Below are 133,284 nucleotides of genomic sequence, written 5' to 3' on the forward strand. Positions count from 1 at the left end.
TCCCAGTGGTCATGTATGACTGTGAGAGCTGGACTGTAGAAGGTAGAATGCCAAAGAATTGATGCTTTCAAACTGTGGTGCTGGAGAAGACTCCTGAAAGCCCCTTGGACAGCAAGGAGATCAAATCAGTCAATCGTAAGGGAAATCAACTCTGAATACTCATTGGAAGGACTGATGCAAAAGCTGAAGCTCCCGTCTTTTGGTCACCTGGTGTGAAGAACTAACTCATTGGTAAAGTCCCTGATGCTGGGAAAGATTGAGGGCAGAAGGAAAGAGGGCATCAGATGATAAGATGGCTGGATGGTATCACCAATGCAATGGACATGAACTTGGCAAACACTGGGAGATGGTGAGGGACAGGGAGTCCTGGTACGCTGCAGTCCATAGGGTTGCAAAGTGTCAGACACGACTGGGTGACTCAACAACAACAATGACAGTGAGATATAGAAATGTTACTCCTATACAGCTCCATCTCCTCTTCTGCATTTTTGTTATGTTGGCTCAGCAGCAAAACCTGCACTTCTTACAGCACTCTTAAACTTGAACATCTTCAGTCTCTATTCCAAATAATGTTAGTCTCTTCAGGAGAGCTATGCAGCTCTGTTCTTATGGCCTGACTCTCACCCTCTGCAGAATCTCTGTGCTACTGCTTCAGAGATGGAACAGGAACTTTTATTCTTGCAGTGCCACTCCCATACAAGCAAGACTCTAGGCTGGGGGGTGGGGGCAGGAGGGGATGGGTCATTGCTGGTCTTCTTGGTTGGTCCCTCCCAGTATGGAATCTCTGCCCTACAGGGAACCTGGTGTGAAGATTATTGAAGCCTAGTATTCTCAGCTTACTCTGCCTAAGACAGAGTTTCTGTGTTATGGATGTAAGCTGGGTAGAGGAAGGGAGTCTTGGATCTCTCTTGCCTGGAAAGAGCTTCTGCAATAAATCTGGGAAGGATAAAGAATGCTGGAGCCAACCCCTCATGGGGAGAAATCATTGTCTTGAACTGAAGTCTGGGAAAAGAGCAAGTCCTGTGTAATTAGCTATAACCACATGGAATAGAGTTTCTGTTGCACTGAGCTGGGCAAGGTGGGAGGTGGGGAATAGGTCATGGTTCAAGCGCCATAGACTCTAGCTCATCTTATCAAGATTTACTAGATTTTATTGAATAAATGTTTCCCCAGGGCCTTCCCTGGTGGTGCTGCAGATAGGAATCTGCCTGCCAATGCAGGGGACATGGGTTCGATCCCTGGTCCTGGTCTAAGAAGTTTCCACATGGCATAGAGCAATGAAGCCTGTGCACCACAACTATGGAGCCCCTACTCCAGAGCCCATGTACTGCAACTACTGAAGCCTGCATGCCACAACAAGATTAGCCACCGTAATGAGAAGCCCAAGCACCACAACAAAGAGTAGTCCCTGCTCGCTGTGACTAGAGAAAGCCCTGCCACACAATGAAGACACAGCCTAGCCAAAATAAATAAATAAGGTAAAAATAAATAATTTTTTAAAAAATGTTTCTTTATTTGCTGTAGGCTTTAGAGTAATGTCTAGATATATTAAATATTTTTTTTTTTACAAAAATTGCCAGTTATTGTTGTTTTGCTGATAGAGGCGATCCATGGAGCTTCTCATGCCACGATTCTAGAAGTGCTTTTTCAAATAACTTATTTTTAGAGTGAATGAACCTAGGACTGTTCTGAGCATGAAAATAACAATGAGTTCCCATTCTAGTTTTAACACTTTGAATGTATTATTTAACCTAAGTTTTTCCTCATTTATAGCATGGGCACCTTGTATACCTCTCAGATTTTGGTGAGGATTGAAAGACTATTGAAATAGTGTTATATAAACACCAAGCATAGACATTGACTCACAGTAATCACTTAAATGTCACTTCTCTCCCCTTCAAGTAAATGACTGTCTCAGGCTGGATAGCTATTTTGGGAACTATCACAGTGTCTCTGCTTAGTCACTCAGTCGAGTGCAACTCTTTGTGACCCCATGGAATGTAGCCCACCAGGCTCCTCTGTCCACGGGAATTCTCCAGGCAAGAATATTGGAGTGGACTGCTATGCCCTCCTCTAGGGGATCTTCCCAACTGAGGGATCAAACCCAGGTCTCCTGCATTGCAGGCAGATTCTTTACCATCTTAGCCACCAAGGAAGCCTTCACAGTGTCTAGAATATGGTCTCTGTGTTCATATATACTCTGCGTTCAAAGTAAGGGGCTAGGGCAGGCCTAGATGGCAGAAGACAGATGGCCAAGAGGGGGGCCACAGCTTAAGGCATTGTGTATATATCAAGAATTTTGGAAATATCCAATATCCTAAAGCTCTGTCATCATGCAAAACAAATTGAAAAGGTGATTAAAAAATTCAATTTTAGAAAATTTAGGATCACTGCAGTTGGTGACTGCCACCCTGAAATCAGAAGATGATTGCTTTTTGGTAGGAAAGCTATGACAAACCTAGACAGTGTGTTGAAAAGCAGAGACATTACTCTGCCGACAAAGGTCCATATAGTCAAGGCTATGGTCTTCCCAGTGGTCATGTACACTTATGAGAGCTGGACCGTAAAGAAGGCAGAGTGCCAAAGAGTTGATACCTTGAACTGTGGTGCTGGAAAAGACTCCTGAAAGCCCCTTGGATAGCAAGGAGATCAAACCAGTCAATCCTAAAGGAAATCAGTCCTGAGTATTCATTGGAAGGACTGATGCTGAAGCTGAAACCCCAGTATTTTGGCCATCTGATGTGAACAGCTGACTCATTGGTAAAGTCCCTGATGCTGGGAAAGACTGAGGGCAGAAGGAGAAGAGGGTGTCAGAGGATGAGATGGCTGGATGACATCACTGATGCAGTGGACATGAACTTGGGCAAACTCCGGGAGATTTTGAGGGACAGGGAGGCCTGGCATGCTGGAGTCCATGGGGTCAAAAAGAGTTGGAAATGACTGGGTGACTGAACAACAGCAACAAGTACCTCATATAAGTGGAATCATATAATATTTAACAATATTTGTAACCTTTGTATATTGTCACCCTGCTTATTTAACTTATATGCAGAGTACATCATGCAAAATGCTGGATGGATGAAGCATAAGCTGGAATCAAGATTGCCAGGAGAAATATCAATAACCTCAGATATGCAGATGACCCCACCCTTATGGCAGAAAGTGAAGAAGAACTAAAGACCCTCTTGATGAAAGTGAAAGAGGAGAGTGAAAAGATGGCTTAAAACTCAACAATCAGAAAACTAAGATCATGGCATCTGGTCCCATCAAATTAGTTCATTTCAGTTCAGTCACTCAGTCATGTCCAGCTCTTTGTGACCCCATGAATTGCAGCATGCCAGGCCTCCCTGTCCATCAGCAATTCCTGGAGTTTACCCAAACTCATGTCCATCGAGTCAGTGATGCCATCCAGCCATCTCATCCTCTGTCATCCACTTCTCCTCCTGCCCCCAATCCCTCCCAGCATCAGGGTCTTTTCCAGTGAGTCAACTCTTCACATGAGGTGGCCAAAGTATTGGAGTTTCAGCTTCAACATCAGTCCTTCCAATGAACACCCAGGGCTGATCTCTTTTAGGATGGACTGGTTGGATCTCCTTGCAGGCCAAGGGACTCTCAAGAGTCTTCTCCAACACCACAGTTCAAAAGCATCAATTCTGCAGCGCTCAGCTTTCTTCACAGTCCAACTCTCACATCCATATATGACCACTGGAAAAACCATAGCCTTGACTAGATGGACCTTTGTTGACAAAGTAATGTCTCTGCTTTTTAATACGCTATCTAGGTTGGTCATAATTTTCCTTCCAAGGAGTAAGTGTCTTTTAATTTCATGGCTGCAATCACCATCTGCAGTGATTCTGGAGCCCAAAAAATAAAGTCAGCCACTGTTTCCACTGTCTCCACTGCTTCCCTATCTATTTCCCATGAAGTGATGGGACCGGATGCCATGATCTTAGTTTTCTGAATGTTAAGCTTTAACCCGACCTTTCATTCTCCTCTTTCACTTTCATCAAGAGGCTCTTTAGTTCCTCTTCACTTTCTGCCATAAGGGTGGTGTCATCTGCATATCTGATGTTATTGATATTTCTCCCGGCAATCTTGATTCCAGCTTGTGCTTCCTCCAGTCCAGCATTTCTCATAATGTACTCTGCATATAAGTTAAATAAGCAGGGTAACAATATACAGCCTTGATTTACTCCTTTTCCTATTTGGAACCAGTCTGTTGTTCCATGTCCAGTTCTAACTGTTGCTTCCTGACCTGAATACAAGTTTCTCAAAAGGCAGGTCAGGTGGTCTGGTATTTCCATCTCTTTTAGAATTTTCCACAGTTTATTGTGATCCACACAGTCAAAGGCTTTGGCATAGTCGATAAAGCAGAGGTAGATGCTTTTCTGGAACTCTCTTGCTTTTTTGATGATCCAATGGATGTTGGCAATTTGATCTCTGAGTACACTTCTTAAATGAATGACCTTGTCTAATTGAAGTGTACCCCGCAGTGACCACTGTGATTCTAGGTGGTCTTAGTAAGATTCTGCCATTTTTGTAGGTAGTGATAGCTTCAGAAGGGAGTGCATTACTGAAACACAGTTTTAGCAGGTGTGCCAGAAGATGGTGTGCTTAATTCTTTGAAACTTGAGGATGCCATTTCTTCAGCTAAGTCTTAGGTCTCTCGGAGACAAATTAATACCTAAGAGGAATGTGCTACTGGGTTGGGGATTTTGTGGTGTTTTACAGCATACCTCTTTGTATAGACCTTCACCCGCCTGCTAATGCAGGAGACATAAGAGATGCAGGTTTGATCCCTGGGATGGGAAGATCCCCTGGAGGAGGGTATGGCAACTTACTACAGTATTCTTGCCTGGAGAATCCCATGGAGATGGGAGCCTGGCAGACTACAGTCCATGGGTCACAAAAGTTGGACACGACTGAAGCAACTGAGCATGCACACGCTTCTTGAGGTTGGCAGGTAAGGTTAGAGTTAGGTAGCAAGCACTCTTAAGGGCTTTTAAGTGCTTCACCTGTAGTCACCAATTTTGTGGCTATGGTTTCCAAGATTTGCATTAGCAATAGATCTATTATTTCTTTCACAAGATTTCTTTACAGTGGCAGACATCCTAATGTTTTTAAATAGTCCGACATGTGCCTACTTAGATTCTGATGTATCACTGGTCAAAGCAGTTAGAATTTCTTATCTTGTTTCCCCGAGTCCCCCTTTGGTTTATGCTGTGGACTTACCTTGAAGATTTGCAAAGCCCCTAACAGTGCCCATCTTGTTTTCTTAGATTGAAGGGTATCCATTATTTTCCCTTGTTGAAATAACCCTCCCTAGTTCAATGAGACTTACTGTTTCTGGCTGCCTGTGCACGGCTCATGAGACCTATCAAAACCTCCTGAAGTTGGCTTATGTGCTAGGGGAAGTTGGCAACAAACTCACATGCTGTGGCCCAGTAAGTCTCACCTAGAAAAGTCTGGAGTCTTTCACGCCCCAATCTTCCACTCAGAAGGATTAGGAGAAACAAACTCCAAAAGCTCAGAACACAAAATAAGCAGGGATAAACCTGAGAGAAGCTTACCTGAGATCCCAGAGAATGGCTGCTGCTGCTGCTGCTAAGTCGCTTCAGTCGTGCCTGACCCTGTGCAACCCCATAGACGGCAGCCCACCAGGCTCCCCTGTCCCTGGGATTCTGCAGGCAAGAGCCCTGGAGTGGGTTGCCATTTCCTTCTCCAATGCATGAAAGTGAAAAGTGAAAGTGAAGTTGCTCTGTCGTGTCTGACTCTTAGCGACCCCATGGACTGTGGCCTACCAGGCTCCTCCATCCATGGGATTTTCCAGGCAAGAGTACTGGAGTGGGGTGCCATTGCCTTCTCCGAATGGCTGAAGAAGCAGCAAACCAACAGGGTTCTGTGAGTATCTTCACCTGTGTTTTGGAGCAGTTCATGGAATCTCAGTAGCTCTCTTCAGGTCTCAACTCATTGCCAAAACTGTCAGTTGATGAAACAAAACAATTTGGTTACGAGTTTGATGTCCTTTATGTAGGGGAAAACAGTCCCTGCATGGTGAAGTGCAGTGCCTCACAAACAGTGAAGCGCTCTTCCTGAGGGATTTTGGGAAGAGCAAGTTTTATAGAGGTAAAAGAGGCAGTGCCAAAAGACGGCATGACTTGCTAGGAGGTCGGGGATTTCCTTCTAAGGCTAGTAAGCCCTGTTTTCTAAGGTAAATCTTAGTTAAAGCGGAGTTGGCGGATAGTTATCGGTGTGTAAGGATTCCTTGACAGGTGTTTCCTATAAGTGCCTGCTGATTTAGGTTTATATTTGTGATGTGGGCCTGGCCACTGGGGTCCTGATATATGACTCACCTTTATCAATAGGTACAGCAAGGAGTGTTTGCCATAGAGTAAATTCCACTTTGGCTGGTTAAGAGGTTATCAAGGCCTGAGTGATTGTCCATAGCAATCCTGATGGGTTTAGACTAGTTTGTCTTTCAAAGTTGAAATTGTATTACTTATGATTTATTAAGGTCTAAGGCAAGTTTTGGGCTGTGTTTGTCAGTGATATTACTCGTAAGAGGGAATTTCCACTTATAAAGTATGCATTTAACCAGAACTTCTGGAGGAGTTGTTTTTTAATGAGCTTGGGTGCACTGCATTTTGAAGGTTTCTGGGTACTATTTTTTTTCACATGATCCACAGGAAGGATGGTACCTTTAAATATGTAGAAGTGCCTCATAATTATCCTGAGTACACAGAATAAATCAGTGTGTGGCAGATCGGTGGAAGCCTATCCATGTAAAATGGAGTACCCTAGTTGGAAGTAGACTATGCTGGAAGTGTAAGTATCATTTATCACAAGGGAAGACCAGCTTGGTATCCTTCAAGGAAGATACTTTTTTTCTTTTCAGAGTGCATTTTTTATTTGTAGTTGTGGTAGAATATGCATAACAAAATTCACCATCTTAACAATTTTTAAGTGTATAGTGCAATTGTATTAAGTACGATAAGACATATCTTTTGAGTGGAATTAAATAGGTCAGCAAAGCAGGGTGTTTTCGAAAGAGGGTGAACTGACTGTCATGGTCAAGAGGCCTCAATATTATTGTCTACTACTGACTAGCAGGTCTTGCTGATGGTATTATAAAAACCTTAGCAGAAGTGTTCTGATACTGTAAGGTCAAGGTCCATTTTTATAAGGCTGAAGAGTGGGATTAATGATATGAGGGGAGCTTAAGTGCCAAAAGGGGCTTATCAGAGAGTCTTCCTTCCAAGATGTTTAAAGGAACTTATATTAAATTAGTGTCCCCAGGGTCTGGTGGAGGATATTAGATCTAGCAATCAGATAAATTCAGAGCAGCAGCTATGACTGGGAAAAACATATAGGAGAGTTTTGTTTTCCCTAAAGTGGCAGAAGAGGGCAATAGGGGTTTAAAACTAACTGGATGGTGATAGAGTATCTAACAGGAGATAACATATAATGGGATGAAATAAGAAAAGATTAAAAAAATTAAAAAGATGAAAATAATAGGATGAAGATAAGCTTTAAAGAAGGCTTCGTGCCGAAGAATTGATGCTTTTGAGTTGTGGTGCTGGAGAAGACTCTTGAGAGTCCCTTTGAGAGCGAGGAGATCAAACCAGTCAAACCTAAAGGAAATCAACCCTGAATACTCATTGGAAGGACTGATGCTGAAGCTGAAGCGCCAATACTCTGGCTACTTGATGTGAAGAGCTGACTCATGGGAAAAGACCCTGATGCTGGGAAAGATTGAGGGCAGGAGAAGGGAGTGACAGAGGATGAGATGGTCGGATGGCATCACCGACTCAATGGACATGAGTTTGAGCAGTTTGAGCAAACTCCAGGAGATGGTGGAGGATGGGGAAGCCTGGTGTGCTGCAGTCCATGGCATTGCAAAGAATTGGACATGACTTAGTGACTGAACAGCAATAGAAGAGAGATCACAAGAGTGTTCCGGAGGGTGTAAAAGTGTCATAATAGGTAATATCAGTAGAAGGGTAAAGGGACAGAAAGAGTGTTAAAAAAAGAGAAAATTAATCTCCATTCTGTCATCTTGGGTGGAACCTATCCAGTTCTGAAGACAGAAGCTTTTGTTGTCTCGGGCAGAAGCTGCCCACTTCCGCAGTTAGCAGCGTCTGGAGGATTCCTACGAATCCTCAGTCTAAGGTCTTCTGATGAAATGAATGTCCAGTAATGTGGGAGGAAATGATGTATATCTTTTAAGGTAAACATTTGATATACTTAAAAAAAAAAGTCTAAGTATCAGTATCTTGGAGTTTTACTGATATATCGGTTGTTAACAGTACCAACAAGATACTTTTCACTAAAACTCAATGAAGTTTTATCTCTGTTGTCTATTTCAGAAGACCAAACCTCCAGGTGGCAGATCTCACAGGGGATGTTTAGGTAAGTAGTTTGAAGATGTGCCTTATATCCATTATTCATAAAGTTGGAGATATTTCATAAGTCTCCTGGAGTACTCAGTCACATTAGCCTGTAAATAAAGTAGAATCTGGAATTGGAAGTGAAATTCCCAGATGCACGAGGCAGCTTTTTATTAACATACAAGGAAGAAAACTGTGGAACCTTGAGTGGCCTGAGTTTATCATCATAGGGCTAATGGCAGTACTTTAGGCCTGGGAAGTCCAAGGGTTTTTGAGAGCTTTAATAGCTAAAATTCTAGAATTCTCCTAACTTTCTTTATTTTTTGAGATTGAATATGGTATGTACAGAGGAATTTCTGAGTAAAATGTTAATACTTTAAAGGATTTAAAAATAACGATACCAGCAAAATGTGTGTCCCTGTTACTAGAGAGATACCTTGGGATTTCTAACATCAGGAGTTGGAAATCATTTCACTTGGCTCTCCAGCAGAGAGGCCTCAAACTACCCCAAGAATATACAATAACCAGAACCCAGTCATCGCCCACTTGGAAATGTTTAAGGGGACCTTGAAGTTTGGGTTCCTATTTCCTACATTTACAGACTTTGAGAATGTGTGAGATTGCAGGTAGGACATGCCCTGAAACCACCCTCAGCAATACTTCTTACCATTTCCCTGACTGTTAGTTCAATGTTGTGGTCAAACTAGCTCTGCTATTGAGTGTGCTACCATGAAGCAATTTTGCTAAAATCTGTTTTTATCAAGGTTATCTTCTTAGATAATGGCCAAGCATCTCAAGGTCTGTTAAATCATTGTTTATTTTATAGGGGTTCCTGGAGAAGTCAGGAAATCTTTGTTTCTATACCATGTAGACATCATGTAGTTAACCTAAAATCACCTGTTTACTATCAATATAAAATATTCTCTTAAATATTTTGTAGGTTAGTCTGAGCACAGACAATTAATTGAGCCATAAGAACTGATTTAATTTCTATGAGAAGTTTTCAATATTTCAAGGGGATATTTAAGTCTGTAATAGCATATCTTAGGTAGCAATTTTTTGGTTTTACTTTTTCTGTTGGAACCATTAACAAATACAAATGCATCACAGTTCTTTGAGTCTCTAGGAGGTCTGTCCAGGGCACATAGACAGTCTCCTAAAAGCCATAAGCAACCATAGCGGTTTTCCGTTTCAGGTGAAGGAAGGCGCGTGACTAGCTCTGAAATATTGCAATATTTCTTAGGTGACTAGCTGAAAGGTGGTGAGCGCTTTTCTTTCATGGAAGAGTGTATACAGCACTAGAGCAATTACATTTAGTGAAGACTTGAGAACCAAGTTACTGAAGTTTTCACATGTTTTGTTGTTGCTGTTACAGCTTGCAAAGAGGGTATGTCTTGGTTACTGAATCTAAAAAATAGACTTTTCACCAATCCTATGTAACTGAGTCAGTACCCCCAGTGCCTACCCACAAATATTTTGAACAAAAAAGAAAAACAATCCGTGAATCCAGAATCCTGCAAAAATACTTGGCAGAGTCAGTGCGTCAGTCTCTGTGCTTAAATGTATGTTTCTTTTAACTTGAAATGTATTCAGTCATTGAAAGACATAACTACCATGCTTTATTTATGCAAAATTAACATAGGAATAAAAACTCTTAATTTGTCAAGTTGATCATCACCATTATTTTTAGTTTGGACTTGATTAAGTGGTAGAAAAATTTATTCTTATATAGAATTGAGACTCAAATCTTCATATTCTCTAGTGGCCACTTCAGGACACCCAAAGATAGTTTAGGCATAGACGATGTCTTAGTAATTGTATGATTCTGAATTTGGAGCCTAGATTTGGGAAAGGCAAAATCAAGGCTAGTTGTCAGAGAAGACAAGGTGTAAGTCCTAAGTATCTAAAGACAAGAAATATTTATAATCAACACCATAAAACCACACTAGATTTTACCAAGGCTAAAGCTGTATTAGGGAAAAGATAGCAGCAGTACCTCCTATCAGCGAGGAGAGGATGTTTGCTCATTTCTGAGACTTAGAGGACATTCATGTTTTGTCTGTGTTCAGACAAGATTACACAGTGGCCTTGTTTTGGTCTCATTTTGTCACCACCCCAGAGGGGCCTTGTCGGATGTTGGCGCGTGAATTTCTTCATGCTCACGAGAGAACAGACTGAGCCGTGAATGCCAGGCCAGCTTCCATAGGCCAGGGGCTATTTTCCGCTTTCTCATCGGTGACAGACTCTGAGAGGACTGTCTTATCTATATTTTAAGTCTTGGCTGTCAAGCCTTACAAGGGGCCCCTTCCATGAAATTCAGCCAGTTGTAGCAGTTTTGAAATTAAGATTTTGAAACCCAGGAGTAAATATGGGTCAAATCTGTATCTCAAGAAGAAGCCTGCTGCTGCTGCTGCTAAGTCGCTTCAGTCGTGTCTGACTCTGTGTGACCCCATAGACGGCAGCCCACCAGGCTCCGCCGTCCCTGGGATTCTCCAGGCAAGAATACTGGAGTTGGTTGCCATTTCCTTCTCCAGTGCATGAAAGAGAAAAGTGAAAGTGAAGTCGCTCAGTTGTGTCCAACTCTTTGCGACCCCATGGACTGTGGCCTACCAGGCTCCTCCATCCATGGGATTTTCCAGGCAAGAGTACTGGAGTGGGGTGCCATTGCCTTCTCCGGAAGAAGCCTGCAGGATTTCGAAAAACCTTTCTGGGACCCTTTATCGCCAATCAAATTTGCAAGAAATAAATCAGCAGCTAAAGCATCACTTTGCATTGGGGATTTTGCCAAGTACCATGACCCCAAGCCACACACATTGTTTACCCCTGTCCAAATTTTCCCTTTTTGACTTTGTACTCTGGATACAAACTTCCACAGTCACACTTTAACCTAGTGGTAAGTGTTCATATCCCAGATCTGAAACTGTTGAGCTCAAGGAAAAGAATGGGTCTCATTCATTTTATTCAGGCCTTAGACAAAAGCCTGAAATTAAGCAGTTGCTCAGTATTGTTTAACTGACCATTAATGAAAAATATTTTAACATAAGACTCAAAGTAAAATGTAACTTGGAGAACTTCTCTAGGCACAGGAAGTATATTGAATAAAAGGTGACAAAGAGGAAGACTGAAGTCCTAAATTCTTCCCTGAGGGACATTTCACAAAGTGGACAAAATCTGATAAATACCTCATGAGTTGCTGCAAGTTCCTTTACCTGGGGTTTAATGGTTTTACTTAAAAACCTTTCACCAATACTATTTGCTTTCCAGTAAGTGGTCGTCATCTCCATCTTGCTGATCCTTGAAATAAACCTTCCCATGCAGTGCTTCTGGGAAAGTATATGAAGGACAGAGAACCACTTCCCATTAAATTAGCAATGATTTGTTTTTAACTTTAGGAACACTTAACATGAGATCTACCGTCTTAACAGATTTTTGCTGATGACATGATTGTCTGTGTAGAAAGTCCCAAAAAACTTACCCAAAAACTCCAAATAAAATGAAATACTTAGGCATAAACTTTAAAAAATGTACTGAATCTGTATACTAAAAAATTTTAAATGCTGATTAAATAAACAAAGAAGACCTAACTAAATGGAGAGATATGCTATACTAAATGTCCATTGACAGAGAAATGGATAAAGAAGATGCGGTATACATATATAATAGACTACTACTCAGCCATAAAAAAACAATGGATTAATGCCATTTGCAGCAACATGGATGGACCTAGAGATTATCACACAAGCCAGACAGAGAAAAACAAATATCATATGATATCACTCATATGTGGAATCTAATTTAAAAAAAAAGATACAAATGAACTTGTTTACAAAATACAAACAGACTTACAGATGTTGAGAACAAACTTATGGTTACCAAAACAGAACCCTGGCAGGGATGGATAAATCAGAATCTTGGGATGAACACATACACACTACTACACATAAGATAGATAACCAAGAAGGACATACTTGATAGCACAGGGAATACTATTCTTCAATATTCTGTGATAACCTGTGTGAGCAAAGAATATAAAAAGAAGGAATATATGTATAACTGAATCACTTTGCTGGACACCTGAAACTAATACAACATTGAAAATTAACTATCCGCCAAGAAAAATTTTTTAAAGATATTTTTGGAATCATCTGGAAATTTTGAATTTAGACTTTGTATTAGACATATCTATGTTATACTTTGGAGATATCATGACAATGTTGTTGTAGCATGTGGGTTCAGTTCAGTTCAGTCGCTCAGTCGCGCCCAACTCTTTGCGACCCCGTGAACCGCAGCACACCAGGCCTCCCTGTCCATCACCAACTCCCTGGGTACACCCAAACCCATGTCCATTGAGTCGGTGATGCCATCCAACCATCTCATCTTCTGTCGTCCCCTTCTCCTCCTGCCCTCAATCTTTCCCAGCATCAGGGTCTTCTCCAATGAGTCAGCTCTTCGCATCAGGTGGCCAAAGCACTGGAGCTTCAGCTTCAACGTCAGTCCTTTTTCAATCAACACCCAGGGCCGATTTCCCTTTGGATGGACTGGTTAGATCTCCTTGCGGTCCAAAGGACTCTCAAGAGTCTTCTCCAACACCATAAGTTCAAAAGCATCAATTCTTTGGCACTTAGCTTTCTTTATAGTCCAACTCTCACATCCATACATGACTATTGGAAAAACCATAGCCTCGACTAGATGGACCTTTGTTGACAAAGTGATGTCTCTGCTTTTTAATATGCTGTCTAGGTTGGTCATAACTTTCCTTCCAAGGAGTAAGTGTCTTTTAATTTCACGGCTGCAATCACCATCTGCAGTGATTTTGGAGCCCAGAAAAATAAAGTCAGCCAATGTTTCCCCATCTATTTGCCATGAAGTGATGGGACCAGATGCCATGATCTTAGTTTTCTGAATGTTGAGCTTTAAGCCAACTTTTTCACTCTCCTCTTTCACTTTTATTAAAAGGCTCTTTAGTTCTTAACTTTCTGCCATAAGGGTGTTGTCATCTGCATATCTGAGGTTATTGATATTTCTCCCGGCAGTCTTGATTCCAGCTTGTGGAGAATGTCCTTATTCTCAGATTTATGATGAAATATTTAAGAGTAAAATGTCACAATATCTACAATTTACTTTCAAATGGTTCAGCAGAGGAACACACAGATACAAAACAACTATGTCAAAATGCTAACAACTGAGGAATGTAGGTAAAGAATATATACATGTTCACTATAACACTCTTAACTTCATTGTAGGTTAAAAAAATTTGTGTTATTTGCCTGAGTATGGTAATAGTGTATTTTAATCTTAGCCTTCTGATATTATAGAAATATGTAATATAAAAAGTAAAAACCCCTTGTTAATCACACTCCATCCCTCCAAGTATAACTACACAAATATATTTATGGAATTTCTAACACTTTTATCTATATGAAAGTGAAGTCGCTCAGTCGTGTCCGACTCTTTGCGACCCCATGGACTGTAGCCTACCACGTTCCACTGTCCATGGGATTTTTCAGGCAAGAATACTGGAGTGGGTTGCCATTTCCTTCTCCAGGAGATCTTCCCGACCCAGGGACTGAACCCAGGTCTCCAACATTGTAGGCAGACACTTTACCGTCTGAGCCACCAGGGAAGTCCCTTTATCTATATATATACTATCATTTATTTTTCTAAAGTGGGATTAACACAGGACATCTTTCCTCGTCATTACAGAGTCACAGCCATCTTTTTTCTAAACTTTTTATTGGAGAATAGTTGACTTACAATATTGTGTTAGTTTCTGCTATGCAGCAAAGTGTATGTTATACATATATCCACTTTTTTAGATTCTTTGCCCATACAAGTCAGTGCAGAGTATTGAGTAGAGCTCCCTGTGCTATACAGTAGGTTGTCATTAGTTATCTATTTTATATATATAGCAGTGTGTAAATGTCAATTTTATATATAGTAGTGTGTATATGCCAATCCCAATCTCCCAATTTATCCCCTCCTTTCCTTGTAGTAACCAAAAATTGTTTTCTACATTCGTGACTCTACTTCTGGTTTGTAAATATTTGTACCTCGCCTTTTTTTTTAGATTCCACATAAAGAACAGACTTTTGTTCTAAGTGGGAGAAGGTGAGGGTGGGATGATTTGAGAGAATAGCATTGAAACATGTATATTACCATATGTAAAATAGATGACCAGTGCAAGTTCTATGCAGGAAGCAGGGCACTCAAAGCCGGTGCTCTGAGTCACAGCCATCTTTTTAACAACTACATAACTATTGCATTGTGTAGATGGACCATATTTATCTCACCAACCCTTTATTATATTACAAGATGTATCATGGCACACTGCTGTACTTGCTGGCTGCACAGAGTTGAAGGATATGCTAGTTTTTGGTTTCTCTGTAATTACCAACTTGCCTTCAACAAGCTATAAACTGATCACTCTTCCATCTGTGGTGTCAGAGAATGCCTGTATGCTCATACCTTCATTAGCATCAAATAATTTATCAATTACTGTTTAAAAAAATCAATGGCAGGCAGTTCATAAAAAAGGCAGTTCTATTAAATGCCTATTACTCAGTGAAAGAAAACAATCTGAAAAGGCTATACTGTATGATTCTGACATTCTGGAAAAGGCAAAACTATGGAGATCGTAAAAAGATCAGTGGTTTCCAGGGGTTAGGGAATAGGGAGGGATGGCAAGGCAGAGAACAGAAGATTCTAGGGCAGTGAAAATCCTATATATTATACTATAAAGGTAGATTCATGTCATTACACGTTTGTCAAAATCCACAGAATATCCAAGGTAAACTATGGACTTTAGGTGATTATGGATGTGTCCATGTAGGTTCATCAACTATAACAAATGTACCACTCTGGTGGGGGATGTTGTTAGTGAGGGAGGCTCATGCATGTGTGTGGGCTGGAGGTATGTGGAAAATCTTTGTACATTTTACTCAATTTTGCTGTGAACCTAAAATTGCTCTAAAAATAAAGTCTACTAAAAAAGGCAGCTCTTTGTTGGTTGAAACTACATAACCCTCGTTACTTTTTGAGAATCAGCATTCCCTTTTAATGTTCTTTGTTTAATTATAGGCTTTGAATTGGATATTGATCTCCTTTGCCCATTTTTCTAATGGAACTTTCTCTTTTACAGATTTGTTAGATTTCTTAATATATTAGTGATTTTAGCCCTTTATTTGGAGGAAAGAAGAATGGTGTGTTCAGGCCAACTGTCTCATGTGAACACTTAAGTAACCAAAGGTGCATTCCTACAGATGGTGGGCTCTGTACAGTGAACCACCCAAGAAACTAGCTCCTGTTTTGAATAAAGGGCAAGATGGAATAAGTCTTTTTTATTAATATCTTGCTTCAAAGCCACTTCAAGGCATTACTTACAGAGAACTTTTGTACCTGGAAGGAAACATATGTAGATAAGCATGGGAAATACAAAGTAGAAGACAGGTCATAAGGGATAACTGTCCTGTCTTATCAGTTACCCTGGTATATATTTGCAGAGACTGGTCTTTTATCCTTATATTAAGAAAATCCATCATACGGGTACTATAGACTAAATGTTTCAGGCTCCTCCAAAATTTGCATGTTGAAACACAATCTCCCAGTGTGACGGTATTAGGAGGTGGGACATTAAGTTATAAAGGTGAAGTCATGAGTGGGGTTAGTGCCCTTATTAAAGAGACTCCAGAGCTCCTTGTCCCTATCACAATGTGAGGTTACAGCTAAAAGACAGCCATCTGTGAACTAGGAGGTGTGCTCTCACCACACAGCAAACCTTCCAGTGCCTTGATCTGGGACTTCCAGACTGCCTAACTGTGAGAAATAAATTTGGTATTTATAAATCACGCAGTCTATGATACTTTGTTACAGCAGCCTGAATGGACTAAGACAATGGGACCAAACATTTTTTCTCAGTCATCTATATTGTGACTTTGCTTACTCATTTATTGCAAAAGTAGAATTGTCACATTTATCTTTCTTTTATAGCTCTGGGGTTTATATCATATTAAGAAAGGTCTTTCTTATTCTTAGGCTATAAATAAAAACTATTTTATAGTATCACCATGTAGTTCCTTAAAGGATTGCATTTCATATTACTGATTCACACAAAACGTTAAAACGGTACCATAAACAACATTTTGTCAACTAGAGATGATTTTGCCCCCACCTTGGAACATTTGACTGGTTCTGGAGACATATTTGGTCTACACACTGGGGGTATGCTACTGACATCTAGTGGATAGAGGCCAGGGACACAGCTAAATGCTCTGCAATAATGCACAGGACAGCTCCCTCCCACCTCCAACAAAGAATTATCCAGCCCAAAATGTCAATAGTGATGAGGCTAAGAAAACCTGTCATAAGCCACCTCTCCTCCCTGGTTGTTTGGATCCCCATTGTTTTGACCTTCTGTATACCATAGAACAGGCGTCCCTGGTGGCTCAGCAGTAAAGAATCGCCTGCAATGCAGGAGTTGCAGGAGATGCAGGTTCTAGCCCTGTGTTGGAAAGATCCCCTGGAGAAGGGAATGACAACCCACTCCAGTATTCTTGCCTGGAGAATCCCATGGACAGAGGAGCCTGGCGGGATACAGTCCATAGGGTCACAAAGAGTCCAACAAGACTGAAGTGACTTAGCACGCATGCAAACACATATCGTGTCATTACTGAACACTGAAAAGATTGAATGACATGAAAAGAAAGAAAAAGGGAGAAAATGGACTAAGAAATTTTGGTAAGTTGGAGAAAACCATCTTACCTCATTGAGGATTATAACCTTAATCTGTCCATCTGTGTAATTCAGCTCCAAAAGCATAAATTTAACAAACATCATATTATAAAGTACACCAGAAAATGAGTTAGAATATTGGAGAAAAAAAACTGGCAAACATTATAGGCATACTAAGAAGGGACAGAGGCACGAAGAGACTAATTATGTAAATGCCTTTATTTGAACTAATAATCGCTACCAGATTACATTAGAGTTAGAGTAACATTATGATCTTAAAAACTATAGCAAACAGCTTGACAAAGCAAGAGTACATTAGAGTACATTAAGTCCTACATATATGTTTATTTTTTAGTGACCACATCTCCTTATCTTAGGTGTAAAATTAGAAAATTTAATATACACTTAGCATACTTGGCCTACCATATCCTTCCTAAATTCTGAGCCCACTCTCTCCTCAAAAGTGTCATATTCAACAGCATTTTAAATCTAAAGAGAGAGTTTGATGGTACATGTTTTAAAACAAATAAGCATATATTGAACCAATGTTTCAGGACAAAATATGTCAAGTGTTTACAGCTTTAGTGTGGGAGGGAAGATGGAAATTCAAGGTACATTTCCCTCTATGTTTTTTACTTACTTGAAGACCCCTTAAAAAAGTAGCAAAATCAGCAGTCTTATTTAACGTAATCAAAATATTCTTAAATGTACAAAAAAGGATCATGTAGACAGAATACTGTAAAAAGATACTGATTTTAAGAATAAAAGAATATGAAAAGCTTCTATTACATTCTGCACAGCCAGTTACTTCTGTCAATTTTCAGTACTAGAAAGATAAGCAAAGGATACTCATATACAAATACCCTCTGACCACAGTTCTTGAATAAGAACTAGCATACTGGATGGAAAGCAAATTATTGCCTAATATCAATAATATTCATATTCAATCATCTAAGCAAGTCCCACGAGGTGGACATTCTAAGAGGAAAACAGATACATAGAAATACGTACAGCAATGGAAAATGTCAAGGGCAGCGATCTATGAGGAGCGAGTAAATGATTTGACTACGGGCACATTTCAGGTGGGCCTGACAAATCCACCTTGACTATGGGAAAGAGGAGTTGTTGCTACTAAAACTCTTTCACCTGAGGGCTCCCATGATGAGCTTAGTCTTGTGAAAACTAAAAAGTCCTTTCAATAACCAATAGTTTCTTAAGCCATGAGCACTTCGGCCAGAAATTGCTGTACTGCTAATCATGCACCTGGGAGCAAGGTTGTTTTTTATTCAAATTGGTTATTTTACACTCTCTTCATACCCCTGCCCATCAAGCATGCAAACACAGTCATGACCATCTTGGGCTTTACTTCCACAAGGTCTTCTGGGAGAGCGTACACCCTGGTTCCAAGTCTTCTAGCCATCGACACTGCGTACCTATTTTTTGGAGGAAACAAAAATTGAAGTGCAATTCTGGTCAGTCATGGGCACTGACATGAGGCATCTATTTCCTCTTATATACTCAACTGTCTAGGATGCAAAACTTCTACAGTGAGAGTTCAGATCAGAATGACTTTATTTTTCATTGTCTTCTCTTTTATTTTTTGAGGTCACTCATAAGTGATACCAGATTTTTAAGCTCTACTATTTGGGGCTGATGATATTTATTCACTCCTTTTCTACAATGTAAAATGAGAACAATTTAGGAGCACTGATATGAAAAAACACTTTTCTAGAATATGTGTGTGTGTGTGTATATACATATATGTATATATACCCAGATGTTGAAAATATGTATATATAATTACTCAGATATTGATATTCTCATTGAGCATGTAATAAGATAACAGTGGCTATCACGAGATCTTAGAGACACAGAATGGAAAACTGTGCCAGATGCAAAATACAATTTCATAGATGCAGTGAATACTTCGAAATATCCAAGGGAGGAGAGACAGTCTGTATGGTACATGCCAGTGTGGCTGAAGCAAGGAATGAAAAGGGTAGAAAAAGGAAAGGAGTTAAGAACTGACATGTCCAGCCGAGGAAATTTGCAGGAGCACCCCTCAATTAATACACAAGGCATTTCTAGGTGTTCTATAACAGGAATCTTTAAATATGATCAAGTTTCTGGAAAAAGAACTTTGAGGAGTTCTCTATAAATCTTTATCATATTATGCTGCAAATATTTTTTTCAAGGAGGGAAGAAATGATGTGATGCAGTATGTGATGCCAAAATGAAGTTTTACAGTAATGCTTCTTAGCTATCTTGTGAAGCCCTGTTGGGAGCTGATTTTCAGTGTATACTAGGAGAGCTTTCATGGGTTGCCCATGAAACCAGATCACAGTCTAGATCTTTGGAGAAGAAGGGAAGAGGCAGGTGGGAAGGACCTTCTGCATGTTGTCAAAATGCAGGGAACTTTCAAGGCACGGTTTCAGCTGAGAGTTTAGCATCCTGCCCACTTAAGGGACCAAGATAAACTCAGTGTATGTAGTAAGGTGGGCTATGCACAGTAAGTTTTAAAAACGTTTGAAAAGAGTGCAACAAAAGAAAACCCTATCAAAGGCATGGTTATCCTTAGCCCATTTTTCTTCTGTTCTAAGTTTGCAGCTAAGTTGCTTTAACACATACATTATTTCTATAACCTACAAACCAATGGCTGACTGAGCACCTACCTATTAGGTCAGGTGCAGCAATGTTAGGCTCTTAACGTATTTTACTCATTTCAAAATCTCCAAGGTAAGTATTATTGCTCCCATTTTATGGATGAGGAATCTGAGGCTAGAAGATGCTTCCCCCAGCTGACACCATTCTTGAGTGGCAGAACCTGAATGATAATGCAGATCTGCCTGCCTACAATGTCTATGCCCTTATGAGGATATTAGGCAGCATCCCTTACTTGGCATTATTGTGCTTGTCATCTTCTGTCAGAGTGCCACTCTTAACAAGGTCATAGTTTATACAGCCTGGCTGGATGGCGTCAATTAAATCCACAACTGCCAAACTAGAGCTGATCGTCTTATCCTAGAGTAAAAGGACAATACATTTGAGAATTTCCATGTGTACAAATTAATGCATGATCACTTATATAACGCTGTCAAAAACAAAGTCTAGTGAATTAGAAAAGAATCATGTCGTTAGCCCCACAATGATCTCACTCACAAAGAATCCAAAGGCTAGCTTTCCAAACTATAGATACTTTTTATAGCAAACATAACGTTTAATAGTCAAACATGGAATTCTTACCTTAAAACTCTGAATGGAGGTTGATTTTCCAGCTTCATTCAATGTTCTGTTCACCCAGCTTACAATGATGTCGTCATTAGCTTTCTGACCATCACCGAGATCTTCCAGGACATTGAGGGTATATCTAAATGAAGCAGCAGAAGAAATAGGTAACTAATGAGAAGCTACTGCATAGGATAGGGAACTCGACTCAATGCTCTGTGCTGAAAAAGACGGGATATATTTAAACATATAGCTGATTCACTTTGCTGTATAGCAGAAACTAACACAACATTGTAAAGCAACTAAACACCAATAGAAATTAATTTTAAAAAAGCAGCAGAACAGTTTCTGTCCTAGTTTATTAGAAAAAAAATACAATTATTAGAATGCTTTATCTTTCATTTCTTTTCCTTAGGTTTGAGAGATTAAAGGAAAGATTTCACGAGAAGACATTCACACTATATGAAAAAAAAAATTTCAGGCAGTAGTGGCTTGCCATTGAGCTGCCTTTTGCACTGCTGGTGGGAAGATTTTCAGCGCTCTACTGAGTAAGTCCACCAGTCTACTTACTGCAGGCTCACTGTGTACTAGGCCAACCCCTGGTAACGACTTAAAGTAAGCTGTGCTTTGGCTGGTACCCAGTTATAATGAATTGCTTTTTAGCATTACAGTTAAGAGATCTTCTTTCTCAAATGTATACATGTTCATAATTTTTGCTGTTTTTATTCACCAACTCTAAATGAGGCTCAGGTCTGTGTCAGGCAGATTATAAAAAAGGGAAATATTCACAATTCTGTTGCCTCACTATCGAGAAGGCATTTCCCATTGACCATCCAACATATACTCATTACTTAAACTCACTTCGGAGTCTAAACATAAAAATTTCAAAGGTGTAGTCATTGATACGTTTCCTTAGAAATAGTAAAGACTAGATCACAGACCTGTATGATAGTGAACTTGAGCAGTTAAAATTGTATACTATACCTTCTCATCAGCTGCCAGACCAAAGCTAAAGTCAGGGTTTGATTTCCATCATTCAGGTCTTGCCCTCCAATGCCAACCAGGGAGAATTTGGCAGGATGCTTCCCTAATTCAACAGCATAGTTGCAGTTTTCTAGCTGCAAACAAACAAAAGCAAATGATTAAAGATTTTCACTTGTTTAATCTTTATATGCAGGTGCGCACAAAGTAAGACACAGTTTCTGTCCTCAAGAAGCTCAGAGTCAAAGAGTTTCCCAAACAAAAGAAACAAATTGAGAATAAAAACAGTCCGTAACAAATATGTGCAGCAACTTAATTAGCTACCTTTTTCATGTTGGCTCCAAGTTTCGGGTATGGAGGTTTATTCACCTTACTCCAGTCAACAGGAACTTTAATTCGTTCATATAGCTGTAAGATTACCAGGGCATCTTGCAGGTCACTGATGATTTAAAAAGAGTTTGATCAGTGTTTTCAGAGAGCAGAGCCTGTTTCCTTAAAAACAAGGACACTACACTGTCAAAAGACTCATGTATTTTATTAATCTGTGCTAAAAATGGAGCTAACACCATCCAATTCACTTAAAAATAGTTATTGAGAGCTTATTGTTTGCAAAGAACTGTTCTAGAAGCTGGGCTCATAGGAGAAAAATTCCAGGCCTTTAGAGTCAGAGAAAGAAAGAGAATAAACAAGTATATGGATAAATGGGTTAGGGGAATGTATTTAATTGCTATGAAAAACAAAAAGAAAGAGGTTAGGAGTTAGGCAGTGGTAGGTGGTGGTTAGGATCTGAATCAGCGGCTTGAATATAGCAAGGGAATAAAGCATTTGATGTGGAAAAGAACATTCCAGGCTGAGAGAACAGTGAACACAAAGACCTCAAGGCATCATGGATGGTCTACTTAATGTGCTCTCTGGTCTCCGTTTCAAAATATAAAGTCTCTGTTCCCTAGGGTGTTAGAAAGATATTTATACATTTTTTCACTTAATGACCATGTAAAGAAATAATCTGGGCTTTTGTGTATTTGGGAAATGATAACGGAAGTCACCACATTTTCCAATAAAGTAATGGCTACAAACTAACATTTAGAAAAGGTTTAGAGCTATAATTATTTATGCAGCATCCATTCATGATGTTCAAAACTTTACAAGAGCATTGGAAGGCTTACGCATAGAGATGGTTTACATGGGGATTAACACCAAGAGAGTTCATCCAGTTACGAAAGGTTCTTTCTTCGCGAGTTTCTCCTATTAAAAATATTCACAGTGTTTATATAATCATTAAACACCTTGCATATGTGCATATAACATCAACCCACAATTAGATGATTATTTTTTTTTCAGATCTAAAGGTTTTCTCCAATATGAATCTCTAAGCAGTCTCTCTAAATACATACTCTCTTGTTTTTTAAATTGGATGACTTTCTTTTAAAAGTAAAAATATAACCTTATTATAACCAGCTAAGAGGTATATGAACTTTTTATACTCTCTTCCCTATCTCATCCTTCTCCAGTATCTCCCCAAATCCCCATACTTCTAAAGTAACTGATATTATTGGTTTAGTTTTTATTAGAAAAATTTACCATGGTCATACAAACCTCTATACTCACATTAATTTACATCTTCTCTCTACCCATTTAAAAATACTGATACTAAGTTACATATATGTACTTTTTTTTACGTGCCTATATTAGAGCAACAAATTATTTGAAACTTCAAAAGCATAAAATTTAAAGATTTTACAGTAATCCTAGTATATATGCAATGAGCTGCTAATTGAGAGTTTGAAGTATTAGTCGCTAAGTTGTGTCCAGCTCTTTGTGATCCCATGGACTGTAGCCTTCCAGAATCCTCTGTCCACGGATTTCTTAGGCAAGAACACTGGAGTGGGCAGCCATTCCCTTCTCCAGGGGATCTTCCCAACCCAGGGATTGATCCCAGGTCTCCTGCACTGCAGGCAGATTCTTTACCATCTGATTTCATAATAATGCTAGTGGATATGCAATGAGCTACTAATTACATTTGTTAATTTTTAAGTACTATACTTCATGCATATATAATCTGGCAAAGGTATACTCTGCCTTTCCCAAATTAAATGAATATTTACATGCATTATTATTATTTTTTGAGTAGGTTAAAGGTGAAAGGAAATGAGAGCAGTTTCAGTTAGTCTGACTATGCAAGAATGAATCAAATACTGCAGATTTACATAGGTCAAATTTTATGCACACGTGCATTTTTTTGGAGGGAGGTTTAAAAATAAGTGACCTAAATACAAAATATTAAAATAAAACATTGGTTTACTAAGTGGCCTTATACTAAGTGATCCTAGGCTAGCTTACTTTAAAAGTTCCCAGACTTCCTTGGTGGTACAGTGGATAAAAGTCCTCCTGCCAAAGCAGGGGACACAGGTTCGATCCCTGGTTCAGGAAGATCCCCTATGCCATGGGGCAACGAAGCCCAACTACTGAACCTACGCTCCTCAACAAGAGAAGCCACCCCAATGAGAAGGCTGAGCACCAAAACAAAGAGTAGCCCCCGGGTGCAGCAACTAGAGAAAGCCGACACGCAGCAACAAAGACCCAGAGCAGCCAAAAATAAGTAAATTAAAATAAAAGTTCCCTTGTATCATCCCTTTCTATCAGTTGCCACTTTTTACTCAGCCCTTGGGACTACTTATAGTAGACAGTTGCTAAAGGAAAGTAGATAAGGAAACTTATTAAATCAAGATTATGAAATCATCGTGGCCTATGTATTTCTACTGTGTAGCCCCAAATATAATTTAAGAAACCTGTATACTAAACCTGTATACTCTATTACCTTCTAATAGAGTCCAATCAATATCTTGGTTCTCTGGCTTAGTGAGTGCTGGGTATTTATTAAACAGGTTAGCCACAAAGGCTAAGTTCAGTTTGGGGTTCCCACTGACAACATCAGCTGGGGTAACAAACTTTCTGCAACCTAATTTGTCTGCTTGTTGAAGCATACTCTCAGCCCTCTTCAAATCATCTGTTTCCTGTTGAAGTAAAATAAGACTTTTTTTTAAAAAAGGCCATACTAAAAATATAGAAACTTTGCCCTACAATGATAAGCTGGGTATACAATTCTATTTTTTCTTAGCCAACACATGGTACTTATATTACTGTTTTGAATGCAAAAAAAAAAAAAAAAGTTGCCTGTGCTGGATATGCAGTACCTTGAAAATACCCTAGATGGCACCAGATCACGAATCTAAGGACAGGATACATTTCACTCAACTGAAATTACTTCTCTCATGCCAAAATTCATTAAGAAAAAAAGTGAAACTTGTTCAGATTTTAAATTTAGGCCCTAAAGAGGGTGTAAGGCTGAAAAAGATGAAGGAATTATGAAGAAATTTTTTACAATAATAATCAAGGATACCAGGCTCCAATAATTTTGAGGTTTAAATTACATATTTCAAATTATCATCTTTCTCTTAAACTATTTTTTGATTTTACTTTTCCATCCAGGAAGCAAAGTTGTCTATTTCTGTGTAAAATACTTACTTTCAGCTAATTCCTAGGACTCCTAACTTCTTCTCTGTTTTGTCCCCCCCACCCCCTCAACCCCAACTTCTTTCCTTTTGGAAAGATGCATGCTGATTTCTTGACTAACATACAGTTTGGTGAGGAGTATAAGTTACAGATCTGATAATTTCATACCAAATTAAAGATAGTTTCCCAAGTGCTCACCATCCCCACCTCCCAACAATAAAAGTAAAAAAAAACTGGAGCTGCAGGAGGAACAATTGCTTTTGGATTATTCGTTTCCAGTGATCTGCCCCCTCTAGACTTCTCTTGGCAGTTACTATAGATGTGGCCACCCCAGTATGCCCCAGGGTAAATGTATGTCTTCTGGAAAAGAGTGTCAGGTAAGAAGGGATTTTTATAATAAGGGGGAAATAAGAGATAAAGGAAATTTGAGGAATGTTACTTACAAACCAACACAGTTCAGATTCTATAATTTGAGTCTTAACTCTGTCTTTAATGGGTGATGCTATCTTTACTTTTTTCATCTCCAGTGAGGGGCCTCGATCATCTAGGTCTCCAGAAGAATGGGTATTTACTGTGTTACCCTTCACTGTTACCATTGCAGAGCAATCAGTAACCACCAGCAGATGAGCAGTTGACTGGGATTCAGCCTTTGGGATTCTCCATGAGCCTAGTGAGTTCATCTCATAGAGCCTATTCTATTTTCTGTTACTTTAATACTTCTGGTTCATGCTATTTACTATCTTTATTTTTAAATCTCATATTTTTTATCATCTCGGCATTCTTAAACAAAAAGCATTGATGATATTGGAGTAGAAGGAAACGTTGAAATAGCAACAATTTTAAAAAATTAAGATACAGAATAATGAAACAAAAGACAATCAAATAAATATATATATATATGCCAAAAAGAACTTCAGCCCATACCTCACATCATATTCAAAATTAACCTTCAATACACACACACATGTAAATGTATAAACCCAAAACTATAAATAAAAAACTAGATATAAAACCCCAACTATAAACCCTCTAAGAGGAGACATAAGAAATGTTTGTGACCTTGTGTTAGGCTAAAATTTCTTAGATACAACATCAAAAGCATGATTTGTCAAAGAAAAAAAATGACTAAATCTGACTTTGTTCAAATTAAACAATGCCTGTTCTTGGAAAACCACTGGGACTAAGTATCTGCAAATCACATATCCAATCAAGGACTTATATCCAAAATATATAAAACACTCAAAACTTGATAAGAAAACAAACAATGCAATTAAAATGGGTAAAGTGTTTAAACAAAGATGTATAGACAGCAAATAACTACATGAAAAGATGTTCAACATCATTAGCCATTAGGGAAATGCAAATTAAAATCACAATGAGACACCTCTACCACTGCCAAAATTCTTAATGTTTAAACTAACCACATTAAAGTGTCAGTGAGCATGTGGATGAACTGGAACTTTCATGTGCTACTGGTAGCAATGTGCAATGGTACAACCATTTTGGAAAACAACTTGGCGGCTGCTTAGAAAAGTTAAACGCACATATACCATTACCCAGCCATTCTACTCCTAGGTATTTACCAAAGATAAATGAATGCATAAACTCACACAAAGACTTGTATATGAATGTTCAGAGCAGCTGTATTTGTAATAGCCTCAAACTTGAAACAATCCAAATGTTCATTGGGGTGAATGGATAACAAATTATAGCATATCCATTCACTGAAATATTATTCAGCAATAAAAAGGAATGAATTTCTGATTTATGTAACAACACAGATGAATCTCAAAATAATAACGCTGAAAGAAGCTTGATTAAAAAAAGGGCACCTATTATATGATTCCATAAAATTCTCAAAAATTCAAACTACATTGAAAGAAAGCAAATCAGTGGTTGCCTGGGATGGTGGAGTATGGAGGCAGAGAGGAATCACAAAGGATCATGAGGAAACTGGATGTTATGATGGAGATACATATCCCTAAAGAAGGTATAAGACTGACAAAGATAAAGGACACTGAAAAACAAAGGAAAAGCATGATGAAAGGCTCAACAGTAAAATGAATGTGTGGACAGAGCAGTAGGAAATTGCCCTGGCTAGAAGAAATGGAGCAAGATGGTGTAGCAGGGCTTCACGTGCACAGCAGAACATTTCAGATTGAACTCTTAAGTCAACGGGGAATCCTTAAAGGATTCTGAGGAGGACAGAGACAGCGAAGGGAGTGCTTTAAGATCAACCAGGGAGAAGTGACTAGAGAAGAGCTGTATCATAATCAGAATCAGTACACTGGTGTTATCTACCCAGGCATAAGATCACCTGGCTAGCCATCCCAGATAGCTTCCTTCATGCACAGGAGGGCCCCTCATTTGTGCCAAGAGGGACCTGAACTGAAGAATTTCAGATTTAAAAACAGACAGAAATGTAAGTACTACAAGTCAGTGACAAATTCAGTTCTGATAAGGGCTGCATAAAATGTTTAGCAAGTGTAATCCACTCAATCCTGAAGTGGATATGAAATATGCTAGAAATGTGCATTTTTTAAAAATCAGTAGAATCCATTCCATATCTAATGAATACAAAGAACAACAGGATCCTAGAAAGTTGAGACTCAATAGTCTAGGCCAACTTGTTACTTCATGTATGAACAAAGGAACTCGTCCAAGGTCATTGAGCAAATAAGTGATGTAACAAGGGAACATGGTCTGTGACAGTAATTCACCAAATTGGATTTGAGAGATCAGGAGTTTGTAAACACATTCACATTACTCTCAACATAAGAATATGTTTTCATTAAATCTATCATTGTGATTATAATCCAAACACTCAGAAAAGGTTAGCCTCTAGTGCTTATTTCCCCACACTTACTCTGAATATTTTATGCCATCCATAAAAACCAACAACACCATAACTACAGAACTCACCAATAAACTATTAATATAAATCAAAGCTGGTCTTTCTGTCTATAAATTACATCTACAGTAATAAAATTTAAGATAATACTTAAAACTGCCAACATCACAACATGCAATTATAAGCATTCTTGTTATCTATAAGAAATTGACAATTTTGTAAGCTTGTAGAATTCACAAGAACATCTATACTTACATTGAAACCCGACATGTTAATATCTATCCGTGGTTCACCTTCCTTTTGTCCTTTTGGTGCGATTTGATTGAGAAGATGAAAATAGGCTTTGGAATCCTAAAAATGAATTGCAAATGTCAGTGAGATCACATTTACAAAGAATGAATGTATCCTATTGTCCCATGTGTGGAAGGATATTTGCATTGGATTTTGTAAGAATGTGACACAAATCTCTATCTTCTTATTTAACAGTTCCTTTTCCCAGAAAAGTCCACCTATCTGGCCTTATGTCTGCCTTGAATATGGATGAACTGGATTTTGTCATGACTTTACAATTTATTGAAATCATCAATATAATAATGCTAGAAAACATATAACTAGTTCTGTACCTTCACTGAGTTACTGAAGTCAATAAGCTTGACAGATAAAACAAGCACGAGAAACAAGTAGGATAGGAGAAATCCAGGAAGCATAGGGAAAGAGAAAATAAACAGGTTATATCATTACAAAGCATAATATGTATATACCATAACCTATGGAGAAGAGATTAGTTGTGTTAACAATGCATTAAATTATAAATTGAAATGACAAAAATTTTTAAATGATTTCTACTTGAGGTGGTGAAATAACAGTAAACCCTTAATCATCTGAATATATTTAACCAAATGAGCTTCTCTTTGTTTTAAGCCCTTGACCTCTTTCAACACTGGAACACTTTTACTTGGAATACCAATACCTAAAACAAAATGGTATTGCTCATATGGGATGTGGGCTGGGTGAATTCAGGCTGTGTGGATGCTACACAGAACAAAACCTGAAAACCACTATATTAGTGTAAACATTTAATGAGGGTCTCCAACACACATGTCAAGTACAATTCTGCCTCTCTGGAATACCAGAGGACAGGAACTGGAGTGAAGTTTCTTTATCATGTTGAGGCAGGACATACATGGGCCCCAGGCTGAAGTTTCTCCCTGTGGACAGAAACTCCATAATAGTAATAGCAGAAACTCCATAAAAGCTGGATGATGGAGCAGGCTGGGCCCTGTCCAGATAAGAGATAGAAGAGGTAGCATCACGGTGATTTTGGGTAGCCTCAGTCCACAGTGCCTTGAAGCAGGGCTTTGGTTCCCAGCCAGAAATTGAGGTGTTGCCCCCTTCCTTTTGACCTCCATTGAGCCTTCCTGTGCCTGTGTAGTCAGAAAGGTATCCTTGACTTCAAGAATGAGGAATATATGGTCTTTTATTTCTTATCTGGGCAAGGCCCAGCCTCCTCCATCATCCAGTTTTTATGGAGTTTCTTCTATTATAGAATTTCTGTCCACAGGGGAGAAACTCTTCAGTCTGGACCCATGTATCTCCTGTCTCAAGCTCATAGTAAGTGATGTCAACCTACCCATAGGCCTCTTCACTAGAATCCATCTTGGCTAAGAGATACACATGCACACATGGGAGGATCCTGAGATAAACCAAACACGGACTCAGAACCAGACAAAGCAAGATGACTGGCAAAGGGAAACCCAGAAGAAATGCTCCATGAAAGTGACTTCAACCACCACGAGGGTGCAACTGTCTCTCTGAGCCCACCCATGTGAGTCTATTCACATATACGTTTTCCTCCTAATAAACACTTGTTTTACTTGTCTCAGTCTCTATGTGGAAATTCATTTCTACACAGCTGATGGGCCAGGGCCTTGGTCCCACTGGTCCCTCGTGGTCTAGTGGCTAAGATTCAGTTCTCTCACGGCTGTAGCCTGACCTCAATCTCTGGCTGGGAACAGAATCCCTGCCTCAAGCTGCTATAGGCCGAGGCCACCTGAGATCAATGTTACATCTGAAGATCACCTTCCCAGCTTTGGTAGTTTTCTATTACTGGGCCTTGACAGTCCAAACAGATTATAAAGGAATGTTTCTCATGGTAACTCCTATGGATTGTGTACACCCTAATCCCCCAGGGAAGTTGCTGAATATGGAGATGGCCAGATGTAAGCTCTGACCTGCTAAGTACAGAGCTCTGGGAGAGGCCTAGAAAGCTGTATCTTCAATGAGCCAACTATGTACGTTTGATACACTTGTCAGAAATTATTCTAAGAATGGGGAGAATCAGGTGAGAGTGAAAGCCACTGCAGAGAAATTCATGGAACGCAAACCCAGATCTTACATTAGTGGCACAGAGGTTATCTCCTAAGGAGTAGGGCATTACAGTTGTGAAAGTGCTTTCACTTACAACTATCTACTAAGGGTGCAGAAATAATTTGTATGTGCCTTCTCCCTATGCACTTGAGAAAGACAGGTGAAGAGTAAACCCCAAAGAGTCTGTAACTTACTACCCCAAAAAGGGGCTTTAGGTGAAAATTTGAATGTGAACATAAATTGGAACTTCCTTTTCACATTACCCAGAAATCCTCTGCTTTTTAAAACTATTAAAAGCAGAATATTTTTTTAAAAAAATATCAAAGGAGAATTTTTTACAATATTCATTTAAAAATAAGATTCCCTTTCCAAAACAGCAGAATACACTTTTTTCTCAAGTGTACACGGAACACTCTCCAGGACAGATCACATCTTCAATCACAATCATCAGGAAATTTAAGAAAACTGAAATTGTATCAAGCATTTTCTCTGAACCACAATGCTATGAGACTAGATATGAATTACAGGAAAAAAAAAAAAAAACACAAACACATGGAAGCTAAACAACCTGCTTCTAAATAACCAACAGGTACTGAAGGCATCAAAAAGGAAATTAAAAATACCTAGAAATAAATGACAATGAAAACATGACAACCCAAAACCTATGGGACGCAGCAAAAGAGGGAAGTTTATAGCAATACGAGCCTACCTCAAGAAATGAGAAAAACATCATAAACAACCAGACTTTATGCCAAAGCAAATAGAAAAAGAAGAACAAAAAAAAAAAAACCCCTGAAGTTAGTAGAAGGACAGAAATCGTAAAGATATAAATGAAAAATACATGAAGGAAACAATAGCAAAGATCAATAAAACTAAAAGCTGGTTCTTTGAGAATATAAAATTGACAACCCACTAGCCAGACTCGTCAAGGAAAAAAGGGAGAAGACTCAAATCAATAAAACTAGAAACAAAAAAGAAGTTACTACAGAACGCAGAAATACAAAGGATCATAAAAGACTACTGTGAGCAACCATATGCCAATAAAATGAACAACCTGGAAATGGATAAGTTCTTAGAAAAGTACAACCTTCCAAAACTGAAACAGGAAGAATTAGAAATCACAAACGGACCAATCACAAGCACCAACATTGAAACTGTGATTTAAAAATCTTTCAGCAAACAAAGGCCCAGGGCCAGATGGCTTCACAGGTGAATTCTACCAAAAGTTTAAAGAAGAGCTAACACCTATCATGCTCAAATTCTTCCAGAAAATTGCAGAGGAAGGAGAACTCCCAAACTCATTCTATGAGGCCACCATCACCTTGAGAGCAAAACCAGACAAAGATACCACCAAAAAAGAAAATTACAGGCTAATATCATTGATGAATATAGATGCAAAAATCCTCAACAAAATTTTAGCAACCAGAATCCAACAGCACATTAATGGATCATACACCATAAGCAAGGGTGATTTATCCCAGGGATGCAAGGATTCTTCAACATATGCAAATCAATCAATGTGATTGACCATATCAATAAACTGAAAGATAAAAGTCATACGATCATATAAATAGATGCAGAGAAAGCTTTTGACAAAATATAATACCCATTCATGATAAAAACACTCCAAAAAGTAGGCACAGAAGGAACCTACCTCAACATAATAAAGGCCATATACGACAAACCCACAGCAAGCATTATTCTCAATAGCGAAAAACTGAAAGCATTTCTTCTAAGATTAGGAACAAGACAATGGTGCCCACTCTTGCCACTATTATTCAATCTAGATTTGGAAGTCCTAGCCATGGCAATCAGAGAAGAAAGAAAAAGAAACAAAAGGAATCCAGATTGGAAAACAAGAAGTAAAACTCTATTTGCAGATGACATGATAACATAGAAAACCATAAAGATTCCACCAGAAAATTACCAGAATTAATCAATGAATATGGTATAGTTGTAGGATATAAAATTAATACAGAGAAATCCCTTGCATTCCTATACACTAACAATGACAAATCAGAAAGGGATGTTAAGGAAACAATTCCATTCACCATTGCAACAAAAAGAATAAAATACCTAGGAATAAACCTACCTAAAGGGACAAAAGACCTGTATGCAGAAAACTGTGAGACACTGATGAAACAAATCAAATATGACACAAACAGATGGAGAAATATACCATGTTCTTGGATTGGGAGAAATATTGTGAAAATGACTATACTACTCAAAGCAATCTACAGATTCAATGTAATCCCTATCAAACTACCAATAATATTTTTCACAGAAATAGAACCAAAATAAGTTGCAACTTTTTTTTTTCAAAATAAGTTACAACTTTAATGGAAACACAAAAGACCCTGAAAAGCCAAAGCAATCTTGACAAAGAAAATCAGAGCTGCAGGAATCAACATTCCTGACTTCAGACTATACTACAGATCTACAGTCATCAAGACAGTATGGTACTGGCACAAAAACAGAAACATAGACCAATGGAACAAGATAGAAAGTCCAGAGATAAGCTTATACACACCTATGGGTACCTTATCTTTGACAAAAGAGGCAACAATATACAACGGAGAAAAGACAGCCTCTTCAATAGGTAGTGCTGGGGAAACAGGACAGCTACAAAAGAATGAAACTAGAACACTTCCTAACACCATACACAAAAATAAACTCAAAATGGATTAAAGACTTAAATATCAGGTCAGAAACTATAAAGCTTAGAAGAAAACATAGGCAGCATGCTCCTTGATATAAATCACAGCAAGATCCTCTGTGACCCACCTCCTAGAGTAATGAAAATAAAAACAAAAAAAAACCTAATAGACCTAATTAAACTTAAAAGCTTTTGCACAGCAAAGGAAACAATAAACACGATTAAAAGATAACCCTCAGAAAGGGAGAAAATAATTGCAAATGAAACAACTGACAAAGGATTAATCTCCAGAATATATAAGTAGCTCATATAGCTCAATATTAGGAAAACAAACAGCGCATTCAAAAAATGGGCAAAAGACCTAAACAGACATTTCTCCAAAGAAGACATACAGATGGCCAAGAAACACATGAAAAGATGCTCAACATCATTAATCCTTAGAGAAATTCAAATCAAAACTACAATGAGCTATCACCTCACACCATTCAGAATAGCCATCATCAAAAATTCTACAAACAATAAATGCTGGAAAGGATGTAAAGAAAAGCAAACCCTCCTATACTGTTGGTGGAATGTAAACTGATACAGCCATTATGGAGAACAGTATGGAGATTCCTTAAAAAACCAGGAATAAATACCATATGACCCAGCAACCTCACTACTGGGCATATACCCTGAAAAGGATCCATGTACCCCAATATTCACGTGTGCTTAGTCACTCAGTCGTGTCTGACTCTTGCGACTGCATAGACGGTATCCTGCCAGGCTCCTCTATCCATGGGATTCTCCAGACAAGAATACTGGAGTGGGTTGCCATTTCCTTCTCCAGGGGATCGTCCCAACCCAGTGACTGAACCTAGGTCTCCTGCATTGCAGTCAGACTCTACCGACTGAGCTACGAGGGAAGCCGAACATTCATAGCAGCAGTATTTACAACAGCCATGACATGGGAGCAACCTACATGTTCATCAACAGATGAATGGATAAAGAAGATGTGGTATATATACACCATGGAATATTACTCAGCCATAAAAAAGAACGAATTTGAGTCAGTTCTAGTGAGATGGATGAACCTAGAGCCTGTTAAAGAGAGTGAAGTCAGTCAGAAAGAGAGAAACAAATATAGTAGATTAATACATATATATGGAATCTAGAAAAATGACACTGATGAACCTATTTACAGGGAAGGAATGGAGACATAGATACAGAGAATGGACTTGTGGACACAGTGGGGGAGGGAAAGAGTGGGACGAATGGAGAGAGTAGCATCTATATATATATATATACACACACACACACACACACACACACACACACACACACACACACACACTATGGAGTGTAAGATGGATAGCTGGTGAGAAGTTGCAGTGTAGCACAGGGAGCCCAGTCTGGTGCTCTGTGATGATCTGGAGGGATGAGATGGGGAGAGGGGTAGGAGGCCAGAGAGGGAGGGGAATGTATGGCTGATTTGCGTTGTGGTATGGCAGAAACAAATATAACATTGTAACATTTTAAAAAATATATTTAAATTTAAAAAATAGGGGCAGGGTTGAGGTAAGAAATACAAACATACATAAGAGTATATAACTACCCCCAAGAACTGAATGCCTGAAGGAGGGAGCACATGACAGAAGAGGAGCCAAATAAGAAAGGGAATGGGGAATCCTGAGGCCCTTTCTCTCTAGGCCTTTACTAACACAGATCCACTGAGGCCTGGGAAAGGCAGTTAGGAACAGAAGTCATGACTGCCGATCTTTTCGTACAGCATGTTGAACAGTAGGCAGAATAGAAAATGTTAGCACTGTAATATTTAAACCCCTTTCCACAAAATGAAAGCTAGACTTAGTGCTGGTGCTCTTACTTGGCTCAGTCTCTCTACTGAAATCTACCATCAGGGCCTAGAGGCAACAAGGTTGGGTGATAAACTCATAGGATTTTCCCTCCTTTAAGCTGACCTGAAGTCTCCATGTTATTATGTCCCTGTCAAGTATTTAACTAAACGGTTAAGGCTGTATATTGTCACCCTGCTTATTTAACTTATATGCAGAGGACATCATGAGAAACGATGGGCTGGAGGAAGCACAAGCTGGAATCAAGATTGCTGGGAGAAATATCAATAACTTCAGATATGCAGATGATACCACCCTTATGGCAGAAAGCGAAAAACTAAAGATCCTCTTGATGAAAGTGAAAGAGGAGAGCGAAAAAGTTGGCTTAAAGCCCAACATTCAGAAAACTAAGATCATGGCATCTGGTTCCATCACTTCATGGGAAATAGATGGGGAAACAGTGGAAACAGTGGCTGACTTTATTTTTCTGGGCTCCAAAATCATGGCAGATGGTGATTGCAGCCATGAAATTAAAAGACGCTTACTCCTTGGAAAGAAAGTTATGACCAACCTAGACAGCATATTATAAAGCAGAGACATCGCTTTGTCAACAAAGGTCCGTCTAGTCAAGGCTATGGTTTTTCCAGTGGTCATGTATGGATGTGAGAGTTGGACTATAAAGAAAGCTGAGTGCAGAAGAATTGATGCTTTTAAACTGTGGTGTTGGAGAAGACTCTTGAGAGTCCCTTGACTGCAAGGAGATCCAACCAGTCCATCCTAAAGGAGATCAGTCCTGGGTGTTCATTGGAAGGACTGATGTTGAAGCTGAAACTCCAATACTTTGGCCACCTGATGCAAGGAGTTAACTCATTGGAAAAGACCCTGATGCTGGGAAAGATTGAGGGCAGGAAGAGAAGGGGACGACAGAGGATGAGATGGTTGGATGGCTTCACCGACTGAATGGACATGGGTTTGGGTGGATTCTGGGAGTTGGTGATGGACAGGGAGGCCTGGCGTGCTGCGGCTCATGGGGTCACAAGGAGTCGGACACAACTGAGCAGCTGAACTGAACTGAAGTATTTAACTAAACAGTTACCTTGATGTCAGCACTAAAATTGTTGATTTTCTGCCAGCCTGAGTTTTCCAAATGAAAATTTGCCCATCTAAGCAGAAGCTCTTCTGGAGATAATTTCATAAGCTCCTCCAAAGTCTCACCATCTCGAAGTAAAGCAGCCAAGGCTACAAAGGAAAAAAAGAAAAACCCAACCGATACATTATATGGTAACAGTCATTACATGTTTATTGAGTCTTTTGACACTCTGTTAAGTAAGTAACAGAGGTACAAAAAGTACTGTGACCTAGTTCCTGGTTTTCAGGTACTCACAGTCTAATAATAAAGATAAATGAAAGTATATAATGAGTTATAAGATGATACAGATAGAAACACTTAATTATAAGAATACACAGCATTACATATTTTAACATCTTGATTATTCATCACATTCCAAATACCAAGTAAGTTCTAGCTTTAAGTTGAACATTGTTACATTATGTCATATATTTACATAAACTATTCTTAAATAATATTAAAATCAGAGGCTTGGGGGAGTATGTTTAAAACTTTGGAGCCTTTTGATTTAAAGAGTATTCAAACCCTATGGTATTTATATTTAAGCATAACTAACTCTTGAAATGTTACACCTGGTTTTTTAAATTAATTTAATTGGAGGCTAATTACTTTACAATATTGTAGTGGCTTTTGCCATACCTGTTTTTAAAGAAAAAGAATTCAACTTTACATTGTCTATAGCACCTAATATGTAAAGGTTCCTCAACACTTTTTTGTTATTGAATTAAATGTGCAGAAGAAGCCAAGGGTTTTTGGTTAAATATCCCCAGAGATAAGAGGTAGAAGCTTGGGCATCTGCACAGAGAATTGTCTAAATTTAGGTACTGTTTTTATGGAGAAGTTGTATAGTCCTTATGCAATAATTCCCTCCCATAGGATAAAAGGAGATTTACACTGAACAAGAAGACTAAAACTGCCTGACTTCCAAAGAGGTCTAAGTAATATCTCTAATGGGCAAACTTCATCTTTCATAGACTCCACTTCACACCATGTCACTCTGGCACTGAGGGATTTAAGTAAAGGCAGAGGCAACATTGTCACTTGTACAGAAACCTCCTCATGCTCTCCATCTCCAAGTCAAAAGGCTGGAAAGGATTAAACAGCCTGACCTCCCTGCACCTGAGACCTTGTCAGAGATAAATCATTTGACTTATTACACGAGCCAATGTAGTTTAATTTTGTTGTCTTCCTTTCCTTGTTCAATGGACTTTAACTCTAACAAGATAAACACTGCTCTGAAGAGGCTAGCAACTAGAAAAATTTTATTTGTTTAAATACAGCCCACTTTGAGTGGACTGAAAATTTTAAGTATCATAAAGTCTTGGATAAATGTGCAGAATAGGACTGTTGACAGGTATTGTGAGACCCTGAAATACTGAGAACTCCCAATATATATTCTTCCCCCAAAGTAACTGAAGATTGATATGGTGATTTCCGGAAAAAAACGTGAATATTTGGAGTGATGCTTAATATTTTAAACTTCAAAAGGAGAGGACAGTGTAGCACTTCCTAGGACCTTAGGACAATTGTATCACATATGCTTATACATTCTACAAGTCTATGATGTGATATCAAACCCTATGCTATAAAAACGGTGCTTCTGCTAATTCAGGAAATATGAGACCATCAAGGGCAGGTTAGAATATTTTTGAAGAGTCTTAAATCTATAATAGAATAGAAAAGGTATTAAAATTAATAGGAGATGGTGTGCCTGAGGGTGGTAATGGGGTGGGGACTATGTGAGTAGAGCAGAAAAGAACTTTGCACAAATTCCTTAAACTCTCTGGGTTTTCGTGTCTTTATTGTGAAATGAATTCTAAAGAGCCAGACAAATGTTAATTACTACTAAAGAAGAAAGTTATAATTAGGCTGTTTTCCTGAATAACACTATAACATTACCTTCTGTTAATTCTAATTATCATCTAATCACCTCAATTAGGTGAAAGCGTGACAGTCTGCATGACTAGAAAAAAATAACCAATAAACAATTTTCAAGATCATGACTGTGTTTCATTACCTTCATTCCTGCTTAATTCAATGTCAGCAAACAAACCGATCTTAATGATCTGCCACAGCAGTCCCAAAACCAGGTGAGGCTTCCCAGCCCTCAAATCCTCTGCACCAATGTTCACAACATGACATCCAATGGCAGAAGCTGAATTCAGTGCCAAGTTCAAGTTTTCCTGCAAGACAGCCAATTTATAACACTTGCTTCTTGACCTTTCTGTTTTTTTACAGTCTTTTTCTCCCTTCACTGAAATAACACTCAGTAATGACATTATGTATTAAGTTTACCCATACATGATCCACAGAAAGTAATATCCAAGCTTTGGTGTTAAAAGCATAGCTAAAACAAATCTATCCTCATTTTTATAGTCTTTTCCAGATTTCCAAGGCAAGTTAACAGCATTTTTAGTTAGCCTCGATTGAAAGATACCGACCCTAAAGGAAAAGGCTGAGTTACTAGAGTAAGTATATCCATGTGGGTTATGTGTTGAATTTTTTAAAATGCCTAAATGAGAGGTCTACTGAATACACATGAGAGTTCTAGAAGTTCTGAATCTCCTCATCCCAAGAGATGGCCTTGCATGAGGAAATACTGCTATATAACGCCCTAATACGAGATGGAAAATAAAAGCCTTCTATTCTTCAAGCATGCTAATTAACTAAGAGCTTAAACATGCTTGCTTATTTCTGTATGTTTGAACGCAAAATGTAATGAAAAGAATATAGGGCTTTGCAGTTACACCTGGATTTGAACTTTAGTTCCAGCACTATTAACCTTGGTACAGCTCTGAAATCTTTCTGCATCTCAGCTTCTATGAAATCTGGAAAATAATCCTCAACTCAGAGCTGTTGTAAGAATTAAATGAGACAATGCAAAATGCAGAGCCTTCAGTCTGTAAAACAGGTCCTCAAATAATAGTTTCATGGAAGGAGAGGAGAAGAGTGCATACCTGAATGATGAATGGTGTGAGTTTCTTCTTGTTGATTGCTCTCTCATCAATTGTATCAGGAACTGAAAAGTTGATCATTTTACTGAAACAGAAATTTTAAAATAAGTTGACTTATTTTTTAAATAATCCATAAATATTCACAAATATTTTAAGGCTTATTATAATATCTATCTCATGTAATCTGAAAAAAAAGCAATGTATGACTTTAGTCAGGTTGATCAAAAAACCATACATATAAAAATGCAAATAAAGGAAAGACCAAAGTGCTTATAGTAGTTGAATATTTCTGAGTTGGGGATTGGGGCATATTTTCTTATTTAATGTTTTGTACTTCTCACATTCTTTTAGAAGAATGAATTACTTGGATATTAAAAACTTTGTTGAGTAAGTGTTAAAAACAGATAATATCCCACATTGGAACTGAATCTCTCTGTTAGATCATATAATGTATAATTAAAATGATTTCATCTACAAAGACTGAAAATTAGTTGAGCATGAGATTCTTTCATTCACCAAATATTTATTGAGTACCTAGATGATGCACCTGGAGAAGGCAATGGCACCCCACTCCAGTACTCTTGCCTGGAAAATCCCATGGATGGAGGAGCCTGGCGGGCTGCAGTCCATGGGGTCACTGAGTCGGACACGACTGAGTGACTCCACTTTCACTTTTCACTTTCATGCCCTGGAGAAGGAAATGGCAACCCACTCCAGTACTCTTGCCTGGAGAATCCCAGGGACAGGGGAGCCTGGTGGGCTGCCGTCTATGAGGTCGCACAGAGTCGGACACGACTGACGCGACTTAGCAGTAGCAGTAGCAGATGATGCACCAGGTACCATATTTGGTGCTGAAAATACAGTGATAATATCGATAGAAAGAAAAGTTGTATTAATTAGGGCAGGATCTGACTTAGAACAACCTCATTTGGTAAAATTTGGAGTTAGACTCTAACATTTTAGATGTTTATACTACTGTCCTAAAACAAGTTATTTTGCATAGAGAAAACCGTGCTTATTTCCATGCAAAATTTAAATATTAAACAAATAGTATCATATGAGTCTCTCTATTAAAATATATGGGAAATTATTTCTTTACAGCCTATAAGTGGCAAGTAAAAGGGTATCTCACATTTTTAGAAATCATCTTTTTAAATAACCAAAATGACCGTATTGGAAAAAAACAAATTTTATATATTGTACACTGTCATCAGAAATATACCCACTGTACTGTTCTAAGTGTTCCAATATGTACTTACTCAATGCTCACAACAAATTTCTGAGCAAGCACAATAATATGGGGATCATAATGGATGGATCCTGAAATGCAAAGCAGTCAAGTACCTTTTTTTTTTAATACTTCTTCCCTACTATGGAAAAGGTCAGTTTTCATTTCAATCCCAAAGAAAGGCAATGCCAAAGAATGCTCCAACTACCGCACAATTGCACTCATCTCACACACCAGTAAAGTAATGCTCAAAATTCTCCAAGCCAGGCTTCAGCAATACGTGAACCGTGAACTTCCAGATATTTGAGCTGGTTTTAGAAAAGGCAGAGGAACCAGAGATCAAATTGCCAACATCTGCTGGATCATCGAAAAAGCAAGAGAGTTCCAGAAGAACATCTATTTCTGCTTTATTGACTATGCCAAAGCCTTTGTGTGGATCACAATAAACTGTGGAAAATTCTGAAAGAGAAGGGAACCCCAGCCCACCTGATCTGCCTCTTGAGAAATCGGTATGCAGATCAGGGAGCAACAGTTAGAACCGGACATGGAACAACAGACTGGTTCCAAATAGGAAAAGGAGTATATCAAGGCTGTATATTGTCACCCTGCTTATTTAACTTATATGCAGAGTACATCATGAGAAACGCTGGGCTGGATGAAGCACATGCTGGAATCAAGATTACCGGGAGAAATATCAATAACCTCAGATATAAAGATGACACCACCCTTATGGCACAAAGTGAAGAAGAACTAAAGAGCCTCTTAATGAAAGTGAAAGAGGAGAGTGAAAAAGTTTGCTTAAACATTCAGAGAACTCATGCCGTCTGGTACCATCACTTCATGGCAAATAGATGGGGAAAGAGTGGAAACAGTGGCAGACTTTATATTTTTGGGCTCCAAAATCACTGCAGATTGTGACTTCAGCCAGGAAATTAAAAGATGCTTACTCCTTGGAAGAAAAGCTATGACCAACCTAGACAGCATATTAAAAAGCAGAGACATTACTTTGCCAACAAAGGTCCATCTAGTCAAGGCTTTGGTTTCTCCAGGAGTCATGTATGGATGTGAGAGTTGGACTATAACGAAAGCTGAGCGTGGAAGAATTGATGCTTTTGAACTGTGGTGTTGGGGAAGACTCTTGAGAGACCCTTGGACAGCAAGAAGATCCAACCAGTCCATCCTAAAGGAGATCAGCCCTGGGTGTTCATTGGAAGGAGTGATGTTGAAGCTGGAACTCCAGTACTTTGGCCACCTGATGCGAAGATCTGACTCATTTGAAAAGACCCTGATGCTGGGAAAGATTGAAGGTGGGAGGAGAAGGGGACGGCAGAGGATGAGATGGTTGGATGGTATCACCAACTCAATGGACATGAGTTTGGGGAAACTCCGGGAGTTGGTGATGGACAGGGAGGCCTGGCGTGCTGCCGTCCAAGGGGTCGCAAAGAGTCGGACACGACTGACATTGACTGACTGAATAAACTGAACTGAACTGATGTACCCATGGGTTAGTTAGACAAACAACATCAGAACATTGCAGTTTAAGGAAGAGAGCATTTTCTTGCAGGGCCATGCAAGGAGATGGGTGGCTTATGCCTTTAACAATCCTGAACTTTCCAAACACTTTCAAGAATGCCCACTTATACAAAACTTGAGGGAGGAATGTGATTAGCTCTGACAACCTTCTTGCTGTCAGATATTCTATTCTTGAAGAAAAGTCATAGTGAGGTAACTGTGTTCCTGTAAACCTCTAGCAAAACAAATATTAGTCTCAATGCTGAAAGGTAAGATTCCAAGCTTGACTTTCACACTCCAAGGTCCTGTTTAGGAGGAGGGGCTTCCTGGGCAAGCTGATTATCCTGCCTGAGAGCATTCATCCAGCACCCAGTCTTGGTCCTCCCACCAGTGGCCAGTCACAGCTGAAGATGCAGCTCTCAGTCTCTGGGCCCTCCTCTTACCAAGGTCCCCATACCCTGCCCAGCCACCTTAAAGGAGGGAGCCAGGTGCCCAGCCCACAGTTGCCCTCAGTCTTCTCAGTCTACCCTAACTTTGGGGGGGAAGCTGGGTCTTGTAGACTCTGACCCAATCAGATTATTGCAAGCGTTGAGTCATGGAGGTGGGGATGGCAGAGGTAGGTTGCCTAGTGCTCTGAACCCTGGGCCAGGCCAGTGAGTGTCTCTAGCAAGGTCTCTGGACCTCTGCAAGACTCGGCCTTTGGCCTGTCCCCAGGCTCCACCCCTTGCTACCCAGACCAAGGCCAGAGGACCTGGAGGGCCATGGACGAAGGCTGAAATATACCTTTTACTACACTCTGCTGAGAGGCTGACTATTGGTGGACCTGGTCTTCTAACCTCTATGGTCTTTAGCTAAGGACGGCAGCTCCATGCCCATCTTGCCCCTATTACAGTATCTTCCTTGGTGAGATTATACAAACTTTGACTGAAAGTGGGTAACTTAGACCATCATGGTCTATTTCCACTAGCCCAAGATAATCACATTCTACTCTGTTTCTATAACTCAGGTAAATTAACTAACAATATCATGTGATGATATAGTTTTTATCTTCCTCTAACTGAAATATTATACTTAAAAAGCATAATGTCCCCTCAGACATATATATTGCAAATGGGGGAACCATTTATTCATTCACTGCTGGAGCTATAGTTGAATTGTTATATTTTGAAAACAATTTTTATTGGAATGGAGTTGCTTTACCATCTTATATTAGTTTCCGTTGTACATCTAAGTCAATCTATTATAGGCATACATAGATCCCTTCATTTTTGGATTGTCTTCCCATTTAGGTCACCACAGAGCACTGAGTAGAGTTCCTTCCACTTTTTTCGTTTTTGAATTCAAATTAAGTTATTTGTATTAACTGGAGGATAATTACTGTACAATATTGTGATGCTTTTTGCCATATATCAACATTAATGAGCCATAGGTATACATGTGTCCCACACATCCTTAAGCCCCACTCACCTCCCTCCCCACCCTATTCCTATGGGTTGTTCCAGAGCACTGGTTTTGAATGCCCTGCTTTATGCATATATAAACCTGAATGATGATTTTTCTGAATGATGAAATATGCAATTTTCTCTATATCACATATGAGTTATGGGTGTAGTTTTTTCTACATTAAATTTGATATCTGTATTTATGTTTGGAAATCTAGCTGTATATTTTTGGTCATGATAGATGGACTATTGTATGTTTCACATCTGGATATCTCTGCACTCTTTTCCCTACATAAATATGGAATGCTGTATTCTTCACATAGGAAAATTTGAGCACATGTTTTCCTGAATAAAGTATGGAATATTTTGCAGTTTTCTAATGAAAATCTCACTTAAGATTTTCGGACATGAAGTATATAATTCTCCATAGTCCAAATATGAAACACCGAGGCAAATTTTCATTACTGAACTAGGAAATTTGTACATCTCATAAATGATCATCTAGGTAAAGATTTTCCTACATGAAAGTTGGTATATTTCATATTTCACATAAAGAAATATGGACACAGATCTCCTTGTTTGGGGATACTCTGTATTTCACATATGAAAACATGGGTGCTGATGTTTCTACACTAAATATGTAACTCTCTATATTTCCCATTTGAAAATCTAGACACAGGTTTTCCTGCATGAAACATGCAATATGCTATATGAAAATCTGGAAAAAGGTTTTCCTGCTTAAATACTGAATGTTTTATTTTACACTTATTAAAATCTGTGTGCACATTCTGCACATGACATATGGAATTCTCTTGTGTTTCTCTTTGGAAAATATAGACATTCAGTAACCTACATTAAATATTAAATTCTCCTTAGAACTCATATTAAAATATTGGCACAGGTGTTGTGGGCCTAGGTTTTCAACTGTGAAATTATATAATTCTGTATGATTCACGTGTGGAAATCTGAGTGCAGATTTTCCTAAATGAAGTATGAAATCATGTATATCTTACAGATGATAAGTTAAGTGTAGATTTTCTGCTATATTGCTATATGGGATTCTGCATATTTCATATAAGAAAACCTTAATTATGATTTTTTGACATAGAATATGTAATTCTAATTTCACATATAGATATCTGGGAACAGATTTTCCTACTTGAACTATGACATCTCTATATTTCACATATAGAAATCAGTGTACAGATATTCACGCATCACATATGAAATTTTCCACGTTTCATATGTGGGACTCTCAGGCCAGATATTTTAGAAAATATATGGAACTCTCTATATTTCCCAAGTAAAAACAAGATGAGGAAGTTTTGAGATGAAATATGGACGTTTGTTCATTTCTCATATGAAAACCAGGGTACAGATTTTCTTACATGACATATGAAACGTGTATATTTTAGATACGAAAATTTGAGTTCAAATTTTTTACATGAATTATGGAATTTTCTATGTTTCAAATATGGAAAACTTACCTTAGATATGCTTCTATGAAATATAGAATCCCTATATTTCCTATATGACATGTGGACCCTGATTTTGCTCCATAATATGTGCAATTCGCTACATGTCATATATGAATATCTTGGTTTAGATTCTCCCACATGAAATATGGAATTCTCTGTATGTCCCTTGCAAAACATGAGGGCAGGTTAACTTGACGAACAATGGAATTCTTTATATTTCACATTTGAAAATCTAGGTGCAGATTTTCTACATGAAATATGAAATTCTGTACATTTCTTGTATTAAAGTATTAGTGCAGATTTTCCCACTTCAAATATGGAATTCTCTATATTTCATATAGGAAAGCCTGAAAGATGACTTTCCTACAGGAAATATGTAACTTTCTATATTTCATACACGAAAATATGGGTACAGAATTTTCTCCAGGAAGTATGAAATCTGTATTTCATGTCTGAAAATCTAGCTGTATATGTTTGGTCATGATATATGAAATATTGCTTGCTTCACATATGGATATATGTGCACGTATTTTCCTGCATGCATAGGGAATTCTGTATTATTCACATAGGAAAATTTGAGTATCCATTTTCCTGCTGAATCATGGAATTCTACTTTCATAAATGAATTTCTCAATTAAATTTTCTGACAAGAGATGTACAATTCTCTATCATTCAAATATGAAATTCCAGTAGCAAATATTCATTCCAGAAATACGAAATGTGTACATTTCACAAATGAAAATCTAGATAGAGCTTGTCTTACATGAGGTGTGGTACTCTTTACATTCCATATAAAAGATCTGAGCACAGATTTCCTTGATTGAAATATAGACTAATCTATATTTCACATATGAAAATATTGGCGTTGTGTGTTCTACAATATATGTATTTCTCTACATTTCACAAATGAAATGTTCAATTCTTCGTATCGCATTTATAAATATTGGCTGCACATTTTCCTACATGGTATATGGAATTCTCTGTGTTTAGCATTTGAAAATATAGACTTTCATTTTCCTACACTAAATATTAAATTCCCTAAACTTCACATATTAAAATATTAGCATGGGTTTTGTAGGCATAGTTTCTCAAATGTGAATGTGGAATTTTGTGTTTTGCATGTGGACATCACATTAGAAGTTTTCCTAAATGAAATATGGACTTCTGTATATTTTACAGGTGATAATTGGAGGAAGGGTTTTTCTGCTATATTGATACATGGGATTCTGTATTTTTCATATATGAAAATCTTATGATTTTATTACATAAATATGTAACTGTCTATATTTCACATTATACAACACTGGGAAAAACTTTACCTACATGAAATATGAAATCTCTACTTTTCACATATATTAATCAGTGAACAGATTTTCACACATGACATAAGAAATTTTTCATCTTTCATATAAGGAAATCCCATCCCAGACATTCATACAAAAAAACCCTGAAGTCTATATTTCATATATGAAAATACAGTTGCCAATTTTCCCACATGAAATGTGGAGTTCTCTCTATAGAATCACATGTGAAACCTGGACACCCATTTACCACAAAATATGAAATCTTCTATATATCATATAGGAAAATCTCTGCTCAAATTTTCCTCTAGGCAGTACTTAACATTATGTATGTCACACATGAAAAACTGGGTGCTAATTTACCCATGTACAATCCGGAATTGTGTATATTCTGGATATCAAAATCTGTGCACCAATATTACTACCTAAACTATGGAATTCGGTATATTTCACATATGAAAATCAGGGTGAAATTTTACTCAGTTAAAAATGGAATTCTCTATATTTTACATATGAAAATGTCAGTGCTGAATTTACATCATGAAATATTGAACTTTTTGTATTTCACTTTAGGAAAATCTGGATGCTGAGTTTCTTACATGAAATATGGTATTTTCTATACCTCATATATGACAATCTGGGTGGTGACTTCCTTACATTAAATATGGAAATCTCTATATTTCACAGACGAAAATCATGGCGTTGGTTTTCTTAAGATATGGAGAACCTATATGGTATTGGAGTTCTCTCTGTTTCACAAATGAAAATATGTGCACCACTGCTTCTTCGCAAAATATGGAATTCTTTGTATTTCTTCTATCAAAATCTAGGCTTGAACACTCTTTCATGGAAGTTGGACTTCTGTATATTTCACATTTGAAGATCAGAATGGATTTTCCTATGAGAAATATGAAATCACTGCATTTCGTGTGAACCACTGGTTCTTCAGGTACTGACACATTTGTTCCCTGTTTGTGTCCCTGTGCCTTGCACATGCGTGTGTACAGGTGTGTGCTTGTGTCACCTGTGTTTGCGTGTATGTGCATGGGCCCAGCCCCCTGCTGACATGGGAGATGAAGGCGAAAGAACATGAGATGTCTAACAACGAGAAGAGGAGGCAGGAGACGTCTACAGTCTAGGGGAGACTGGTCCACGCATCTCTGCGGTGACCCTGTTCAGGACAAGAATGAGCAAAGGATGGCCAGTGACAACTCTGGGTAGTGAGTCCACAAATCTGCAATTACCTCAGGAGACAAAGACAGGCTCACAATTTCTGCTGTGCTGTTGTGTGTGTTTGTATCCGCAAGAGGGGTTGGAGGGTTTGCAGAGTCACCCAGTGTAAATCAAGTGGTGGGGGCTCTAAAATCATGACCTGTGGACCCCTCAGTCTGTGGGGGCATTGGCTCTGATTAAAACTCTTCAAGAAATGGGCATAGAAGGAACCTACCTCAACATAGTAAAGGCCACATATGATAAGCCCACAGCAAATATTATTCTCAATGGTGAAAAACTGAAAGCATTCCCCCTAAGATCAGGAACAAGACAAGGGTGTCCACTTTCACCACTATTATTCAGCATAGTTTTGGAAGTCCTAGCTACAACAATCAGAGATGAAAAAGAAATAAAAGGAATCCAGATCGGAAGAGAAGAAAGTATAACACTCACTGTTTGCAGATGACGTGATGCTGTACATAGAATACCATGATACTATCAGAAAATTACTAGAGCTAACCAGTGAATTTAGCAAAGTCGGAGGATACAAAATCAATACACAGAAATCATTTGCATTCCTACATACTAACAATGAAAAATCAGAAAGAGAAATTAAGGAATCAATTCCATTCACCACTGCAACAAAAAGAATAAAACATCTAGGAATAAACTTACCTAAGGAGACAAAAGAACTATATACAGAAAATTATAATTTGATGAAAGAAATCAAAGATGATATAAACAGATGGAGAGATAATCCAGGTTCCTGGGTAGAAAGAATCAATATTGTGAAAATGACTATACTACCAAATGCAATCTACAGATTCAATGTGATCCCTATCAAAGTACTAATGGCATTTTTCACAGAACTAGAAAAAAAAAAGCCACAGTTCGTACGGAAACACAAAAGACCCTGAATAGCCAAAGTCATCTTGAGAAAGAAGAATGGAGCGGGAGGAATCAACTTACCTGGTTCAAATTATACTACAAAGTCACAGTCATCAAGACAGTACACAAAAACAGAAATAAAGGCCAAGGGAACAAGATAGAAAGCCCAGAGAAAAACCCACACACATGTGGGCACCTTATCTTTGACTTAGGAGGCAAGAATATACAATGGGAACAAGACAGCAGTTTCAGTAAGTGGTGCTGGAAGAACTGGACAACTCAGTGCAAAGAATGAAATTAGAACACTTCCTAACACCATCAGTTCAGTTCAGTTCAGTCGCTCAGTTGTGTGCGACTCTTTGCGACCCCATGAACCGCAGCACGCCAGGCCTCCCTGTCCATCACTAACTCCCGGAGTCCACCCAAACCCACGTCCATTGAGTCGGTGATGCCATCCAACCATCTCATCCTCTGTCATCCCCTTCTCCTGACCTCAAACTTTCCCAGCATCAGGGTCTTTTCCAATGAGTCAGCTCTTCCCATCAGGTGGCCGAAGTATTGGAGTTTCAGCTTCAACATCAGTCCTTCTAATGAAAACCCCGGACTGATCTCCTTTAGGATGGACTGGTTGGATCTCCTTGCAAACCGAGGGACTCTCAAGAGTCTTCTCCAACACCACAGTTCAAAAGCATCAATTCTTCTGCGCTCAGCTTTCTTTATAGTCCAATTCTCACATCCATACATGACCACTGGAAAAACCATAGCCTTGACGAGACGGCCCTTTGTTGGCAAAGTAATGTCTCTGCTTTTTAACATGCTGTCTAGGTTGGTCATAACTTTCCTAACACCGCACACAAAGATAAACTGAAAATGGACTAAAGACCTAAATGTAAGACCAGAACCTATATAACTCTAGGAAGAAAACATAGGCAGAATACTGTATGACACAAATCATAGTAAAATCCTCTATGACAAACCTCCTAGAATAAAGGAAATAAAAACAAAAATAAATAACTAGGTGCTAATTTAATTTAAAAGTTTTTGCATAGCAAAGGAAACTATACACACAGTGAAAAGACCACCCTCAGAATGGGAGAAAATAATAGCAACTGAAACAACTGACAAACTATTAATTTCCAAAACATACACACAGCTCATACAAGTCAATACCAGAGAAACAAACAACCCAGTCAAAAAGTGGGCAAAAGTCCTAAACAGATATTTCTCCAAAGAAGACATAGAGATGGCTAAGAAACACATGAAGAGATGCTCTCCATCACTCATGATTAGAGTGTTAGTCGCTCAGTCGTGTCCAACTCTTTGCAAGCTCACGGACTGTAGCCCACCAGGCTCCTCTGTCCATGGAATTTTCCAGGCAAGCATACTGGAGTGGGTTGCCATTTCTTCCTCCAGGGGATCTTCCTGACCCAGGGATTGAACCTGGGGCTCCTGCACTGCAGGAAGACTCTCTACCATCTGAGGCACCAGAGAAGCTCATTATTAGAGAAATGCAAATCAAAACTACAACGTGATATCACCTCACACCAGACAGAATGGGCATCATCAAAAAGTCCACAAGCAACAAGTGCTAGAGATGGTGGGAATGTAAATTGATACAGTCACTATGGAAGACAGTGTGGAAATGCCTTAAAAAACTAGGAATAAAACCACCATGTGACCCAGCAATCCCACTATTAGGCATATGACCTTCCAAAAACCAAAGCTGAAAAAGACACACGTACCCCAGTGTTCACTCCAGCACTATTTACGGTAGCCAAGACATGGAAGCAAGCTAGATGTCCATCGACAGAGCAATGGATAAAGAAGCTGAGGTGCGTATATACAATGGAATGCTACTCAGCCATAGAAAAAAAGGAATGCATCTGGGTCAGTTCTAAGGAGGTGGATGAACCCAGAGCCTATTATACAGAGGGAAGTAAGTTAGAACGAGAAAAACAAATACCGTATATTAACGCATACATGTGGAATCTAGAAGGATGGTACTGATAAACCTGATCCCAGAGCAGCAATAGAGACGCAGACATAGAGAACAGACTTGTGCACAAGGGTAGGGGAGGAGAGGGAGTGGGTGAGATAAATGGAGAGAGTAGCATGGATGAATATACATTAACATATGTAAATAGATAGCCAATGGGAATTTGCTGTATGACTCAGGGAACACAAACGGGGGCTCTGTAATAACCTAGAGGGGTGGGAATGAGCGGGAAGTGGGAGGGATTCAAGAGGGAGGGGACATATGTACACCGAAAACTATGGTTAATTCAGGTTGAGGTGTGACAGAAATCAAACCAATACTGTAAATAATAATCAATCAATGAAAAATAAATATTTGTTAAAAGCTAGAAATAGGTTAATTTGGAAATTACCTAGAATGTCACAATTGAGAGGGAAAAAACCCCTTAATATGTGATCTATTGCCTTCCAGGTTCCGTTCTCTTCATTTTTAAAAAGTATGAGATAGGGGAGTTAATGTCTTCATGATACTGTATCTATTATTTGGACCAGGAACTGTTCTCTGTGATATGTGCATGCTGACCTGACATCCCATGGTCTTTCATGCACTTAGGAGACACTGTGTTCAATCCGTACACGGTAAAGTTTCCTGCGGATGGACATGTGGATCTGCCTTTTGATCCAGAGTACACTAGACACCGCAATGTGTTCCAGATTGGGGGTCAGATACAACACGTCTCTGTTCCTCTCCACCTGGCACCAATCTGACTCAGCTCTTGCCAGGGAGGTGACTTTGGGTAAATTCATTCACCCGTTAACCGCTACGTGTTTCTGCTTCCTCAGCTGCCGAAAGGGATGACAGCATTAAAAATGCTACCTCATAGTGTTGTGATGAGTACTCAAAGACTTCATTATACGTGCACACATGGAGAGCTAACCACGGTTCAGAAGGGTGAGCTTATCTTCCTGCCTCTCTTCACTTCCGTTTCTGCTTGTACTCACACCCCCGTCCCCGCCCCCACCCTTTTCCCCTCCCACCCCAACTCCGCTCTCTAGCACCCGTGTTCCATCCTCAGACTCTCCATCCAAAATCATGGCTGACGATCTCCTCATGATTTACCTCAGAAAATATCCATACCATTACCCTTGGATTAAAAATCATGAATATTAGCAGAAGAAATAAGAAACACACTAAAACTGGCAATGTGAAAACTAAACAAGAAATAAAGCATTAATGATGAAAGTTTGACTATTAACATTTTCATATCTTCATTAGATTGAGATTTTCAGAATTTGATACAGGGGAATTACACTTGATAAAAAGAAAGCCAAAATAAAAAAAAACCTATGTGAAGAAGTTTCTTGGCCTTTAAATGACCCTCTGTAAGGTTTTTAAAACTTTATATACTCTAGTTCTATAACTGGCCAGTGACCACTTACTTCCTGTCATTATACATATCATAGGAAGGGGTCATTAGACTTGTAACTGCATAGAGAATATGCACTAAATTTTTCCATACGAGCACATGATGAAGCCTCAGTGTTGTATTTAGGCTTCACAATGTCCCCACAGGAAGAGCCGAATACTCATTATGCTAAAAAAAAAAAAAAAATCCTTCCCCCATGCCTCATACAATCCATTCTTGAGGCCCTGAAGGGCTGAAGTGATGCTGCAAGGTCCATGCGGTGAGTCAAAGGTGGTCTTGACACTGTGTCCCTGGAGCACTATCCAGGGAAATGTGGAACAGCAATAATATTAACTACAGTAATGACAACAGCTAGAATTGACCGGGAACGTACCATATGGCACATACTGTTCTGACACTTTCCCCTGTCTTAACATGGTCAGTGTTCTACACTGCCCCATGAAGTAGTTAAATTTACCCAAGCTAGTGCTTCTATGTGGCTAATGGAAGAATGAGGCACAGAGACACTATGTTACTTGCTCAGAGTCGCCCAGCAGTCAGGGAACCACCGGTCTCGAGGCATTGTGGAAACCTCAGTGTGTTCTGTATTTATTCAGTCAAGGCTAAGATCCAACGGCTATGGCAAAATATGTAGAATAACAGCTACCACATAACACAAATTGATCTTACCTCATAGAAATGCACACGAAATAGAAATCGGATTTCTTCAGAAATCTTTCAGATAGAGGCTTGGCAAGACTGCATCAGGATGTTTTGTAGAAAGGATAGTCTGAGAGCCTCCTCAGAACAGCAGACAGCAGGTCAGTGAGTCTCCTAGACTGGAGGTCTTGGGTTTGTGCATCAGAGAAGGCAGCAAACCCCTGTCACCTACACATGCTCCCAGTGGAGACAGAGCCTGGCAGGAGGCAAAATAAGACCATTCCTCTGCTCTAGTAGTGCCTAGACAAGTTGTCCATGTCAATCAGAACTGAGGAATTCTAAAAAAAGAAAAATGGAGATTTCATGATCCGCACTCGGTGCATCTCACTTAGTGCAGCTACAATAGTGCCCTAGAATCTGTCCGTTTTCACTATGCTTGGAAAACTCTCAGGGACTTTAGTAAACCTCATTAGTAGCGAGACTGTCAGCAAAATAAGGGAAATAGCGATCAGAACACATATCAGAAAAAAAAAAAGTAGAGATGATCAACAAAACCCAAAGCTGGCTCTTTCAAAAGATCAATACAAATTCATAAACGTCTACTCATGTAGACCAAAAAAAGCAAGATATCTAAAGACAACACTTACGAATATCGGAAGTAAAATAGATTTCAGATCTCACAGAAATTAAAAGGATTCTGTGAATGATTATAATAACTACATCTGGCAATTTCGGTGAAAGGAACTAACTAACAAAGTTGAGCCAAAAAGAAATAGATAATCTATTTAAAAATCGAGCTTGTAGTTGAAAAATTTACAGAAATCTCCAGGCCCAGGTGGTATCCCTGGCACAACAGACAAAGGGAGGGAAAAAATGGGTAGGGACAGAGAAAAGGTGACTATATTCTAACACAACCAGTTACTCAAGGTAAAATGGGCCAAATCCAAGCAATGTGATGAAGCCATTGGTTTTATTTTCTCATTGTCCTCCAGCTTCTCCTTCCTGCCTCCCTCCTTTGCCCCAGTTGCTTCCTCCTTCTTAAGTCCTGCCCTGCATCAAGAGTAGCAGTGTTATGAGGCGCGATTCCCATATTGTAACTGATATCCGCTGGCTGACTGACATTCAGCTGGATGCTATCATCCCTGCAGCTGGTATACTCAAGCTTTCTGTCTCATCATGGACCAGAAGGTTTCACTCCTAATTTCAGGTATAGCTAGGAGAGAAGGTGCAGGGCACACGTTGGAGCCTTGAGTCCTTCATCTGTGAAATGCGGATGACCACAAATTGTGGGAGAAACAGAGATTTCGGCACCAGACCCTTTGCAATGAGTGCTAAACCCAATGAAACATGACAAACTCAGAGCATCACGGGACTCCTTGACATTCAGAAGCACCTCAAGTAGATTTCCCTGCCAGGACTGTTGCGTTTATTGCTCCTTCAGCCTGGAATGCTCTTCCCTTAGGTAAGCCCATGGCCTGCTCCCTCACTTCCTCCACATCTCTGCTTAATTGCCATCTTTCAGGGAGATTTTCCCTCATTATCTTGAATAAAATAATAACATCATACCCCACACACCCCCTTTCCCCTGATCTAGTATTATCTTTCTTCATAGTGCCTGCCACCCACCCTTGATTTACTTACTGACTACCAGGTCTCTGAAACGAGAGACTTGGTCCATTTTGTCCTGTTACAAACTCCTCGAATAGCGCTCTGGTATATGGCAGGTGCTCAGAAAACATTTGCTGAAGGACAGTCGGGAGCCAGGCCCTTTACACACATCGCTAACATGCACAGGTACCCTCCAAGACCGACACTGGCCCCACTGAATTAATTATCATACACGCTCAATGACACACAGTCAGCATGTCAGGTTCCAGGCTTCGGAATCATATCTGCCAGCTTCCAAATCCTCAGCTCCTGGACAGAGACCTCACAGCCAAGAACTCAAGAGGTTTTATTTCTAACACAACGACTCCAAACAGCTCAGGTAGATACCCAGACACACAAAAAAAAGGTCACTGAGTATCTGCACAGAGAGCTCACAACTCGAGCCTCAGACCCTCAAATACGACAGAGACCAAACACACTGCGACAAAGAGCCTCCAAACAGACCAAGGTCGTCAAGACAGAAACAAATGAGAATCGCACAGATACTTCACATCACGGAGACTGACTTCCGAACCACTCCGGACACTTACTAAGTTAATACAGAAACCGCTAAGCAGAAAGACATAACTTTGAGTAACTCAAGAACATCATACAACCTGCAGATAAAGTTCCCAGACAAATGGAAAACCTGCACCCTGTGCGCAGACCCCAAGCAGCTGAGAGTTTCCACCTTAAGACAAACCCCTCCTCAAAGCAGCTCAGAGACAGCACAACTTGGGACCCAGAATCAAAAGCTCAGAGATCTCACATTCTGGGGCGCAGACGCCTACACAGAGATCTCACACCCAGGGACTCAAGTGCCCCAAAGCTCCAAAAATGCACATCCCGGCACACAGGCACACACATCCTAGAGGCTTTGGACTATGGCTCTCAAAATCCACTCCGATCAAATACCCCATCACCCACAATCCTGGCCAATGGCTCAGAGAGATCAAGCGTACCCAAAACAGCATCTGTGATGTCACACGTAGCCATACACAACCCCAAGCTCCCTGACCCAGGTTACTCTCCAGGGAGAGACACGAAACAAGCCCTGAGACCTCTCCCTGGTCATGAATTGCATGCATCTGTGCGACTTACCGCGCGTTGCCATCTGATCCAGACTGAGGGAGAGCTCAGTAAGACTGAAACACGGTCGCCCTGCACAGCCACTGACTGTGCCGAACCTCGCCAGTAACCAAGGCAGCCATTCAACCCCTTCGGGAAAAGCGGTAAAACTCGGAGAAAACATGGCACACTCTGAAAAGCCGGGCAAACGAACGCAGGCGCACTGGTATACACACGCCTCGCGCCCAGAGGTCCAGCTCCGCGACCTCAGTGCCTGTCTAAGACAGGCAGCCAATGGGAACTGAGCAGGAGAAAAAGGAGGGCGGGAGTAGCCGGACTTCCGCGTATACTCGCGCTCCGGAAGAACTAATTCCGGCCATCTCCCGGTCGCCTTACCCCCAAAGCGGCAGCCAATCTCTCGCTCTGGAGCCATCCCCACCTTGGATGTGACCATGTCAAAACGAAGGGGTGGAGTTGGAAAAGAGACAAAGAAAGTTGCGGCTTAATATCAGTGTCCACTCAAATTCAAATGCGGCGGGAAGGCGGAGTGGAGCGAATGCGGTTGGACCCAGTGGCGCCATGAGTGCCTCCGCTGGGAACTGTGGTCGATGCCCGACGCGGTGTCAGGGGACCCTCTGTGTTGTCACACGCACTCTCCCAATGGTACCTTCCAGAGTGGGTGGTCCTACCGCTACCCCTCAGCGGTACATCCCAGGACAAAACTGTTTCATCTCGAGCGCCTCTTGGTGGTGAGATTGGGGAACAACAGACGTAGATTCCCCAACCTTCCCAGGATGATAATGCAAAGGGTGGAAAGACAAAGTCAGGAGGAAAACCCCACAGATTGCCACACTCTTGGACTCGGAAAAAAGTCTTCATAAACTGAAGATTACTCCTCTGTGGTGGCCACTATTGTAACAGGAAGCATTCAAAGAATTTTCTCTGTGCTGAGCATTGGCATTGGTGCTTGTTTGTGCTTTCCTGCTTAACACAGAATAGGTCTCATGGGGAAAGGCGGCCACAGTCCCCCAACTGGCAGAAGAGATAAAGCTACTGAGAATGGAATCCGAAGGCCTGGCGTGGGGACGGCCTCTGTCGCTGACTGCGAGTGATATGTGAAAGGACAACAGGACTTTCCATTCTGTTAGAAAAGGGGTCATCTCCAAGGGGACCCAAGGACACCATGTAGGTGAGATAAAGACCACAGCTTTGTCATCATCTTGTCATCCCTGAATATGTTCCCTAGCAGAATCCTCAGCCTGTCTAGCTGTGCCTCTCTCAACGAGTTTAAATTTATTCATTCTGTCATTCAGTCATGTGTGAAGCACATGTATGTGTGAAGCACAACTATGAGTGTTAGGAAGGAGAAAATCAACCTTGCCCTCATGGAATGTACATTCTGTTGGGATCATACACCCCCAAACTCTAAGTAATTTTTCAGGCGTTTGTAACTGCCGTGATTAAAATTAAATCGGGATAGTGAAATAGAGAGAGGGGATCATGTCTAGAAAGAGTGGTCACGGAAGTTCTTTCTAAGATTGTGACTTTTGAGCAAAAGCCTAGAAGAGATGCCTCTCTGGGAGAAGAGTACCCCAGACAGAGATAATGGCCAGTGGAAAAAGTGGGGAGTGGAACTCAGTGTCGTGTGTGTGAAAACGTGTGTGTCGTGTGTGAGGAGGCTGATGTGACTGTCACAGCGTGATGGAGGCAGAGCCAGGAGATTGGATGAGAGAGGTAACGAGGGGCAGGTCCCATAGGGCGTACTGGCCATGGGGAGGACTTTGACTTGAGCCCCAGGAGGGTTCCTACAAGAGAAGCCCCCATGCTTCCTTCAGAGGCCCAGGTCAGACAATGATTGTTGAGGAACGCCTGGTTTACCCCCAAGAAAACCACAGGCCCTCTGAAGCTGAACGTGCCTTTCCTCGAATCCCCACTCTCAAGGGGAATGCCCCCTACTGCTCCCAGTGAACATCCATGTCAATGGATGATACCCTCAGGAGAGCCAGAACAAGGACCCTCGTGGTGTGAGTGAGGTCACATTCAGTCTTACAGAGGCAAAGAGGGACGATGTAACAGGCACGGAGTTGTCAGGGAGAAAGACAAAGCTAGAGCATTAGATAGGAGCAGAGAGACTCTTTCTGGAAGCAAAGTGTCCCCACTTAGTTAGCAGCCACCTATGGGTGCCCAGCCCTGCTACTGGATGATGTACCTGTCTCTACAGGAGAAAAGAGGCCCCTCCTCGGGGACTGCCTCTAGGGAGTGATTGAGTTACCCATGGCCAGGGCATCGGTCATGCTCCCTTGACACACATCAGGGGCCTCTGCCCATCAAGACAAGGACATGTTCCAGTCATGGGGAGGCTCATGCTGTACACAGGGTCCCTCACAACCTCTTCTGTCCAGACTACACTCCTGCTGACCTCAGTGCCAATGAATGCTTTAATGGGGGAAAGAGAGGCAGGGGTCTCTGCATTTGTGGTGGAGCCTCATGAAAATTGCTGAGTGTGAAGTTTCTCCCCACCTGCTTGGAGCCTCACCTCTGTAATTTTCAGCACCACCTCCCAGGGGATGAGAAGGTTGCATTCCATATATCCGGTAACCAGCTGAGTGTGTGATGGGGAGACACAGAGAAATATCCTGACAGTGCGTCAGTCACAGGGTCCTTGCGGCCCTGTGCAAATGCCCCCCTCCCTCACTACCTGGCCAGGGTTGTGCTGAGTCTTCCCTGCCTCCTCCAAGGAACCCAGGCTTACATCCAGTTTCTCCCCTCCTCCGGTGCTGAGACTTTCCATCTGCACTGGGCTTTGGATTGGGCTCCCATCTACAAACAGTGCCCTCCTTGTTGTGGGTTGGGCAGATTGAATGAGTGAGTGTGTGAACACAGATTTGGTCACAGGGCCCCTATCAAGGGTGGTCATCATGTCAGAAAGTTTTGTTCTTATCAGAGTTATTTCCATGGGCTCCTGTGAACTGCACATCACTTACTCTCCCTGAGGATGGGGCCCCAAGCTTTCATCTCTGTAGGCAGGCATGGTAGAAATCATAGCAAATGTGAAATCACAGGTCTACTTCTAGACCCGTGAGAGTGGGGTCTATCCAGCCTTCATCTCAAGAACACTCTCATTTGCAGATACATGAACAGCTCAGAGGCCCATCCCTCTGGACAAAGACCACCCCTCCTCCCCATAGTTCAGAGACTCCATACCTGGGACAGAGATCCACAAATAGTTCCGAGCCTGCTCATCCTGGACACCAATACCAAGCAGCTCAAATATGTCACACCTGAGGACACAGACCCTAACCAGCTCAGAAATTCCCACTGTGGCCTCAGATGAGTTAGGATCCCTAAGACAAACAGCGTTGCTCACAGCCAGTTCTATCGGGTGAGGTTGTAACCTCTGTGGTTGCTGAATGACACTGCATCCTGAAGGAATTCAGAGTGAAAAACAGGATGAGGCACACTATGCTTTGGACCAGCTGGCCTTTATTTCGTTGCACGGATACCTCAGGAAAAGGTTCAGTGACGCCAGATTCTTGCATCTTCCCAAACACAGAAAAGCATGAAAAGCGGTAACTTGTGATATCTGATCTCTGTGTTTCACAGTAATCTTTCACCAATATCCATACTTGACTGAATGTATTTCCTAGCCAAAATCATACTGACTTCTCTGCTACCTCCTCAGAGCAGGTTCCTCAGAGCTAACAGAGTAGCTGTGTCCTGGGTTCTAGTCCCCAGAAGACCCTGAATCCAACTTAGACTCCCAACACTTCCACCGTATGTTTTTCTCTAAGTAGACACTACTCAAGCTAACAGCTCCCCTTTAGCTCGGAGGCGTCACACCCCTCCGCACAGGGCCGACAGGCTGCACCCTGGGACACAGAGCCCCAATTCTTTCCCTCTGGACTTCCGTGTGGGCAGTGGCACTGAGACTCTGTTAAGTCAACACCAAGGGAGAGAGGCCGCAAGTCTTGCAACCCCTGCAGTCTGCATTCACCAGCATGTCATTCTGAGGAAGGCAGTTTCACTCCAGGGGTGTGGTGTGCCTTAGAGCTGAGGGGTTCTGAAACTGATTTCCCATGTCTGGGTCCCTGACTTAGGCCCTAACCCTCCCCCCATCACCGGTCACCTCTGGTCATGGTAACTTTGTATCCTGCCCCATGGGAGGTTCAGAGTGAATCCCAGATCCAGAGAAGAAGCCCCGGGGACTTGGTCGTCTCTCTCAGCACCCACTGTGGGCTACTGAATTCTGGAGATCGGAGAGGGTTTCCCCTCACTGTGCCTATGACAACTCCCTTACATCCCTCTAATCATCTGTCATCTTCCAGAGTCCCTCTCCTGGTGACAGCTGCCACAACTCCTCTCTCTCCGCAAATTCCCACCCCTCCCCTCATCTTCCAAGAGGCCTCCCCTCCCACCTCAGGGGCCTCTTTAGCCCCTCCCCCAGCCCGACTCCCAGGGCCTCATTGACACCCTCACTCCATTTGTGGCCTCTCAGCTGGCACCCCCCTTCCTCAGAGGATCCCGTGAGGACCCTGTCTACTCCCTGCATTCTTCAGGACACCTCTCTCCTGCCCACACACAGGGGTCTGTCACAAATTCCTGCTGAGGGAGGAACGGAAAATCTCTCCAAGATCCAGCGAATATCCAGACCCAGACCAGGAGTCCAGGGCACTTCCCTCAGGGCTGCTGGGAAAGGGTGAGGGTCTGTGAGAGAAAGAGCCAGACTCAAGGTCCCACAGGTGTGACAGGGTTTTCTTCAAGGGACCTAGTGAAGAAGAAGTGAGATGGCACCTTAGAAGTGCTTAGGACACTGCAACTCAGAAGGATGATTACCTGAAACTCAGAGCCCCGCCCAAGGATGCCTGCTGACTCCTAGAGTGACCTCGCTAAAGCAGCCACTGACTGGGGAAGCCTCTCCAGCCTGTTGACTGGGCAGCAAACACTCCTGGAAACTGGGTTCCACTGGCCCTTCGGTGCTCAGGCCCCAGGCCCCCACTGCAAGCTCTTGCTCATCAGCCTCAGTGCCTGTGTGAGCCCTGGTCTGATCTGGGGTCTCTGTCGCTGTACCCCGCGAGAGCCTGAACCTGCGTTTTCCACGTGGGCTGTGCAGAGTGGTCTAGTATTCCTTGCCTTCCAAGCCCCACAACCAAAAACTGCTGCCTGTGTATGCTAATGTGCAGGGGACGGGCGTGGGCAAAATGGGGGTTGGAGTGGCCTCCTGGACATCTGAGAAAGGGGATTCCCCTCTGTCCGCCCTGAGAATGATGTGAGGAGGTAGGAAGCAAGCTTGACTTCTCCTGCACTGTAGATTGGACAGCGCTGTGGCAGCATCTATCAAAGTGAACACTCCTTTCAAAATCCTTGTCCTGTCCCTGAAGGAAGGATATTTTCTGTCCAGTTTTGTCAGTCACCCCAGTGCCCAGCACATAGTAGGTGCTCATTGGGTGATTGGTGACCGACTGAGTCTTGATCCAGCAGCTCCACTTTAAAAATGTATAATCAACACACCCACATTCGTAGACCTGTGTGTAGAAGGAAGGTGGTAGCAAATAATTGTGCAAAACCTCTTTATGTCCATTAATTGTCAATGATCTTTGGATGGTAAACTAACGGTGAGGGGTTCATGGTAGAGCATGCAGCACGCACTGGCCGTGGAACACAATGAGGGGACCAGTGTGTACTGATCCTATGGAACTGCTTCAGGAGATGCTGTTAATAGTTGTGGGGAGGGGAAGCAAATGGGAGATGCTCATAGTGGGGCCTGCTCTGTGTGTGTATTTGTCTGTGTGTGTGCTCTGCTGTGCTTAGTCGCTCAGTCGTGTCTGCCTCTTTGCGACCCCATGGACTGTAACCCTCCAGGCTCCTCTGTCCATGGGGATTCTTCAGGCAAGAATACTGGAGTGGGTTGCCATGCCCCCCTCCAGGGGATCTTCCCAACACTGGGACCAAGCTCAGGTCTCCTGCATTGCAGGTGAATTCTTTAGCATCTGAGCCACCAGGGAAACCCAAGAATACCAGAGTCGGTAGCCTATTGCTTCTCAGGGTTCTTCCTGACCCAGGTCCGAACCGGGGTCTCCTACATTGCAGGCTGGTTCTTTACCAGCCGAGCTACCAGGGAAGCCCTGTGTGTGTGTGTGTGTGTGTGTGTTTGTGAAAGCCGTGTGTGTGTGTGTGTGTGTGTGTGTGTGTGTGTGTGGTTTAAATACAGAGAAACCTGTTTGAAAGGAACAAGGAGGCAGTGATAACTAACCCCAGTGGTAGGTCCTGGGAGCAGAGAACGTGGAGTGAGATGACCTGTGTAGTCCATGTACTGATATACTAATGGAATCTCACCAGCCCCGTACTCAGATAATATTTGAGTAACTATTAATATATAAAGCAAGGTCATATGATGAAAACAATACCTGTAGCACAGAGCATTTGTATGTGAGGGCCTCTGGAAGATGTCCAGGAACAGGGTTCTCAAACTTACATGGCCCAGGGCCAGGCAGTTAGTGTGCATAAGGGAACCCAGCTCATGTGAGGGTAGGGAAGAGCAGCACATGGCCACGGTAAATGTTCCCTGCTGATCCGCTTCTGGTGTAGGTACAATAGAGAAGATGGGGTTGGTGCAGACTCCAGACCCTCGTGACAGCCTCCGCCGCATCATAAATAGAGGTAATTTTCAGGACTGCATCAAAGTTGTTACGTCTTTGCACTCATGTAAACGCCTTGGGAGTTTCCCTCAACCATTTCATCGCAGGACACACAAACACAGACACGTCATAAGGAAAGATAACTGACCCTCTCAACCCAGAATTCGATAACTAACTAAGATGGACTTGAGGGGACTTCCCTGGTCGTCCTATGGTTAAGAATTCACCTTGCAGTGCAGGGCATGCGAATTCGCTCCAACCACTGAGCCTGTGGCACAGCTAGCGAGTCCGTGCACCCCAAATTGAGTTGCGGATCTTTCCTTGCGGTGCACAGACACTCTATTTATGGTACAGGTTTACTATTGTGCTAATAAATTATGTCTTTTACAAAATAGATACAGAAATGTAAATTGTAAAGACATCAATTAAAGATAAACTTTTTAAAAAAACAATTATCCAATTAAAATAAATAAATACATTTTAGAAAACAACAAGACTGACTTAGGAATTGGTTCAGCCCATGAGGAATTAACAGGCTTGTATTTATCCTCCCACTTTAAGTAACTGAAATTTTGTGATGGTTCTCATACATAGTAGAACCTGCAAGATGCTGATGCCTGAGAGAAGGGGGAAAACGAGGTGAGAACTACAATTTTCCCTGGCTTACTTCCTGAAGAAGTTTCCAAGCATTAGTGCAGGAAGAGGGAACCCACCCAGAGGCCAGCACTCTGCCAGATCTGACGAAACAGAGTACAGCATTCAGGGAGGCCGACACAGCTAGAAATCCTGGAACACAGGACAAGAGAAAGGGGAGCTGCACCTAGCAGGGAGGACTGCAGAGAGAGAGAGAGAACAGGAGCGAGCGCTACCGATATTCGTACAGGGTTCCCTGGGAGCCCCCTGCTCCATTCCGATCAGCTCATATGTGTGAAGAATGCACCTAAGGCCACGAAAAGAACCACCGAAAAGGAGTGGGTGGAGCGATCTCAGAGTTCACAGAGGGATGGAGATAGTTCTTCTTCTTACCTGCCAGAGGGAAGAAAACACTCATAATATGCAGGTATCTTGCACATTACTCAGCAAGATATTACCTCAGTAGCGGGGCAAATTAGCCCTAGATTAGTGACTGCTCTGGTCCAATCTAACAATGATTGAAAGCAAGCCTGAAAAGGATAAATCTCCTTCTAAGCATCTGAAATGCATCACAGGCTCGGTCTCAAAACTACTGAAAGGAATTATTATTATTGCTATTACTATTATCATAAAATCCAGAACTCAACAAGGTACAATTCTCCATGTCTAGAGTATAGTAAAAAACTGTATTGCATCGAAAATGTCTATAGACAGAAAACAACTGAAGGCCAGCTCAACTACTGAAAAGATTGACTCAAACATCAGCAGCGACTCTGATGTGACATCAGCAGTGGCAGAAAGAGAAACAAAAAGACACGTTTCATACACAGGAACAAATTTGAGAAAGCAGAATTCTCATCAGAATTTATACCACCCAGAATTGTCTAATCAGTGCAAATGCTGTTTGAAACGTGAAGATGAAGTGGAAATATTTAAACCAATGACTATCAAACTAAAAATCTAAGAATATTCATTGCTAACAGATCTGCCATACAAAGTCTTTTAATGAAGTTCTTAAGGAAGAAGGAAAAGGATAGAAAAACATGTGGGTCTGTACAAAGAATTGACTCATACTGGAAATAGTAATACTTTTTATAAATATACATTTTAAAAGTAGTTAATCTCATATGATAATCATTGAAAGCAAAAATATTAAGTGTACCGTGGTGTTTGTTACATATGCAAAAATAAAATGTAAGAAAAGAATAGCAGGAAGGAAAGGGAAACACACAGTTTTAAGGTTCTTCGATAGGAACTGGGTATAGTATTAATTGAGGGCTTATTGGAAGAAGTATAAAATGCATATTGTAAACTCTAGAGCCCCCGCTAGAAAGATTATTTTGGCTGTGCACTCAGCTCGTGGGATCTTAGTTCCCTGACCAAGGACTGGACCTGGAGCCATGGCAGTGAAAGCACCAAGCGCTAATCCTTGGAGTGCCAGGGAATTCCCTAGAAAGATTTTTCATAAGATGTATAGCTAGAAAGCCAATAGAGGCAATAGAATGGACTAATTAAAGAAAACAACCATCTAAACGAAGAGAAGAAATGGACAACTGGTCACTGAAAGAACATATGTGATATAAAGAAAAGCATATCCAGATGGGAGATTTAAAACTGAACTGTGTACACACTAATTGTAACTTGCCTACACATGTCAACTAAAAGACCTACTTTGGGGGACTCCTCTGGTGGTCCAGTGGTTAAGGATCTGCTTTCCAATGCAGGTGACACAGGTGTGATCCCTGGTCTAGGAGCAAAGATCCCACATGTTTCGAGGCAACGAAGCCCTTGTGCTGCAATGAGAAGCCCATACACTGCAACTAGAGAGAAGCCTGCACGCAGCAGCGAAGGCCCATGAAGCCAGATAAATACTTAAAGACCTAGTTGGTCAGATCACATTATGTATGGTCAAAAATGATCTCACCCTAAAAAAGTTAATAATTTAAAATTAAATGGGTGGAAATACTTACACCTTCAAATTCCAAATCAAATCAAAGCTGGAGAGGCTGAATTAATCCCATTAAGCTATACTTCAGAATGAGGACTTTTACTGAAGATAAAGAAGGACAGTGCATAATGATAGAGAATTCAGTTCATTGAGAAGACGTAACAATCATGAATGTGTAGGCTATTTTAAAAATATAGGAGCCAAAAGCTGATAGAATGGAAAGGAGAAACAGACAAATCCACAGTTGCAGCTGGAAACTTTAACTTTTCACTCCCAGTCGTTAATACAATAAGAGAGCAAAAAAAATGAGAAAATATATAGAAGACTTGAATAATACTATGAACCAGCTTGACCTAATTGATATTTATAGAATGTGCTCAGTCACTCGTTTGTGTCCAACTCATTAAGACCCCACGGACTGTAGCCTGTTGCATGGTTAGTCGTATTGGACTCTTTGTGACCCTATGGATCGTGGCTTGTCAGGCTTCTCTGTCCGTGGAATTTTCCAGGGAAAAATACTGGCGTGGGTTGCCGTTTCTTACTCCAGGGGATCTTCCGGACCCAGAGACTGAACCTGCGTCTCTTGCCTCTCCTGCGTTGGCATGCAGATTCTTTACCACTGCACCACCTGGAAAGACCAACAGAACAACAGCAACCAAATACATATTCTTCTAAAGTGAATATGGAAGTTCATGAGATATGCGATTTTAAAAACGTCATGAGTTCAAAAGGACTGAAATCATACAAAGTATATTCCCTGACCACAGGAGAATTAAAGTAGAAATTAGCTGTGGAAAGATAGCTAGAAAATCACAAACTATTTATAAATTAAAACCACTTCAAATTAATGCCAAGATCAAAGGAGAAATAGGAAATACAACAGATCAAAATTTATGAGGTGACACCAAATCTTCAAAGAGGGAAATTTATAGCATTAAATCGTTGTATTAGAAAAGGAAAAAGGCCAATGATCGTTCAAAGACCAATAACCTTCTTACTGAAGAAGCTAGAAAAGTACAATAAAATTTCATCCACAACCAGCAAAAAAAAAAAAAAAAAAAAAGATTAACAAACATCTGAACAGAAATCAATTAAATAGAAACCCGAAAATCAGTAGTACCAGAAAACTCCATGAAACCAATTGTTGATACCTTGAATAGATTAACAAAATAATAAACTTTCAACCAGGTTGATTAAAAAAAGAGAGAGAAAAAGCAAGTAGTGACACTAATTGCCAATTTCAGTAATGCCATAGGGGACATCAATACAGAGCTTTCAGATATTAAATGCACAATGAAGGAAGATTTTTAAAGTATTATTCAAAATCTGTTGCTTGTTTAGTCGTATTGGACTCTTTGTGACCCTATGGATTGTGGCTTGCCAGGCTCCTCTGTCCATGGGATTTTTCCAGGCAAGAATGCTAGCTGGAAAATTTCCAGGCTCTAGAGTTTACATGGGTGGCCATTTCCTCCTCCAGGAGATCTTCCTGGTGCAGGGATCAAACCCGCATATACTGCAACGGCAGGTGGATTCTTTACCACTGAGCCACCTGAGAAGCCCCGAAATTTGTTAAGAGTATATCTAATTGTGTTCTCGCTATACATACACACATTTGTGCGTACTATGTCGTTTCAGTCACAACCAGCTCTTTGAGACTCTGTGGACCATAGCCTGTCAGACTCCTTTGTCCAGGGATTCACCAGGCAGGAATACTGGAGTGGGTTGTCATGCCCTCCTCCAGGGGATCTTTGCAACCCAGGGATCGAACCCACATCTCTTGTCTCCTGCACTGGCAGGTGGGTTTTTTTTTACCACTAGCCCCACCTGTGAAGCCCCCTACACACACACGTAAAACCTAACAAAAAAATAAAATAAAATAAAAGGAAACAAGACTGCATCCAGGAAATTAAAAGATGCTTCGTGCAGGAAGAAAAGCGCTGACCAATCTAGACAGCATATGAAAAAAGCAGAGACATTACTTTGCTGACAAACTTTCCTCTAGTCAAAGCTGTGGTTTTTCCAGTGCTCATGTATGGATGTGAGAGTTGGACAGTAAAGAGAGCTGAGCACTGAAGAAATGATGCTTTTGAACTGGAATATTGGAGAAGACTCTTGACAGTCTCTTGAGTTCAAGGAGATGAAATCAGTCCATCATAAAAGAAATCAGTCCTGAATATTCATTTGAAGGACTGATGCTGGAGCTGAAGCTCCAATACGTTGGCCACCTGATGTGAAGAACTGACTCATTGGAAAAGACGTGAATGCTGGGAACGTTTGTTTGCAGGAGGCCAAGGTGATGACAGAGGATGAGTAGGTTGATGGCACCAACGAGTCGATGTACAGGAGTTTGAGCAAGCTCTGGGAGTTGTTGATAGACAGGGAAGCCAACAGAGAGTTTAGGCAACTTCCCTAAGATCAAAGACCTCAGACGTGGAAGCACAGAGAGGTCAGACAACTTGTTCAAGATCACACAGCTCTTAATGTTAAGACCAGAGAAGTCAGGCCGGGTGCTGAGATCACATGGGTCAGAAGTGGAAGCACAGGGAGGTCAGCCAACTTGCCTAAGATCACACAGCTCACATGAAGAAGCACAGAGAGGTCAGGCAACGTGCCTAAAATCACAGAGCTTCAATGCGGAACAACAGTGAAGTCGGGCAACTTACCTAGGGTCACATAGCTCATAAGGACATAAGCACATAAGCACAGAGAGGTCTGACAACTTGACAAAGAACACAGCTCAGAAGTGGAAACACAGAGAGATCAGACAACTTACCTAAGTTCACACAGTTCAGAAGTGGAAGGAGAGAGGTTAGCAATCTTGCCTAACATCACACAGCTCACATGCAGAAGCACAGAGAGTTTTGGCAACTTATCTAAGCTCACACGGCTGAAATATGAAAGAACAGCACATACAGGCATCTTGCCTAGGATCATAGAGCTCAGAAGTGAAAGCAGAGAACGGTCAGGCAACCTGCCTAAGATCACATGGCTGAGATACGGAAGCACGGATAGGTTAGGCTACTTGCCTCCGATGGGATGGGTGCAATCTCAAAAACGAGAAAAAGATCTCTGTTCGTTTCCAAAGGAAACCATTCAATATCACAGTACTCCAAGTCTATGCCCCAACGATAATGCCGAAGAAGCTGACGTTGAATGGTTCTTTGGTGGGCTACAAGACCTTCTAGATCTAAAACCAAAAAAGATGTCCTGTTCATCATAGGGGACTGGAATGCAAAAGCACGAAGTCAAGAGATACCTGTCATAACAGGCAAGTTTGGCCTTGGAGTAAAAAATGAAAAGCAGGGCAAAGGCTAACAGAGTTTTGCCAAGAGAACGCACTGGTCATAGCAAACAACCTCTTCCAACAACACCAGAAACAACACTACACATGGACCTCACCAGATGGCCAATACCAAAATCAGATCGATTATGTTCCTTGCAGATGAAGATGGAGAAGCTGGATACAGTCAGCAAAAAGAAGACTGAGAGCTGACTCTGGCTCAGATCATCAACTCCTGATTGCCAAATTCAGACGTAAGCTGAAGAAAGTAGGGAAAACCATGAGATGGTTCAGGTATGCCCTACATCAAATCCCTTAGGATTTTATAGTGGAAGTGACAGATAAATTCAAGGCATTAAATCTGATAGAGAGAGTGTCTGAAGGACTATGGACGGAGGTTCGTCATAGTGCACAGGAAGCCGTGATCAAAACCATCCCCAAGAGAAAGAAATGCAAAAAGGCAAAATGGTTGTCTGAGGAGGCCTTACCAATAACTGGGCAAATAATAGAAATGAAAGGCAAAGGAGAAAAGGAAAGATATAGCCATCTGAATGCAGACTTCCAAAGAAGAGCAAAGAGTTTAAGCCTCCTCAGTGATGAAGGAAAAGAAATAGAGGAAAAGAGTAGAATGGGAAAGACTAGAGATCTCTTGAAGAAAATTAGAGATACCAAGGGAATATTCCATGCAAAGATAGGCACAATAAAGTACATAAATGGAGTGGACCTAAGAGAAGCAGAAGATATTAAGAAGAGGTGGCGAGAATACACAGATCTATACAGAAAAGATCTTAATGACACAGATAAGTCCAATGGTGTGATCACATCTCATACTACACACCTCTTTTCCCTGTTCTTGTGGATCTTAGCGTTTCACCCTATTTGGGTTCTGACTCCCCATACTAGGCTACTTTGTCTTCATGGATATCCTCTTCATCCCTACCATCTCATCTGGCCCACTATAGTACCACGTCCCCTATCATGGATGCCTGTCTTGATAGACCTCACCAAATTGCTTTATGAATAGTTGCTTTATACTTTGGGGTATAATCCCAAAGGATGACTTACTTAATTTATTCCGTTGCTCATCCTGTTCTAGTTTTGGCCATTGGAAGCTCATTCCTGTCTACTTTGACATAACCCCATTACTGTGGGGCTTTTTTTTTTTTTCACTTCCGTTTTGATACCATAAGATCCCCCAGACTCCTCTTCTATATTTCTTCTCTGAGCCCTATAATCAGCAATTTCTCCTAGAAGCCTGGTTCCTTTCCTTGGGGAAAGTATTGGGAACCAAAATGTGTGCTTATTTCTACATCGTTGTTTCTTTCAGGTATGGGGAGTATCATTTCTCTTAGACTCTTTCAGCTCACAGAACAAAGAAATGTATGTATGTATACTCATGTGCCATCTATTTAACAGTTTAATTCATGTACGCATGTGCAACCATATCAAGATTGTTAACCTGTATCACTACTAGAAAGAACACGATCAACTAGATTACAGTGCTTTTATCTTTTGCTTTCAGTCTTTCAAACTCTGTTCATTTCCAAAGTTACTTAAGTCAGGGAATCTGATTGAGGTTGTTTTAAATATTTGCAATATAATTCGATAGTTTAGACAGATTCTGTATTCCATTCTTGAGGTCAAAATTTGTTTAATATGCATACATTGATTCACTCTATGTGCTGTAAGATTCTGAGGGTTTTGGGAAATATGCAGTGTCATCTATTTACCATAACATCATACAGAATAGTTTCACTGCCCTAAAACATCCTCTCTGCCAGGAGAAGAAAATGGCATCCCACTCCAGTATTCTTGCCTGGGAAATCCCAGGGACAGAGGAGCCCGCTGGGCTACAGTCCATGGGGTCCCAAGGAGTCACTCACGACTTAGAACAGTGAAGGCCACACAAAACACCTCAGCGGCTCCTAGTTTGCGGTCTCTCCTTTACTATCTTTTCTTTCCCACTTGGCCCTCTGTTCCACAGGGCCACGTGCCCATGGGTCTGCTCTGCTCACCCAGTGTCTGGATTTAACAAATGGAAAAATAAAAATGAAAGATAGACCCACCCTCCCAGTAGAGCACCAGGTTCAGAAAGAATACACTGGCAAGGAGATGGCATTCTGTCACCCCCCAACCCTTTTGCAACTACCCGCTGGAAATTTCACCATCTTCCTTTAAGCCCTACTACCAGTTGACCTCTGCAAGCCTCCTTATCCTCTGCCCTGAAGTCATCACAATGGCCTCATGGGTTCTGGATGGGGCAGGGCCTCTAAAACGTCACCAAGGGCCCAGCCCTGGCTGGACCTCAGTCTCCAGGTGCCAGGGCAGACCAGCGCACCAGGAGCCATTTCCTCTCGGCTCACCATGTGGTCTCTCAAATCGTTCCTGTGCTTTTCCATGGGTGTTACCTGTGTCTACGCCTTAAAGTTTACTTCTCTGAGAGAGAAAGCTGAAGAACCCCAGGGGAAGCTGCTCTGTGGAGGGCACTTTTTAATTCGGCAGAATCTACAAGAGCATGTCCGAGACTTGCTTGAGATCACGTTGCTTTGGCTTTTCTTCATTGTGCTGATGTACGTGACAGTGAAGTTGGCAGGAGAGAGTGGCGAGAGTAAAGTGCAGCCTCCTCCTGCAGCCCATTAGGACCGTTCATTTGGCTCTCTCAGAAGGAAAAAGGAAAAGTCTTCCTCTGAAGAAGACTACCTTTTCCATACCTTAACCCTGCTCGAGATGGACCTCGTGAAATTTGTGTCCAGTGTGTGGAATCTGAAATTCGCCACGTCAACTGGTGGTAACCACCGCCCCCACAATGTCGAGGTTCCTGCAGACCTATGAGCTCTGGGGCAACGAAGAATCCAACTGACTGGATTTGTGAGTCAAAGTAGGAGAGGCATTGTTAAACGTTGACATACATTATCCAAACTAATAAAACTATTCTGAAGCAAAACAAAAAAGTCTCTGATATTTTTCATTCACTCTATAGTTTTACCTTTTCCAGAATGTCATATAATAGGCAGCATGCAGTGTGTGATCTTTTCCAGGCTAGCTTATTTTACTTTATAACATTCATTCAGGTTTCATCCATTTCTTTTTGTGATTTGATAGCTCACTTTGTTTTATTCTTCAATAATATTTTCTTATGTTGATGTACTACAGTAGTTTATCAAGTCGTCTATTAAAGCACACTTTGGTTGCTTCCAATTTGTGTTTGTGTGTGTGTGTGTGAGAGAGAGAGACAGGGAGAGAGATAGCATGAATTAAGCTGTTATAAAATTCATGTGCATGTTTTTGTGTGGGCAGTGGCTATCAAATCGTTTGCTGAACTATCTAGGAGCACAATGGTTAGATCATGCGGTCTGACAATGTTTAGCTCTGTAAGAAATTGCTTCCAAATGGCATTCCCACTAACAACGAATGAGAGTTCCTGTTGTCCCTCATCTTTGCCGGCAAATGGTTTGTCAGATTTTTGTATTTGACCATTCCAATAAGTCTGTAGTTGTATCTCAGTGTTCTAGTTTCACCAGTCTACTCTAAAAAGTTATCTTATTTCCATATTTCCATTGTGTTTTATTACCATAAATTCTTCGGGTGTTTTTTCTTTAACCTGAGGTTTAATCTCACTCCTGACATCGCCTACATTTGGGGCCTCCCTGGTAGCTCAGACGGTAAAGCATCTGCCTGTAATGCGAGAGATCTGGGTTCGATCCCTGGGTTGGGAAGATCCCCTGGAGAAGGGAATGGCAGCCCACTCCAGTAGTCTTGCCTGGAAAATTCCATGGATGGAGGAGCCTGGTAGGTTACAGTCCATGGGATCACAAAGAGTCAGACACGACTGACCAACTTCACTGGTTTTCTGAGGTTTAAATAGATCTTCTGCTCAGCAAAACTTCTGCTTCTGTTTATGCCATCAGTGATTACTTTCCTTCATTAGTCCTCTAATAACTTTTTCATGAAGGACCCGTAAGTTGAAATCATGCATATTAGAAAAAAATATTTTTAATCGAACAACACTGAGCACATTTTCTTTTCCTGAGTATTGCTTTGTCCACTATTCTTCAGCGTTTCCACACAAAACTTGAAGTTCAGGATGAACTTCTCCCCTTTTTCTTTGGTTTGTTTTGATTCTCTTCTATCCTTTCGAGATGTTAACCAAATCGGTATGCGTACCAGTTGCAGTTGCAGTTTTACATTTATCATGAAGTTTCACTACAAGCATATGTGTATTTTATATGAGTCTTCACTGTATTATGTGTGTTCTTCATAGTGTTTGAAAAACTATTGCTCATTATTCCAGTTTTTAACAGTCTGTGCCTCTTCTCCATCGAGATTCAAACGAACCCATTGATATAATCTTTGAAAGAGAGAACAGCCATAAAATATGTTGGTATAGTTATTGAAGAAAATAGACTTCAAAAAGAACAGTAACTAAACTGTTTGCTATTGAATAGCCGAATTAATTTTCTCTCAGTGTATTTTGTATTTATGAAAGTCCAAATGTTCTTGCATGTAGTCTATACAGAGAAGATAAATTAGAAAGCACCTCAATAGAACATAGATTTACAGAAAATCTAATGTTCAGTTTTAACTAGCTCAACTTAGAGCTTTGTTATAGTTCAGTTATCCACAGCCTTGGTTTCGTGTCAGCAAATAGAATGTGCTAGTTCTCTTTGGGGGGAAGATATTTTAATCAACCTTTTCATATGCTTTTGATTTTCAAGAGAAGAGAAATCTAAAGACACATGTTTTCATATGTCTGGTACTGTGCCTGATGAATATTTTTCTATTTAATATGTTATCATGAGTCAAATGTACGTTTTGCTTACTTTCAATACTGATTTAAAGTTGGATTGGCATTACTGACTCAATGGGCATATCTTTCAACAGGCTCCAGGAGATGGAGAAGGACAGGAAAGCCTGGCGTGCATGGGTCGCAAAAAATTAGACACGACTGAGTGACTGAAATGATCCTATTAAAGCACAGTCATTACAAAGGTTACAAAGTAACATGTATTCCTCAAAGAAGACCTGATGACAACATTTGTCACCGTTCTTTTGTCCTAAATTCACCTGGTAATTTGTTGTAGCCATCAGTGTTTGGAAGAATGATCAATTGCACATAATTTAATGACTGAATGTGGTTTGGGAGTGAGGTATTCTCTCAGATAGTTACCCTCTTCAGAAATAGGACTTTAGGTGCTACTGTTAATGAATACCAACGTACCCAGTATAGTTAGGCCAAGCAATATCAGAACATTGGAGCTTAAAGCAGAGAGAGTTTTATTGCAGGGCCATGAAAGGATGGCATATGGCTTTAAAAATCCTGAACTCCCCAAGGGTTTTCAGCCAAATACACTTCTGGGAGAGGTGAGGGAGGGGTGTGATTAACCGTTGCAAACGTATCCCTGTCAGATCCTCTGCTAGTGAAATAAGGTCACGGTGAGGTAACAGTGTTCATGTAAGCCTCTATCGAAACAAATATGATTCCCTATGCTGAAAGAAAAGCTTCCAAGCGTGACTTTCACACTCCAAGGTCCTGTTTAGGAGTGGGGGGGGGGGCCCTGGGCATGCTGGTTATCCTGACTGGGAGCATTCATCCAGCACCCAGTCTTGATCCTCCCACAGGAAGCCAGTCCCAGCTGAAGAGGCAGCTCTCAGTTCTCTGTGCCCTCCTCTTACCAAGGTCCCCATACTTTGCCCAGCCATCTTCAATGAGGGAGCCAGGTGTCCAGCATGCAGCTGACCCTCAGTCTCCTCAGCGGGCAGGGGCTGGGTTCGGTAGACTGACTCATGCAGAAGCCACAACCGTTCAGTCATGGAGGTGGGGATGGGAGCGCTTGGCTATTGCTCTGAACCTGGAGCCAGGCCAGTGAGTGGCTCTAGCAAGCGGCTCTGGGCCACTGCAAGACACAGCCTTTAGCCTGTCCCCAGGTGCCCTGGCTTGCTACCCAGCACGAGGCCAGAGGACCTGGAGGGCCCTGGGCAAAGCCTGCAATATATCTTTAACTAAACTCTTCTGAGAGGCTGACTCTGGTGGAGCTGGATTTCGAACTTCACTAATGGACATGAGCTAAGTGTGCAGCTCCATATTCCTCCTGCCCTCTTACAGCATCTTCTTTGGTGAGATTATTCAACGTATGACTAAAGTTGGTATCTTGGGCCATCATGGTCCATTTCCACTAGCCCTTGATAACCACATTCAACTCTCTGTTTCTATAACTCAGGTATTTTAACTAACAATATCATGTGATGATCAAGTTTTTGTCTTCCTCTAACTGAAATATTTTACTTAGCGGAATGCCCCTAAAGACATATACATTGCAAATGGGGGAACCATTTATTTATTCACCGCTGGAGGTCTAGTTGCATTGTAATATTTTTAAATCAATTTTTATTTGAGTATAGTTACTTTACATTGGTGTATTAGTTTCTCCTGCACATCAGTGTGAATCAATTATATGCTAACATAGATCCCTTCGTGTTGGATTGTCTTCCCATTTGTGTCTCCAGAGCACTGACTAGAGTTCCTTGTGCTTTTCTTTCTGATTTTGTTAGTAAGTTAAGTTGATTTCTTTATTTTAACTGGAGGATGATTACTATACAACATTGTGACGGTTTTTGCCATACATCAACCTTAGTGAGCCATAGGTACACATGTGTCCAACACATCCTTAAGCCCACCCCACATCCCTCCCCACATTATTCCTCTGGGTTCTTCCAGATCACTGGCTTTGGATGCCCCGCTTCATACATATGTACACCTGAAGGATGATTTTCCTGCATGAAATATGTACTTTTCTATGTTTCACAGATGAAAATATGGGTGCAGAGTTTTCTACATGAAATACGAAATCTGCATTTCCCTTTTGAAAATCTAGTTGTATATTTTTGGTCGTGATACATGGCTTATGGAATGTTACGCATCTGGATGTCTGTGCACACTTTTTCCTACATGAATATGGAATTGTGTATATCTTACATAGGAAAATTTGAGCATACATTTTCCTGCTTGAAATACGGAATTTTATATATTTTCTATATGAAAATCTCTATTAACATCTTCTGACATGAAGTATGTTGTCCATAGCTCAAATATGAAAGCACGATGCAAATTTTCACTCATGAAATAGAAACTTTGTACATTTCAAAAATGAAAATCGAGGTACAGATTATCTTACCTGAAATTTGGTATATTTTATACTTCACGCAAAGACATTTGGATGCAGGTTTCCTTGGTCTACATATGCAATACTCTATTATTTCACATACGAATATACGAGTGCTGTTAGATTTTCAGTTCAGTTCAGTCATTCAGTCGTGTCCCACTCTTTGGACATCAGGGATCAGTGAAAGGCGGCGTCCGGTCCTAGAGAGGAAACACGCTACGGAGCCATAACAGGCGGCGTCCCGTCCTGAAGAGGAAAGACTAGAGCAGTGACAGGCGGTGTCACATCCTAGAGAGGAAAGACATCTGGGATCAGTGAGAGGTGGCGTCACGTCCTAGAGAGGACGACGTCAGGGATCAGTGAGAGGCGGCGTCCAGTCCTAGAGAGGAAAGACGTCTGGGATCAGTGAGAGGCGGCGTCCAGTCCTAAAGAGGAAAGACGTCTGGGATCAGTGAGAGGCGGCGTCCCGCCTAGAGAGGACGACCTCAGGGATCAGTGAGAGGGGGCGTCATGTCTTAGAGAGGAATACGTCAGGGATCAGTGAGAGGCGGCGTTCGCTCCTAGAGAGGAAAGACGTCTGGGATCAGTGATAGGCGGCGTCCAGTCCTAGAGAGGACGACCTCCTGGATCAGTGAGAGGCGGCGTCAAGTCCTAGAGAGGAAAGATAGCACGGAGATGTGAGAGGCGGTGTCACGTTCTAGAGAGGAACGATGTCAGGGATCAGTGAGAGGCGGCCTCAAGTCCTAGAGAGGAAGACCTCAAGGACCAGTGAGAGGCGGCGACAGGTCCTAGACAGGAGAGACGTCACGGAAAGACGTCACAGAGCCGTCAGCGGCGGTGTCCAATACTGGAGAGGAAAGACGTCAGGGATCAGTGAGAAGCGGCATGACTTCCTAGAGAGGAAAGACGTCAGGAATCAGTGAGAGGCGGTGTCCGGTCCTAGGGAGGAAATACGCTACGGAGCCATAAGAGGCGGCGTCCCGTCCTGGAGAGGAAAAACTAGAGCAGTGACAGGTGGTGTCCAGTCCTAGAGAGGAAAGACGTCTGGGATCAGTGAGAGGCAGCGTCCCTTCCTAGAGAGGACGACCTCAGGGATTAGTGAGAAGCGGCGTCATGTCCTAGAGAGGAATACGTCAGGGATGAGTAAGAGGCGGCCTCAGGTCCTAGAGAGCAATACGACAGCGATCAGTGAGAGGCGGCCCCACGTCCTAGAGAGGAAGACGTCAGAGACCAGTGAGAGGCGGCGTCAGGTCCTAGAGAGGACAACCTCAGGTATCAGTGAGAGGCGGCGTCAGGTCCTAGAGAGGAAAGATATCACGGAGCTGTGAGAGGCGGCGTCCGGTCCTAGAGAGGAAAGATATCACGGATATGTGAGAGGCGGTGTCACGTTTTAGAGAGGATCGACGTCAGGGATCATTGAAAGGTGGGCACGGGTACTAGAGAGGAAAAGCATCACGGAGCCGTGAGAGGCGGTGTCACATCCTAGAGAGGACGACGTCAGGGATCAGTGAGAGGAGGAGTCCGTTCCTAGAGAGGACGACCTCAGGGATCAGTGAGAGGCGGCGTCCAGTCCTAGAGAGGAAAGACGTCTGTGATCAGTTAGAGGCGGCGTCCTGTCCTAGAGAGGACAACGTCAGGGATCAGTGAGAGGCGGCGTCCTGTCCTAGAGAGGACAACGTCAGGGATCAGTGAGAGGCAACGTCACTTCCTAGAGAGGAAGACCGGAGGGATAAGTGAGAGGCAGCGTCACCGCCTAGAGAGGAAGACGGTAGGGATGACTGACAGGCTGCAACAGGTCCTAGAGACAAAAGATATCACGGAAAGTCGTCAAGGAGCCATGAGAGGCCGTGTCCGGTCCTAGAGAGGACGACCTCAGATCAGTAAGAGGCAGCGACAGGTCCTAGAGAGGAAAGACGTCACGGATCAGTGAGAGGCGGCGACAGGTCCTAGAGAGGAAAGACGTCTGGGATCAGTAAGAGGCGGCGTCGGCTCCTAGAGAGGATGACGTCACGGATCAGTGAGAGGCGGCGTCCAGTCCTAGAGAGGAAAGACGTCTGGGATCAGTGAGAGGCGGCGTCCAGTCCTAGAGAGGACGACGTCAGGGATCAGTGAGAGGCAACGTCACTTCCTAGAGAGGAAGACCGGAGGGATAAGTGAGAGGCAGCATCACCGCCTAGAGAGGAAGACGGTAGGGATGACTGACAGGCTGCAACAGGTCCTAGAGACAAAAGATATCACGGAAAGTCGTCAAGGAGCCATGAGAGGCCGTGTCCGGTCCTAGAGAGGACGACCTCAGATCAGTAAGAGGCGGCGACAGGTCCTAGAGAGGAAAGACGTCTGGGATCAGTAAGAGGCGGCGTCGGCTCCTAGAGAGGATGACGCCACGGATCAGTGAGAGGCGGCGTCCAGTCCTAGAGAGGAAAGACGTCTGGGATCAGTGAGAGGCGGCGTCCAGTCCTAGAGAGGAAAGACGTCTGGGATCAGTGAGAGGCGGCGTCCAGTCCTAGAGAGGAAAGACGTCTGGGATCAGTGAGAGGCGGCGTCCAGTCCTAGAGAGGAAAGACGTCTGGGATCAGTGAGAGGCGGCGTCCAGTCCTAGAGAGGACGACGTCAGGGATCAGTGAGAGGCAACGTCACTTCCTAGAGAGGAAGACCGGAGGGATAAGTGAGAGGCAGGGTCACCGCCTAGAGAGGAAGACGTTAGGGATGACTGACAGGCTGCAACAGGTCCTACAGACAAAAGATATCACGGAAATTCGTCAAGGAGCCATGAGAGGCGGTGTCAGGTCCTAGAGAGGACGACCTCAGATCAGTAAGAGGGAGCGACAGGTCCTAGAGAGGAAAGACGTCACGGATCAGTGAGAGGCGGCGACAGGTCCTAGAGAGCAAAGACGTCTGGGATCAGTGAGAGGCGGCGTCCGCTCCTAGAGAGGATGACGTCACGGATCAGTGAGAGGCGGCGACAGGTCCTAGAGAGGAAAGACGTCTGGGATCAGTGAGAGGCGGCGTCCGCTCCTAGAGAGGATGACGTCACGGATCAGTGAGAGGCAGCGTCCCGTCCTAGAGAGGACGACCTCAGGGATCAGTGAGAAGCGGCGTCATGTCCTAGAGAGGAAAGATATCACGGAGCTGTGAGAGGCGGTGTCCGGTCCTAGAGAGGAAAGATATCACGGATATGTGAGAGGCGGTGTCACGTCTTAGAGAGGATCGAGGTCAGGGATCACTGAAAGGTGGGCACGGGTACTAGAGAGGAAAAGCACAACGGAGCCGTTAGAGGCGGTTTCACATCCTAGAGAGGACGACGTCAGGGATCAGTGAGCGGAGGCGTCCGTTCCTAGAGAGGACGACGTCAGGGATCAGTGAGAGGCGGCGTCCAGTCCTAGAGAGGAAAGACGTCTGGGATCAGTGAGAGGCGGCATCCAGTCCTAGAGAGGAAAGACGTCTGGGATCAGTGAGAGGCGGCGTCCAGTCCTAGAGAGGATGACGTCACGGATGAGTGAGAGGTGGCGTCCAGTCCTAGAGAGGAAAGACGTCTGGGATCAGTGAGAGGCAACGTCACTTCCTAGAGAGGAAGACCGGAGGGATAAGTGAGAGGCAGCGTCACCGCCTAGAGAGGAAGACGTTAGGGATGACTGACAGGCTGCAACAGGTCCTAGAGACAAAAGATATCACGGAAAGTCGTCAAGGAGCCATGAGAGGCCGTGTCCGGTCCTAGAGAGGACGACCTCAGATCAGTAAGAGGCAGCGACAAGTCCTAGAGAGGAAAGACGTCACGGATCAGTGAGAGGCGGCGACAGGTCCTAGAGAGGAAAGACGTCTGGGATCAGTAAGAGGCGGCGTCGGCTCCTAGAGAGGATGACGTCACGGATCAGTGAGAGGCGGCGTCCAGTCCTAGAGAGGAAAGACGTCTGGGATCAGTGAGAGGCGGCGTCTGGTCCTAGAGAGGAAAGACGTCTGGCATCAGTGAGAAGCGGCATCATGTCCTAGAGAGGAATACGTCAGGGATGAGTAAGAGGGGGCGTCAGGTCCTAGAGAGGAAGACGTGAGGGACCAGTGAGAGGCGGTATCATGTCCTAGAGAGGAAAGATATCATGGAGCTCTGAGAGGCGGAGTCCGGTCCTAGAGAGGACGACCTCTGGGATCAGTGAGAGGCGGCGTCAGGTCCTAGAGAGGACAACGTCAGGGATCAGTGAGAGGCGGCGTCCATTCCTAGAGAGGAAAGACGTCTGGGATCAGTGAGAGGCGGCGTCCAGTCCTAGAGAGGAATGACGTCTGTGATCAGTGAGAGGCGGCGTCCTGTCCTAGAGAGGACAACGTCAGGGATCAGTGAGAGGCGGCGTCCAGTCCTAGAGAGGAAAGACGTCTGGGATCAGTGAGAGGCGGCGTCCAGTCCTAGAGAGGAAAGACGTCTGGGATCAGTGAGAGGTGGCGTCACGTCCTAGAGAGGAAAGATGTCACGGATATGTGAGATGCGGCATCACGTTTTAGAGAGGAATGACATCAGGGATCAGTGAGAGGCGGCGTCACGTTCTAGAGAGGACGACCTCAGGGATCAGTGAGAGGCGGCGTCATGTCCTAGAGAGGAAAAATAGCACGGAGATGTGAGAGGCGGTGTCACGTTCTAGAGAGGAACGACGTCAGGGATGAGTGAGAGGCGGCCTCAAGTCCTAGAGAGGAAGACCTCAAGGACCAATGAGAGGCGGCCCCAGGTCCTAGACAGGAGAGATGTCACGGAAAGACGTCACAGAGCCGTCAGAGGCGGTGTCCAATACTGGAGAGGAAAGACGTCAGGGATCAGTGACAAGCGGTGTCCAGTCCTAGGGAGGAAATACGCTATGGAGCCATAAGAGGCGGCGACCTGGCCTGGAGAGGAAAGACTGGAGTCGTGAGAGGTGCTGTCACATCCTAGATAGGAAAGACGTCTGGGATCAGTGAGAGGTGGCGTCACGTCCTAGAGAGGACGACGTCCAGTCCTAGAGAGGACAGACGTCTGGGATCAGTGAGAGGTGGCGTCCGGTCCTAGAGAGGACGACCTCAGGGATCAGTGAGAGGCGGCGTCAGGGCCTAGAAAGGAAAGATATCACGGAGCTGTGAGATGCGGTGTTACGTTTTAGAGAGGACCGACCTCAAGGATCATTGAGAGGCGGCGCCCGGTCCTAGAAAGAAAAGCTATCACGGATATGTGAGAAGCGGCGTCACGTTTTAGAGAGGAACGACGTCAGGGATCACTGAGAGGCGGCATCACTTCCTAGAGAGGAAAGACGTCAGGAATCAGTGAGAGGCGGCATCCGGTCCTAGGGAGGAAACACGCTACGGAGCCATAAGAGGCGGCGTCCCGTCCTGGAGAGGAAAGACTGGAGCAGTGAGAGGCGGTGTCACATCCTAGAGAGGACGACGTCAGGGATCAGTGAGAGGCGGCGTCCACTCCTAGAGAGGAAAGACGTCTGGGATCAGTGAGAGGCGGCGTCCCGTCCTAGAGAGGACGACCTCAGGGATCAGTGAGAGGGGGCGTCATGTCCTAGAGAGGAATACGTCAGGGATCAGTGAGATGCAGCGTTCGGTCCTAGAGAGGAAAGACGTCTGGGATCAGTGATAGGCGGCGTCCGGTCCTAGAGAGGACGACCTCCTGGATCAGTGAGAGGCGGCGTCATGTCCTAGAGAGGAAAGATAGCACGGAGATGTGAGAGGCCGTGTCACGTTCTAGAGAGGAACGTTGTCAGGGATCAGTGAGAGGTGGCCTCAGGTCCTAGAGAGGAATACCTCAGGGATCAGTGAGAGGCGGCGTCAGGTCCTAGAGAGGAAGACGTGAGGGACCACTGAGAGGCGGCATCATGTCCTAGAGAGGAAAGATTTCATGGAGCTCTGAGAGGCGGTGTCCGGTCCTAGGGAGGAAATACGCTACGGAGCCATAAGAGGCGGCGACCCGGCCTGGAGAGGAAAGACTGGAGTCTTGACAGGTGCTGTCACATCCTAGATAGGAAAGACGTCTGGGATCAGTGAGAGGTGGCGTCCCGTCCTAGAGAGGAAAGACGTCTGGGATCAGTGAGAGGTGGCGTCCGGTCCTAGAGAGGAAAGACGCCACGAAGCCGTCAGAGGTGGTGTCAAGGTCCTAGAAAGGGTTAGGGTTAGGGGTTAGGGGTTGGGTTAGGGTTTGCGGTTAGGGTTAGGGTTCAGTACCCACCTTGAGGCCAGGGTGCAGGCTCACGGCGTCCTCTCCCCTCAGCGGGGCAAGAGGCTAGTGTGCCAGTCTCAGCCACCTGCCCTGAAGACCAAGGAGCAGTCCAAGCACGAGCTGATGGACAAGGACAAGGAGGAGCAGCTGTTTCTCTTCACATAGCTCGCGGGGCTCCTTCTGGCTGAACAGAATCATAGACGGAGGCATGGGGAGCAGAGGCGGAGCCTGCACGCCAGCACTGGACCCCCGCCCTCGCCCCTCGTCCCCCATGCTTTGCCTTCAGACTCACCTTAAATAAAAGCTGTGTTGCTCAGGTACCTCCAGGCCTGTCTCGGGAGGCAGGCACGGTAACAAAATGTCAGTCTCCCCTCATTTGTCACTTAAACCAGCAAATGATAAGGGGTAGAGGAAGAGATGGTTGGATGGCCTCACCGACTGAATGGACGTGAGTTTTTAGCAAACTGCGAGAGATAGTGAAGGGACAGGGAAGGCTGGTGTGCTGCAGTCCATGGGGTCGCAGAGAGTCAGACATGACTCAGTGACTGAACAACAATGATAAGGGATGAGCCCATTTGGATGTCCTGTCAGTCAGCTGCTGAGACAGACGTCCTGCGGTGACTGGGGTGGGATCAATTGCAGTTCTGCACAAGGTGAGGTGGGAGATCAACTGCATGTTAACCTGAGGTGACAGGTAAAAACTCCAGTGTAAACCGAAGTGATGTGTGTGATCCACCCTGGGATCTTCTTCAGCTCCACCCAACACTGATGCGTTGTAGGATGACTCCTAGCTGCCAAGGAGCTCAAGTGTGGGAACAAGCACTGTTACACTTGAGGTGAGATGTAGGCTCAGACTCAGGCTCTCTGAGACGTAATTGTGAAGTTCATCCATTTTTCTACCTGAGGGATGTAGAGGATCATCTCTAGGTGGAACTGAGTGGAGGTGTGGGGTCAGCTCAACACAGAGGGTGAGGTGTGGCCTCAGCCCCGAAATCCAGGGAGGTGAGGTGTGGGTCACTGCCAGCTCCACCAAGGGTTTAGGTGTGGGTCAGCCCCCAACTCCTCCATGGGGTGAGGTGAGGGGTCAGCCCCCAACTACACATGGGGTGTTGTTTGAGGTCAGCCCCAGCTGCACCATGGGGTTTGGAGTGGCTTCACCCCCAGCTCCACTTGGGGTGAGAAGTGGGTTCAGCCCCAGCTCCACAGTGGGGCGAGATGTGGGATCAGCCCCAGGTCCACCTTGAGGTGAGATGTGGGGTCAGATCCAACTCCACCTGGGGTGAGTTGTGGGTCAGTGCTTGCTCCACAGTAGGGTGAGGTATGTCGTCAGCCCTAACACGTGTGGGATGAGGGGTGGGGTCAGGCCCATTTCCATTGTGGTGTGAGCTGTGGGATCAGCCCCAACTCCACGTGGGGTGAGGTATGGGTTCAGCCCCAGCTCCACCATGGGGTGAGGTGTGGCGTCAGCCCAACTGTTCTGTGGGGTGAAGTCTGGGGTCAGCCCCTAACTCCACCATGGGGTGAGATTGAGGTCAGCTCCAGCTCCACGTGGGGTGAGGTGTCGGTTCACACAACCTCACGAGGGGTGAGGTGTGGGGTCAGCACCAACTGTATGTGTGGTGAGGTGTGGGGTCAGTCTCAACTCCACATGGGGTGAGTTGTGTGGTGAGCACCAGCTCCACCATGGGGTGAGCTGTGCCGTCAGCCCCTGCTCCACCATCTGGTGAGATGTGTGGTCAGCCAAAACGCCACCGTAGGGTGTGGTATGGAGTAAGATCCATCTCCACTGTGGGGTGAGGTGTGTGGTCAGCCCCAGGTCCACAGAGGGGTGAGGTCTGGGGTCTACCCCAAACTCCTCCATTGTGTGAGTTGTGGGGTGTGCCCCCAACTCCTCCGAGTGGTGAGGTGTGGTGTCAGCCCTAATTCCACCGTGGGATGAGGTGTTGGGTCAGCCCCAGGTCCACCATGGGGTGAGGTGTGTGGTCATCCACGACTCCACTGTAGGGTGTGGTGTGGGGTAAGGCCCATCTCTACCGTGGGGTGAGGTGTGGGGTCAGCCCTATCTCCACTGTGGAGTGAGTTGTGTGGTCAGCCCCAGCTGCACCATGATATGAGGTGTTGGGTCAGCCCCAGGTCCACCGTCGGATGGTGTGTTGAATCAGCCCCAGATCCACTTGGCTTGAGGTGTGGGGTTGGGCCCAGCTCCACCGACAGGTGAGGTGTGAGGTGAGCCTCAGCTCATCCGTGGCGAGACGTGTGGTGTCAGCCCCAGCTCCTCCGTGTGGTGAGGTGTGGGGTTAGAACCAGCCGGCCCATGGGGTCAGGTGTCGGATCAGTACCAGCTCAACCGTTGGGTGAGGTGTGGTGTCAGCCCGAGCTCTACCGTGGGGTCAGGTGTGGGGTCAGCTCAAGCTCCACTGTGGGGTTAGTAGTGGGGTCAGCCCCAGCTCCACCACTGGGTGATGTGGGGTCAGCCCCAGCTCCCCCATGGGGTGAGGTGCGAGGTCAGCCCCAAATCCACCATGGGGTGAGGGGTCGTAAAGGGAAGAGGAGAAGGGAGCGACAGAGGATGAGATTGTGTGGATGGCACCACCGACTCAATGGACGTGAGTTTGAGCAAACTCCGGGAGATCATGAGGGACAGGGAGGCCTGGCGTGCTGCAGTCCATGGGGTCACAGAGTGTGGGTCACGACTTGGGGACTGAACAACAAAGAGGTACTCATAAGCAAAACTCTTAAGGTTGCTATTTCAGGGAATGGCCACAAGGCGGCAGGATTCTTTCATGCCCAGTTGTGATAACCTTGGCAATGAAAACTTTCGAGTTTTAACTCAGGACTGTAATTTAATATGGAATGTACCTGAAGAAACACCCCAAAGCTTGTGTGTTCTTCCTGAACATTCTTATGTATTTATTTTAATAATTTTATGTATTTATTGGCCATGCCACGCGGCTCGTGGGATCTTTATTTCCCTGCCCAAGGATCGAACCTTCGCCCTCTGCATTGGCAGCATAGAATCTTAACCACTGAACTGCAGGGAAGTCCCCCTGAGCATTCTTTTTTTAAACGAACCTTTATTTTATACTGTAGTGGCACTGACATACTATGTGTTGTTGGTGGCAGGTGAACGGAATGTATTTTCTATTTTGTTGTTGTTGTTCAGTCGCCAAGTCATGTCTGACTCTTTTTGTAGGAGCGTTCCCTTTTTATCAGGCCCTGTTACACTGGTAAAACATCTATTTGTGTATACATAAGTGTACTTAATTATAAATGTCTAGGTACATAGATACATAAACGTCCAGATTGATAGTGATATAAATGTCTAGGTACATAGATATATAAATGTCTATATGCATAGATATATAGATACATAAATACCTAGATACATAGAAACATAAATATCTATATACATAGACATATCAATATCTGTATACATGGAAGATGGTTACACAGTGGAAAATGCAAGAGACAACCTTATCGACAAAATAAGTGATAAAGATCGTGGCCTTTATAAGAGTATACTAGGAGAGAGAAACATAAACAATTTCAAACAAAGAGAACAAAGCTAACCACGATTCATGTAACTAGTTTTAATCTGGTGGCAATAAACCAAGTCCCCAGGGGAGTCAGTAGATGATGGCAAATTCTGGAAGGGTCAGATAGTGAAAACAAATTCAATGTTTCATCTTTGTTTACAAAGTATACCTTATCAATTTATGGATTCATACTTGTTGATACCTCCTTAAGTATGTATCATCCTATATATATCCTCACATGGCCACATCCAAACTGTTTCAACTCAAATCATTCCAAGCATAACTCCAACTTGTTGCAACTCTAGTTAGTCAGTTGTTGCAATTTCATGAAACAGGCACATTGTGATTCTTTCGTATAGACCAGTAAAGGCTAGGGTTTCTGTCTAATGTTTTTTTTAGAGGCCTTAGAAATCATTGAAAATTTCAACTCTTCTCCCTGCTTCACCTTGTTCTGATTCAATCGACATGGGAAGAGCTGTGGAAAGAGTGTTTAATATAATCTGAACTCACCAGGTATCTATTATTTGGTGTACATGAAGATCTGAGAAGTAGACTTTGATGGGTATAACAAGAAATATTGTGGATGTAGAACATAATTAGAAATTGCGAGAGTCATTTGACCAGAGAACAATCACAATGGGTCAACTTTATCTCCCACACCCATGAGGACAAGTTTATCTTGGTAATAACATCAGCAACTGAGGAGTGAAAGTGTTATATCACTGTGAAAAATGATTATGAAAAGAAATCTATGAAATGTTTTCATAGATAGAACACAACTTTCCAAGAGGCTTTAAATTTCAGGTAAATGTTTTATTCTTTGAAATCTTGAGTGGATTACAGACTCGGTGTACGTTTTACAGACTGTTCCAAGTAACATTCTATTCCATCCTGGAACGAATACATCACTTTGATTCATGCCCTTGTGACACACTTAATCAGACTTGGAGACAATCTATGTTGGAGAGTGCTGTCAACCAATTTGTGCATACCAGCTGCAGATCTGACAAGAAACATTTACTCTCCCGTGGTTGTTGCTGTTCAGTTGCTGAGTTGTGTCTGACTCTTTGTGACCCCATGGACTGCAGCACGCCAGGAATCCCTGTCCTTCACCATCTCCTGGAGATTGCTCAAACTGCTGTCCACTGAATTGGTGATGCCATCCAACCATCTCTCCCTCTGTCGTCCCCTTCTCCATTTGCCTTCAATCTTTCCCAGTATCAGTCTTTTCCAGTGGGTCGGCTCTTCACATCAGGTGGCCGAAGGATTGGAGCTTTGGTTTCAGCATCAGTCCTTCCTATGAATATTCAGGACTGATTTCCTTTAGGATTGACTGGTTTGATCTCCTTGCAGTCCAAGGGACTCTCAAGAGTCTTCTCTAGCACCACAGTTTGAAAGCATCAGTTCTTCGGTGCTCTGCCTTCTTTGTGGTCCTACTCTCACATCCGTATATGACTACTGCAAAAACCGGTAGCTTTTACTCCCACATACGGGATGTCAAATTTGCTTTTACATACTGCCTGCTGTATTTAGACTCTCGGTTCAGACTTCATGTAACCATGTAGTGTTGTATTTAAATCCAATTTGAAACAAAGCTTTAAGAATGTTTTGCCTACCAGTAGCGTTCTATTTTCACCAGCACCTCTTACCTTGGTGTGACATCTCAAAACTCAGAAATCCTTACATGTTGATATGAATATCAATTTCATTGTAGCAGAGTTTGAACAGAGAAGTGAAAAAATCAGGATGCCTATTTTATCCGATTTCTCCAGGCAGAAAATTGAAGCTGCTTGTTGCTGTTCAGTCACTCAGTCGTGTCCAACTCTTTGCGACCCCATAGATTTCAGCACGCTGGGCTTCCCTGTCCTTCACCATCTCCCCGAGTTGGCTCAAACTCATGTCCGTTGGGTCGGTGATGCCATCCAACCATCTCGCCCCCCGTCGTCCCCTTCTTCTTCTGCCGTCAGTCTTTGAAATTGAAACTGTTAGAAGGCAGAGTTCATGCAGCTTATGGGCTCCTTGACTCAATCTTTTTGCAGGAATTTTCTTATGTATTTTTTCAAGTGTGACCTTTCCTTCATATAATAGCCAATAACAGAATTAGAAGAAACTAATTTGAAATGACGGAATGTTTCCACCCTGACAATCTGAACACAAAGAAACCAGTGGGAACTGCAAAGATCTGGGGTCAGGCTTTTAAGAATATTTTAGGTTGGCAAATAATAACCAATATGCTTTCAATTTGAACAATGTTTATTCTGATAAAGAAGATCCTTTTCTAGAAGGCTTCCAGTGTGGCTGCCTCCTGCTGGAAGCCTTGGATGATGGAATCAGGGCACTTTCTGTCTGTCTGTACAGGACCCTGGGCTCATCTCTAAGAAATCCCTGGATCTCCCCTGCATCCTGACCACCATGTGCCCAAAGATATTGGTAACGGTTTGGTTTTGCCTGTTGAAGTGTTTAATGACAAAGATTCTTTCAGTTTCCTGGTGTGGGTGACATGTGGAGCCCAGTGATGATTTTTTCTTTAAGAACCTTACTTGCTAGTGAAAGGTTGTTGCTGAGCCACAGAAAAACGGCCGGGATTCTTGGCCTCTGGAGGAGAAGAATTCAATCCTGGGCCAGAGACGAGGCTGGATCGCTCAGAGCTTTGGTGTGATCAAGTTTTATTAAAGTATAAAGGAGATAGAGAAAGCTTCTGACATAGGCATCAGAAGGGGGCAGGAAGAGCACCCCCCTGCTAGCCTTCAGCTGGATGTTATATAGTCACTAGCAGTTTGTTAATGTAAGGAAGAAATGTCTTATACTCAGACATTGTTCCCCTAATCTATGTAAATGAAACTATTTGCATGATCTGCCTTTCTGCAAAATTCAAGTCAATCGTTTTATGACTCGGCATGTCCAGTGACCAGATTATTCGAAAATACATCCTATGGATGAGGGGTCTGGTGCCATTCTGAGTTTAACATGCTGGTTTGCCAGGTAGGTTCTGAGCCATTAGGCGGAAGACAGCATTTGGGGTAAATGCAGAGTACATTAACATAGCTTAAGACAAACATTTCCTTAAGAAAAATGCATTGGTTAACTCAAAGTTTGAGAATAGTTAACTTCAGGTGAAACCAGGTGTCATGGCAACACAGTATTTTTTTTAATACATTTATTTATTTTAGTTGGGGTCTAATTACTTGACAATATTGTAGCAGTTTTTGCCATCCATTGACATGAATCAGCCATGAGTTTACATGTGTTCCCCTTCCTGGACCCCCCTCCCACCTCCCTCCCCATCCCATCCCTCTGGGTCATCCCATTGCCCCAGCCCTGAGGGTGGGACATTCTGGGAGAATAGCATTGAAACATGTATATTATCATATGTGAAACAGAACACCATTCCATGTTCGATGCATGAGACAACACAGTATTTTAAGAGAAACCTCTTTTAAATTTGTATAGAGAAGGGGGAAAATATCGCTAGTTTGTTTTTTCCTGCCGCTTAAGAGAGATAAAATGCCTGACACTTGCAGCCTATTTCCTCCGTTTGGAGACCCCTGGCCTTCCTGCCTGTTGCCCTCTCTCATTCCCCCCTTTTCTTTTAGGAGAATTATGTTGCCTAGGGAAAAGGGATGTCGTTTTTGTTCCATAACTGCTTCCAAGCTGACAAGGGGCGTTGTTCCTAAATTATTGAGGCAACATATTCTCCTAACTCTCATATTGAGGGTGTCTGATCCAGGGGCCCCGAATAGTAGTTGGAGGAAGCTGCAGCAGTAGCAGGCATTTAAGCCACCATCACCATCTGTAACTTAAAAGCTCTCATGCACCTAGAAACAAATCCAGTTACACAGTTACGGATGCAGGGAGTAAACAGCAAAAACAAAATCACCAGAATTATTGTAATTAAACTAGTTTTCCCCCATGGGGAACTAGTTAACGTCTCCCAAAGTGAGGCAATCGAGGCTCCAGGAGTATCCATAGCCCCAATCATCTTGTTCATGTGTTTAGCAAAATGAGTAACGTTGGTGCTCGTATCAGGTATATATGTACAGCACTGGGTATGAATAATGGCACAAGTTCTTCGTTGCGCAGCTCTCCGAATATCTAAAGCCAATCTGTTTTGTAAAACCACCTTTCTAATTTGTGCTTGTTCAGCATTAAGAGCTGAAATAGCTTTTTGAGAATCTTGCAATGCCTGTTGAGTAAAATTAGTCAAAGCACCTACTCGTAGCATAACGTCTGTAGTTCCCAAAGAGGGAACAAACATTGCAGCCAAATAATCATACCAGTGAAATATAGACCTTGCCCACCGAGTTTTAAGGTGGGGTAAATTAGCAGGTTTTTTTGGAAGCTCTGAAAAGATAGAGCCGTGAGTAAAGGCGAGACCTAGGGTGCATCTCCCTGTCCAACCAGGGGGAAGCCATGCCCATAGGTAAGAGCCACATATCCAATAAGTCCCGTTTGGAGCAAGCCAGCGTGACTGAGATATCCAGTCCCAATCAGTGCCTGGCCAGACAAAGGGAGGACCTGAATTGGGGTTGGAAAACACGGGAATGATTACATTGCATATTTCCCGAGGCAAAAGTCCCAAGTGTTTCCAATCATTATAATTAAGTTGTTGACTAACTTCCGGGGATGGCTGTATTTGTTCCCAGCATATAGGGGCAGTAGATATTAGACGTCCTTTTTCAGGAGTTAGCCATATAACCTCATCCCATATTTGATAAACATCAGGTAAAAAGCCATTAGATCTAGACCTATTTGCCTTATGTGTGGCAAAAGAGTCATTAAACCGAGACAATGTATAATCAAAATTAAAAGTCACGTTATGTCCATAGTTAAGGTACAAAGTGTTGCACCAGTCCATTTTAGGGTTGTTAGATGTCATTAGTTTAAGAAGAGGCGTCACATAGGATTGTTGTCGAAGGTATTCGCAGACTTGGAGAAAGTCTTTTCCTTGAAGTGGAGATGTCCACCACGGGAAGCCTTCCACTGATGAAGAGGGGAGTGCTCCGCAGACCCAGCAGTTAGACCGATTATGAAAGGCAGCGTAGGAGTGAGCCCAGGACAGGAAGGCATTATCTTGAGGATCAAACGGCAGACTCAGGACCTTTGGAGTCAGCAGAAGTAGGCTCACATAGATGATCAGGCCCATCTGAAAGGTACAAAGTCAGAGCATAGAAAGTCAAGACATAAAATGAAGCCACTTAGTTCTGGTCAGGGTGCCACCTCTTAACTCGAGTGTGATGTACCCACGAATCAATTCCTGGCACTTTGACAGCTGTGGGAGAAGAAAGAATAACTTGGCAAGGACCTTCCCAGAGGGGCTCAAGGGATTGGCCACCAGACCCAAAGTTTGTATGAGGACCTCAGTTCCTGGCTCAAATAGAGGCTTGCTTGACTCAGAGGCTGGGTCAGGAGTCCTCTCCCGGAGTTCTGTTAATGCCTGTTGAAAAGCTGAGAGCCGAGTTACATAATTAGTTAATTCCAAGGCTTCAGGGTCTATAACAATGTCTGTGCGTAAGAAACGCCTTCTATAAATACATTTAAAGGGGGACAGTCCCTCCTTTTTGGGGGCAGTTCGAGCCCTCATTAAAGCTATGGGTAGGACTTTAATCCAATTGTCCTGAGTCTCTTGAGTTAATTGACGCAGGTGTCTTTTGATAATGTCATTAGCTTTTTCAACCTTTCTTGAGGATTGGGGTCTCCAGGAACAGTGTAAGTGATATTCTATTCCTAGAGCTTTAGACACCCCCTGAGTTACGGCAGCTTTAAAGGCGGAGCCGTTGTCACTCTGAAGGCTCCGTGGCAGCCCAAACCTTGGGATAATTCTATGGATTAAAATCTTTATAACCTCCTTAGCCTGTTCACTAAGACAGGGAAAAGCCTCAATCCATTCAGTAAAAGTATCCACCCACCCAAACTTGTAAGCAAGAATATCCATTAGCAAAAAAAAAAAAAAAAAAAAATATCCATTAGCTTTTGGCATATGCGTAAAATCAATTTCCCACCCAGTCCTCTCCAGGATACTTTCCACTTCGTTGTAATCCAGATTTTGCCAGCTTTTTAGTCTTTGGGTTATTTTTTTGACAAACCTCACACCTTTTGATAATGTTCTCTCAAGTTTTTATTACATTTTTACCTTCAAACAAATGAGAAGCCATCTGGTAAGTACTCTCTGCACCCAAATGAAAACTCTGGTGTAAACCCTTAAGGATTTTCCATTGAGCATTTTCAGGAATTATTAATCATCCATCTTCGGACTGTAACCATCCTTTATCAGTAATCTTTGCTCCTCTTTTCTCATCTTTCTAATTCTTCCTCAGTATATTGTGGTTTTTCCCGCTCCACAGGACCTGTCCAGATCAAAGGCGTCTGTAGTGAAGGGGATTGGGTAAAGTGCTGCTTTTCTGGCGTCAGCCAGCTGATTACCTTCGGGCTATTTTACTCCCATCCCTGTTGTGTCTTTTGCAATGCATAACAGCTACTTCCTTAGGACAATATATAGCAGTTAAAAGTCTCCCGATCTCTCTGAAATGTTTAATAGGTTCTCCTGTTGCTGTGTTAAACTGCCTTTCTTTCTATATGGCAGCACAAGCATGTAAAGTCAAATAAGCAGACTTAGAATCAGTGTAGATATTTACTCGCTGCCCTTTGTTTAACTCTAGAGCTCGGGTCAGAGCCACAAGCTCCGCTAACTGAGCACTAGTTCCCTGGGGGAGAGATTTTGTTTTGAAAACCTGTTCAGCCATCACCACTGCATAACCTGCTTTATGCTTTCCATCTCGAACAAGAGAACTGCCATCTGTAAATATTTCCATGTCAGGATTGTCTAATGGGGTATCCATTAGATCTTCCCGAGCTGCATAGTTTAAAGTTAGAAATTGGGAACAATCACGATCTGGTGTTTCATTTTCCTTCTCAGGAAGGAAAGTGGCAGGATTTAAATTCCCACAAACCTTAAGCTTAGTTACTGGTCCTTCTAACAACAATGACTGATATTTAAGAAGCCTACTGTCTGTCATCCAGATATTAACCTTAGAATTTAAGATTCCACTCACATCATGAGAAGTCAGTACAGTAAGGTTTCATCCATTAATTATTTTTAAAGCTTCTGGTGCTAATAAAGCCGCTGCTCCAATTACTCTTAGGCGGTGGGGCCACCCACGTGAAATTACATCTAATTGTCGGCTTAGATAAGCAATAGGTTGCTGGTGAGGTCCTCGGGGTTGTGTTAAAACTCCCAAGGCCATACCTTTTCTTTTAGTGACAAACAAATTAAATTCTGACCCTGTGGGCAAGCTCAGAGCGGGAGCTTGCAGGAGAGCCGCCTGTAGAACCTTAAAAGCCTTTTGAGTATCTGGAGCCCAAACCAGTTTGTCGGTTTGGGCCTGCTGAGTTTCAGCGATACGTTTATATAAAGGCCGGGCAAGTTCCCCATAACCCGGAATCCAAATGCGACAGTAGCCTGTGATTTCCAAAAATCCTCTCGGTTGTCTTAAAGTCATAGGTAGGGGATGATTTAGTATAGGTTTAATTCTCTCGGGGCCTATGGCCCTAGTCCCTTCTGATATGATTAGGCCCAGATATCTAACAGATTGTTGACAAAGCTGAGCCTTTTCTCTTGATGCCTTGTAACCGCAGCCTGCCAGAAAGTTTGAGACATCTTCTGAGGCTTGTGAACAAGCTTCCTCTGTCTCAGCACAGAGCAAAATATCATCTACATATTGTAACACCACCGCTCCAGAACTATTAAAGTGTTGTAGATCCCGGGACAAACTTTGTCCAAATAAGTGAGGACTGTCACGAAATTCCTGGGGCAAAACTGTCCAGGTTAACTGAGACGCTGGCTGCGTAGGGTCTTCAAAGGCAAATAGAAATTGACTTTCCTCCGCCAAAGGCACTGAATAGAAGGCATCTTTTACATCCATTACTGAGAAATATTTGGCTCGTTCAGGAATTTCAGACAATAGAGTATAAGGATTAGGCACCACAGGATGTAAAGGAACTACAGCCTCATTTATTATTCCTAAGTCTTGAACTAGTCTCCAGTTACCATTTGATTTCTTTATACCCAAAATAGGAGTGTTGCATGGACTGTTACAGGGAATTAATAGTCCCTGCTCCTTTAAATTTTCGATGATGGGTCTTAACCCTTCCTTAACCTCAGGTTTTAGTGGATACTGCTTCTTATGTGGGAATAAGTGCTCAATTCTTTGAGCTTATCAACTACAAGAATAGCATTTTGTGCTCGACCCACCGATTTTCCATCAGCCCATACTCTAGGGTTTACATTTGGTTCAATTAAAGGGAGAGAAAGGGAGGGCTCCATATTCATGAAAACAGAGGCATGGACATTACTCAGTATCTCTCTCCCCAAAAGGGGTGAGGGCGATTCTGGCACGATCAGAAACTCGTGTGAAAATAGCACCGAATCCCAGTCACAACTGACAGAAACACAGAAGTAATACCTTTTGGCTCGTCCAGACAGTCCCATTATGGAAGCGGATCGGGAAGAAAGTGGGCCAGGGGCTTCAGTAAGCACGGAGTAAGTTGCCCCAGTATCTAAAAGGAAATTGACGGATTGGCCTCTCACAGTTATTAATACCCGGGGTTCCTCAGGTGTAATTAGGACGGGAGCTTGTGTGGGGACCCCCGGGCACCTTCAGTCCTGATTGTCTTGAGAGTCAGACCCCTGAAACCTACGCCTCTGCGGGCAGTCTCTCCTCCAGTGTGGTCCTTTGCAGACAGGACCTGGAGCCGGGGGCGGCTTAAATGCCTGAGGGCAATCCCGCTTGAGGTGCCTCTCCTTTCCACAGTAAGAGCAAACCCATCCCTTTTCACCTGGGTCCCTCTGGGCATTTTTCTCAGGCTATTTAAGAACAGTTCTTACAGCCATTGCGAAGGCTTCCGCCTTTTTCTTTGTCTTTTTCTGCCTTTCTTTCTTTTCTTCATATTCCCTACCATAATAGACTGTCTGAGCCAGTTGTAACAGATTATCTAAAGACTGGTTAGGTCCATACGCCCGTTTTAATAGCTTACGGCGGATATCTGGAGCCGACCGAGTGAGAAATCCATCTTTTGAGATCGCTTTTCCCTCCTCACTTTCGGGATCAATCTCAGTGAATCTGCGAAGGGCTTCTCTCAGTCTATCTAGGAATTGACCAGGAGCTTCCTTTTCCTCCTGTTTTATGTTTGCCGATTTGCCATAGTTTAAAGGCTTAGCACGCGCCTGCCTGAGTCCTTCAAGAATGCATCTGACAAAATGACTCTGACCCCATCTTCCTTTAGCTGTGTTGTAGTCCCAATCTGGTTCTATAGTTGGGACCGCCTGATTCTCAGTGGGGAGAGCGGCTGTTTCGTCCTCCCTCTTCCCTACTGATTCATTACCAAGCCATTTATCTCCATAAGCAACTGCTTTTTCCAAGACTCGACTCTTTGAGTCGGGAGTCAGCGTGTGTCCCAAGATATACATCACATCCTTCCAAGTAAGGTCATAAAGCAAAGTAACACCTTTAAAAGCTCTAATATATTTTTCTGGGTCCTCTAAATAGTCTCCCAGATCCTCCTTAATTCTTTGTATTTCTTCATAAGAAAAAGGCTTATTCACTCTCATAGACTGATTATTTCTCCTGGTGGGTGCTTCATGAAGAGGCAACAGCTTGTGCCGCTGTTCCTCAGTCTCTCTGGCTGCTCTGCGCAGAAGATCCCAGGGATAGATTGGAGAAACCTGATTTTCTTTCTCTCCTTGTCTCCTGTCTTCCATCCCATCTCTTACTTCGATGGTCTGAGTTTCTACTGAAACCAAAGTAGTCTGAGGTCGTACTGAGACAGGTGTTGGTTCGACCTCTATATGGGCAGTTTGAATCTCAGTTTGGGTTTCCACTGAGACCAAGGCAGCCCTTCTTGCGGGGGGGGGGGGTGGTTCTGGTTTTCAGTTGGGAGCCCCGGGTATGGGGGCAAAGTAGGAGGACAGGAGGGAGCTGAAGGTGTCACACCCAAACCTACACCCTTAGGACACAAGTCTGGCATATTTCGCAGAGAGAAAAAGGGCAACACATATGCTACTTCTACCCATTTCTCTTGTTTTTTTTACAGAACCGGTCTAATTGTAGAACAGTATTATACTTAAGAGACCCTCCAACTGGCCACCGTTCGCCATCCTCCAGTGGGTACCGCGGCCATGCAGTATCACATAGGAAGACCAGGTGTGTCTTCTTTAAGCCCTGGGGATCAAATCTATCCTAGTTTTTCAGGATACAGTTCAAAGGAGTGAGCCTGGAATTGTTAGCTCCCATCTGTAAGAGAGAAAAAAAGCGACCAGCGCCCTCTTTCTCTCGGAGGCGTCCCTCCCTGCTCTAGATGGGGGTGTAGACAGACTTGACACCAAAGCTTTTCTTTTTCTGGTCGGACTTAGTCTGTCCCTTACCGACGCAGGCGCCGTACTCGTCCCTCCCGGTTCTACCACCGAGACGGGGTGGGGATGCACCAGGGGTAGACCTGATGGCATCCCTGACTGACGTCCAGCTCCTCACCGTTAAAACCTTGCTTGCCTCTGATGCCACCCGGGGTGCAATCAGAGTAACCTTCCAGAATGCCTCCCAGACCAAGACCGCTGGAGGAGACATTTGTCACCTGAGTGCCTGTGCACGACCCTGAATATATTCCTGACCACAATAAGACCAATGCGCACATAAAACTGAGATGTTCCTTCCAAGCATCACCACACCAGTATAAGAGCCTCGTCTGGGCCACTAAGAGCCAGTGTTACCAAAGGAAAAAACATCCATTGCAGTTCCAATCTGAGTAACTTTTAACCTCAGAGATGTTCCCGCAGCTAGAGCTCCATCTAGCTTCCAAACTTTCGATTCCTAGCGAGGCTAGGCGCTTGCTGACTACCAACCTCAAGTTTGGGACCCAAGGAACAGTACACAGTAACAGCATAGATCACAAGTCCCTTGAAAGTCTATGACCCGACAGATAGGTTAGTACTTCTAATTCCCAAGGAGCTATGAAATGGTCAAAGAGACCGAAAAGTTTGACCGAGAAAGGAGAGTTCGGTCCACACGCTTTGCCCATTTCTGCTCGGTCCCCAAAGGAGACACTGGGTGCCTCTTGGCATTGGCAGGTCGGTATAAACCCCCGACAGGTTTCTGCCATAAGCCGTATGAGGTCACCGCGGAACCGCAGAGCAGGGCTCCTCACTTCTTTCACGCAGATTCACACAAGCACGCCGTAGAGTTAGTAAAGTACAGCAGAAAACGTGTTCGCTCGGAGAACAAAGAACTAGAGCTCTAAGCATCCTTACCTTGTGGTGAAGAATTCCGGACGAGCCCGCAAGATGAAAGGGTGTTGCTGAGCCACAGAAAAACGGCCGGGATTCTTGGCCTCTGGAGGAGAAGAATTCAATCCTGGGCCAGAGACGAGGCTGGATCGCTCAGAGCTTTGGTGTGATCAAGTTTTATTAAAGTATAAAGGAGATAGAGAAAGCTGACATAGGCATCAGAAGGGGGCAGAAAGAGTACCTCCCTGCTAGTCTTCAGCTGGATGTTATATAGTCACTAGCAGTTTGTTAATGTAAGAAAGGAATGTCTTCAACTCAGAGTGACACCACACCCCTCATCCATAAGATGTATTTTCGAATAATCTGGGCACCGGACATTCCAGGCCATAAAAGGATTGACTTGAATTTTGCAGAAAGGCAGATCATGCAAATAGTTTCATTTACATAGATTAGGGGAACAATGTCTGAGTATAACATACTGGTTTGCCAAGTAGGTTCTGAGCCTTAGGCGAAAGACAGTGTTTGGGGTAAATGCACAGTACATTAACATAGCTTAAGACAAACATTTCCATAAGAAAAATGCATTGGTTAACTCAAAGTTTGAGAGTAGTTAACTTCAGCTGAAACCAGGTGTCATGGCAACACAGTATTTTAAGAGAAACCTCTCAAATTTGTATAGAGAAGGGAAAAAATATCGCTAGTTTGTTTTTTCCTGCCGCTTAAGAGAGATAAAATGTTTGACACTTGCAGCCTATTTCCTCCATTTGGAGACCCCTGGCCTTCCTGCCTGTTGCCCTCTCTCAAAAACGTGCTCAGTGTTATACATGATTTCAAGTTATGAGTCCTTCATGAAAATATTATTAGAAGACTATTTAAGCAAAATAATCACTGATGGTATAAACAGCAGCAGAAGTTCTGCTGAGCAGTAGATCTATTTAAACCTCAGATTAAAGATAAAACTCCTGAAGAATTTATGGTAATAAAACACAATGGAAATGCTGCAATGGAAATACGGAAATAAGATAACTTTTTAGAGTAGACTGGTGAAACTAAAATAATGAGATACCACTACACACTTATTGGAATGGTCAAATACAAAAATCTGACAAACCAATTACTGGCAAAGATGAGGAACCACAGGAACTCTCATTCCTTGTTAGTGGGATTGCAAAATGGTAGAATCACTTTGGAAGCAATTTCTTACAGAGCTAAACATTGTCATACCACATGATCTATCAATTACACTCCTAGACTGCTCATCAAATGATTTGCTAGTTAATACCCACACAAAAACATGCACATGAATTTTATAACAGCTTAATTCATACTCTCTCTCTCTCACCCACAAATTGGAAGCAACCAAAGTGTCCTTTAGTAGACGACTGGGTAAACAAACTTTGGTACATCAACATAGCAGAATATTATTCAAGAATAAAAAGAAATTAGCTAGCAAATCACAAAAAGAGATGGATGAAATCTGAATGAATGTTATAAAGTAAAATAAGCTAGTCTGGAAAAGGTTATACACTGCATGCTGCCAATTATACGACACTCTGGAAAAGGTCAAACTGTAGAGCAAATAAAAAATATCAGAGGCTTTTTTCTTTTGCTTCAGAATAGTTTTATTAGTTTGGATAAGGTATGTCAACAATCAACAATTCCTCTCCTACTCTGACATACAAATCCACTCAATCGGAGTCTTCGTCGCACCAGAGTTCATACAGTGTAATGTTATTGTGTGCGTCTGCAGGAACCTCGACATTGGGAGCATTGAGGTTACTGCAGGTTGCCGTGGCAAGTTTCAGATTCCGCACCCTGGACACAAATTTCACAAGGTCCATCTCCAGCTGGGTTAAGGTGGCAAACATATAGTCTTTGTCTGGGGAAGCATTTTTCTTTTTCTGTCCCGGAGAGCCAAATGAACCGCCCTGACAGGCAGGAGGAGTCTGCACATTACTCTCACCACTCTCTCCCATCAACTTCACTGTCACATACATGAGCACAATGAAGAAAAGCCAGGGAAACATGATCTTAAGCCAGTCTCGGGCATGCTCTGGTTGATTTTGCTGAATTAGACTGTATCCTCCGCAGAGCATCTTCCCCTGGATTTCTTCGGCTCTCTCTCTCAGAGAAGTAAACATTAAGGCGCAGACACAGGTAACACCCGTGGAAAAGCACAGGAACCATTTGATGGACCACATGTGAGCCGAGAGGAAACAGCTCCTGGTGCGCTGGTTTGCCCTGGCACCTGGAGACTGAGGACCAGCCAGGGCTGGGCCCTTGGTGACGTCATAGAGGGCCCCGCCCCCACCAGAACCCATGTGGCCATTGTGATGACTTCAGGGCCGAGGGTAAGAAGGCTTGCAGGGGTCAACTGGGAGTAGGGCTTAAAGGGAAATAGCGAAATTTCCAGAGGGCAATTGAAAAAGAGGTGGGGAGTGACAGAATGCCATTTCCATGCCAATGTATTCTTTCTGAACCTGGTGCTCTACTGGGAGGGTGGGTCCGTTTTCGATTTTCATTATTCCATTTGTTGAATCCAAACACTGGGCTGAGCAGAGCAGCCCCATGGGCATGTACCCCTATGGAGCAGAGGGACAAGTGGGAAAGTAAGATATTAAACCAGAGGCCACAAACTAGGAGCCACTGATGTGTTTTGTGTGGCCAACACTGTTCTTAAAAATGACTGTACTCAGTCGCTGTCGTGTGTGACTCCTTGAGACCCCATGGACAGTAGCCCACCAGCTCCTCAATCCCTGGGATTTCCCAGGCAAGAATACCGGAGTAGGTTGCCATTTCCTTCTCCAGGCATAAAGGATGTTTTAGGGCAGTGAAACTATTCTGTATGATGTTATGGAAGATACATGACACTACATATTTGTCAAAACCAGAAGAACCTTACAGCACAAAAAGTAAAGCAATGCATGCATATTTAAAAAAAACTGACATCAAGAATAGAATGCAGAATTTGACTAAAGAATGGAATTATATTACAAATGTATGAAACCACCTCACTAAGATCCCCTGACTTAAGTAACTTCGGAAATGAATGGAGTTTGCAAGACTGAAAGTAAAATATAAAAGCAGTGTAATCTAGTTTATAGTGTTCTTTCTCGTAGGGGTACAGGTTAACAATCCTGATACTGTTACACATGCATACTTGAATTGAGCAGTGAAATAGATGGCCCATGAGTATACATACATATATTTCTTTGCCTTCTTAGCTGAAAGGGTTTAAGAGAAATGATACTCCCAAAATCTGAAAGAAACAATGATGTAGAAATAAGCACAGATCTTGGTTCCCAATCCTCTTTTCCAATAAAAGGAACCAGGCTTCTTGGAGAAATTACTGATTGTAGGGCTCAGAGAGGAAATATAGAAGAGGAGTCTGGGGGATCTTACTGTATCAAAAAGGAAGTGCTTTAAAATTTTAAAAAAATAAAAAAGCCCTGAAGTAACGGAGTTATGTCAAAGAAGACAGGAATGAGCTTCCAATGGCCAAAACTGTAACAAGACGAGCAACGTAATAAATTAAGTTAGTCATCTTTTGGGATTATATCCCAAAGTATAAAATGAATATCTATGGGTCCGTACTGATATAAATAAATGATTGAATACATGTGAGACAATAGACAAATTTCCCACGCGAAAGAATTTCAGATAACTGACATAGGTAATTGTGCTCTCAAGGAGGTGGAGCTCCCTATTCCTTAAGAGTGACTTCATTCAAAAAGTCACATAGTGACTTCATTCAAAAAAATACAGCAATATGGCGAGGGGGAAAAAGAGTAACTTGACAGTGGAATAACCTGACAAACACTACTTCAGCCCAGTGGTCAAGGTCAACATTACCAGGGATAAGACATGTAGATCGTATCACATGGTAAAAAGGACACTCAACCTCTGCGGTCTTCTTCCCCCAAAATCCATGAAGTGAAAGTGAAAATGAAAGTTACTCAGTCATGTCTGACTCTTTGCGACCCCATGGACTATACTGTCCATGAAATTCTCTAGGCCAGAATACTGGAGTGGGTAGCCTTTCCCTTCTCCGGGGGATCTTCCCAACCCAGGGATCAAACCCAGGTCTCCCGCAATGCAGTTGGATTCTTTACCAGCTGAACCACAAAGGAAGACCCCCCCCCCCAAAAAAATTCATAGTTCCAGGTTAATAGGAAAAACATCAGACAAATCCAAGTTGAGGAACATTTTATAAAATACCTGACTAGTACTCCTCAAAACTATCAAGGTCATGAAAAATAAGGGAAGTCTGAGAAATTGTCACATCCAAGAAGAGCCTAAGGAGACATCTACTACATGCAATGTGGGATCCGGGATGGGTTCCTGGGTCAGAAAAAGGACATTGGGTAAAAACTAAGAAAATTTTAATAGGACAAATCTTAGAAATAAAGTAGGCATGCTAGTTTATAACAATATGTGTGATATTTTGGAACTTTCTGATATATGGCAACTATCTTCACTTTTTTTGTTAGTCTAAAATCATTCTAAGGTTTTTTAAAGTTTATTTTTAAAACATAGAGCAATGGAGGCAACATTAACATTATTTGCTGACGACAGGAGACTCCAAAGAAAAGTACTCTATATAGTCAGCCTTTCCTATCCATGGGTTTTGCATGCAGGGATTCACGAAGTGTGGATTAAAAATATTTATTTAAAAAAATCCAGAAATTTCCAAAAATCAAAATTCAAATTTACCACATGCTGGCAACTATTTACATATCATTTACATTGTATTAGGTAGTATAAGTAATCTAGAGATGATTTAAAGTATATGAGAGGATATGGGCAGTTTATATGCAAATCCTAAAATGCTATGCTTCTTATTATAAGAGACTTGAACATCTGTGGATTTGGGTATCTGATCTTTGGCAGTGGTGTCTTAGAACCAATCTCCCAGAGATATTGAGGGACAGCTGTATTTTAAAGGAATTGAGCTAGATGGCTGGATAAAAATAATAATATATAGAACAGTCTTCCTATACACTAACAACCAATTACATTTATAATGGAAGACATCATTTATAATAGCTAGAAACAGATAAATATTAAGAATACATTTAAGGACAAATAAAAAATATGCAACAGCTATTTGAAGAAAATTCTGAAATACTACTGAAAAACACAATGAAATGCATGACGAAATGGAAAGATGTATCTTTTGGGAGTATGAAAAGATTTTATACAGATATCAATTGTCCCCAAATTATTCTAAAATTATGATGAGATTTCAAAAAAATACTAATGTGATTGGTATGAGAAGTAAGCTAATTCTATAATATATGTGGAAAAACAAACATGTTATAAGAGGCAGGACATTTCTGAAAAAGAAGATGAATGAGCATGAAGGTTGTCCTTACTAGATTTTAAAGCATATGGTTAGCCTACATACTTACATAGAGAAGTACTGGTATACGACTAGTACTGGTACATGGTAAGACTTACAGCTCATGAGGTAAGAAGCGAGAGCAGAAATCAACTCAACTACACACACACATACACACACATACAGCTTTTGTATGAAAGTGGCACCCCCAAAATTCATGTTGTAAACCTAATGTCTAGTGTGAGGATATTAGAAGGTGGGGCCTTTGGGAGATATTTAGGTCAGGAGGGTGGAGCCCTCAAGAATGGAGATTAATGCTCTTACAAAGAGAACTCACAGAGCTCCCTAGCTCCTTTCACCATGTGAGAATACAGTAAGTCCCTTACATAGGAATCTTCAAACTGTGAAATTTCAAAGATTCAAACTTGCATTCCCATGTCCAGTCACGTCAGTTAATTCACGTGTCTGGCAGACATTGCCTCATGCGCGCATCCTCTACAAACGGTTGTGCTTTTGTGTTTTTTTCAGCACAGTACTGTATAGAGTACACTAGAACACTACATTTATTTCTAGCCCAGGATGTCCGAAAGCACGTGTAAAAGAGCAGTATACCCTATGACCCAGCAATCCCACTCCTAGGCATATACCCCGAGGAAACAAAAATTGAAAAAGACACATGTATCCCATTGTTCATTCCAGTGCTATTTACAACAGCTAGAACATGGAAGCAACCTAGATGTCCATCAACACATGAATGGATAAAGAAGTTGTGGTGCTTATACACAATGGGATATTACTCAGCCATAAGAAGGAACACATTTGAGTCGGTTCTAGTAAGGTGGATGGGCTTCCCTTGTGACTCAGCTGGTAAAGAATCTGCCTGCAATGTGGGGGACCTGGGTTAGATTCCTGGGTTGGGAAGATCCCTTGGAGAAAGGATAGGCTACCCTCTCCAATATTCTGGCCTGGAGAATGTTCCATGGGCTGTATTGTCCATGGGGTTGCAAAGAATTGGACATGACTGAGCGACTTTCACTTCACTAATAAGGTGGATGAACCTAGAACCTATTATACAGAGTGAAGTAACTCAGAAAGAGAAAGATAAATATCATAACACATATATATGGAATCTAGAGGAATGGTACTGAAGAATTTATTTACAGGGGAGCAGTGGAGAAACAGACAGAGGATAGACTTATGGACATGGGAAGAGGGGAAGAGAGGGTGAGATATATGGAAAGAGTAACATGAAAACTTACATTACCATATGTCAAACAGAAAGGAACGGGAATTTGCTGTATGGCTCAGGAAACTCAAACAGGGTCTCTGTATCAACCTAGAAGGGTGAGATGGGGAGAGAGAGAGGAGGGAGGTTCAAAAAGGAGGGGATGTATGTATACCTATGGCTGATTCATGTTGAGATTTGACAGAAAACAACAAAATTCTGTAAAGCAATTATCCTTCAATAAAAAAATTAATTAATTTTTTAAAAAGCAGCAGAATACAGCCGATTCTGTTATTTGGGTACTAAGGCTAACTTTGCTGGGCTTACAACAAACTGGGCTTAAAAGTGCACTCTCAGAATGGAACTTATTCATACGCAGGAGACTTCCTATAGGAGAGAAGTGCGCAACTCAGAAAAGGGCCCTCATCTGGCCATACTGCTACCCTGATCTTGTACCTCTAGCCTCCAGAACTGTGAGAAATAAATTTCTGTTGTTCACAAGCACCTCTATGCCTGATATTTTGTTATAGCAGCCCAAATGGACTAAGATACATAGACACACATACACATCAAGAATATGATAAAGATAGAAGGTGTCATTTTACACTGGGAGAAGAAAGTTTCTTCAACTAATGTTGATGCATTATTTAGTAACCCTCTGGAAAAAAATATAAACTCGAAGAATTATTTTTCTATACCCCATTTTTCACATGTAAGTTCCCTACCTGAAATGTGGTTTATCTATCTTTGATAGGCAATGCTCACTTATGCTTCAAATTCAATTCAAGAACACCCCTCTCTCTTCCCCTTCTCCCTCTTGCTGAGCAACTCATCACAAAAAATTAGGTGAGATCGATCGAGACAAGTATCCGTGACAGGGGTCATGGAGCCATAGTGGGCCAGAGTGAGATGTTAGAAGTGAAATAGGGGTGATAAGGATATCCATGCAGTCAGAATAGCCTAGTATAGGGAGTCAGAACTCAAATAGGTTGAAGTGACCAGATCCACAAGAGCAGGGAAGGGAAGTGTGTAGCATGAGATGTCACAATTTGAGCAGGGAAAACAGGATATCCATGCTAGGATGTGTCATGGGCAATCAGTGCCAAAGTGGGATTAAGAGGCATTCACAGAGCAGAGCAGCTTGCTATGAGAGTCCGTTTAATCTGGAGGATATTAAATAGGAAGCTGGCCAGGCATACAGAGTAAAAGCCTCAGTCCAGAGAAGACGAAATCCACAAGGAGGAGGCAGGTTTGTGTAGAAAGTCAGAGGCCAAGCAAGGTGAGGAGGGCATTCATGGATGGAAGTGATCCAGCTCTGTGTGGGCAGTTAGAGGCTGAGTGGAACAAGGAGAGTATCTGCACATGGGGGTATGCCAGTGCAGAGTATCAAAGCGCAAGGAGGGTAAGGGGGGTATGTTTATAAAAGGGTTGCCTGGAGTGGGTGTCAGAGTCTGAATATGCTGAGAAAGGCACTCACATGAGTTGAGGACAATCCAGCATTTTGTGATATCAGAGCCTGAGCTATATCGGGAGGATACACACACACACACACACACAGGCATGCACACACACGTGTACACTTCCCAGACTCTCGATGAAAGGAACTGGGAAATAATGAGTACACACAGATCTCATATATTGGATTCTAAATTCCATTTTCCACTAAAAATACTTGGGACTTCTTGGAGAAATTGTTAATTCCATGGCTAGGACAGGAAAAGTACAAGATGAGCCTGGAATATCTTGTACCAAAAGCATCAAATTTTTCAAAGAATGCTGCTGCTGCTAAGTCGCTTCGGTCATGTCCGACTCTGTGCAACTCCATAGACGTCAGCCCACCAGCCTCCTCCGTCCCTGGGATTCTCCAGGCAAGAGAACTGGAGTGGGTTGCCATCGCCTTCTCCGTCAAAGAATGATGGGGAGATGGCAAAAGCACAGAGAGCCAGGCTTAAGGAGGTTCCCACTGTCCAAGGCTGGAACAATGTGAACTTCAAAATAAATAATGATAGTGACAGATCATGATTCATTTAGTAAAATAAGAGACTCTTAACAAAATAGATACAAATAAATTAATAAACCTAATTTTGGTGAGGAATAAAATATTTACGTACTTTAAAATACAAAAAAAAAATGTTTTAAAATACAAGATAGGGGAGAGTAACTTGACAGTGGAGAATCTTGTCAGCAACCACTTTAATCAAGTGATCCAAGTGAATATCATCAATATTGGGACACAATGAAATCATGAACCACCTGATAGAATGAGATGATATGAACACAGTATCATTTCTGTCATTTTCCTGTCAAAGATGCAAAACATGAAATTCATCATGAGCAAATACTGGATGGAGCAAAATTGAGAATTCTACAAAATAACTGACCTCTAGTTTTGTCATCCGAGTAATACTGCCTCATAGAATGAGTTGGGAAATGTTCCTTTCCACTTCTGTGGACACATTTAGAATGCATGTGTGGAGAATTAGCATGATTTTTGGTTTAAATACTTGGTAGAATTCAGCAGCGAGGCTATCGGGATCTAGGTAGTGTAAGGGGGCCTTTTGTGAGGTGGGTTGGGCAAAAGGTTTAAAAATGACTAATTCTATCTCTTGCTATTCAGATTTTCATTTTCTTCTTGAGTCAATTTCAGTCATTTATGTATCTCTAGAAATTTGTCCATTTCATCTAAATTTTCTAACTAGCATCATGGCATTTCTTTACAACTATATTTATTTCTCTAAAGTTGGTAGCAATTTTTCCTTTTTTATTCCTAATTTTAGTAATTTGAGTCTTTTTCCTCCTTTGATGAAAATCGCTAAAGTTGTGTCAATTTATTGACCTTTCTAAATAACCAAATTCTAATTTGTTGAGTATCTCTGTGGTTTTTCTATTCTCTATGTCATTAATTTTTCTCTAGAATTAATTGTTTACTATGGCTGCCTATTTGAGTTTAGTTTGCTACATCCCCTCACGTGGATGTGGTGTGTTTTTGCTTTCATTCTTCTCAAAGTAAAGTTGACCCTTGAACAACAGGCATATGAACTCTGCAGGTCCACTTATACAAAGATTTTTTTTCTTTTTTTTTTTAATTAGTTTATTTATCTATTTTTTAACTTTACAATATTGTATTGGTTTTGCCACACATTGACATGAATCCACCATGGGTGTACATGTTTTCCCCTTCCAGAACCCCCTCCCACCTCCCTCCCCATCCCATCCTTCCGAGTCATCCTGGTGCACCAGCCCCGAGCACCCTGTATCATGCATCGAACCTGGACTGGCGATTCATTTCACATATGATAATTTACATGCTTCAGTGGCATTCTCCCATATCATCCTGCCCTCGCCCTCTCCCATAAAGTCCATAATACTGTTCTATATATCTGTGTCTCTTTTGATGTCTCACATACAGGGTTATCTTTACGATTTAGTAAACTCCATATACATGTGTTAGTATACTCCCCAGGTCGGTAGGTGCTCAAAATGCTACTGGAGATCAGTGGAGAAATAACTCAAGAAAGAATGATGGGATGGAGCCAAAGCAAAAACAATATCCAGCTGTGGATGTGACTGGTGATAATGCTGTAAAGAGCAATATTGCATAGCAACCTGGAATGTTAGTTCCATGAATCAAGGCAAATTGGAAGTGGTCAAACAGGAGATGGCAAGAGTGAATGTCGACATTCTATGAATTAGCGAACTAAAATGGACTAGAATGGGTGGATTTAACTCAGGTGACCATTATATCTACTACTGTGGGCAGGAATCCCTTAGAAGAAATAGAGTAGCCATCATGGTCAAAAAAAGAGTCCGAAATGCAGTACTTGGATGCAATCTCAAAAATGACAGAATGATCTCTGTTCGTTTCCAGGGCAAACCATTCAATATCATGGTAATTCAAGTCTATGCCCCGACCAGTAACATTGAAGAAGCTGAAGTTGAACGGTTCTATGAAGACTTACAAGACCTTTTAGAACTAACACCCAAAAAAGATGTCCTTTTCATTATAGGGGACTGGAATGCACAAGTAGGAAGTCAGGAAACACGTGGCATAACAGGCAAATTTGGCCTTGGAGTACAGAATGAAGCAGGGCAAAGGCTAATAGAGTTTTGCCAAGAGAGCACACTGGTCATAGCAAACACCCTCTTCCAACAACGCAAGAGAGGACTCTACACATGGACATCACCCGATGGTCAACATCGAAATCAGATTGATTATATTCTTTGCAGCCAAAGATGGAGAAGCTCTGTACAGTCAGCAAAAACAAGACTGGGAGCTGACTGTGGCTCAGATCATGAACTCCTTATTGCCAAATTCAGACTTAAACTGAAGAAAGTAGGGAAAACCACTAGACCATTCAGGTATGACTTAGATCAAATCCCTTATGATTATACAGTGGAAGTGAGAAATAGATGTAAGGGACTAGATCTGATAGAGAGAGTGCCTGATGAACTATGGACAGGGGTTCATGACATTGTATAGGAGACAGGGATCAAGAACATCCCCATGGAAAAGATATGCAAAAAAGCAAAATGGCTGTCTGAGGAGGCCTTACAAATAGCTGTGAAACGAAGAGAAGCAAAAATCAAAGGAGAAAAGGAAAGATATTCCCACCTGAATGCAGAGTTCCAAAGAATAGCAAGGAGAGATAAGAAAGCCTTCCTCAGCGATCAATGCAAAGAAATAGAGGAAAACAACAGAATGGGAAAGACTAGAGATCTCTTCAAGAAAATTAGAGATACCAAGGGAACATTTCATGCAAAAATGGGTTCGATAAAGGACACAAATGGTATGGACATAACAGAAGCAGAAGATATTAAGAAGAGGTGGCAAGAATACACAGAAGAACCGTACAAAAAAGATCTTCACGACCCAGATAATCATGATGGTGTGATCATTCACCTAGAGCCAGACATCCTGGAATGCGAAGTCAAGTGGGCCTTAGAAAGCATCACAATGAACAAAGCTAGTGGAGGTGATGGAATTCCGGTTGAGCTATTTCAAATCCTGAAAGATGATGCTGTGAAAGTGCTGCACTCAATATGCCAGCAAATCTGGAAAACGCAGCAGTGGCCACAGGACTGGAAAAGGTCAGTTTTCGTTCCAATCTCAAAGAAAGGCAATGCCAAAGAATGCTCGAACAACAGCACAATTGCACTCATTTCACACACTAGTAATGCTCAAAATTCTCAAAGCCAGGCTTCAGCACTATGTGAACCATGAACTTCCAGATGTTCAAGCCGGTTTTAGAAAAGGCAGAGAACCAGAGATCAAACTGCCAACATCCACTGGATCATCGAAAAAGCAAGAGAGTACCAGAAAAGCATCTATTTTTGCTTTATTGACTATGCCAAAACCTTTGACTGTGTGGATCACAATAAACTATGGAAAATTCTCAAAGAGATGGGAATACCCAGACCACCTGACCTGCCTCTTGAGAAACCTGTATGCAGGTCAAGAAGCATCAGTTAGAACTGGACATGGAACAACAGACTGGTTCCAAATAGGAAAAGGAGTACGTCAAGGCTGTATATTGTCACCCTGCTTATTTAACTTATATGCAGAGTACATAATGAGAAACGCTGGGCTGGAAGAAGCACAAGCTGGAATCAAGATTGCCGGGAGAAATATCAATAACCTCAGATATGCAGATGACACCACCATTATGGCAGAAAGTGGAGAAGAACAAAAGAGCCTCTTGAAGAAAGTGAAAGAGGAGAGTGAAAAAGTTGGCTTAAAGCTCAACATTCTGAAAACTAAGATCATGGCATCTGGTCCCATCACTTCATGGGAAATAGATGAGGAAACAGTGGAAACAGTGTCAGACTTTATTTTTGGGGGCTCCAAAATCACTGCAGATGGTGACTGCAGCCATGAAATTAAAAGAAGCTTACTCCTTGGAAGGAAACTTATGATCAACCTAGAGAGCATATTTAAAAGCAGAGACATTACTTTTCCAACAAAGGTCCGTCTAGTCTAGGCTATGGTTTTTCCAGTAGTCATGTATGGATGTGAGAGTTGGCAGGTGAAGAAAGCTGAGTGCCGAAGAATTGATGCTTTTGAACTGTGGTGTTGGAGAAGACTCTTGAGAGTCCCTTGGGCTGCAAGGAGATCCAACCAGTCCATCCTAAAGGAGATCAGTCCTGGCTGTTCATTGGAAGGACTGATTTTGAAGCTGAAACTCCAATACTTTGGCCACCTGATGTGAAGAGTTGACTCATTGAAAAAGACCCTAATGCTAGGAAGGATTGGGGGCAAGAGGAGAAGGGGGTGACCGATGATGAGATGGTTGGATGGCATCACCGACTCAATGGACACGGGTTTGGGTAGACTCCGGGAGTTGGTGATGGACAGAGAGGCCTGGCGTACTGCGATTCATGGGGTCACAAAGAGTCGGACACGACTGAGCAACTGAACTGAACTGAACTGATACTGTATTTGTGTTTTTCTTTCTGGCTTACTTCACTCTGTATAATAGGCTCCAGTTTCATCCACCTCATTAGAACTGATTCGAATGTGTTCTTTTTAATGGCTGAGTATATTCCATTGTGTATATGTACCACCACTTTCTTATCCATTCGTCTGCTGATGAGCATCTAGGCTGCTTCCATGTCCTGACTATTACAAACAGTGCTGCGATGAACATTGGGGTACACGTGTCTCTTTCAATTCTGGTTTCCTCAGTGTTTATGCCCAGCAGTGGGATCGCTGGGTCATATGGCAGTTCTATTTCCAGTTTTTTAAGGAATCTCCACACTGTTCTCCATAGTGGCTGTACTGGTTTGCATTCCCACCAACCGTGTAAGAGGGTTCCCTTTTCTCCACACCCTCTCCAGCATTTATTGTTTGTAGACTTTTGGATAGCAGCGATTCTGACTGGCGTGAGATGGTACCTCATTGTGGTTTTGATTTGCATTTCTCTGATAATGAGTGATGTTGAGCATGTTTTCATGTGTTTGTTAGCCATCTGTATGTCTTCTTTGGAGAAATGTCTGTTTAGTTCTTTGGCCCTCTTTTTGATTGGGTCGTCTATTTTTCTGGAATTGAGCTGCAGGTGTTGCTTGTATATTTTTGAGATGAATTCTTTGTCCATTGCTTCGTTTGCTACAGCACTACACCATCTGCAGCTGGTTGAATCTGCAGAGGTGAAATCACTGATTTGGAAGATCCACATAGAGGGCCAACTACAAGTTATATATGGATTTTTGGTTGCAGAAAAGGTTGTTGCCCTAAACCCCGCATTGTTGAAGATCCAAATGTATTTTCTACTTTCTCTTGTGATTCTTTCTTTGACCCTTTGATTATTTAGGAGTATGCTGTTTAACTTCCACATATTTATCTGTTTCTCAAAATGTTTTGTTTTCTAATTTCATTCTATTTTGAGGATGGACTTGATATGGTTCGAACCCTGTAATATTTATTTAGGTTGGTCTTATGTCCTAGCATATAGGGTATTCTAGAGAATGTTCCCTGCACTCTTAAGAAGATTGTATATCCTGTATTGGATAAATTGCTCTATAGATATCTGTTAGGTTCATCTGGTTTATATTATCATTCAAGATCTCTATTTCATTGTTGATCTTCTGCCTAGTCTTTCTATCCGTTATTGAAAGTGGATTAGTAAAGTATAGCAATTATTGTTGAATTGTCTATTTCTTTCTTCAATTCTATCAGGTTTTTTTTTCCTCCATGCATTTTTTGGTTGTCTTGTTAGGTGCATATATAATTACTATGTCTTCCTAATAGAGTCCCCTTTTTATCATTATGAAATGTCCTTCTTTATCCCTAGCATCAGTTTTTAATAAAAATCATTTTTTTCTTAGTACAGTATACCCAATTCTCTCTTTGGTTGATGTTTGCATTATATGTATTTTTCAGTCATTTCATTTAAAATCTATATCTTTGACTCTAAATTATGTCTACTGTAGAGAGCTTATAGTTTTATCATATTTATGTAGTCTCAGAATATTTGCTTTTTGATTAGATTGTTCAATTCATTCATAATTTACATCATTATTTAGTTCAGTTCAGTTGCTTAGTTGTGTCTGATCCTTTGAGACCACATAGACTGTACCACGCCAGGCTTCCCTGTCCATCACCAACTCCCAGAGCTTGCTAAAAGTCATATCCATTGAGTCGGTGATACCATCCAACCATTTCATCCTCTGTCATCCCCTTATCCTCCTGGCCTCAATCTTTCCGAGCATCTGGGTCTTTTTCAATGAGTCAGTTCCTCGCATCAGGTGGCCAAAGTATTGGAGCCTCAGTTTCAGCATCAGCCCTTCCAATGAATAGTCAGGACTGATTTCCTTTAGGAGTGACTGGTTTGATATCCTTGCAGTCCAAGGGACTCTCAAGAGTTTTCTCCAGCACCATATTTAAAATCATTAATTCTTGGGTGTTCAGCTTTCTTTATAGTCCAACTCTCACATCCATATATGACTACTGGGAAAACCATATCTTTGACTGGACATTTGTAGGCAAAGTAACGTCTCTGCTTTTTAATGTGCTGTCTAGGTTGGACACAGCTTTTCTTCCAAGCAGCAAGCGTCTTTGCATTTCATAGCTGCAGTCACCATCTGCAGTGATGCTGGAGCCAAAAATAAATAAATAAATAAAGTCTCTCACTGTTTCCATGGTTTCCCCATCTATTTGCCACAAAGTCATGGGACCGGATGCCATGATCTCAGTTTTCTGAATGATGAGCGTTAAGCCAACTTTTTCACTCTCCTCTTTCACTTTCATCAAGAGGCTCTGTAGTTCTTCTTTACTTTCTGCCATAAGAGTGATGTTACTTGTGTGTCTGAGGTTATTGATATTTCTCCTGGTAATCTTGATTCCAGCTTGTGCTTCATCCAGCCTGGCCTTTTGCATCATTATTAATATGATCAAATTTATGACTATTTTATTTTTTTTCCCAAAATTCATGTTTTTTGTCCTTGTTTTTATCTTTATTGCCTTCATTTGTAAATGAAATTTTTCAGTGTAGCTTTTGGTTTGCATTAATGATATAGTTTAAATTTTATTTTCTTAGTGACTACACTAGGGCTTTCTATATTCATATTAACTTATTAGCTCTACTTTATATTTTTACTAACTTAATGACAGTGAGAATAATCATCAACATCCCGGGTAACAGTGAACTAAACTGGACAGGAATTGGTGAATTGAATTCAGATGACAATTATATCAATTACTGTGGGCAATAATCCTATAGAAGAAATGGAAGAGCCCTCATAATCAACAAAAGAATCCTGATATGCACTACTTGGGTTCAACCTCCAAAATGACAGAATGATCTCGGTTCTTTCCAAGGTGAACCATTCAGCATCACAGTAATTCAAGCCTATCCCCCTACCACAGATGCCAAAGAAGCTGAAGCTGATCAGTCCTATGAAAACCTAGAAGACCTCCTAGAACTAACACCAAAAATAGCTGTTCTATTCATCAGTGGGGATTGGTATACCAAAGAAGGAAGTCAAGAGATATCTGGAATAACCAGCAAGTTTGGCCTTGGAGAACAAAATGAAGCAGGGCAAAGGCTAACTGAGTTCTGCCAAGAGAATGCCCTCGTCAGAGCAAATACCCTTTCTCAGCAACACAAGAGACGGGTTTACTCATTGACATCACCAAATGGTCAATACTGAAATTAGATTGATTACGTTTTTCGTAGTCAAAGATGGAGAAACTGTATGCAATCAGAAAAAAAAACAAGACCTGGAGCTGACTGTGGCTCTGTTCATCAGCTTCTCACAGCAAAATTCATGCATAAAATAAAGAATGCAGGGAAAACCAGTAGGACAGCTCGGTAAAACTGAAATCCAATTCCCTGTGAATATGCAGTAGAAGTAACAAATAGATTCAAGAAATTCAGTTCAGTTCAGTCGCTCAGTCATGTCCGACTCTTTGTGACCCCATGAATTGCAGCACGCCAGGCCTCTCTGTCCATCACCAACTCCCAGAGTCTACCCAAACCCATGTCCATCGAGTCGGTGATGCCATTCAACCATCTCATCCTCTGTCGTCCCCTTCTCCTCCCGCCCCCAATCCTACCCAGCATTAGGGTCTTTTCCAATGAGTCAACCCTTCGCATGAGGTGGCCAAAGTATTGGAGTTTCAGCTTCAACATCAGACCTTCCAATGAACACCCAGGATTGATCTCTTTTAGGATGGATTGATTGGATCTCCTTGCAGTCCAAGGGACTCTCAAGAGTCTTCTCCAACACCACAGTTCAAAAGCATCAATTCTTCGGCGCTCAGCTTTCTTCACCGTCCAACTCTCACATCCATACATGACCACTGGAAAAACCATAGCCTTGACTAGATGGACTTTTGTTGGCAAAGTAATGTCTCTGCTTTTAAATATGCTATCTAGGTTGGCCATAACCTTCCTTCCAAGGAGTAAGCGTCTTTTAATTTTATAGCTGCAATCACCATCAGCAGTGATTTTGGAGCCCCAAAAAATAAAGCCTGACACTGTTTCCACAGTTTCGCCATCTATTTCCCAAGAAGTGATGGGACCAGATGCCATGATCTTAGTTTTCTGAACGTTGAGCTTTAAGCCAACTCTTTCACTCTCCTCTTTCACCTTGATCAAGAGGCTCTTTAGTTCTTCTTCACTTTCTGCCATACGGGGGGTGTCATCTGCATATCTGAGGCTATTGATATTTCTCCCGGCAATCTTGATTCCAGCTTGTGCTTCTTCCAGCCCAGCGTTTCTCATGATGTACTCTGCATAGAAGTTAAATAAGCAGGGTGACAATATACAGCCTTGACGTACTCCTTTTCCTATTTGGAGCCAGTCTGTTGTTCCATGTCCAGTTCTAACTGTTGCTTCCTGACCTGCATACAGGTTTCTCAAGAGACAGGTCAGATGGTCTGGTATTCCCATCTCTTTCAGAATTTTCCACAGTTTATTGTGATCCACACAGTCAAAGGCTTTGGCATAGTCAATAAAGCAGAAATAGATGTTTTTCTGGAACTCTTGCTTTTTTGATGATCCAGCGGATATTGGCAATTTGATCTCTGGTTCCTCTGCCTTTTCTAAAACCGGCTTGAACATCTGGAAGTTCTCGATTCAAGTATTGCTGAAGCCTGGATTGGAGAATTTTGAGCATTACTTTACTCGCATGTGAGATGAGTGCAATTGTGCGGTAGTTTGAGCATTCTTTGGCATTGCCTTTCTTTGAGATTGGAATGAAAACTGACCTCTTCCAGTCCTGTGGCCACTGCTGAGTTTTCCAAATTTGCTGGCATATCGAGTGCAGCACTTTCACAGCATCACCTTTGAAGATTTGAAATAGCTCAACTGGAATTCCATCACCTCCATGGCTTTGTTCGTAGTGATGCTTTCTAAGGCCCACTTGACTTCACATTCCAGGATGTCTGGCTCTAGGTGAGTGATCACACCATCGTGATTATCTGGGTCGTGAAGATCTTTTTTGTACAGTTCTTCTGTGTATTCTTGCCACCTCTTCTTAATATCTTCTGCTTCTGTTAGGTCCATACCATTTCTGCCCTTTATTGAGCCTATCTTTGCATGAAATGTTCCCTTGGTATCTCTAATTTTCTTGAGGAGAGCTCTAGTCTTTCCCATTCTGTTGTTTTCCTTTATTTCTTTGCAATGATCGCTGAGGAAAGCTTTCTTATCTCTCCTTGCTATTCTTTGGAACTCTGCATTCAGATGGGAATATCTTTCCTTTTCTCCTTTGCTTTTCACTTCTCTTCTCTTCCCAGCTATCTGTACGGCCTTCTCAGACAGCCATTTTGCTTTTTTGCATTTCTTTTCCATGGGGATGTTCTTGATCCCTGTCTCCTGTACAATGTCACGAACCTCTGTCCATAGTTCATCAGGCACTCTGTCTATCAGGTCTAGTCTCTTAAATCTATTTGTCACTTCCACTGTATACTCATAAGGGATTTGATCTAGGTCATACCTGAATAGTCTAGTGGTTTTCCCTACTTTCTTCAATTTCAGTCTGAATTTGGCAATAAACAGTTCATGATCCGAGCCACAGTCTGCTCCTGGTCTTGTTTTTGCTGACTGTATAGAGCTTCTCCATCTTTGGCTGCAAAGAATATAATCAATCTGATTTTGATGTTGACCATCTGGTGATTTCCACGTGTAGAGTCTTCTCTTATGTTGTTGGAATAGGGTGTTTGCTATTACCAGTGCGTTCTTGTGGCAAAACTCTATTAGCCTTTGCCCTGCTTCATTCTGTACTCCAAGGCCAAACTTGACTGTTACGCCAGGTGTTTCTTGACTTCCTACTTTTGCATTCAAGAGATTAGATCTAGTTAACAGTGTGGTTGAAGAACTATGGGCAGAGGTCAATAATATTGTACAGGAGGCAGTGAACAAAGCCATCCCAAAGAAAAAGAAAAGAAAGAAGGCAAAGAGGCTATCTCAGGAGGCTTTAAAATAGCTGAAGACAGAAGAGAAGCAAAAACCAAGGGAGATCGGAAAAGGTACATCCAACTAAATGCAGCGTTCCACAGAAAAACACGGAGAGACAAGAAGGCCTTAATCAATGAACAGTGCATAAAACTAGAAGAAAACAAGAGAAGGAGAAAGAATAGAGATCTCTTCATGAAAATTAGAAATATCAGGGGGATATTTCGGCCAAAGATGGGCACAATAAAGGACAGCAATGGTAGAGACCTAGTAGATGCTGAAGAGATCAAGAAGAGATGGAGGGCATACACATAAGTAGTGTATGAAAAAGATCCTAATGAACCAGATTATTATGATGGTATGGTCAGTCACCCAGAGCCAGATATTCTGGAATGTGAAGTCAAGAGGGCCTTAGGAAGCAATACTGTTAATAAAGCTAGAGAATGAGACGGAATTCCAGTAGATCTGTCCAAAACACGAAAGGATGATGCCATTATGGTGTTGCATTCAATATGTCAGCAAATCTGGAAGACCCAGCAGTGGCCACAGGACTTCAAAAGGTCAAACCTCATCCCAATTCCCAAGAAGGGTAGTACTAAAGAATGTGCTAACTATCGGACAATTACACTCATCTCCCATGCTAGTAAAAGTCAGGTTTAAAAACTTGCATGCTAGGCTTCAGCATTATTTGAACCAAGAACTTGCAGATGTCCAAGCTGGGTTTAGTAAAGGAAGAGGCGCCACCAGAGATCAAATTGACAGTATTTGCCAGATCACGGAGAAAGCAAGAGCATACCCAAAATCATCTATGTCTGTTTCATCAACTACACTAAAGCCTTCGACTGTGTGGATCATAACAAATTAACAAAAGCTCTTAAAGAGATGAGAATACCAGACCATCTTACCTGTCCCCTGAAAAACCTGTACATGTGTCAAGAAGCAACAGGTAGCACCCTGTATGGACCAACTGATTGGTTCAAGATTGAGAAACCAGAGCCTCAATAAGTTGTGCTGGGGAAACAGACAGCTACATGTAGAAGAATGAAATTAGAACACTTCCTAACACCATACACAAAAATAAACTCAAAATGGATTAAAGACCTAAATGTAAGGCCAGAAACTATAAAACTCTTAGAGGAAAACATAGGCAGAATACTCAGTGACATAAATCAAAGCAAGATCCTCTATGGCCCACCTCCTAGAGTAATGGAAATAAAAACAAAAGTAATCAAGTGGGACTTGATTAAACTTAAAGCTTTTTCCAGCAAAGGAAACTATAAGCAAGGCAAAAAGACAACCCTCAGAATGGGAGAAAATAATAGCAAATGAAACAACTGACAAAGGATTAATTTCCAAAATACATAAGCAGCTTATACAACTCAATAGCAGAAAAAACAAACAATCCAATCAAAAAGTGGGAAAAAGACCTAAACAGACATTTCTCCAAAGAAGACATACAGATGGCTAACAAACACATGAAAAGATGCTCAATATTTCTCATTATTAGAGAAATGCAAATCAAAACTACAATGAGACATCACCTCACACCAGTCAGAATGGCCATCATCAAAAATTCTACAAACAATAAATACTGGGGAGGGTGGGGAGAAAAGGGAACCCTCTTGCACTATTGATGGGAATTAAATTGATACGGCCACTATGGAAGATGGTATGGAGATTCCTTAAAAAAAAAAAAAAAAAAACTAGGAAGAAAACCACCATTTGACCCAGCAACCCTATTCCTAGGCATATACCCTGAGGAAACCACAATTGAAAGACACATGTACCCCAATGTTCACTGCAGCACTATTTACAATAGCTAGAACATGGAAGCAACCTAGATGTGCATCAGCAGATAAATGGATAAAGAACTTGTGGTATATATACACAATGGAAAATTACTCATCCATAAAAAAGAATGCATTTGAGTCAGTTCTAATGAGGTGGATGAATCTAGAGCCTATTATATAGAGTGAAGTACATCAGAAAGAGAAAGATAAATATTGTACACTAATGCATATATGTGGAATTTAGAAAGATGGTATCAAAGTATTTATTTGCAGGGCAGCAATGGAGAAACAGACATAGAGAACAGACTTATGGACAAGGGGAGAGGGGCGGAGAGAGTGAGATGTATGGAGAGAGTAACATGGAAACTTACATTGGCATATATAAAATAGATAACCAATGGGAATTTCCTCTGTCTCAGGGAACTCTAACATGGGCTCTGTATCAACCTAGAGGGGTGGCATGGGGAAGGAGATGGGAGGGAGGTGCAAGAGGGAGGGGACATAGGTATAATTATGGCTGATTCACATTTAGTTTTGACAGAAAACAACAAAATTCTGTAAAGCAATTATTCTTCAACTAAAAAATAAATAAACTTAGAAAAAAACTACACTGATTTAGGGCTTCCTTGGTGGCTCAGGAGTAAAGAATCTGTCTGCCGATGCAGGAGACATGACTTTGATCCCTGATCTGGGAAGATCCCACATGCTGTAAAGCAACTAAGTTTGTTCTCTGGAGTCCGGGAGCCACAACTACAGACCCCATGTGCCGCAACTACTGAAGCCTGCGTGCCCTAGAGCCCATGCCCCACAACAAGAAAAACTACCACAGTGAGAAGCCTGCACCACAGGTAGAGAGTAGCCCCTGCTTGCTGCAACTAGAGAAAACCCCTTGAGGGAACAAAGACTCAGTGCAGTCAAAAATAAATAAATTTAAATTTTAAAAAAATTAATTGCTTTAAACATAACAGAGAAGGGCCATTAGAAGTAATATTAAGTCTGAATAAGATGATATGGTTAGATAGCATCATTGATTCAATGGATATGAATTTGAGCAAACTCGGGGAAATAGTGAAGGACAGGGAACCCTGCGTGCTACAGGTCATGGGGTCACAAAGAGTCGGACATGACTTACCAACTGGACAACAAAAAAATCTGACTTGTAGGATACTTTTTGAATAACTATAATAAAATAAATGCAAATAGCTACTGCTAAAAAAAAAATAAGATCGAGAAAGGAGTACAATAGGGCTGTTTGCAGTCACCTTGTTTAACCTGTACACTGAACACTGCATGAGAACTGCTGGGCTGGATGAGTTACAAGCTAGAATCAAGATAGGCAGGAGAAACATCAACAACCTCAGATATGCAGATGATAGCACTCTAATTGTAGAAAGTGAAGAGGCACTAAAGAGACTCTTGATGAGGGTGAAGAAGGAGAGTGAAAGAGCTGGCTTAAAACTAAATATTAAAAAAACTAAGATCATGGCATCCAGACCCATTACTTCAGGGCAAATAGAGGGGGAAAAGGTGGAAGTAGTGACAGATTTACTCTTCTTGGGCTCTAAGATCACTGCAGATGGTGACTGCAGCTATGAAATCAGAGGGCACCTGCTTCTTGGTAGGGAAGCTATGACAAACCTAGACAGTGTTGAAAAGTAGAGACATTACTCTGCCAACAAAGGTCCATATAGTCAAGGCTATGGTCTTCCCAGTGGTCATGTATGACTGTGAGAGCTGGACTGTAGAAGGTAGAATGCCAAAGAATTGATGCTTTCAAACTGTGGTGCTGGAGAAGACTCCTGAAAGCCCCTTGGACAGCAAGGAGATCAAATCAGTCAATCGTAAGGGAAATCAACTCTGAATACTCATTGGAAGGACTGATGCAAAAGCTGAAGCTCCCGTCTTTTGGTCACCTGGTGTGAAGAACTAACTCATTGGTAAAGTCCCTGATGCTGGGAAAGATTGAGGGCAGAAGGAAAGAGGGCATCAGATGATAAGATGGCTGGATGGTATCACCAATGCAATGGACATGAACTTGGCAAACACTGGGAGATGGTGAGGGACAGGGAGTCCTGGTACGCTGCAGTCCATAGGGTTGCAAAGTGTCAGACACGACTGGGTGACTCAACAACAACAATGACAGTGAGATATAGAAATGTTACTCCTATACAGCTCCATCTCCTCTTCTGCATTTTTGTTATGTTGGCTCAGCAGCAAAACCTGCACTTCTTACAGCACTCTTAAACTTGAACATCTTCAGTCTCTATTCCAAATAATGTTAGTCTCTTCAGGAGAGCTATGCAGCTCTGTTCTTATGGCCTGACTCTCACCCTCTGCAGAATCTCTGTGCTACTGCTTCAGAGATGGAACAGGAACTTTTATTCTTGCAGTGCCACTCCCATACAAGCAAGACTCTAGGCTGGGGGGTGGGGGCAGGAGGGGATGGGTCATTGCTGGTCTTCTTGGTTGGTCCCTCCCAGTATGGAATCTCTGCCCTACAGGGAACCTGGTGTGAAGATTATTGAAGCCTAGTATTCTCAGCTTACTCTGCCTAAGACAGAGTTTCTGTGTTATGGATGTAAGCTGGGTAGAGGAAGGGAGTCTTGGATCTCTCTTGCCTGGAAAGAGCTTCTGCAATAAATCTGGGAAGGATAAAGAATGCTGGAGCCAACCCCTCATGGGGAGAAATCATTGTCTTGAACTGAAGTCTGGGAAAAGAGCAAGTCCTGTGTAATTAGCTATAACCACATGGAATAGAGTTTCTGTTGCACTGAGCTGGGCAAGGTGGGAGGTGGGGAATAGGTCATGGTTCAAGCGCCATAGACTCTAGCTCATCTTATCAAGATTTACTAGATTTTATTGAATAAATGTTTCCCCAGGGCCTTCCCTGGTGGTGCTGCAGATAGGAATCTGCCTGCCAATGCAGGGGACATGGGTTCGATCCCTGGTCCTGGTCTAAGAAGTTTCCACATGGCATAGAGCAATGAAGCCTGTGCACCACAACTATGGAGCCCCTACTCCAGAGCCCATGTACTGCAACTACTGAAGCCTGCATGCCACAACAAGATTAGCCACCGTAATGAGAAGCCCAAGCACCACAACAAAGAGTAGTCCCTGCTCGCTGTGACTAGAGAAAGCCCTGCCACACAATGAAGACACAGCCTAGCCAAAATAAATAAATAAGGTAAAAATAAATAATTTTTTAAAAAATGTTTCTTTATTTGCTGTAGGCTTTAGAGTAATGTCTAGATATATTAAATATTTTTTTTTTTTACAAAAATTGCCAGTTATTGTTGTTTTGCTGATAGAGGCGATCCATGGAGCTTCTCATGCCACGATTCTAGAAGTGCTTTTTCAAATAACTTATTTTTAGAGTGAATGAACCTAGGACTGTTCTGAGCATGAAAATAACAATGAGTTCCCATTCTAGTTTTAACACTTTGAATGTATTATTTAACCTAAGTTTTTCCTCATTTATAGCATGGGCACCTTGTATACCTCTCAGATTTTGGTGAGGATTGAAAGACTATTGAAATAGTGTTATATAAACACCAAGCATAGACATTGACTCACAGTAATCACTTAAATGTCACTTCTCTCCCCTTCAAGTAAATGACTGTCTCAGGCTGGATAGCTATTTTGGGAACTATCACAGTGTCTCTGCTTAGTCACTCAGTCGAGTGCAACTCTTTGTGACCCCATGGAATGTAGCCCACCAGGCTCCTCTGTCCACGGGAATTCTCCAGGCAAGAATATTGGAGTGGACTGCTATGCCCTCCTCTAGGGGATCTTCCCAACTGAGGGATCAAACCCAGGTCTCCTGCATTGCAGGCAGATTCTTTACCATCTTAGCCACCAAGGAAGCCTTCACAGTGTCTAGAATATGGTCTCTGTGTTCATATATACTCTGCGTTCAAAGTAAGGGGCTAGGGCAGGCCTAGATGGCAGAAGACAGATGGCCAAGAGGGGGGCCACAGCTTAAGGCATTGTGTATATATCAAGAATTTTGGAAATATCCAATATCCTAAAGCTCTGTCATCATGCAAAACAAATTGAAAAGGTGATTAAAAAATTCAATTTTAGAAAATTTAGGATCACTGCAGTTGGTGACTGCCACCCTGAAATCAGAAGATGATTGCTTTTTGGTAGGAAAGCTATGACAAACCTAGACAGTGTGTTGAAAAGCAGAGACATTACTCTGCCGACAAAGGTCCATATAGTCAAGGCTATGGTCTTCCCAGTGGTCATGTACACTTATGAGAGCTGGACCGTAAAGAAGGCAGAGTGCCAAAGAGTTGATACCTTGAACTGTGGTGCTGGAAAAGACTCCTGAAAGCCCCTTGGATAGCAAGGAGATCAAACCAGTCAATCCTAAAGGAAATCAGTCCTGAGTATTCATTGGAAGGACTGATGCTGAAGCTGAAACCCCAGTATTTTGGCCATCTGATGTGAACAGCTGACTCATTGGTAAAGTCCCTGATGCTGGGAAAGACTGAGGGCAGAAGGAGAAGAGGGTGTCAGAGGATGAGATGGCTGGATGACATCACTGATGCAGTGGACATGAACTTGGGCAAACTCCGGGAGATTTTGAGGGACAGGGAGGCCTGGCATGCTGGAGTCCATGGGGTCAAAAAGAGTTGGAAATGACTGGGTGACTGAACAACAGCAACAAGTACCTCATATAAGTGGAATCATATAATATTTAACAATATTTGTAACCTTTGTATATTGTCACCCTGCTTATTTAACTTATATGCAGAGTACATCATGCAAAATGCTGGATGGATGAAGCATAAGCTGGAATCAAGATTGCCAGGAGAAATATCAATAACCTCAGATATGCAGATGACCCCACCCTTATGGCAGAAAGTGAAGAAGAACTAAAGACCCTCTTGATGAAAGTGAAAGAGGAGAGTGAAAAGATGGCTTAAAACTCAACAATCAGAAAACTAAGATCATGGCATCTGGTCCCATCAAATTAGTTCATTTCAGTTCAGTCACTCAGTCATGTCCAGCTCTTTGTGACCCCATGAATTGCAGCATGCCAGGCCTCCCTGTCCATCAGCAATTCCTGGAGTTTACCCAAACTCATGTCCATCGAGTCAGTGATGCCATCCAGCCATCTCATCCTCTGTCATCCACTTCTCCTCCTGCCCCCAATCCCTCCCAGCATCAGGGTCTTTTCCAGTGAGTCAACTCTTCACATGAGGTGGCCAAAGTATTGGAGTTTCAGCTTCAACATCAGTCCTTCCAATGAACACCCAGGGCTGATCTCTTTTAGGATGGACTGGTTGGATCTCCTTGCAGGCCAAGGGACTCTCAAGAGTCTTCTCCAACACCACAGTTCAAAAGCATCAATTCTGCAGCGCTCAGCTTTCTTCACAGTCCAACTCTCACATCCATATATGACCACTGGAAAAACCATAGCCTTGACTAGATGGACCTTTGTTGACAAAGTAATGTCTCTGCTTTTTAATACGCTATCTAGGTTGGTCATAATTTTCCTTCCAAGGAGTAAGTGTCTTTTAATTTCATGGCTGCAATCACCATCTGCAGTGATTCTGGAGCCCAAAAAATAAAGTCAGCCACTGTTTCCACTGTCTCCACTGCTTCCCTATCTATTTCCCATGAAGTGATGGGACCGGATGCCATGATCTTAGTTTTCTGAATGTTAAGCTTTAACCCGACCTTTCATTCTCCTCTTTCACTTTCATCAAGAGGCTCTTTAGTTCCTCTTCACTTTCTGCCATAAGGGTGGTGTCATCTGCATATCTGATGTTATTGATATTTCTCCCGGCAATCTTGATTCCAGCTTGTGCTTCCTCCAGTCCAGCATTTCTCATAATGTACTCTGCATATAAGTTAAATAAGCAGGGTAACAATATACAGCCTTGATTTACTCCTTTTCCTATTTGGAACCAGTCTGTTGTTCCATGTCCAGTTCTAACTGTTGCTTCCTGACCTGAATACAAGTTTCTCAAAAGGCAGGTCAGGTGGTCTGGTATTTCCATCTCTTTTAGAATTTTCCACAGTTTATTGTGATCCACACAGTCAAAGGCTTTGGCATAGTCGATAAAGCAGAGGTAGATGCTTTTCTGGAACTCTCTTGCTTTTTTGATGATCCAATGGATGTTGGCAATTTGATCTCTGAGTACACTTCTTAAATGAATGACCTTGTCTAATTGAAGTGTACCCCGCAGTGACCACTGTGATTCTAGGTGGTCTTAGTAAGATTCTGCCATTTTTGTAGGTAGTGATAGCTTCAGAAGGGAGTGCATTACTGAAACACAGTTTTAGCAGGTGTGCCAGAAGATGGTGTGCTTAATTCTTTGAAACTTGAGGATGCCATTTCTTCAGCTAAGTCTTAGGTCTCTCGGAGACAAATTAATACCTAAGAGGAATGTGCTACTGGGTTGGGGATTTTGTGGTGTTTTACAGCATACCTCTTTGTATAGACCTTCACCCGCCTGCTAATGCAGGAGACATAAGAGATGCAGGTTTGATCCCTGGGATGGGAAGATCCCCTGGAGGAGGGTATGGCAACTTACTACAGTATTCTTGCCTGGAGAATCCCATGGAGATGGGAGCCTGGCAGACTACAGTCCATGGGTCACAAAAGTTGGACACGACTGAAGCAACTGAGCATGCACACGCTTCTTGAGGTTGGCAGGTAAGGTTAGAGTTAGGTAGCAAGCACTCTTAAGGGCTTTTAAGTGCTTCACCTGTAGTCACCAATTTTGTGGCTATGGTTTCCAAGATTTGCATTAGCAATAGATCTATTATTTCTTTCACAAGATTTCTTTACAGTGGCAGACATCCTAATGTTTTTAAATAGTCCGACATGTGCCTACTTAGATTCTGATGTATCACTGGTCAAAGCAGTTAGAATTTCTTATCTTGTTTCCCCGAGTCCCCCTTTGGTTTATGCTGTGGACTTACCTTGAAGATTTGCAAAGCCCCTAACAGTGCCCATCTTGTTTTCTTAGATTGAAGGGTATCCATTATTTTCCCTTGTTGAAATAACCCTCCCTAGTTCAATGAGACTTACTGTTTCTGGCTGCCTGTGCACGGCTCATGAGACCTATCAAAACCTCCTGAAGTTGGCTTATGTGCTAGGGGAAGTTGGCAACAAACTCACATGCTGTGGCCCAGTAAGTCTCACCTAGAAAAGTCTGGAGTCTTTCACGCCCCAATCTTCCACTCAGAAGGATTAGGAGAAACAAACTCCAAAAGCTCAGAACACAAAATAAGCAGGGATAAACCTGAGAGAAGCTTACCTGAGATCCCAGAGAATGGCTGCTGCTGCTGCTGCTAAGTCGCTTCAGTCGTGCCTGACCCTGTGCAACCCCATAGACGGCAGCCCACCAGGCTCCCCTGTCCCTGGGATTCTGCAGGCAAGAGCCCTGGAGTGGGTTGCCATTTCCTTCTCCAATGCATGAAAGTGAAAAGTGAAAGTGAAGTTGCTCTGTCGTGTCTGACTCTTAGCGACCCCATGGACTGTGGCCTACCAGGCTCCTCCATCCATGGGATTTTCCAGGCAAGAGTACTGGAGTGGGGTGCCATTGCCTTCTCCGAATGGCTGAAGAAGCAGCAAACCAACAGGGTTCTGTGAGTATCTTCACCTGTGTTTTGGAGCAGTTCATGGAATCTCAGTAGCTCTCTTCAGGTCTCAACTCATTGCCAAAACTGTCAGTTGATGAAACAAAACAATTTGGTTACGAGTTTGATGTCCTTTATGTAGGGGAAAACAGTCCCTGCATGGTGAAGTGCAGTGCCTCACAAACAGTGAAGCGCTCTTCCTGAGGGATTTTGGGAAGAGCAAGTTTTATAGAGGTAAAAGAGGCAGTGCCAAAAGACGGCATGACTTGCTAGGAGGTCGGGGATTTCCTTCTAAGGCTAGTAAGCCCTGTTTTCTAAGGTAAATCTTAGTTAAAGCGGAGTTGGCGGATAGTTATCGGTGTGTAAGGATTCCTTGACAGGTGTTTCCTATAAGTGCCTGCTGATTTAGGTTTATATTTGTGATGTGGGCCTGGCCACTGGGGTCCTGATATATGACTCACCTTTATCAATAGGTACAGCAAGGAGTGTTTGCCATAGAGTAAATTCCACTTTGGCTGGTTAAGAGGTTATCAAGGCCTGAGTGATTGTCCATAGCAATCCTGATGGGTTTAGACTAGTTTGTCTTTCAAAGTTGAAATTGTATTACTTATGATTTATTAAGGTCTAAGGCAAGTTTTGGGCTGTGTTTGTCAGTGATATTACTCGTAAGAGGGAATTTCCACTTATAAAGTATGCATTTAACCAGAACTTCTGGAGGAGTTGTTTTTTAATGAGCTTGGGTGCACTGCATTTTGAAGGTTTCTGGGTACTATTTTTTTTCACATGATCCACAGGAAGGATGGTACCTTTAAATATGTAGAAGTGCCTCATAATTATCCTGAGTACACAGAATAAATCAGTGTGTGGCAGATCGGTGGAAGCCTATCCATGTAAAATGGAGTACCCTAGTTGGAAGTAGACTATGCTGGAAGTGTAAGTATCATTTATCACAAGGGAAGACCAGCTTGGTATCCTTCAAGGAAGATACTTTTTTTCTTTTCAGAGTGCATTTTTTATTTGTAGTTGTGGTAGAATATGCATAACAAAATTCACCATCTTAACAATTTTTAAGTGTATAGTGCAATTGTATTAAGTACGATAAGACATATCTTTTGAGTGGAATTAAATAGGTCAGCAAAGCAGGGTGTTTTCGAAAGAGGGTGAACTGACTGTCATGGTCAAGAGGCCTCAATATTATTGTCTACTACTGACTAGCAGGTCTTGCTGATGGTATTATAAAAACCTTAGCAGAAGTGTTCTGATACTGTAAGGTCAAGGTCCATTTTTATAAGGCTGAAGAGTGGGATTAATGATATGAGGGGAGCTTAAGTGCCAAAAGGGGCTTATCAGAGAGTCTTCCTTCCAAGATGTTTAAAGGAACTTATATTAAATTAGTGTCCCCAGGGTCTGGTGGAGGATATTAGATCTAGCAATCAGATAAATTCAGAGCAGCAGCTATGACTGGGAAAAACATATAGGAGAGTTTTGTTTTCCCTAAAGTGGCAGAAGAGGGCAATAGGGGTTTAAAACTAACTGGATGGTGATAGAGTATCTAACAGGAGATAACATATAATGGGATGAAATAAGAAAAGATTAAAAAAATTAAAAAGATGAAAATAATAGGATGAAGATAAGCTTTAAAGAAGGCTTCGTGCCGAAGAATTGATGCTTTTGAGTTGTGGTGCTGGAGAAGACTCTTGAGAGTCCCTTTGAGAGCGAGGAGATCAAACCAGTCAAACCTAAAGGAAATCAACCCTGAATACTCATTGGAAGGACTGATGCTGAAGCTGAAGCGCCAATACTCTGGCTACTTGATGTGAAGAGCTGACTCATGGGAAAAGACCCTGATGCTGGGAAAGATTGAGGGCAGGAGAAGGGAGTGACAGAGGATGAGATGGTCGGATGGCATCACCGACTCAATGGACATGAGTTTGAGCAGTTTGAGCAAACTCCAGGAGATGGTGGAGGATGGGGAAGCCTGGTGTGCTGCAGTCCATGGCATTGCAAAGAATTGGACATGACTTAGTGACTGAACAGCAATAGAAGAGAGATCACAAGAGTGTTCCGGAGGGTGTAAAAGTGTCATAATAGGTAATATCAGTAGAAGGGTAAAGGGACAGAAAGAGTGTTAAAAAAAGAGAAAATTAATCTCCATTCTGTCATCTTGGGTGGAACCTATCCAGTTCTGAAGACAGAAGCTTTTGTTGTCTCGGGCAGAAGCTGCCCACTTCCGCAGTTAGCAGCGTCTGGAGGATTCCTACGAATCCTCAGTCTAAGGTCTTCTGATGAAATGAATGTCCAGTAATGTGGGAGGAAATGATGTATATCTTTTAAGGTAAACATTTGATATACTTAAAAAAAAAAGTCTAAGTATCAGTATCTTGGAGTTTTACTGATATATCGGTTGTTAACAGTACCAACAAGATACTTTTCACTAAAACTCAATGAAGTTTTATCTCTGTTGTCTATTTCAGAAGACCAAACCTCCAGGTGGCAGATCTCACAGGGGATGTTTAGGTAAGTAGTTTGAAGATGTGCCTTATATCCATTATTCATAAAGTTGGAGATATTTCATAAGTCTCCTGGAGTACTCAGTCACATTAGCCTGTAAATAAAGTAGAATCTGGAATTGGAAGTGAAATTCCCAGATGCACGAGGCAGCTTTTTATTAACATACAAGGAAGAAAACTGTGGAACCTTGAGTGGCCTGAGTTTATCATCATAGGGCTAATGGCAGTACTTTAGGCCTGGGAAGTCCAAGGGTTTTTGAGAGCTTTAATAGCTAAAATTCTAGAATTCTCCTAACTTTCTTTATTTTTTGAGATTGAATATGGTATGTACAGAGGAATTTCTGAGTAAAATGTTAATACTTTAAAGGATTTAAAAATAACGATACCAGCAAAATGTGTGTCCCTGTTACTAGAGAGATACCTTGGGATTTCTAACATCAGGAGTTGGAAATCATTTCACTTGGCTCTCCAGCAGAGAGGCCTCAAACTACCCCAAGAATATACAATAACCAGAACCCAGTCATCGCCCACTTGGAAATGTTTAAGGGGACCTTGAAGTTTGGGTTCCTATTTCCTACATTTACAGACTTTGAGAATGTGTGAGATTGCAGGTAGGACATGCCCTGAAACCACCCTCAGCAATACTTCTTACCATTTCCCTGACTGTTAGTTCAATGTTGTGGTCAAACTAGCTCTGCTATTGAGTGTGCTACCATGAAGCAATTTTGCTAAAATCTGTTTTTATCAAGGTTATCTTCTTAGATAATGGCCAAGCATCTCAAGGTCTGTTAAATCATTGTTTATTTTATAGGGGTTCCTGGAGAAGTCAGGAAATCTTTGTTTCTATACCATGTAGACATCATGTAGTTAACCTAAAATCACCTGTTTACTATCAATATAAAATATTCTCTTAAATATTTTGTAGGTTAGTCTGAGCACAGACAATTAATTGAGCCATAAGAACTGATTTAATTTCTATGAGAAGTTTTCAATATTTCAAGGGGATATTTAAGTCTGTAATAGCATATCTTAGGTAGCAATTTTTTGGTTTTACTTTTTCTGTTGGAACCATTAACAAATACAAATGCATCACAGTTCTTTGAGTCTCTAGGAGGTCTGTCCAGGGCACATAGACAGTCTCCTAAAAGCCATAAGCAACCATAGCGGTTTTCCGTTTCAGGTGAAGGAAGGCGCGTGACTAGCTCTGAAATATTGCAATATTTCTTAGGTGACTAGCTGAAAGGTGGTGAGCGCTTTTCTTTCATGGAAGAGTGTATACAGCACTAGAGCAATTACATTTAGTGAAGACTTGAGAACCAAGTTACTGAAGTTTTCACATGTTTTGTTGTTGCTGTTACAGCTTGCAAAGAGGGTATGTCTTGGTTACTGAATCTAAAAAATAGACTTTTCACCAATCCTATGTAACTGAGTCAGTACCCCCAGTGCCTACCCACAAATATTTTGAACAAAAAAGAAAAACAATCCGTGAATCCAGAATCCTGCAAAAATACTTGGCAGAGTCAGTGCGTCAGTCTCTGTGCTTAAATGTATGTTTCTTTTAACTTGAAATGTATTCAGTCATTGAAAGACATAACTACCATGCTTTATTTATGCAAAATTAACATAGGAATAAAAACTCTTAATTTGTCAAGTTGATCATCACCATTATTTTTAGTTTGGACTTGATTAAGTGGTAGAAAAATTTATTCTTATATAGAATTGAGACTCAAATCTTCATATTCTCTAGTGGCCACTTCAGGACACCCAAAGATAGTTTAGGCATAGACGATGTCTTAGTAATTGTATGATTCTGAATTTGGAGCCTAGATTCGGGAAAGGCAAAATCAAGGCTAGTTGTCAGAGAAGACAAGGTGTAAGTCCTAAGTATCTAAAGACAAGAAATATTTATAATCAACACCATAAAACCACACTAGATTTTACCAAGGCTAAAGCTGTATTAGGGAAAAGATAGCAGCAGTACCTCCTATCAGCGAGGAGAGGATGTTTGCTCATTTCTGAGACTTAGAGGACATTCATGTTTTGTCTGTGTTCAGACAAGATTACACAGTGGCCTTGTTTTGGTCTCATTTTGTCACCACCCCAGAGGGGCCTTGTCGGATGTTGGCGCGTGAATTTCTTCATGCTCACGAGAGAACAGACTGAGCCGTGAATGCCAGGCCAGCTTCCATAGGCCAGGGGCTATTTTCCGCTTTCTCATCGGTGACAGACTCTGAGAGGACTGTCTTATCTATATTTTAAGTCTTGGCTGTCAAGCCTTACAAGGGGCCCCTTCCATGAAATTCAGCCAGTTGTAGCAGTTTTGAAATTAAGATTTTGAAACCCAGGAGTAAATATGGGTCAAATCTGTATCTCAAGAAGAAGCCTGCTGCTGCTGCTGCTAAGTCGCTTCAGTCGTGTCTGACTCTGTGTGACCCCATAGACGGCAGCCCACCAGGCTCCGCCGTCCCTGGGATTCTCCAGGCAAGAATACTGGAGTTGGTTGCCATTTCCTTCTCCAGTGCATGAAAGAGAAAAGTGAAAGTGAAGTCGCTCAGTTGTGTCCAACTCTTTGCGACCCCATGGACTGTGGCCTACCAGGCTCCTCCATCCATGGGATTTTCCAGGCAAGAGTACTGGAGTGGGGTGCCATTGCCTTCTCCGGAAGAAGCCTGCAGGATTTCGAAAAACCTTTCTGGGACCCTTTATCGCCAATCAAATTTGCAAGAAATAAATCAGCAGCTAAAGCATCACTTTGCATTGGGGATTTTGCCAAGTACCATGACCCCAAGCCACACACATTGTCTACCCCTGTCCAAATTTTCCCTTTTTGACTTTGTACTCTGGATACAAACTTCCACAGTCACACTTTAACCTAGTGGTAAGTGTTCATATCCCAGATCTGAAACTGTTGAGCTCAAGGAAAAGAATGGGTCTCATTCATTTTATTCAGGCCTTAGACAAAAGCCTGAAATTAAGCAGTTGCTCAGTATTGTTTAACTGACCATTAATGAAAAATATTTTAACATAAGACTCAAAGTAAAATGTAACTTGGAGAACTTCTCTAGGCACAGGAAGTATATTGAATAAAAGGTGACAAAGAGGAAGACTGAAGTCCTAAATTCTTCCCTGAGGGACATTTCACAAAGTGGACAAAATCTGATAAATACCTCATGAGTTGCTGCAAGTTCCTTTACCTGGGGTTTAATGGTTTTACTTAAAAACCTTTCACCAATACTATTTGCTTTCCAGTAAGTGGTCGTCATCTCCATCTTGCTGATCCTTGAAATAAACCTTCCCATGCAGTGCTTCTGGGAAAGTATATGAAGGACAGAGAACCACTTCCCATTAAATTAGCAATGATTTGTTTTTAACTTTAGGAACACTTAACATGAGATCTACCGTCTTAACAGATTTTTGCTGATGACATGATTGTCTGTGTAGAAAGTCCCAAAAAACTTACCCAAAAACTCCAAATAAAATGAAATACTTAGGCATAAACTTTAAAAAATGTACTGAATCTGTATACTAAAAAATTTTAAATGCTGATTAAATAAACAAAGAAGACCTAACTAAATGGAGAGATATGCTATACTAAATGTCCATTGACAGAGAAATGGATAAAGAAGATGCGGTATACATATATAATAGACTACTACTCAGCCATAAAAAACAATGGATTAATGCCATTTGCAGCAACATGGATGGACCTAGAGATTATCACACAAGCCAGACAGAGAAAAACAAATATCATATGATATCACTCATATGTGGAATCTAATTTAAAAAAAAGATACAAATGAACTTGTTTACAAAATACAAACAGACTTACAGATGTTGAGAACAAACTTATGGTTACCAAAACAGAACCCTGGCAGGGATGGATAAATCAGAATCTTGGGATGAACACATACACACTACTACACATAAGATAGATAACCAAGAAGGACATACTTGATAGCACAGGGAATACTATTCTTCAATATTCTGTGATAACCTGTGTGAGCAAAGAATATAAAAAGAAGGAATATATGTATAACTGAATCACTTTGCTGGACACCTGAAACTAATACAACATTGAAAATTAACTATCCGCCAAGAAAAATTTTTTAAAGATATTTTTGGAATCATCTGGAAATTTTGAATTTAGACTTTGTATTAGACATATCTATGTTATACTTTGGAGATATCATGACAATGTTGTTGTAGCATGTGGGTTCAGTTCAGTTCAGTCGCTCAGTCGCGCCCAACTCTTTGCGACCCCGTGAACCGCAGCACACCAGGCCTCCCTGTCCATCACCAACTCCCTGGGTACACCCAAACCCATGTCCATTGAGTCGGTGATGCCATCCAACCATCTCATCTTCTGTCGTCCCCTTCTCCTCCTGCCCTCAATCTTTCCCAGCATCAGGGTCTTCTCCAATGAGTCAGCTCTTCGCATCAGGTGGCCAAAGCACTGGAGCTTCAGCTTCAACGTCAGTCCTTTTTCAATCAACACCCAGGGCCGATTTCCCTTTGGATGGACTGGTTAGATCTCCTTGCGGTCCAAAGGACTCTCAAGAGTCTTCTCCAACACCATAAGTTCAAAAGCATCAATTCTTTGGCACTTAGCTTTCTTTATAGTCCAACTCTCACATCCATACATGACTATTGGAAAAACCATAGCCTCGACTAGACGGACCTTTGTTGACAAAGTGATGTCTCTGCTTTTTAATATGCTGTCTAGGTTGGTCATAACTTTCCTTCCAAGGAGTAAGTGTCTTTTAATTTCACGGCTGCAATCACCATCTGCAGTGATTTTGGAGCCCAGAAAAATAAAGTCAGCCAATGTTTCCCCATCTATTTGCCATGAAGTGATGGGACCAGATGCCATGATCTTAGTTTTCTGAATGTTGAGCTTTAAGCCAACTTTTTCACTCTCCTCTTTCACTTTTATTAAAAGGCTCTTTAGTTCTTAACTTTCTGCCATAAGGGTGTTGTCATCTGCATATCTGAGGTTATTGATATTTCTCCCGGCAGTCTTGATTCCAGCTTGTGGAGAATGTCCTTATTCTCAGATTTATGATGAAATATTTAAGAGTAAAATGTCACAATATCTACAATTTACTTTCAAATGGTTCAGCAGAGGAACACACAGATACAAAACAACTATGTCAAAATGCTAACAACTGAGGAATGTAGGTAAAGAATATATACATGTTCACTATAACACTCTTAACTTCATTGTAGGTTAAAAAAATTTGTGTTATTTGCCTGAGTATGGTAATAGTGTATTTTAATCTTAGCCTTCTGATATTATAGAAATATGTAATATAAAAAGTAAAAACCCCTTGTTAATCACACTCCATCCCTCCAAGTATAACTACACAAATATATTTATGGAATTTCTAACACTTTTATCTATATGAAAGTGAAGTCGCTCAGTCGTGTCCGACTCTTTGCGACCCCATGGACTGTAGCCTACCACGTTCCACTGTCCATGGGATTTTTCAGGCAAGAATACTGGAGTGGGTTGCCATTTCCTTCTCCAGGAGATCTTCCCGACCCAGGGACTGAACCCAGGTCTCCAACATTGTAGGCAGACACTTTACCGTCTGAGCCACCAGGGAAGTCCCTTTATCTATATATATACTATCATTTATTTTTCTAAAGTGGGATTAACACAGGACATCTTTCCTCGTCATTACAGAGTCACAGCCATCTTTTTTCTAAACTTTTTATTGGAGAATAGTTGACTTACAATATTGTGTTAGTTTCTGCTATGCAGCAAAGTGTATGTTATACATATATCCACTTTTTTAGATTCTTTGCCCATACAAGTCAGTGCAGAGTATTGAGTAGAGCTCCCTGTGCTATACAGTAGGTTGTCATTAGTTATCTATTTTATATATATAGCAGTGTGTAAATGTCAATTTTATATATAGTAGTGTGTATATGCCAATCCCAATCTCCCAATTTATCCCCTCCTTTCCTTGTAGTAACCAAAAATTGTTTTCTACATTCGTGACTCTACTTCTGGTTTGTAAATATTTGTACCTCGCCTTTTTTTTTAGATTCCACATAAAGAACAGACTTTTGTTCTAAGTGGGAGAAGGTGAGGGTGGGATGATTTGAGAGAATAGCATTGAAACATGTATATTACCATATGTAAAATAGATGACCAGTGCAAGTTCTATGCAGGAAGCAGGGCACTCAAAGCCGGTGCTCTGAGTCACAGCCATCTTTTTAACAACTACATAACTATTGCATTGTGTAGATGGACCATATTTATCTCACCAACCCTTTATTATATTACAAGATGTATCATGGCACACTGCTGTACTTGCTGGCTGCACAGAGTTGAAGGATATGCTAGTTTTTGGTTTCTCTGTAATTACCAACTTGCCTTCAACAAGCTATAAACTGATCACTCTTCCATCTGTGGTGTCAGAGAATGCCTGTATGCTCATACCTTCATTAGCATCAAATAATTTATCAATTACTGTTTAAAAAAATCAATGGCAGGCAGTTCATAAAAAAGGCAGTTCTATTAAATGCCTATTACTCAGTGAAAGAAAACAATCTGAAAAGGCTATACTGTATGATTCTGACATTCTGGAAAAGGCAAAACTATGGAGATCGTAAAAAGATCAGTGGTTTCCAGGGGTTAGGGAATAGGGAGGGATGGCAAGGCAGAGAACAGAAGATTCTAGGGCAGTGAAAATCCTATATATTATACTATAAAGGTAGATTCATGTCATTACACATTTGTCAAAATCCACAGAATATCCAAGGTAAACTATGGACTTTAGGTGATTATGGATGTGTCCATGTAGGTTCATCAACTATAACAAATGTACCACTCTGGTGGGGGATGTTGTTAGTGAGGGAGGCTCATGCATGTGTGTGGGCTGGAGGTATGTGGAAAATCTTTGTACATTTTACTCAATTTTGCTGTGAACCTAAAATTGCTCTAAAAATAAAGTCTACTAAAAAAGGCAGCTCTTTGTTGGTTGAAACTACATAACCCTCGTTACTTTTTGAGAATCAGCATTCCCTTTTAATGTTCTTTGTTTGATTATAGGCTTTGAATTGGATATTGATCTCCTTTGCCCATTTTTCTAATGGAACTTTCTCTTTTACAGATTTGTTAGATTTCTTAATATATTAGTGATTTTAGCCCTTTATTTGGAGGAAAGAAGAATGGTGTGTTCAGGCCAACTGTTTCATGTGAACACTTAAGTAACCAAAGGTGCATTCCTACAGATGGTGGGCTCTGTACAGTGAACCACCCAAGAAACTAGCTCCTGTTTTGAATAAAGGGCAAGATGGAATAAGTCTTTTTTATTAATATCTTGCTTCAAAGCCACTTCAAGG

General features: G+C 42.0%; 1 protein-coding gene, 1 long non-coding RNA gene and 1 pseudogene across 3 annotated transcripts; 1 reads left to right on the forward strand and 2 right to left on the reverse strand.

Annotated features, from left to right (window-relative positions):
- Positions 1-17,315: 17,315 nt before the first annotated feature.
- LOC145537093 (plastin-3-like) lies at positions 17,316-54,723 on the reverse strand. Of its 2 annotated transcripts, XM_081567733.1 has the most exons (13): positions 54,472-54,723; positions 51,754-52,061; positions 38,626-38,707; positions 37,686-37,851; positions 35,636-35,778; positions 27,940-28,035; positions 24,139-24,334; positions 22,487-22,565; positions 21,645-21,759; positions 21,324-21,457; positions 20,358-20,481; positions 20,011-20,135; positions 17,316-18,547 (listed from the first exon to the last, which is right to left on the reverse strand). In XM_081567733.1, the coding sequence occupies exons 2-13, from the start codon at positions 51,756-51,758 to the stop codon at positions 18,415-18,417; spliced, it is 1,398 nt and encodes a 465-aa protein (XP_081423859.1). In that variant the 5' UTR covers positions 51,759-52,061; positions 54,472-54,723; the 3' UTR covers positions 17,316-18,414. The 2 variants fall into 2 exon arrangements, with proteins under 2 accessions (XP_081423859.1, XP_081423860.1); XM_081567734.1 differs by lacking the exon at positions 51,754-52,061.
- A 25,027-nt stretch (positions 54,724-79,750) lies between these two features.
- On the forward strand, positions 79,751-80,625 carry LOC145537094 (uncharacterized). The gene is made up of 2 exons (XR_014076200.1): positions 79,751-80,051; positions 80,318-80,625. It is a non-coding gene; the product is annotated as an uncharacterized LOC145537094 (long non-coding RNA).
- A 16,137-nt stretch (positions 80,626-96,762) lies between these two features.
- On the reverse strand, positions 96,763-97,215 carry LOC145535624 (protein FAM209 pseudogene; annotated as a pseudogene).
- Between the last annotated feature and the right edge of the window lie 36,069 nt (positions 97,216-133,284).

This window comes from Giraffa tippelskirchi, chromosome X (assembly GCF_054371585.1).
Source record: "Giraffa tippelskirchi isolate mGirTip1 chromosome X, T2T-mGirTip1v1.2.pri, whole genome shotgun sequence".
Taxonomy (NCBI): domain Eukaryota; kingdom Metazoa; phylum Chordata; class Mammalia; order Artiodactyla; family Giraffidae; genus Giraffa; species Giraffa tippelskirchi.

Coding starts and splice junctions, on each gene's coding strand:
- LOC145537093 (XM_081567733.1), bottom strand. Junction 28,036..35,635: donor ATTTTAGTGCTGACATCAAG/GTAACTGTTTAG, acceptor ATTCATTTTTAG/GATTCCAAAGCCTATTTTCA. Junction 20,482..21,323: donor GTCTGGCAGCTGATGAGAAG/GTATAGTATACA, acceptor TGCTTCATTTAG/ATATACCCTCAATGTCCTGG.